A 140,407-nucleotide genomic window follows, 5' to 3' on the forward strand; every position below is an offset into this window, starting at 1 on the left:
CTGTGTCTCCCTCTCTCTCTTCCCCTAACCCACTTGCATCCTGTCTCTGTCTCTCTCAAAAATAAATAACTTCTAAAACTTTTAAAAAATTATATTAGCATCAAAAATATGAAATACTTAGGGTTAAATCTGATAAAAATTATTCAAGAGCTATATGCTGAAAACTACAAAACCTTTCTTAGAGCAAGAAGACGTAAATAAATGGAAAGATATACCTTGTTCATGGATGGTATGAAGTGAATGTTTGTGTCCCCCTCAAATTCATATGTTAAAAATCTAGTCCTTAATGTGATGGTATTTGGAGGCAGAGCCTTTGGGAACTAATTAGGTCATGAGGATGGAGCCCTTGTAAATGGGATTAACAAGGGCATTTGGGTGGCTTAGTCAGTTAAGCATCTGACTTCAGCTCAGGTCATGATCTCACAGTTTGTGAGTTCAAGCCCCGCTTTGGATTCTGTGTCTCCCTCTTTCTCTGCCACTTCCCTGCTCACACTCTGTCTCTCTCTCTCTCTCAAAAATAAATAAACATTAACAATAATAATAAAAATAAATGGGATTAGTGCCCTTTTAAGAAGAGGCCAGAGAACTAAGTAACTCTCTTTCCATCATGTAAGGATGCAGCAATAAGTCAGCTATCTGCAAACTGGAAGAGGGTGCTCACCAGAATTCAACCATTTTGGACCATGATCTTGGACCTCCAGCCTCCAGAACTGTGAGAAATAAATTTCTGTTGTTTATAAGCCACCTAGTCTATGGTATTTTGTTGTACCAGTTAAGCCAAGACAATGGGATAGAGACTTAATATTGCTAAGATTTTGTTTTTTCCCCGAATTCATCTATAGATACAATGCAGTCCTAATCAAAATCCCAGATATTCTTGTAGAAATTGATAACTTAATTCTAAAATTCATGTCAAAATGTGCAGTATTTAGAATAGCCAAAACACCTTTCTTTTTTTTTCTTTTTTTTTCACATTATTTTTTATTTTTTTAAATTTACATCCAAATTAGTTAGCATATAGTGAAGCAATGATTTCAGGAGTAGATTCCTTAATGCCCCTTACCCATTTAGCCTATCCCCCCTCCCACAACCCCTCTAGCAAACCTCAGTTTGTTCTCCATATTTAAAAGTCTCTTATGTTTTGTCCCCCTCCCTGTTTTTATTTATTTTTGTTTCCCTTCCCTTATGTCCATCTGTTTTGTCTCTTAAAGTCCTCATATGAGTGAAGTCATATGATTTTTGTCTTTCTATGACTGACCAATTTCACTTAGCATAATACTCTCCAGTTCCATCCACGTTGTTGCAAATGGCCAGATTTCATTCTTTTTGATTGCCAAGTAATACTCCACTGTGTGTGTGTGTGTGTGTGTGTGTGTGTGTGTGTGTGTGTGTGTGTATACACACACATATATGTACACCACATCTTCTTTATCCATTCATCAATCGATGGACATTTGGGTTCTTTCCATACTTTGGCTATTGTTGATAGTGCTGCTATAAATATGGGGGTGCATGTGTCCCTTCAAAACAGCACACCTGTATCCTGTGGATAAATGCCTAGTAGTGCAATTGCTGGGTCGTAAGGTAGTTCTATTTTTAGTTTTTTGAGGAACCTCCATACTGTTTTCCAGAGTGGCTGCACCAGCTTGCATTGCTACCAACAATGCAAAAGAGATCCTCTCTCTCCACATCCTCGCCAACATCTGTTGTTGCCTGAGTTGTTAATGTTAGCCATTCTGACAGGTGTGAAGTGGTATCTCATTGTGGTTTTGATTTGTATTTCCCTGATGATGAATGATGTTGAGCATTTTTTCATGTGTCGGTTGGCCATCTGGATGTCTTCTTTGGAGAAGTGTCTATTCATGTCTTTTGCCCATTTCTTCACTGGATTATTTGTTTTTTGGGTGTTGAGTTTGATAAGTTCTTCATAGATTTTGGATACTAACCCTTTATCTGATATATTATTTGCAAATATCTTCTCCCATTCTGTCGGTCGCCTTTTAGTTTTGCTGATTGTTTCCTTTGCTGTGCAGAAGCTTTTTATTTTGATGAGGTCCCAGTAGTTCATTTTTGCTTTTGCTTCCCTTGCCTATGGAGACGTGTTGAGTAAGACGTTGCTGCGGGCAAGATCAGAGAGGTTTTTGCCTGCTTTCTCCTTGAGGATTTTGATGGCTTCCTGTCTTACATTGAGGTCTTTCATCCATTTTGAGTTTATTTTTGTGTATGGTGTAAGAAAGTGGTCCAGGTTCATTCTTCTGCATGTCGCTGTCCAGTTTTCCCAGCACCACTTGCTGAAGAGACTGTCTTTATTCCATTGGATATTCTTTCCTGTTTTGTCAAAGATTAGTTGGCCATACGTTTGTGGGTCCATTTCTGGGTTCTCTGTTCTATTCCATGGATCTGAGGGTCTGTTCTTGTGCCAGTACCATACTGTCTTGATGATTATAGCTTTGTAGTATAGCTTGAAGTCTGGGATTGTAATGCCTCCTGCTTTGGTTTTCTTTTTCAAGATTGCTTTGGCTATTCGGGGTCTTTTCTGGTTCCATACAAATTTTAGGATTATTTGTTCTAGCTCTGTGAAGAATGCTGGTGTTACTTTGATAGGGATTGCATTGAATATGTAGATTGCTTTGGGTAGTATTGACATTTTAACAATATTTCTTCTTCCTATCCAGGAGCATGGAATCTTTTTCCATTTCTTTGTGTCTTCTTCAGTTTCTTTCATAACCTTTCTATAGTTTTCAGTGTATAGATTTTTCACCTCTTTGGTTAGATTTATTCCTAGGTATTTTGTGGGTTTTGGTGCAACTGTAAATGGGATCGGTTCCTTGAATTCTCTTTCTGTCGCTTCATTGTTGGCATATAGGAAAGCAATCGATATCTGTGCATCGATTTTATATCCTGCAACTTTTCTGAATTCATGTATCAGTTCTGGCAGCTTTTTGGTGGAATCTTTTGGACTTTCCATACGGAGTATCATGTCCTCTGCGAAGAGTGAAAATTTGACCTCCTCCTGGCTGATTTGGATGCCTTTTATTTCTTTGTGTTGTCTGATTGCAGAGGCTAAGACTTCCAATACTGTGTTGAATAACAATGGTGGGAGTGGGCATCCCTGTCTTGTTCCTGACCTTAGGGGGAAAGCTCTCAGTTTTTCTCTACTGAGGATGATATTAGCGTTGGGTCGTTCATATATGGCTTTTATGATCTTGAGGTATGATCCTTCTATCCCTACTTTCTTGAGGGTTTTTATCAAGAAAGGATGCTGTATTTTGTCAAATGCTTTCTCTGCATCTATTGTAAGGATCATATGGTCAACAAAAGAAAGCTGGAGTAGCCATACTTATATCAGACAATCTAGACTTTGAAATAAAGACTGTATCACGAGATGCAGAAGGGCATTATATCATAATCAAGGGGTCTATAGACCAAGAAGACCTAACAATTGTAAACATGTATGCACCAAATGTGAAAGCACCCAAATATATAAATCAGTTAATCACAAACATAAAGAAACTCATCGATAGTAATACCATAATAGTAGGAGACTTCAACACCCCACTCACAACAATGGACAGATCATCTAATCAAAAAATCAACAAGGAAACAATGGCTTTGAATGACACACTGGACCAGATGAACTTAACAGATATATTCAGAACATTTCGTCCTAAAGCAGCAGAATATACATTTTTCTCCAGTGCACATGGAGGGTTCTCCAGAATAGACCATATACTGAGACACAAATCAGCCCTAAGTAAGTACATAAAGAACGAGATCATACCGTGCATATTTTCAGACCACAACATTATGTAACTTGAAATCAACCACAAGAAAAATTAATTTGAAAAGGTAACAAATACTTGGAGACGGAAGAACATCCTACTAAAGAATGAATGAGCTAACCAAGCAGTTAAAGAGGAAATTAAAAAGTATATGGAAGTCAGTGAAAATGATAGCACCACAACCCAAAACCTCTGGGACACAGCAAAGGCAGTCATAAGAGGAAAGTATATAGCAATCCAGGCCTTCCTAAAGAAGGAAGAAAGATCTCAGATACACAACCTAACCTTACACCTTAAGGAGCTGGAGAAAGAACAGCAAATAAAACCCCAAACCAGCAGAAGACAGGAAATAATAAAGATTAGAGCAGAAATTAATACTATTGAAACCAAACAAACAGTAGAACAGATCAATGAAACCAGAAGCTGGTTCTTTGAAAGAATTAACAAAATTCATAAACCACTAGCCAGTCTGATCAAGAAGAAAAAGGAAAGGACCCAAATAAGTAAAATCAAGAATGAAAGAGGAGAGATCACAACCAACACAACAGAAATAAAAACAATAATAAGAGAATATTACGAGCAATTATATGCCAATAAAATGGGCAATCTGGAAGAAATGGACAAATTCCTAGAAACATATACCCTACCAAAACTGAAACAGGAAGAAATAAAAAATTTGAACAGACCCATAACCAGTAAGGAAATCGAATTAATAATCAAAAACCTGCCAAAATACAAGAGTCCAGGGCCAGATGGCTTTCCAGGGGAATTCTACCAAACACTTAAGGAAGAATTAACACCTATTCTCTTGAAACTGTTCCAAAAAATAGAAATGGAAGGAAAACTTCCAAATTCTTTCTATGAAGCCAGCATTATCTTGATTCCAAAACCAGACAGAGACCCCACTAAAAAGGAGAACTATAGACCAATTTCCCTGATGAACATGGATGGAAAAGTCCTCAACAAAGGTATTGCTAACCGGATCCAACAATACATTAAAAAAATTATTCACCACGATGAAGTGGGATTTATACCTGGGATACAGGGCTGGTTGAATATCTGCAAAAAACAATTAACGTGATTCATCACATCAATACAAGAAAAAACAACTATCTTTTAAGGAACAAAGTTGAGACTATTACTACCTGTTCATTATTTTGAATACAAGAATGGTTTTACAGGTGTGTGTGTGTATATATATATATACACACACATATATGTCAAAATTTATTAAATTGACACTTTTAAATATCAGCAGTTTATTACATGGAATTTGTACCTCAATAGAGTTGTTTTTGAAAAGCTAATGTATAGGAAAATGAGAGAGCAAAAGAGTAAAAAAAAAATACAATAAAAGGAACATAGAACAAGTTGGAAAAATAAATAGTAGCATAATAGATATTTAACTCATTTATGTCAGTAATTATCTTAAGAATAAAAATACAATTCTAATAAATGGCAAAGCTTATTGTATTAAAGAATAAACATATTAGAAGTTTTTATTAAAATATTTTAATTAGTGACAAAGTTTGTCTTAGCTCTTATTATCTTAGTGTACCTTGCTTTATTTTTATATTTATAATTAATAATATTATTATTAATATTTTCAAATATTATTGAAATATTTTATTTATGAGAACAATATAAAGAAAAAATATTAAAAACTTTTTTCTCAACACCAAAAAACAATTCAATTAAAAAATGGGCAGAGGACCTGATTAAACATTTTTCTGAAGAAGACATATAGATAGCCAACAGACACATGAAAAGATGATCAACATCAGGGAAATACAAATCAAAACTACAACAAAATATCACCTCACAGCAGTCAAAATGGCTAATATCAAAAGGACAAAAAATAAGTATTGGTGAGGACATGGAGAGAAAGGAACCCTTGTGCACTGTTGGTGGGAATATAAATAAATTGGTGCAGCCACTCTGGAAACAGTATGGAGGTTCCTAAAAAAATTAAAAATAGAAGTGCCATATGATCCAGTAATTCCACTACTGGGTACTTAGCTAAAAAAAATGAAAACACTCATTCTAAGAGATAAATGCACCCCCATGTTAGTGCAGCATTATTTACAATAGCCAAGATGTGGAAGCAGCCTAAGTGTCCATTGATAGATAAATGTATTAAAAAGATGTAATACACACACACACACACATACACACACAAATGGAATATTACATAGCCATGAAAAGAATGAAATCTTTCCATTTGCAACAATATGGTTGAAGCTAGAGGTTATTATGCTAAGTGAAATAAATCAGACAGAGAAAGACAAATACCATATGATTTCACTTATATGTGGAATCTAAGAAACAAAACAAATGAATAAAAAAGCAGAAAAAGACCCACAAAGACAGAGAACAAGCTGGTGTTTGCCAGAGGGGAGGTGGATAGGAAGATGGGCAAAACGGGCGAAGGGGAGTGGGAAGTACAGGTTTCCAGCTATGGAAATCATGGGGATGAAAGGTACTGCATAGAGAATATGTAGTCAATGGTACTGTAATAAAGTTGTATGGTAGCTATACTTGTGAGCATAGAGCATAGAGTTGTTGTATACCTGAAACTAATGTAACATTGTGTGTTAACTATATTTCAGTAAAAACAAACAAACAAACAACTTTCTTTTATCCCTGGCTTCAACTAAGTTGTATTTTGAAATGAGCCTCTTCACTTGGGATGATTGAGGTTGTGGTTTGGCATGTAAAATACTCTATATTTGCACGTTTCTCAGGAGAAGGTCTATAGCTTTCATCAGTATCTCATGTCCAAAAAAATACTTAAGAATCTTGGTTTAAATTTTTTTTTTTTCAAATTTTATTTATTTTTGGGACAGAGAGAGACAGAGCATGAACGGGGGAGGGGCAGAGAGAAAGGGAGACACAGAATCAGAAACAGGCTCCAGGCTCTGAGCCATCAGCCCAGAGCCCGACGCGGGGCTCGAACTCACGGACCGCGAGATCGTGACCTGGCTGAAGTCGGACGCTTAACCGACTGCGCCACCCAGGCGCCCCAAGAATCTTGGTTTAAAGAATGAAAGAACTGAGTGCTGTTCTAAGGGTCTAATTTCTCAACAGTACTTCTCTGAAATTAATTTCTAGTGAACAAGTCAAATGACTCAAAATGTGTACATGAGCCTTATCACAGCAGCTTGGAGTAATAAATTCCAGATTATTCCAAGGGTTTGTGTGGTTTAAACTTTGATGAAAGCTCTGTTTCCTTTAGTTGGGACTGGGATTCTCATGGTATGATACCCAGATCAACAGCTACAGCGTCACTTGGGAATTTACTAGAAATGCAAATTCTCAGGCCCTACTGATTCAGAAACTCTGGAAGTGGGGGCAAGCAATCAGTGTTTTTGAAGGAGCTCTCTAAATGGTTCTGATGTACAAGTTTGATAACCACTGAGTCAAAATATACCTAGAAGAGCCCATTCTCTACCCCCTGCTTCTAGGCCACATTTAGGACAGTTTGTTAATTAAGAAGTGGCTACAGAAGGAACAGTCTAATTTGATGGCTTATATTTTCCATCTCTTTATCCTCACAGGCCGAATTGCTCTCACACAAGTATACTGGGTTGCACAGCAACACGGAACAACAGTTTAGAGAAAATCAGTGTCCAGCTGAAACTGGAGTTTAGAGACACAGCATGAAAGTTCACTCATAAAAATTCTGACCAGGAGGCTTTTCAGGGATGAGCCCCAGTAATTCCAAAGGCCTTGGAGCTCCACTTTCTTTATTTTTACATTTTTTATTTATTTTTGAGAGAGAGAGAGAGAGAGAGAGAGACAGCAGAGAGAGAGGGAGACACAGAATCCAAAGCAGGCTCCAGGCTCCGAGCTGTCAGCACAGAGCCCAATGTGGGGTTCGAACTCATGAGCTGTGAGATCATGACCCAAGTCAGACGCTCAACCGACTGACCCACCCAGGCACCCCTCCACTTCTTTTGAGGAGGAGGACATTCAGTCTCCCCAACTGACTGAACCTCAGGAACAAAGTTTTATTTACCTTTTTCCAGCTGTGTGGCACCCTCACAAACATCCTTTAAAGGAGTACTCAGTGTCACCAAGGCTCTATTTGTAAAGTAGGTTAATGAGTTCACTAAGCCTATGTTCTGAGTACCCAAAAGGAGAAGTCTTAGCTGTAGCAGCATAGAATTGAGCTGTTTAAAACTAGCCTCTGGGGGAGGCTGTGTGGCTCAGTCAGTTGAGCATCCAGCTTCAGCTTAGGTCATGATCTGACGATTTGTGGGTTCGAGCCCCACGTAGGGCTCTGTGCTGACAGCTCAGAGCCTGGAGCCTGCTTTAGATTTGGTATCTCCCTCTCTCTTTCTGCACCTCCCCAGTTTGTGAGCTCGTTTGTGCACACTTTTTCTTATAAATAAATAAATAAAACTTTAAAAATAAAACTAGCCTCTGAAGTGTCAAATGATCATTTTCTCAAGTCCTCCTGTAGCCTTCTGAAGCTTGCTTTGTTGTGACACCTTACTGTTTGTTGATGAGTAATAGCATAGAGCACTTCACAGCAGTTCTCATTAAAGGAGGGCAGCCAAGTGGAATTCATTCTTGGCTCTTAATAGTTTTCAAATGAGAATTTTATTGCATATTAATGAGCACCATTTGACATTTGTGACTGGTTTTTATGGAAATCATTCACTTATAATTTGCATAATAGTATGTAAGTGCTTTTAGGTAACAATGCAACTCTGAGAAGTTGGTGAGGGTTTTAGTATGTTGTTTTTAGTGTTGCCCTTTTTTTAGGGGGAGTGGTGGTGGTTCTTTAGTCCCGAGCTCCAGTCCCTGGCAGTAGTGTGGAATATTAACAGGTCTCCAGGATCCATCTATAAGGGGTCTCTAGGATCTGTCTATAAGGCAGTTGGGACTCACTGCCCAGTTTGTGTGTGGTTGTGCCAGCTTATAACTGAGAGCACAGAGAGAGTCAGCAAAACACATCAGAGCAGGGTTCTAAAAGCAGGAGATGCTCCCACTATAGTCAGAGGGGGATGTTCTACCCTCCGCGAATCAAACCTCCTGCTTCTCCTGACTTATAGAAGTCTCTAGATGATCCTGAGGGTTGTTCCTAGACATCTAGGACTCCTGTGCTCCGTGATGTCTTGAAAATGTCTCTGGGTCTACCTCAACAAATATGTATTGATTGCCTAGTATGTACCAGGCACCATGCTAGGTGCTAGAGCAAGACCATGTTGGCGTGTTCCCTGCCGCATCCTTAGCTCTTAGCACAGTGACTATTGCATAATAGTTGATCAATATTTATTGAATTAATGAACATGGTCTTTGCCATTGAGGATATATATCCATTGAGGATATATAATTCATTATTCTTACAAAATCTAATTGTAAGTATAGTATAAAGATCATTATAGTATAAAGATTGTAATGTTAGAAGATATTAATGATTCAGAACTTGGAATTCTGTTAGAGTATTTAGAGAAACAAGATGGATAACCTCAGTTATGCACCCTCAAGTCTTCTGTACAAATGACCCTTCTGTATAAATCAATATTTATTGATGATCTAGTGTATATCAGTTATGTTTCCATACATCCCATACATCCCATTTGATTTAATCATTAGCAAAACCTATGAGGTATAGATAGTATTATCCTCATTTCATAGAGGAGGTGGCTAAGAATTGGAGAAGTGACTAATCTAAGTCACCACATATGGAAAATGATGTATCTGAGACTTAAATTCAGCCTCAGTATTATCCATTCCAGTGCCACTTATTACTGACAATGGTCCGAGGATATATAAAGCGAAGCCAAACTCCAAGTACTGGCATTGAGGGTTGAATGGGCCCAAGGCCCTGGGATGTGCCCTGTATTCAGTTGACCTACTGTTTATAGTAAACTTACTACTTACAACACTGTTTCCTATATCTTATAGTGGACTGAATCTAGTAGCTAGTCTGATTCACTGTAATTCTGTCAAGTAGCCAGAAACGTTTAAACACTATGTAGCAAAGGGAGAAATCAGGTTTAGTAGAAGAAAATTACAAGTAATATGAAACTAAAAGCTCAGGATAGCCCGCTATAATGTTGAGCAAAAATGTTCTCCAGATTTTTGAAAGATCACTAAGTGTGGGCTAGGAAGCACAGGAAGAGAGAGGCTTTGGGATACAGGGATTATTAGGAAAGAATGGTGGTATAGTTCGAGAATTCATACAAATCCCAAGGATCCCAAAGCTCTGCTTTCTCTGAGATCCACACCAGACTAAGGGAGTGAATCAAGTCCACTCCCCTTCCTCACTCCCCGCCCACACCCCATCCCTGCCAAGGGACACCCAGTGATTTCATTCTGCTTTTAAAATCCCCTAAGAAGGATGTGTTGGCAGCAGCCATTTCTCCCCGCCCCCCCCCCCACCTTTCCTCCAGTAAATCAAGATTCCCTACATGGGCCCTGCCCCAGGGTCTTTGGGATAATCACTCAGAAACCATGAAACTTAATTGGAGGCACCTCAAAGTCTTCAAAAAGAAACTTAACCATTTCTTCCTCTTTTATATGGCAAATCAGAGACTCCAAGAAGCAGATTAATTCAAATCTTATTTACATTGTTGGAGAGAAAATGTACAAGTTCTTCCAAAACTTATTATCTCCCAAAGAATATTCTTTCTCCTTCCACTGTGTTCCTTTTCTCTCTTGGACCTCCTCCACAATCTGCTAACAGCAGCCCTAGAGCTCTTACCCCTACAACCCTGCCTACTTCCCCAAGTTCAGGCCTTGCTCAGCTGTCCCAAATGTGTGAAAGGCCAACCACAACTTCCTTGTTGTTGTTTTGGCATTTTTTTTTGTTTTTATTTTGAGAGAAAGAGAGAGAGATTGGAAGAGGAGGAGAGGCAGAGAGAGAGGGAGAGAGAGAATCCCAAGCAGGCTCCGTGCTGAAGCCCAATGCAGGGCTTGATCTCATGAACCATCAGATCATGACCTGAGCTGAAATCAAGAGTCAGACGCTTAACCAGCTGAGCCACCCAGGCACCCCTAAAGGCTTTTAAAGTAGTATAGAAAAAGTAATGAACTTGGGAGACCTAGATTCTCTTCCTACACTAGGTGATTCTGAGCCTCTCAACCTCTGAGGGCTGATTCCTCAACCCATAAAATGAAGAGGTTAGTCTTTATGATATTTGTGGTTGCTTCTTGCTCCACCATTCTGTGACTTAACCTTGACCAAACATCTGTTCCTATATATGCAATATTTTCCCACCCTAATCTCATACTTATGCTCTCTTAGAAAGTATCTACAGCTCTGAGCCATCTCCTGTGTGTAGGTCTATGTGGCAGGTAGTTCTTGAGGGAGGTTGAATCCTCTCTGCCTTTGTTTGCACCTGCCTGCTACCCCCAGGAAGAGCAGTACATGCTCAGGGAATGGAAGTGAATTTTACTATTAGTATAAGTGCCCCATACTCAGGATGTTTGTAAACCTGCTACCAGAACATAACGCAGTGCATTCAAAGGTAATTAAAAATGCATTTTACATTCCCTGCTGTTTATAGTTATCTGTGTATCTGCTGCCTATATTCACATAGCTAATGGAGAACTAATACCTCAGGCAACATTGGGGCCAGAAGGATTCTTAGTGACTATCTAGTACAATGCTGTTGGTGGTGGTGGTGGTTTGAATAGATACATTTTTTATGCATTTGCCTGTGGTTCTGTCTTATCTCTTTTAGTGGGTAACCTGAGGCCAAAGTACTTTGTTGTTTTTTTATTTAAGTTTATTTATTTATTTATTTATTTATTTCTCAATAAATGAAATTTATTGTCAAATTGGTTTCCATACAACACCCTGTGCTCATCCCAAAAGGTGCCCTCCTCAATACCCATCACCCACCCTCCCCTCCCTCCCACCCCCCATCAACCCTCAGTTTTTTCTCAGTTTTTAAGAGTCTCTTATGCTTTGGCTCTCTCCCACTTTAACCTCTTTTTTTTTCCTTCCCCTCCCCCATGGGTTTCTATTAAGTTTCTCAGGATCCACCTAAGAGTGAAAACATATGGTATCTGTCTTTCTCTGTATGGCTTATTTCACTCAGCATAACACTCTCCAGTTCCATCCACGTTGCTACAAAAGGCCATATTTCATTCTTTCTCATTGCCATGTAGTACTGCATTGTGTATATAAACCACAATTTCTTTATCCATTCATCAGTTGATGGACATTTAGGCTCTTTCCATAATTTGGCTATTGTTGAGAGTGCTGCTATAAACATTGGGGTACAAGTGCCCTTATGCATCAGTACTCCTGTATCCCTTGGGTAAATTCCTAGCAGTGCTATTGCTGGGTCATAGGGTAGGTCTATTTTTAATTTTTTCAGGAACCTCCACACTGTTTTCCAGCGTGGCTGCACCAATTTGCATTCCCACCAACAGTGCAAGAGGGTTCCCGTTTCTCCACATCCTCTCCAGCATCTATAGTCTCCTGATTTGTTCATTTTGGCCACTCTGACTGGCATGAGGTGATATCTGAGTGTGGTTTTGATTTGTATTTCCCTGATGAGGAGCGACGTTGAGCATCTTTTCATGTGCCTGTTGGCCATCCGGATGTCTTCTTTTCAACGTTTATTTATTTTTGGGACAGAGAGAGACAGAGCATGAACGGGGGAGGGGCAGAGAGAGAGGGAGACACAGAATCGGAAACAGGCTCCAGGCTCCGAGCCATCAGCCCAGAGCCTGACGCGGGGCTCGAACTCACAGACCGTGAGATCGTGACCTGGCTGAAGTCGGACGCTTAACCGACTGCGCCACCCAGGCGCCCCCCGGATGTCTTCTTTAGAGAAGTGTCTATTCATGTTTTCTGCCCATTTCTTCACTGGATTATTTGTTTTTCGGGTGTGGAGTTTGGTGAGCTCTTTATGGATTTTGGATACTAGCCCTTTGTCTGATATGTCATTTGCAAATATCTTTTCCCATTCCGTTGGTTGCCTTTTAGTTTAGTTGATTGTTTCCTTTGCTGTGCAGAAGCTTTTTATCTTCATGAGGTCCCAGTAGTTCATTTTTGCTTTTAATTCCCTTGCCTTTGGGGATGTGTCAAGTAAGAAATTGCTACGGCTGAGGTCAGAGAGGTCTTTTCCTGCTTTCTCCTCTAGTGTTTTGATGGTTTCCTGTTTCACATTCAGGTCCTTTATCCATTTTGAGTTTATTTTTGTGAATGGTGTGAGAAAGTGGTCTAGTTTCATTCTTCTGCATGTTGCTGTCCAGTTCTCCCAGCACCATTTGTTAAAGAGACTGTCTTTTTTCCATTGGATATTCTTTCCTGCTTTGTCAGAGATTAGTTGGCCATACTTTTGTAGGTCTAATTCTGGGGTTTCTATTCTATTCCATTGGTCTATGTGTCTGTTTTTGTGCCAATACCATGCTGTCTTGAAGATTACAGCTTTGTAGTAGAGGCTAAAGTCTGGGATTGTGATGCCTCCCGTTTTGGTCTTCTTCAAAATTACTTTGGCTATTCGGGGTCTTTTGTGGTTCCATAAAAATTTTAGGATTGGTTATTCTAGCTTCAAGAGGAATGCTGGTGCAATTTTGATTGGGATTGCATTGAATGTGTAGATAGCTTTGGGTAGTATTGACATTTTGACAATATTTATTCTTCCAATCCATGAGCATGGAATGTTTTTCCATTTCTTTATGTCTTCTTCAATTTCCTTCATAAGCTTTCTATAGTTTTCAGCATACAGATCTTTTACATCTTTGGTTAGATTTATTCCTAGGTATTTTATGCTTGTTGGTGCAATTGTGAATGGGATCAGTTTCTTTATTTGTCTTTCTGTTGCTTCATTATTAGTGTATAAGAATGCAACTGATTTCTGTACATTGATTTTGTATCCTGTGACTTTGCTAAATTCATGTATCAGTTCTAGCAGACTTTTGGTGGAGTCTGTCGGATTTTCCATGTATAATATCATGTCATCTGCAAAAAGTGAAAGCTTAACTTCATCTATGCCAATTTTGATGCCTTTGATTTCCTTTTGTTGTCTGATTGCTGATGCTAGCACTTCCAACACTATGTTAAACAACAGCAGTGAGAGTGGACATCCCTGTCGTGTTCCTGATCTCAGGGAAAAAGCTCTGTTTTTCCCCATTGAGGATGATGTTAGCTGTGGGCTTTTCATAAATGGCTTCTATGATGTTTAAGTATGTTCCTTCTACCCCAACTTTCTTGAGGGTTTTTATTAAGAAAGGATGCTGAATTTTGTCAAATGCTTTTTCTGCATCGATTGACAGGATCATATGTTCTTACCTTTTCTTTTATTAATGTGATGTATCACATTGATTGATTTGCGAATGTTGAACCAGCCCTGCATCCCAGGAATGAATCCCACTTGATCATGGTGAATAATTCTTTTTATATGCTGTTGAATTTGATTTGCTAGTATCTTATTGAGAATTTTGGCATCCATATTCATCAGGGATATTGGCCTGTAGTTCTCTTTTTTTACTGGGTCTCTGTCTGGTTTAGGAATCAAAGTAATACTGGCTTCATAGAATGAGTCTGGAAGTTTTCCTTCCCTTTCTATTTCTTGGAATAGCTTGAGAAGGATAGGTATTATCTCTGCTTTAAATGTCTGGTAGAACTCCCCTGGGGAGCCATCTGGTCCTGGACTCTTATTTGTTGGGAGATTTTTGATAACGGATTCAATTTCCTGGCTGGTTATGGGTCTGTTCAAGCTTTCTGTTTCCTCCTGATTGAGTTTTGGAAGAGTGTGGGTGTTTAGGAATTTGTCCATTTCTTCCAGGTTGTCCAGTTTGTTGGCATATAATTTTTCATAGTATTCCCTGATTATTGCTTGTATTTCTGAGGGATTGGTTGTAATAATTCCATTTTCATTCATGATTTTTGTCTATTTGGGTCATCTCCCTTTTCTTTTTGAGAAGCCTGGCTAGAGGTTTATCAACTTTGTTTATTTTTTCAAAAAACCAACTCTTGGTTTCATTGATCTGCTCTACAGTTTTTCTAGATTCTATATTGTTTATTTCTGCTCTGATCTTTATTATTTCTCTTCTTCTACTGGGTTTAGGCTGTCTTTGCTGTTCTGCTTCTATTTCCTTTAGGTGTGCTGTTAGATTTTGTATTTGGGATTTTTCTTGTTTCTTGAGATAGGCCTGGATTGCAATGTATTTTCCTCTCAGGACTGCCTTTGCTGCATCCCAAAGCGTTTGGATTGTTGTATTTTCATTTTCATTTGTTTCCATGTATTTTTTAATTTCTTCTCTAATTGCCTGGGTGACCCATTCATTCTTTAGTAGGGTGTTCTTTAACCTCCATGCTTTTGGAGGTTTTCCAGACTTTTTCCTGTGGTTGATTTCAAGCTTCATAGCATTGTGGTCTGAAAGTATGCATGGTATGATCTCAATTCTTGTATACTTATGAAGGGCTGTGTTGTGACCCAGTATGTGATCTATCTTGGAGAATGTTCCATGTGCACTCGAGAAGAAAGTATATTCTGTTGCTTTGGGATGCAGAGTTCTAAATATATCTGTCAAGTCCATCTGATCCAATGTGTCATTCAGGGCCCTTGTTTCTTTATTGACTGTGTGTCTAGATGATCTATCCATTTCTGTAAGTGGAGTGTTAAAGTCCCCTGCAATTACCACATTCTTATCAATAAGGTTGCTTGTGTTTGTGAGTGATTGTTTTATATATTTGGGGGCTCCCGTATTCAGCGCATAGACATTTATAATTGTTAGCTCTTCCTGATGGATAGACCCTGTGATTATTATATAATGCCCTTCTTCATCTCTTGTTACAGCCTTTAATTTAAAGTCTAGTTTGTCTGATATAAGTATGGCTACTCCAACTTTCTTTTGGCTTCCAGTAGCATGATAAATAGTTCTCCATCCCCTCACTCTCAATCTAAAGGTGTCCTCAGGTCTAAAATGAGTCTCTTGTAGACAGCAAATAGATGGGTCTTGTTTTTTTATCCATTCTGATACCCTATGTCTTTTGGTTGGCGCATTTAATCCATTTACATTCAGTGTTATTATAGAAAGATACGGGTTTAGAGTCATTGTGATGTCTGTATGTTTTATGCTTGTAGCGATGTCTCTGGTACTTTGTCTCACAGGATCCCCCTTAGGATCTCTTGTAGGGCTGTTTTAGTGGTGATGAATTCCTTCAGTTTTTGTTTGTTTGGGAAGACCTTTATCTCTCCTTCTATTCTAAATGACAGATTTGCTGGATAGAGGATTCTTGGCTGCATATTTTTTCTGTTCATCACATTGAAAATTTCCTGCCATTCCTTTCTGGCCTGCCAAGTTTCAGTAGAGAGATCCGTCACGAGTCTTATCGGTCTCCCTTTATATGTTAGAGCACATTTATCCCTAGCTGCTTTCAGAATTTTCTCTTTATCCTTGTATTTTGCCAGTTTCACTATGATATGTCGTGCAGAAGATCAATTCAAGTTATGTCTGAAGGGAGTTCTCTGTGCCTCTTGAATTTCAGTGCCTTTTTCCTTCCCCAGATCAGGGAAGTTCTCAGCTGTTATTTCTTCAAGTACACCTTCAGCACCTTTCCCTCTCTCTTCTTCCTCTGGAATACCAATTATGCGTAGATTATTTCTTTTTAGTGTATCACTTAGTTCTCTAATTTTCCCCTCATACTCCTGTATTTTTTTATCTCTCTTTTTCTCAGCTTCCTCTTTTTCCATAATTTTATCTTCTAGTTCCCCTATTCTCTGCCTCTTCAATCCGAGCCATGGTTGTCTCCATTTTATTTTGCAGCTCATTGATAGCATTTTTTAGCTACTCCTGGCTGTTCCTTAGTCCCTTGATCTCTGTAGCAATAGATTCTCTGCTGTCCTCTATACTGTTTTCTAGCCCAGCGATTAATTTTATGACTATTATTCTAAATTCACTTTCTGTTGTATTGTTTAAATCCTTTTTGATCAGTTCGTTAGCTGTCGTTATTTCCTGGATGTTTTTTTGAGGGGAATTCTTCCGTTTCGTCATTTTGGATAGTCCCTGGAGTGGTGCGGGACTGCGGGTCACTTCCCCTGTGCTGTCTTGAATAACTTGCGTTGGTGGGCTGGGCTGCAGTCAGACTTGATGTCTGCGCCGAGCCCACTGCTGGGGTCACAGTCAGACTGAGTGTGCCTTCTCTTCCCCTCTCCTAGGGGCGGGATTCACTGTGGGGTGGCATGGCCTGTCTGGGCTACTTGCACACTGCCAGGCTTGTGGTGCTGGGGATCTGGTGTGTTAGCTGGGGTGGATCGGCAAGGTGCACAGAGGCGGGAGGGGCAGGCTTAGCTCCGTTTTCCTTCGGAGATCCGCTTCGGGAGGAGCCCTGAGGCACTGGGAGGGATGGATCCTCAGAAGCACCGCATTGGGTGTTTGCACGGTGCAGGCAAGTTCCCTGACAGGAACTGGTTCCCTTTCGGATTTTTGGCTGGGGGATGGGCAAGGGAGATGGCGCTGTGGAGCGCCTTTGTTCCCCGCCAAGCTGAGCTCTGTCCTCCGGGGCTCAACAACTCTCCCTCCCATTGTTCTCCAGCCTTCCCGCTCTCCATGCGGAGCTGTTAACTTATAACCTCCCAGATGTTAAGTCCCGCTTGCTGTCAGAACACACTCTGTCCAGCCCCTCCGCTTTTGCAAGCCAGACTTGCTTGGCCGGCTGGCCGCCCCTCCACCCCAGCTCCCACCCGCCAGTCCGTGGAGCATGCACCGCCTCTCCGCCCTTCCTACCCTCTTCCGTGGGCCTCTCATCTGCGCTTGGCTCCAGAGAATCTGTTCTGCTAGTCTTCTAGCGGCTTTGTGGGTTATTTAAGTAGGTGTAGTGGAATCTAAGTGATCAGCAGGACACGGTGAGCCCAGCGTCCTCCTACGCCACCATCTTCTCCCCAAAGTACTTTGAATAATGTATCTCTTTGCTCACATTGTGTAGAAACATCCCTATTACTCCAACTGCCTCTTCCCCTGCTTTTTATTTTATTTTTATTTTTTTAAATGTTTATTTATGAGAAAGAGAGAGAAAGAGACAGAGAGACCGAGCATGAGTGGGGAAAGGACAGAGAGAGAGGAAGACACGGAACCAGAAACAGGCTCCAGGCTCTGAGCTGTCAGTACAGAGCTCCGTATAGGGTTTGAACTCATGAAGCATGAGATCATGACCTGAGCTGAAGGGGGACACTTAACCAACTGAGCCACCAGGTGCCCCTCTTCCTCTGCTTTTAATATACAACATGTAGTGGGATGAAAAATAAGAGGCAAGGAAACAGGACAAAGGGAAAATAGATAAAGGGTAATAAAATAAGCCAGAGATACCTAACATTGAATAGTTGTTATAAGTGAGCCACACATTTGGTTCCATGCTTCACAGAGGCCAAAAGAGAGAGATACATACTATGTATGACATAAAAATGTTCCAGAAAAGGGTTAACTTTTCCTAGTATTTGAGAGGAAGATAAATTTACACTATATGTCCTTATGGAAGAGCCACTAAGTCAATGTTGTAGACTACACCATCAACAATATCTTATTAATACTTACAATGCTAAGTGAATTCATTCATTAAATAAGCATTTACTGAGTACCTACTATGTGCCATATATGTTTCAGTGCATTACAGTTGCTATTCTTTCTAGTGCTCAAATTATCCTGTCATTGGTCAGGGGGAACCAGCTGACTCCTGTGTCCTTTTGACATGATGCTATAGTCTCTAATACTTTTTTATTTTCTAGTATGACAAGATCTCCCAGACTGATCTTGTATATTTCCATCTCCATAACTTAAATTGGCTATTTCACTAAAGAAATCTGATTCTTTTTTAGTGAGTGGTTTTAGAGACCACAGTCTGGGCGCTCAGAGTATATTATTGTTGGGTTGTAATTACTCCCAAGCCTCCATTAACAGACTAAAAAATATGACTGTTTTAAAAAGAGGAGAATCAATTCTAAGTTCATACTGGTATTTCTAATTTAAATTTAAGGTAAAAAGGTATTTACTTAACTTATTTTTTATGTGAATCTCTTTTCTCTCACTTTGAAAATTTTGGTTCCCAATAACATAGCCATAATTAATTATTTCCTTTACCTAATACTTATATGTATATATGTGTATATATGTGTGTACCCATCCAAATAAGAGGAATATTACCCATTTGATGCATTTTAATATTTCTTTGTGGGTGTTTTTTGTCCTTTGGAAGAATAATCAAATTACTGTTACTTAAATTCTTTCTGTGGTTATACCATCAACTTGATATAGGTAGATTAATTTATTTCAATTCGTATTTAATTTTTAGAGATTGATTTTATTTATGATTTAATTTTGTTTTGAAATTAAGTAAAATATTTACATGGTTTCAGAGCCCAAACTATAAACAATGAGAGGTCTATTTTACCTCCCTGTCATCTCCCCCTTGGTCTTTTCCTCCCCTTATAGGTAAAGCTTTTGGTCTTTCATTGTTTTTTTGAAAATAATCCAGTGACCTATGTGGATTTCATCTCCTTTCTTACATAAAAGGCAGCACACTATATATGTTTTGCTGCATCTTGCTTTTTTTTTTTTTAACATTCTGTCCAGGAAATCATAGCAGTATATAGATACTTTCTCATTCTTTTTAAAAAATTTAGATATTCCTTATTTTTAAAAACTAAGTATTATTATACAAAAGCAATAGATTGATTTTTCTCAGGAGGTGAGGGTGTTGCTGGGTGGAAGAAGGGGTCTGGAAAGAATATGCCAAGGTGTTAGTACTTAATTCTAGGTGTTTAACATTTTCTTTCTTGTACGTTTCTGAGTTTTAAAAATATCTATGAATTTAAAAACAATTTTAAATACAACTGCACACCAAAGCAGCAAAAGAAAACTGTCAGGAATCACTAAAATATGAACATCTAATGGAATTAGATCAAAGAGGGAAAGTTCATGGGGCACCTGGGTAGCTCAGTAGGTTAAGCACTGGACTTCAGCTCAGGTCATGATCTCACAGTTTGTGGGTTTGAGCCCTGTGTTGGCCTCTGTGTGGACAGCTCAGAGCCTAGAGCCTGCTTCTGTCTCCCTGTCTCTCTGCCCTCCCCCACTTGTGCTCTGTCTCTCTCTGTCTCAAAAATAAAAGTAAACATTAAAAATTAAAAATTAAAAAAAAAAACAAAGAGGGAAGGTTCAGGAGAGGATGTACATGAGAAGGTTCTATAGATGGTGGAGCTGGGCCTGAACAGAGAGCTCTAAATACTCTAGAACGGTTACCTGACATGTGAGAAATTGCTGATGAAAAGGGAAGAACCAAATCCTCCCCAAATTTTGTTTGCTTAACTGACCATTGTCAGATGACACTGAATATTTCCTGTAAGAACAGGAGAGAGATTAATGTAGAGAGCTGTCATAATTTTCAATATGGAATTAACCTTTCATATTTTATATTTACATGGCCAAACTTGGCAACCTCATTTACAATTGCTTCATTCCCGGGGGGGAAGGAGTTCATATAGTGGATATACTTATCCACTATCCAAAGCATATTCAGATTTGCTTGCCTTGTCCCTCAAAAATAGCTAGATGATTATCAAATCATTCTGAACACCCAGAAAATTGATCTGAGGACTGAGAGAACAATGTGCACAACTACAGGGAGAAAAGAGGCCGCATCATGGAAGGTAGGAGGTAATGTGATTTGGGGGAGAAAAGAATTGCAGGTGCTGTGGAGGGGAGGGAACCCTGATCACGGAGAGAGGAGAGAGAGAGTGTGTGTGTGAGAGAGAGAGAAAGAGAGAGAGAGAGAGAGAGAGAGAGAGACAGAAAGCAGCATGCAGAGGATTGCACAAGGAAAACACTTCCCCAAGACCCTTGACTGGGAAAATGGGAGGAGCTGATTATCAAAAGTTTACAAGCAGCTGAACTGAAAGTCTGAAGTTTTAGAAGTTGGCACCATTACCAGGGTCAAGCCTGGCAGGCATAACTGTGCTCCTGTAGAAAAGGAGGGCTGAGGTCTTGGAGTGGACAGCATGGTCTGAGGATCCCCTGCGTTTCACTGGAAGAGAAAGTTTCCCTTCCTGAAGTGCATTTTGGAGAGTCAGCACTGCTTCTAAACGTACAAAAGAGACTGTGGGTGCCATTGAGCTGCCCTGTTCATTAACATACCTGCTGAGGGCAGCTAACCTGGATGCCAGCTTTTTGCTACAGTTTTCCATAAAATCTAAGCCCCTGCATGGTTGTGTGACTGCTTTTCTGGGACAAACTAGTACCAGCCACAGCACAACAAGACCTTGCCCCAGAGGATCAGTGCAGGTCCACATTGGCTGAATCTCTAAAAATCGGAGTTTTGAAACCCAGTTACATGTAGCCTGAGATAAAACATAGGAACACTGCACCACTGATAGCATGGACAAGACACGGTGAAGGCAGAGACCTGATAGAAGCCTGGAACACAAGAGGATAGATTGTTTGCTCTTCTGTGAGGGCTTTCTGGGCAGCAAAGGGCACAGACTCCCCTCTCCGGGGAAGAGACTGGGTCAACACCATTTTTCACTCCTCCCATCAGCACGAAGGACTTCAGCAAAGTGGCACAGCACACAGAGTGGAGGCTTGAGCTGCTTAATCCAAAGCCTACCCCCTTGCATTCTGCAGGTGCCTTTTTGGGCAGGGCGGGGGGCAATAGCACAAGCAGGGCAGGGGCAGAGAGAGGGGGACAGAGAATCCAAAGTGGGCTCTGTGCTGACAGCAGCAAACTGATGTGGGGCTTGAACTCGCAAACTGCAAGATCATGACCTCAGCTGAAGTTGGACGCTCAACCGACTGAGCCACCCAGGTGCCCCTGCAGGTGCCTTTTTTTAATAGGGCAAGTGTGATTAGAGCTAGAGCAGCAGTAAGCCCCTCCCGTAGAAGACCAGCACAAACAGCTCTCCCCACACACCAGGTCTACTGGTCATAGAGTGCTGCAGAGCTTCAGCCCTAGTGATGAAAATAGGACCAGCCATAGGCTTTCCTAACACATAAAAGGTAGAGACCTAGACAAAATGCCAAGATGGAGGAATTAAACCCAAAAGAAAGAACAAGAAGAGGTCACAGCCAGGGAGCTAATCAAAACAGATATAAGTAAAATGCCTGAACCAAAATTTAAAACAACTATCATAAGGGTACTAGCTGGGCTTGAGAAAATAGAAGAAACCAGAGAGACCCTTACCACAGAGATAAAAGACCTAAAAATTAGTCAGGCCCAAATAAAAAATGCTGTTACTGAGATGCAAAACTGACTGGATGTAATAACCACAGGATGAAAGAAGCAGAGGAATGAATAAATGGTATAGAACATAAAATTGTGGAAAATAATAAAGCTGAAAAGGGAGGGAAAGAAAAATACCAAATCACAAATATATATTTAGGGAACTCAGTGACTCCATAGAGCATAATAACATTCATATCATAGGAGCCCCAGAAGAGAAGAGAGGGAAAAGGGGCAGAAGGTTTATTTGAGCAGATTATAGCTGAAAACTACCCTAATCTGGGGAAAGAATCAGACATCCAAATCCAGGAGACACAGAGAACTCTCATCAAAATCAACAAGAGCCAGCCAACACTAAGACATATTATGGTAAAATTTGAAAATACAGAAATTAGGGAAAGAATCCTGCAAACTGCAAGGGAAAAGCAGTCCCTAATCTACAAAGGAGTACAAATCAAGTTAAGAGCATATCTCTCCACAGAAACCTGGCAGGCCAGAAGGGAGTGGCATAATACATTCAACAAACTGAATGGGGAAAATATGCAGCCAAGAATACTTTGTCCAGTAAGGCAGTCATTCAGAATAGAAGGAGCGATAAAGAGTTTCTCAAACAAAAATGAAAGGAGTTTATGACCACTAAACCAGCTCTGCTGGTTAGAAATATTAAAGGGAAGTCTTTGAGTGGAAAAGAAAGACCAAAAGCAACAAAAACTAGAAAGGAACAGAGACCATCTCCAAAACACCAACTCTATAGGTAACACAATGGCACTAAATTCATATCTTTCAATAATCAATATGAATGTAAATGGACTAAATTCTCCAATCAAAAGACATAGTGTATTAGAATGGATCAAAAAAAAAAAAAACACAAGACCCATCTACATGTTGCCTACAAGAGATTCATTTTAGACATAAAGATACCTCCAAAGTGAAAGTGAGGGAATGGAGAACCATCTAATGGTTGCCAAAAGAAAGCCAGAGTAGCCATACTTCTGTCAGACAAACTAGAAATCTAGAACAAAGACTGTAACAAGAGATGAAGAAGGGCATTATATCAGGGTGCCAGGATGGCTCAGTATGTTAAGCTTCCAACTTAATTTCAGCTCAGGTCATGATCTCACGGGTTCGTGAGTTAAGCACCACACTAGGTTCCACACTGATGGTGTGGAGCCTGCTTAGGATTCTATCTCCATTTCTCTCTGCTCCTCCCCTGCTCATTCTCTCTCTCTCTCTCTCAAAAATAAATAAATAAACTTAAAACAAAAGAAGGGCATTATATCATAATTAAGGGGTCTATCTAACAAGATCAAACAATTGTAAATATTTATGCCCCCAACTTAAAATACCCAAATATATAAATCAATTACTAACAAACATAAAGAAACTCACTGATAGTAATACAATAATACTAGGAGACTTTAACACACCACTTGCAGGAATGGACAGATCATCTAAGCAGAAAATCAATAATGAAACAATAGTTTTGAACAACATACTGGACCAGATGGCCTTAACAAGTATATTCAGGACATTCATCCTAAAGCAGCAGAATGCATATTCTTTTCAAGTGCACTGGAACATTCTACAGAATAGATCCATACTGGGTCACAAATTAGACCTCAGCAAATACAAAAAGATTGAGATCATACCACGCATATTTTCAGACCACAACACCATGAAACTTGAAGTCAGCTATAAGGAAAAATTTGGAAAGACCACATACACATGGAGGTTAAAGAATATTCTATTAAAGAATGAAGGGACTAACCAGGAAATTAAAGAAGAAATTAAAAAGTACATGTAGGCAAATGAAAATGAAAACACAGTAGCCCAAAACCTTTGGAATGCAGTGATGGCAGTCCTAAGACAGAAGCATATTGCAATACAGGCCTACCTCAAGAAGCAAGAAAGGTCTCAAATATACAACCTAACCTTACACCTAAATGGAGCTCCAAAAGGAACAACAAATAAAGCCTAAAGCCAGCAGAAGAAGGGAAATAATAAAGACTAATGGAAATAACTGATACAGAAACAAACAAACAAAAAATGGGTGCCTGTGTGGCTCAGTTGGTTGAGCATGCAACTCTTGATCTCAGTTCAGGTCTTGATCTCAGCATTGTAAGTTTGAGCCCCACATGGGGCTCCACACTGGGCATGGGATCTACTTAAAAAATAAAATTAATATAATAATAATAATAATTAACAATAGAAAAAAACATAGTAGAACAGATCACTGAAACTAAGTGCTGGTTCTTTGAAAGAATTAATAAAATTGATAACACCCTAGCCAAACCTATCAATAGAAAAGAGAAAGGACCCAAATAAATAAAATCACCAATGAAAAGTGATAACAATCACAACCAACAACTCAGAAATACAAACAATTATAAGAGAATATTATGAACAATTATCTGCCAACAAACTGGGCAATCTAGAAGAAATGGATAAATTCCTAGAAACATGCAAACTACCAAAACTGAAACAGGAAGAAATAGGAAATTTGAATAGACCCATAACCAGCAAAGAAACTAAAACAGTAATCAAAAATCTCCCAGCAAACAGGGCCAAATGGCTTCCCAGGAGAATTCTACCAGACATTGAAATAAGAGTTAATACCTATTGTTCTCAAACCGTTCCAAAAAATAGAAATGGAAAGAAACTTCCATACTCATTCTACAAGGCCAACAATACCTTGATTCCAAAACCAGCAAAGACTCCGCTAAAAAGGAAAATTACAAGCCAATATCCCTGATGAACATGGATGCAAAAATTCTCAACAAGATACTGGCAGATCGAATCCAACAATACATTAAAATAATTATTCATCACAATCAAGTGGGATTTATTTCTGGGTTGCTGGGGTGGTTCAGTATTCTCAATCAAAGTGATACACCACATTAATAAAAGAAAGGATCAGAACCATATGATACTCTTGATGGATACAGAAAAATCATTTGACAAAATACAGCATCCATTCTTGATAAAAGCCTTCAACAAAGTAGGGATAGAGGGAACATACCTCCACATCATAAAAGTCATATACAAAAGACCCACAGCTAATATCTTCCTCAATGGGGAAAAACTGGGAGCCTTTCTTCTATGGTCAAAAACAAGAGAGGGATGTCCACTCTCACCATTGTTATTTAACATAGTACTGGAATCCTAGCCTCAGCAATCAGACAACAAAAAGAAATAAAAGGTATCCAAATCAGCAAGGAAGAAGCAAAACTTCCACTATTTGCAGATGACGTGATACTCTATGTAGAAAACCCAAAAGACTCCACAAAAAAAATCACTAGAACTGATACACAAATTCATCAAAGTTGCAGGGTGTAAAATCAATGTACAGAAATGCATTGCATTGCTATACACCAATATATACCAATAATGAAGCAGCAGAAAGAGAAATCAAATCATTGATCTCCTTTACAACTGCACCCCAAAAAAAGACACTAAATAGCCAAAGCAGTCTTGAAAAAAACAAAACAAAGCTGGAGGCTTCACAATTCTGGACTTCAAGCTATATTACAAAGCTATATTACAAAGCTATAGTCATGAAGGCAGTGTGGTACTGGTACAAAAAACACATAGATCAATGGAACAGAATAGAAAACCTGGAAATGGATCCACAACTATATGGTCAACTAATCTTTGACAAAGCAAGAAAGAATATCCAATGAAAAAGACAATCTCTTTAACAAATGGTGCTGAGAAAACCGGACAGCAACATGCAGAAGAATGAAACTAGACCACTGTCTTATACCATACACAAAACCAAATTCAAAATGAATGAAAAACCTAAATGTGAGACAGGAAACCATCAAAATCCTAGAGGAGACCAGAGCCAGGAACCTCTTTGACCTCAGCCATAGCAACTTCTCAGTAGACACTTCTCCTGAGGCAAGGGAAACAAAAGCAAAAATGAACTATTGGCACTTCATCAAGATAAAAAGCTTCTGCAGAGTGAAGGAAACAATCAACAAAACTAAAAGGTAGCCTATGGAATGGGATAAGATATTTGTAAATGACATATTGGATAAAGGGTTAATATCCAAAATCTATAAAGAACTTACGAAATTCAACACCCAAAAAACATATAATTTGGTTAAGAAATGGGCAAAAGACATGAATAGACACTTCCAAAGAAGACATCCAGATGGCCAGCAGACACATGAAAAGATGCTCAACATCACTCATCACCAAGGAAATACAAATCAAAACCACAATGAGATTCACCTCACTCCTGTCAGATGGGTAAAATAACAACACAGGAAACAACAGATGTTGGTGAGGATGTGGAGAAAAGGGAACCCTCTTACATTGTTTGTGGGAATGCAAACTGGGGCAGCCACTGTGGAAAATAGTATGGAGGTTCCTCAAAAAGTTAAAAATAGAGCTACCCTATGACCCAGCAATTGCACTACTAGATGGCTACCCAAGGGATACAAAAACACTGAATTGGGGGCGCCTGGGTGGCTCAGTCACTTAAGCGTCTGACTTTAGCTCAGGTCACGATCTCACGGCTCTTGGGTTTGAGCCCCGCATTGGGCTCTGTGTTGATAGCTCAGAGCCTGGAGCCTGCTTCAGATTCTGTGTCTCCCTCTCTTTCTGCCCCTATGCCGCTCACGCTCTGTCTCTCTCTCTCAAAAATAAATAAACTTAAAAAAAATTTTTTTAATTATGATAAGGCTTATAAAAAAATACTGAAGTGGCAAGTACACCCTGATGTCTATACCAACATTATCAACAATAGCTAAATTATGGAAAGAGCCCACATGTCCACTGGACGAATGGATAAAGAAGAGGTGGTATATATACACAATGGAATATTACCCAGCCATCAAAAGGACAGAAATCTGGAGGTACCTGGGTGGCTCAGTTGGTTGAGCCTTCAACTTTGGCTCAGGTCATGGTCTCACGATTCTTGGGTTCAAGCCCTGCCTCCTGGCTCTGTGCTCACAGCGCAGTCTGCTTGGGATTCTCTCTGTCTTCCTCTTTCTCTATCCTTACCTGATTTGTGCTTTCTCTGCCTCAAAATAAATAAATAAACTTAAAAAAAATAAAATCTTGCCATTTTCAATGACATGGATGGAACTAGAATGTATTATGCTAAGCAATTTTCTTTATCTCACAAATAAATGTCTTTATTTTACCTTTTCAGTGAAACACGTTTTCACTGGGTATTGTATTCTGGGTTCACTTTATTTTTCTTTTATTACTTTAAGATGTCCTTCAGTTCTCTTCTGATTTACATAATTTCATATGAGAAATCTGTTTTAAGTCTTACTGTTATTCCTCTGTACATCATCTGGCTGCATATTAGATTTTATCTTTATTGCCAGTTTTCAGTAATTTCATTATAAGGTGCATTAGTATGTGTATGTGTGTTTTAATGTTTATTCTGCTTTATTTTGGTTGAGTTTCTTGGATCTCTAGGTATATACTTATCATCAAATGTGAAAAAATTTTGATTATTATTTCTTTCAAATATTTTTTTTTTCTGTTCTCCTTCCTTTATCCCCTGGAATCCAATTACATGTATATATATTAGACCACTTCCTATTGTTCCATACGTCACTGAGGCTGTGTCCATTTGTATTAATTGCTTTTCATTCTGTGCTTCATTTTGGATAATTTGTATTGCTTTGCTTTTAAGTTAAGCAACGTTTTGTTTTTTAGTGTCTAATCTATTGTATTTTTAATTTCAGAATTATATTTTTATTTCTATAATTCTATTTGGGCCTTTTCTGTATTGTTGATTTCTCTCCTCATTTTGTTTATGTTATGTTTTGCATCTTTGATGATATAATAGTTGTTTTAAGGTCCTTGTGTGCTAATAATATCATTTCTGTATTTTTATTGATTTTTTTAAATGTATGGTTACAGGTCATATTTTTTCTGCTTCTTTGCATGTATGGTGATTTAGTATTGGAAGATGGACATTTGAATTTTATGTTTTTGAGTGATGGATCTTGTATTCCTTTAAAGGGAATTGGGTTGTGTTCTGGAATGCAGTTCACTTTTTTGTGCATCAATTTGATCCTTTTGAAGCTTTCTTTTAAGCATTATTAGGGCAGGTCCTCCCAAAAGACTAGACTAGAGCTCAGTAGTACCTAGAGTAGAGTAGCTTCTAGTAGTAGTCGCTTCTAGTAGTGGTAGACTAGTTCCACTACTAAGATATGACCTTACTGAGGATTCTATTGAATGTCATATATTATGAGGTTTCTCCATTCTGGTTGGTGGGAACACAAAGTATTCCCAACTCTGTGTGAGCTCCTAGAGTTGTTAAGCTACTGCCTGCCAGTGGTTATGTCTTCCATTTCAAGTGGTTTCCTCTCATTCATGCCTAGTTCAGTACTCAGAAAAAGACTGAGGACATACCCTGCAGATTTCCAAAGCCCTCTCTCTCTTTGTATCTCCATCTTCGTTCCTCTGCCTTAAATTCTATCTGCCTTGACCTCCCCAAACTCCAATCTATTCTCCTTACATAAGCAAGACCTAGGCTCTATTTGGGTTTCCTTCCTTGGGATGTGGCCTGGAAACTGCCTCCAGGCAGTAACTTAGGGCCAATTATAATCATTGAAATAATATTTTTTATATTCCGTTTTATATATGTCAGTCAATTGTAGGGTTCACCTCATTTGTTTTCCATAGTTCTATGATATCTGCTATCCAGTGTCTAAAAAGAACAGTTTCATATATTTTGTCTAGTTTTAAAACTGTTTACAGTAGGAAGGCAATTCCTGTAGCAGTTAATTCTTCATGAACAGAAGCAGAAGTCCTACCAACTGCAAAACAACTTTTTAAAAGACAGTAGTTGTACAGCTAGTTTTTCAATAGCCAGAAATAATGTGTAGAAGAATAGGAGAGATTTTATGAAAAGATATGGTACCATTCAGTGTAATGAACCTATAAAAGACTTATACTTGGTAACAGTGTAGCTAATGCAATGTCTGTTTTTCTGATCCTAATCATTGGGCAGGACTCTGTAATCTGTCAAATAAACTGTAAGCCCCACCATGCATGGTCTTGGATTTGCTACTGTCTGTGACCTAGACAATTTACCTGTAAAGACTTTGTGTGGGGGGTGGTGCTCTTGGAGGAGCCTGGCAGATCTTTCTCTTTGTGCCTTAGATCCTGTATCTGTCTTGTCAAATCACTCACCATTACCCTGTTTGACACACTATTCCCCACCCAGTTTCCCACTCAACTGTTTTTGAAATCATTCAACTCTCCTCTCAGTGACTAAGCCATTCACTGTTTCACCAGCTCCTCATGTGTGAATCTCTGAATGTGTGCTAACATTGGAGTTCAGTGCTTGCCCCGTGACAGAGCCCAGTATCATGGTATATAAAGTTCCTACACTGGATATCCATGGATTGAATGGGGGCCTAGCATTCAAAGTTCCATGCCAGTGAGTTCAGTCTGTCCAAGGGAACCAAAGGGGAATTTATCCCCTAGGAAATTTATATTTAGATGGACTACCCCGTCATGTTCACAGAATCTCCCAAAGATGATATAAGCTTAACATTGTTAGAACTTCTAGGATCCACAATGTTGACCAGGGTTTCTTAACTTTAGCGTTATTGGCATTTGGAGAAGGATAATTTTTTGTCGTTTGGACTATATTATGAATTGTGGGATGTGTAGCAGAAACCCTGGCCTCTACCTACTAGATGTCAGTGGTTCCGTCTTCTCAGTTTGGACAACCATAATGTCTCCAGACATTGTCAGATACCCTCTGGAAGTGCAAAATTGCTTCAGTTGAGAACTACTGGCATAGAGACACTATTGTGTGCCATACTCCAGGGAGCTTCTGGAAGTGAAGCTCAGGGAACTAAACATGAAGAAACTCACCAGGCCATTTGGTGTCTTCTTGGGAGAGGCCTGTTTAGAGAGTTTGCCCCATGCAGGGTATACACTAGGTAGACATTGACCTTAGAATGTAAACTCCTGTGTTCAGGTGCTGCCTCTGCAGGTTCTTTACTCTTCAATTTCCTTATTTAAAAATGAGGTATGGTGTGTTTACCTCACATGGCACTGTTGTGGTAAGAACAAATGAGGTTATACACACACACACACACGCGCGCGCGCGCGCTGATGTGTACTTCTATAGACGTAGGATACACAAACATAGACTTAATAATGGTTCAAATATAAATGTGTTTATTTGCCAGTATTGTTAAAAGGGCAATATGTGAAAAATAAATCTTTCAGTCCATCAGATATATAGTCCTCCCTGTGACTTACAATATTGCTCTATGCTAGAAGACACAATAGAATATGTCTAACTTTAAAAAGAGGAAAAGGAAATAAATAGTTTTTTCAGCAATAAAATTTTAACCAAATTATGATGCAAATAGCCATGTTTTTATATTTAGTTCTTAATTTTGCATTCAGTAAACTGACAGTCTGTACAAGAATTTAAATGTCTTGATAGGAGAAGTAGCTTTTAGTTCTCTTGGGATTTCATTATGATGAACCTGGTAAATAATTCAGGAACATATGAGAGGCCAATGAATGGGCGGCACCTGGTGCTATATTGTTCATGCCTAAGCATGCAGAATCCAAAGATGGCATTCTACACCTGTCACATTGTTCTGGCTTAAATACAAATCCTATACTCAGTGGCTATTGAAATAATAATAATTGATTTTTTTTCCTGTTCCAATTTTCCTCCACAATAAAAGAAAACTGTACTAAGCTGTTTCAGAAACACAAAGCAAAAGTGGCACCCTTTTTTAAATTCCCACTGGTAAAATTTCTAATCTGTTTTCGCTATCAAGGGGTAGATTGCTTTAAAGAATTAGGGACTTGTCTACCTTTTCTTCTGAGGCTAATTTGAGCCTTCCTGCATTTCTGCTTTTGTTCTGTAAATTGAGCTTCTTTTCAGATCACAGTATTCATATTGCAGGCATCTTCTAAGAGAAATAACACCATCCTCTGGCCACTGATTCACTCTGTGGGATTTCCTACAACTCCTCAGTTTCTCTCCCTATTACCTGAATAGGCTCTCCCACTTCTAATAGTCTAATAGTTTGAAAACAAACAAACAAACAAAACTCTTGGCAAAAGGCTTGTGTATTGTTCTGAGACCCCAGCTGCCTGGATATAGAATGTTCCTCCACTCACTAACTGAACAAGAACTCCAGCGACTGAAAGACATTTCATGCAGACAGCATGGGGCACCTGAGTCCACTGCCACTCAGGATCAGACACAGCTTAAGCCATCAGCTGCGTGGAAAAATCTTGGAAGGGCAGGGGATTTCCTAGTAGGGAAAAAAAGGAAGATGAGCCTCACATGTTTAAATTAAAGTTATTATAGTGCTGAGCCAAATAAAGGATCTGAAAAGAGACTGTAGAATTTTATATCTATAAATTGTTACATGACCTTTGTCTTTGTTTTTGAAGTGTTTTTATTATAGAAGCTTAAAAATATATTTATTTAAATATATGCTAAACCTTTGTTATACATGATAAAATACCTATATAAAATAAAATATAACTGTATAATTAAAATGTATAAAATAATATTCTTAAACTTCTATAATAAACCATTTACATACTATATATTAACATATAATATATTTATAATTTGTATTATATATTTGTTTTTATATATGTAATATATAAATATTTGTTTGTTAACAGGTTTAATTGGCTTCCTTTCCTTCTGGACCTGTGTGAGAGTACTTGGAGCAGTGACTGCCATCTGGTGGCAAGCCAGAATCATCACTTTGTGTAATCTAATGGTTACCAGGATGCCCACTCTTGCCTCACATGGTATGCACTGGCATCAGGGCACAAAGAGAGCCTGGAAGGTGTCTGATGAACGAGCCTAGTGAAAAAGCCTAGCCTTTTACTTCCACCTGAATGGGTTGTTTTCATCCCAGATTCTGAGCCAAGAGCCAGCTCCAAAATGGTGCCTCTGAAGAAAAGATTTGAATTGTTTTTGTGTTTTAGTCTAAGATCTGCTGGTTACCCACCAGCAGATAACCAAGACTGTGAATAAGCACACACCAAAAGGGGCATGTGATGTCATGGAGCCTGAAATAAACTGCTCCGAATTGTGTGACAGTTTTCCTGGCCAGGAGCTGGATCGGAGTCCTCTTCATGATCTCTGCAGGACAATTGTAAGTGAGCAGCCATGAGTTATCAGGGCAGTTATACATGTTGTTGTTGTTGTTGTTGTTAGTGGTGGTGGTGCAGTGGTAGTGGTGATGAGGAGGAGGAGGAGGAGGGGGAGGTGGAACAGAAGGAGGAAATGCTTATGCAGGACATGTATTTCCTGGCTTTGGGGATGATGGGACAGTTTGTGTTTGGTCTGTAAAAGAGCCTTCATTCCTAACACCTTCTCTTCATTCTGTTCTCAGACCTCTTCCCATTATAGCAGTAAGACCATTTCCTCATTATCTCCTGTTCTCTTGGGTGTTGTTTGGACCTTTCTCAGCTGTGGACTTCTTTTGATAGTCTTCTTTCTTGGCTTCACAATTCGCTGCAGGAATAACAGGTAAGCAGCCCCATACCTAGTTTCTCATCCCCCATAGCCTGAATTGTGAATCCCAGAGGGTCGGTATCATTTTGGCATTGTGAGCTGCTAGGTGGTATCAGCAAAGTTTATCTCCTACTGTGGCATTAAGCTATCTGAAAAGTTCCCCTGAAATTGTCCTGGCCTTGCAGTGTAATTTCCTCTTGAAGAGAAAGATCTAGTCCAGTATTGTGGCAACTACGACAAGGATATCCAAAGAGGAGAATGAAGAGTCTCTCCTCATAAAGGAAATTATGATCCTTCTGATAAAATTAGTTATTTTGTATATGGCAAACTAAAGTTGAAAACAGCCTAAGTGGGATAAGGTTTCTGAAAAAATAGTGAAGCCCTACTACCTGGCTGTTCTGTTAGATAGTTCCAGCTGGTTAGAAAGTCACTGGCTCATCAGAGTAAGTGTCCAGGACTCCCAAGGCTGACAAAAGAAAACCAAATGAAGACTGTTTTTGAAGGGACTTGCAAAATTCTGCCTTCGCTGCTATTCGATCCTTCCCTCGGGGCCCACTCCATCTCTCCCACATCATTACTCTTTATTCTCATCCTGCCCCCACTGTCTCAGGCTGCCACCTGAGAAGCCCTTTCCAGCTCTCTCTCCGTGGCCCACAGCTGAATTCTGGATGGAGCCCACATCAGATTTCAACAGCTCTCTCAGAGAGGTCAAACTTGTTTGGCACCACTCCAGTGTGACACTTTGTGGTGATCAAATGCGCTCCATTGCTTGGGTTTGGCTCTCGGCTGAGGGTCAGTCAGTTGGATTTGTCTAGCAGGCATTTTGGGGCACCATTGGCCATTTGAGGCATGGAGGACATGGAATTGTTAAACAACAGTGACTTGACCTGCTGTGTCAACCAGAGTATGGCAGTGACTAGTGGCACTCTGAGCTGAGTATGCCCCTAATGCTGCCCTAGACACTTTTCATTCTGTTCCTCAAATACACTAAACTTACTCCCTTCTCAAGGCCTTTCACTTACTGTTTCTTTATATCCCCACTGCCTGACAGTTTTCTCCAGATCTTCCTGTGACTAGTTCCTTCTCATCTTATAGTCCTTGGCTCAAATGACACCTCTCTCTATATTTTTTAGAAAATTTTTAGTGTTTATTCATTTTTGAAAGAGAGAGAGAGTGCAAGCAGGGAAGAGGCAGAGAGAGAGGGAGACACAAAGACTGAAACAGGCTCCAAGCTGTCAGCACAGAGCCCAATGTGGGGCTCAAACCCATGAACCATGATTTCATGACCCGAGCCGAAGTCAGATGCTTAAACGACTGAGCCGCCCAGGCGATCAAATACCACCTCTTCCCTGATCATTCTATTCAAAGTGGTCTGTCTACAGAATGGCCATCCAGCCCCAACGTCTCATTCCATATATTATCACCCTGTTTTATTTTCTTCATAGCAAGTATAACTCTCTGATATTACTGTATTTATTGATTTGCCTGTTTATTGTCTGTATCCCCCACCAGAATATACAGTCTATGAATACAGGGACTTTGTCATGCTCACCACTGTGTCCATCATTCAGAACAGACTCTGAACATTGTAGGTGCTCAGAAAATATATTTTCAGTGATCCTGGGAAGACAGATATTTAAATCCCAATAGTAGCTGCTGCCAGGAGAATGTCTGGGAAAATCATGCATTTCAAAGTTAGAGAATTACAGAGTACAGTCTTTTCAGCTGCAACATATTTCTACAGTGCAAATTAGTAACCAATTGGCAAATTAGAAAATAATATCATTGGTTCATATGTCATTTTCCCCCCACACATTAATGGTTTAAAGCATATAGGGGCAAGCCTTCCTACAATTAAAGAAGGAAGACTTAAGCGAAGAAACTAGTTTAATGGCTTCAAGAACTGGTGTACTTCCTATGTTATGAAGCTATCTGATTAAAATTGGAGGAGTAGATGGAGAAGTAGAGAGATATTTCCTATGTGTTTAAAAATAATTGATTGTTGAAGAAAGCAAAGATCCAGAACAGATTTTTAATTTAGATGACAATGTTACCTATTGGAGGTGAATTGCCCTCAAGTACCTACATCTTGTAGATTTCAGGTTGCAAAAATCAACTGTAATCCTGGTACAAATGGTAATGGACATTTGCTGAGTAACTAGTATTTTAATTGGATAATTATTATTTTTATTATTATTTTGGTTGCAAAGTTAAATATGTTTCAACTGCTATGACCCCATACAATTTTTCCCATAATCCATTATTTTTATGCACAGTTTTGTAGAATGCAAGGTTTTTAAAGCATTTATATATCCTGTTAAAATAGGAACACTTGTAAACAGTGTTATAGTAGAAACACATATATTTGTTTCATTCCATTAAAGATTTTGCTGCTGTCTTGTTTGCAGTGGGAGCATGACTTGGCATAAAGAATAAAATATTAAGAGGCACTGTGAATAAAACACATTTTGCAATTAAGTAGCTTACAAGTTCAGACAAGGAAAGATAAAATAACCCAGTTTCAAAGTGCTTTCTTCAATAATAAAATTTGTTCAAAGGTATAGCATCACAGTTAGATGCTTCATTTCATTTCAGTTTTGTGGCCTCTAAATTTGTGATTGTGTGTATGTGTGTAGTGCCAGAGGAAGAAAAATATTTTTAAAATATCTTAATAAATATAATGGTAATGGTCAAGTTCAGTTGCAGATATTACATTTTTGGTAAAATTTTAAAATGTAGTCTACAAGAGAAAATCAGTAAAGATATAGAAGATTTGGACAACACTATCAACCAACTTGACCTAATTGACATTTATGTAATCCTACATCCAACAGCAGCAGAATACACATTCTTTTCAAGTACACATGGTCCGTTTACCAAGATAGATCATATTCTAGGCCATAGAAAAAGTCTTATTAAATTTAAAAGGATTCAGTTCATACAGAGTATGTTCTCTGACTACAATAGAATTGAATTAGAAATCCATAACAGAAGGAACTCTAGAAAATTTTGAAATATTTGGGAACTAAATAGAGCACTTTAAAGTAACTCATGGCCAAAGAAGAAATCAAAAGAGAAACTAGAAAGTATTTTCAACTGAGTGAAAATGTAAATACCAACATATCAACATTTGTTGGATGCCATTAAAGCAGTACTTATGGGAAAATTATAGCACTAAACTCCATATTGGAAAAGAAGAAAGATCTACTTTATGAAACAACAAAAAAGAGCAAATGAAACCTATTATAAGTAGAAGAAAGGAAATAATAAAAATGAAAGTGGAAATTGATGAAATAGAAAACAAAACAAATCAGAAAACAGCATGAAACCAAAACTCTTTATGGAAATCAATAAAATTGACCAAACCGCTAATTCAAATGATCAGAGGGAAAAAAAGAAGATATTACCCAAATAAGGAAGGTAGAGGTGACATCACCTAATATTAGGAAGATAATGTAATGGTGAGAACAACTATTGTAGGGAGTCTCTAACATGTTCTGCAATGATTTCTGCTTCCTGATAGTCACACTCTTGTGAAATCCCCTCTCACTGAATATGGGCTGGACTTACTGATGCGCTTATTAATGTGATATCACTTTTAGGATAAGGTTACCAAAAGACTGTGGCTTCCTTCTTGGATCTCTCTCACCCTTTCACTTGCTCACTCTGAGGGAGGCCACCTGTCTTGTTGTGTGAGCTGCCCTATGGAGAGGCCCACATGGCAAGGCACTGATATTTCTAGTCTGAAGCCAGCAATGACTGAGGCTCACTAACAGCCATGTTAATAAACTTGAAAACAAATCTTTTGAGGCCTGCTAATAGCAATAAGCTTGTAAGCTTATTTTACCCAACTTGAACCTTGGAGGACTGCAGCAAATGGCTGGCCCAGTGACTGCATCCTTGTGAGAGATCCTGAGCCAGAGGCACCCAGCTAATCTGCGCCTGTATTGTTGAAGAAATGTTATCAGCTTTACAGAAAATCTTCTGAAATACTGAAAATAATGGACCATTCCCAACTCATTCTATGAGGACAGCATTACCCTGATATCAAAACCTAATAAAGACATTAGAGAAAAAAAGCCCTATAAGTTAATACTCCTCATGACCATAGATCCAAAATTCTAAACAAAATTTTGGCAAATTGAGTCCAATGAAATATCAAAAGGATAATACATCATGACAAAGTGAGATTTATCTCAGGAATACAAGGTTGATTTAACATCCAAAGATCAATCAATAAAATTCACCATATTGACCAACATAAAACAATGATTATCTTTCTAGACAGAGAAAAGGCATTTTGAAAAAGATTTAACATACTTTCCTGATAAAGTCTCAACAAACCAGGAATAAAAGAGAACTTCAACCTAACAAAGTACATCTATGAAAAACCTATAGCTAACACCATTTTTTAATGGTAAAAGACTGATTGTTTTCCCATTAAGATCAGAAACAAAGTGAGATGTCCACTCTCACAACTTTTGTTCAACAATGGAGATTTTAGCCAGTGTAATTAAGATAAGAAAAATAAATAGAAGTTACCTGGTTGTGTGTGTAAAAAATTCAATAGAATCTGTTCTTTAAAGAACTACTAGAACTAATAAATGAGTTTAGCAAGGTTGCAGTTTACAAGATCAAGGTATAAAAATCAACTGTATTTCTAAATACTAAAACCAGACAATTGAAAAGTGAAAATAAATGCAATGCCATTTATAATAGCACCAAAAATAAGAAATCTTTAGGGATAAATCTAACAATGTGTAATACTTGTATACTGAAAACTACAAAACATTGCTAATCTAACAAATAATGTGAAATACTTACATGCTGAAAACTATAAAACTGCTGAGAGAAATTAAATCTTAAATAAATGGAGAAATACCATGCTCATGGGTTGAAAGATTCAATATTGTTAATTCTCTCTTAATTGATCTATAGACTAAGCCCAATTACAGTCACAACCCTAGCTGGCATTTTTTTGTATAAATTGACAAGCTAGTTCTAAAATTAATGCAGAAATATGGAGGACATAGAATAGCCAAAAACAACTTTATAAAATAGAATAAATTCTACTCCTGAAACCAATATTACAGTATATGTTAACTAATTTAAATTTAAATGAAATCTTGGAAAGAAAAAAAAAAGAATAAAAAAAGAATAAAGTTGGAGGACACCTGATTTTAAGACTTATTATAAATCTATAGTAATGAAGGTAGTTTGGTACTAGATAGAAATAGACATATATATCAATAAAACAGAATAGCATTCAGAAATAACCTACATATATAAGGGAAACAGCTTTTCAACAAAGGTACAAAAGCAAGTCAGTAGAGAAGGAACAATCTTTTCAAAAAATGGTCCTGGCACAATTGGATATCCACATGCAAAAATGAACTTTGATCTATATCTTGCACCACATTCAGAAATTAACTCAAAATGGATCATAGATCTATCAAACCTAAAACTGTAAAACTTGTCTAAGAAAATGTAAGAAGAATGTTGTGACTTTGGAATAAGCAAAGATTTTATAGATATAACACTAAGAGCATAAACCATAAAAGAAAACATTGATAAATTGGACAATAAAAATTTAAACCCTCTTCTAAAGAAAATCTTAAGAAAATGAGAGAAAGAAACAGACTGGAAGAAAATATTTGCAAATCATGTATCTAATAAAAACTTATATCAAGGTTACTGAGAACTCAATAATAAGAAAACAATAATCCAGTTTTTCAAATGAGTGAAAAATTTGAAGAGACACTTCAAAAAAGAGTACACATGAATGGCAAATACGCATATGAAAAGAGATTGTCAACACCATTTAGTCATTAGGGAAAAGCAAATTTAAACCACAATTAAATGCCACTGCACACTTATTACAATGGCTACAATTTTTAAAAACTGACTAGGTCAAGTAATTGCTCAGTTCATAAAATGGTTTTATCCAGTAAAAAAAAAAAAAAAAAAAAGAACGAATTACTGATACTTGGGACAGCATGAATGAATCTCAAAATAATTATTCTGAGGAAAAGAAGCCAGGCAAAAAAAAAAGTTGCATACCATATAATTGAATTATAAAAAATTCTAGAAAATTAAACCGACCTGTTGTTAATTAATCTGTGGTGACAGAAATCAGATGAGTGGTTACCTGCAGATGGGTGGGAGGTGGCACAGAAGAGCAGGAAGGAGGAACTACAAAGGGACATGTAGAAACTTTGGGGGGTGATGGATATGTTCATTACCTGGATTGTGGTAAGTATTTCACTGATATATACATATATCAAAACTTACCAAATCCTGTACCTTAATTATGTACAGTTTATTACATGGCAGTTGTATTTGATACAGCTATTTCAAAATGTAGTCTACAAACATTCTTATTTTTTCTGAGAAGGTTCTCATGAAGGAAAAAAGTACACCATATCTGGTGTCCTTCAAAGGGCTCTGCTAGGTGACCTAAAACCCATATGATAACTGTGCTAGATATGAATGACTATTATGAGAGAATACATTCTTTTTTTTCTAGATTCCTCTTGTAGTTCAATAAGGACCAGAATCACTTAACTTGGAGCAAAGTAGATATTTCAGGTCCAGAGGATCTCCTCATGCCTCTTATGTAATGCAGAAAATAAGGACAATGTCAGAAATTCTGTGTGAAGCTAAACTTGTTCAATTAAAGGACTTTTATTCCAAGAGCTTATCTCACTGTCACTTGCGATTAGGAGTATAGATACTAGTTGTTATTTACCTATTGTTATTTCTCAGAATTAAAAGTGTCATTTGCCCAATAATCCTGAATATCTTGCATTTTATTTCCTGGGAAATCAAGAAATGTGAAGAATAAGAATTGTGTAGGGATGAGCTTTTGCTCTACTTGGAGGTTAACAAGTTAACCTGTTACTATCTTATAGATGCTAGCAAAAGACATAAGAGGCTCAGAGACAGAGTACTTCATTATTCATGGCAAAAGCACTAGTCAGAGCTTCATGTTGCGTTTGTGCTGGTTCCCATGCCCCCAACTCCTGTGAGGATGATGCAGAGCCCATATGGAAGCTTGAACAGATAGGAGGCTACCATGAAAGGAGAGGAATCTGAATCTGGGGGATTCCCCACTTTTATAGTGAGTCATAACAGTCCTGGTCTTTGTCTGGGTGGAGATGTTACTTCGGTAAATATTTGCTGAGCTGAACACCTACTGTGCTCAGGATTCTGTGTAAAATGTAATTTAAGTGTTCCTGGGAGCTTCAAATGTATTACCTAGGTGGAAAAACATGAACAAGTCCAAAAAATACATCCTGGGACTTTTTTTAAAATAGCTTTTCAAAAAAAGAATGCCTTGCTGCAGGCATAGCTATGCTCTTTTCATATTGATTGTTTCAAGTCTGCCCTCTTTGTGGCTTGAGTAATTGGAGCTGAAAGGAAGGTGACAGGGAAGAAAGGAAAACAATACTGATCTTGTTGGCTATGAGAAAATTTGCACTGATACTGTGCCCTACAAAGATTTCTGGTATCTTCTCTACAATCCTTAGTTTGATGGTTACTGGCCAAGAAGGAAGAGCCAGTCAGGCCTAGGATAAATGCCACCCGTATAGCTGATTTGGGGAGAGGTTTGCAGGGCCAAGGAGTGAAGTGAGGCAGAGACAGGAGTAGATTGCAAGAACTTATCCAAAAAGAAAGCTAAGGTTCACGGTTGGGGGGAAAAAAGGTATCTGCCATCACTTCCAAAAAATTGAGCATAGAGCCAAAAGTAAATGGTATATCATGAAATCAAAAGCCACTGGCATGCAGGAATGGTGCTGAAAAAGAGGTGAGGAACAGAAATAAGGTGGCAACATCTAGGATTATAAACAGAGATGCGATTTTATTAGGTACAGGCTGGAAGATGAAATAGGGGTGATTCAGCAGAAGTTAATGAGGGAGGATCAGGGTTAATGGGTAAGATTATTTTCTACACAGCCCTCTGACGCTGTTTGTCCATCCTGTAGTCAGTCCTAAATCACTATGACCCCTAGATGAAGTTGACACACTCCTGCTTTGTGCACCCATTGTGGAGTTAAACACATTATTGACCCATCACAGCTTCCTGGATTGGAAGAAGAGCACTATCTTTCTTAGCAGATAATGAGCTCCTTGAGTTTAAGACCACATCTTATTCATCTCTGTATCTCCATTGTGCCTGGACTATACTCCATGTTTCCTGAATGATCAAATTAAATGGGCTAGAATATAGACTATGACAATAAAGGTAAGTTCTTAGAAGATGGATGTTTCCATCCTTTAACTTTAATACAGTAGCAATTCTACATAAAATTATGTCACAAGTAAGCAATTGCTTTCCATCGTCCTTTTCTCTTTCATGGTGGTTGTTTCCCACAGAAGCCCAAGGAATTACATCCAGAGCCTCAGTTTCCCCTTGCTTCTTGTTGTGGGATTTCATTCTAAACTATCCTTTTTGTCTTCTCATACCATTAAAATCTGTCTGTTTTTGATGCCCTATTGGCGACAGAGTGCTGTATTTTTAGAAAGCCTTCTCGAGTAGCCAAAAAATCCCTTCCCTTGTAGACCTTGCTTTGCTACAAAAGTGAGCAGGTAATAAACAAAATAGTAAAGTGAACTGTCAAATATATGGAATGTTCATGACAAGTGCAGGAAAGAAAAGTAAAACAGGGAAAGTGAATGGGGAATATCAGGGTGGTAGCTGCTATTTTAGAGTTTGGTCAGGGAAGGACTCACTGAGAAGGTAACATTTGAGTATGAATTTGAAAGGCATAAGAAGCAAGGCATGAGGTGAAGACCATTCCATGCAGAGGGAAAAGAATATGCAAAGGTCATGAGGATGGAGCATACCTAGTGTTCAGGGAAAAGCAAGGAGGCCATTGTGGCTAGAGCTGAGTAAATGAAGCAAAGAGTAGGAAAAGATGAGGTCTGAGAGGTAACAGGGGCCAACTCATGTAAGGTTTTGTAGGTCAATGTAATGACTTGGGCATTACTCCAAGTGTTACAGGGAGCCATTGTGAGATTTGGAACTGAGGAATGACATGATATGACCTGACTTACTTTTAACAGGAAAACTGGCTGTTTTATTGAGAATAGACCTTTTATTGAGAATAGACATTTGAAAAGGTGCCTGTAGCACTCCCTTAAATAAAGTCATGTTCCTTGGGTACTTTAATTCAAGAACAGAAATAGCTAGAAGTGGAGTTTAAGGCAGCTTAAGTAGCCCTCAAAATGGCATAAGCCAATTGCCTGTGACATATCACCTACTGATTCTATTCTCTGATTGAACTCTATTAACACACTAGGAAAAGATATGCAGTATCTCTACATATAAAGTAATAATACATTTTTGAGAGAAGTTAAAGAAGTTCTAAATAAATAAAAGATATATAATGCTTATAGAATAGAAGACTCAATATTGTGTAGATATAATTTCTCCCCAGATTGATATATGGATTCATTATAATTGCAATAAATATCCAACTTTTTCCTTTTCTGGTGAAACTCAATAAGCTGATTCTCAAATATACATGGAGATTCAAAGGGCCAAAACTAGTCTGGAAAAAAAATGGACAAGGTGAGAGGATTTCCACTTTGGGATATTAAGATTTATTAAAAAGCTAGTGATTAATATATGCTAAGTATGCATTTGGGGTAAGACAGACCCAATGGAGCAGAATAGAGAGAATCCAGAAAGGGCCAAGTGTGTATGGAAACGTTTTAATAAATGGTGCTGAGTCAGTTGGCTGTCCATATGGGGGGGGGGGAATGCAACTTGAATCTCACCTCAGTAAAATCATCTGCTGGTGGACTATAGATCAAAATGCAAAAGTCAAACAATGAACTTCAGAAAAATAATATAGGAGAATATCTTCATAAACTTAGGACGGAAAAATGTCTTAAATAGGATACAAAAGCACTATTCATAAAAGGAAAGATTGTTAAATTGTTCTATGTAAATGTTAAGAATATCTTCTGTTCACTAAAAAACATCACCAAGAGAGGAAAAAGCAAGCCGTAGAATGGAGAATATATTTACAATGCATATGTCATCAAAGGATTTTTATCCAGAATAAAGGACTACAAACAGATAGGAAAGGCACAGAGAACACAATTGTTTTTAATGAGCAAAAGGTATGAACAGCCACTTTATTAAAAAATATATCCAGATAGCCAATAAACAAGTGAACAAGTGTTAGACTTCATTGGTCATCAGGGAAATGCAAAGTACAGCCACAGTGAGATAATACTGCATAGTCACTAGAAGGTCTACAATTAAAAAAAAAAAAAAAAAGACAAAACCAAGTGTTGGGAAGGATGGGGAACATCTGGAATTCTCATGCATTGTTGTGGGAGTCTACAATGTAATAATCATTTCAAAAAACAGTATCTACTAAACAACATATTCATACCCTAAGTCACAGCAATTCTAGCAAAAATTGCATACATATATTCACTGAAATACATGTTCTAGAATTTTCTGGACAGAACTATTTCTGATAGGCCCAAACTAGAAACTCCTCAACTGCCCATCAATAGTTTAGTGTCTCTTCTCTAAAGAAGACATCCGGATGGCAACAGGCACATGAAAAGATGTTCAACGTCGCTCCTTATCAGGGAAATACAAATCAAAACCACACTCAGATATCACCTCACGCCAGTCAGAGTGGCCAAAATGAACAAATCAGGAGACTATAGATGCTGGAGAGGATGTGGAGAAACGGGAACCCTCTTGCACTGTTGGTGGGAATGCAAATTGGTGCAGCCACTCTGGAAAACAGTGTGGAGGTTCCTCAGAAAATTAAAAATAGACCTACCCTATGACCCAGCAATAGCATTGCTAGGAATTTATCCAAGGGATACAGGAGTACTGATGCATAGGGGCACTTGTACCCCAATGTTTATAGCAGCACTCTCAACAATAGCCAAATTATGGAAAGAGCCTAAATGTCCATCAATGATGAATGGATAAAGAAATTGTGGTTTATATACACAATGGAATACTACGTGGCAATGAGAAAAAATGAAATATGGCCTTTTGTAGCAACGTGGATGGAACTGGAGAGTGTGATGCTAAGTGAAATAAGCCATACAGAGAAAGACAGATACCATATGGTTTCACTCTTATGTGGATCCTGAGAAACTTAACAGGAACCCATGGGGGAGGGGAAGGAAAAAAAAAAAAAAAAAAAAAAAAGGACGTTAGAGTGGAAGAGAGCCAAAGCATAAGAGACTGTTAAAAACTGAGAACAAACTGAGGGTTGATGGGGGGTGGGAGGGAGGGGAGGGTGGGTGATGGGTATTGAGGAGGGCACCTTTTGGGATGAGCACTGGGTGTTGTATGGAAACCAATTTGACAATAAATTTCATATATTAAAAAAAAAATAGTTTAGTGTCTAAACACATCATGGTATATTTAATGATTGCCCACTATCCAACCATAAGAATAAACAATCTATAACTACATGCAACAATACAGATGACTCAGAGAAATAATGTCAAGCAAAAGAAACCAGGCACAAAGATTAGACTCTTCATGGTTCTACTTATATGAAGTACAAAATGATACAAATTTTATCTATGATATTAGAAGTCCAGATCATAGTTACCCTGGAGGTTGAGGGAGATGATGAGAAGGGAACAAGAGGAAGCCTTCTGGAACACTGGTAGTGCTCATTTCTTAACCTGATGCTGGTTACACAGATGTGTCCGTTTTCAAAAATACACTGAATTTTATACTTATATACACTTTATGTTTATTTTTCTTCAATAAAAGTTTTAAAAATTATCTTTGAGTTTCCTAAAAAAAATGAAACATCTGAAAGGAAGATACATGCCAGTTTATCAACAGAGACAGCACTATTTTTTAATAGTTTCTAGAAAAAATTCTCACTTTTATATCATGGACATTGTGGTGAGAATGGATAGGTTTACTGTAAATGAAAAGGTCAGTTGCTTAAGATTTTTTTATGGCACTGGGGCACCCGGGTGGGTCAGTTGATTAAGCATCTGACTTTGGCTCAGGTCATGATCTCATGGTTCATGAGTTCGAGCCCTGCATTGGGCTCTGTGCTGACAGCTCAGAGCCTGGAGCCAGCTTCAGATTCTGTGTCTCCCTGTCTCTCTCTGTCCCTCCCCTACTCCTGCACGCTCTCTCTCTTTCTCTCAAAAATAAATAAACATTAAAAAAATTTTAAAAAAAGACTTTATGGCACTATTGCTAATAGTCAAAATATACAATAAAAATTTCTTTTTATCAAGAAGACATCAGTAAATGGTGCCAAAAACACAAGCAGCAAAAGAAAAATACATTGAATGTCATCCAAATTAAAAATTATGTGCTTCAAAACACAATTAAGAAAACTAAAATAACTCACAGAATGGGAGAAAATATTTTCAAATCATAGTTCTTATAAGGGACTTGTATCTAGAATATATAAAGAATGCTTACAAGTCAATAATACAAAGACAAATAACCGGTTTTAAAATGAGCAAAGAATTTGAATAGTGTTTTCTCCAAAGAAGATCTATAAATGGTGAATAGGCACATAAAAAGATGTTTGACATCATTAGCCGTGAGAGAAATGCAAATCAAAACCACAATGAGATATCACTTAATGCCCCCCTAACATGGCTAGAATTTTAAAAGGCAGAGGAAAAACAACTGTTTGCAAGGAAGTGGAGAAATTGGAACCTCATATACTGCTGGTGGGAATGTAAAATGGTGCAACTGATACAGAAAATAATTTGGCAGTTCCTCCAAATGTTAAATGCAGAATTACAATATGAGCAAGGAATTAGATGCTTAAGTACATACTCAAGAAAATGAAAACATATGTTCACACGAAAACTTGTACATGGATGTTCACAGCAGCATTCATAATAGGCCAAAAGCAGAAACAATCCAAATGTCCCTCAACTGATGAATGGATTAATGAAATGCTATATCCATGTAATGAAATGTTATTCAACAATAAAAAAAAAAGGAAACCCTGATTCATACTACAACATGGACCAACCTTGAAACCATTATGTTAAGTGAAAGAAGACAATCACAAAAGACTATAAATTGTATAGTTCCAAATATGAAATGTCCATAATAGATAAATCTATAGAGACAGAAAGTAGATGAGTGGTTGCTTAGGGCTGAGAAAAAGCAAATTAAAACTATGAGATTTACAATAAATGGCTTAAAATTTTAAATTTAAAATGTTAAGGATATGAAGCTATGAAATTCTCATTGGTACAAATTTGTACAACCACTCTGGAAAATAATTTGACTTATCTTTTAAAATTAACAACACATATATCTTATGAGCCAACAAATCCACTTCTAAATTATACCCAGGAGAATTGTAAGCACATTTGTACCAAGAGTTGTATAAATAATATTCACAGTAATATTATTTGTAATCACCCCAAATGTCTTTCAGTAGTAGAAAGAATAAATAAGTCTTGGTATATTCTTGCAATGGAATACTATACAGCAATGAAAATGACAAGTTCCAGAAGAATCTCACAAACATCAAATTTAAAAGCCATCCACAAAGGAGCATGTGCTATATGGATCATCTATAAAATTCAAAACCAAGCATAACTAAAGTATAGTGTTGAAAGTCAAGATAGTGGTTTGCCTTTAGGGAAAAAGAATAATAATTGTGAGTGGAGATTTTGAGATGGTGTAATGTTTTCTTTCTTTCTTTTTAATTTAATTTTTGATGTTTTAAAATTTACATCCAAATTAGTTAGCGTATAGTGAAACAATTATTTCAGGAGTAGATTCCTTAATTCCCCTTACCCTTTTAGCCCATCCCCCCTCCCACAACCCCTCCAGTAACCCTCAATTTGTTTTCCATATTTATGAGTCTCTCCTGTTTTGTCCCCCTCCCTGTTTTTATATTATTTTTGTTTCCCTTCCCTTATGTTCATCTGTTTTGTCTCTTAAAGTCCTAATATGAGTGAAGTCATATGATTTTTGTCTTTCTCTGACTAATTTCACTTAGCATAATACCCTCCAGTTCCATCCATGTAGTTGCAAATGGCCAGATTTCATTCTTTTTGATTGCCGAGTAATACTCCATTGTATGTATGTATATATATATATATATATATATATATATATATATATAGACACATATATATATGTGTATATATAGACACATATATATATCTTCTTTATCCATTCATCCATCGATGGACATTTGGGCTCTTTCCATACTTTAGCTATTGTTGATAGTGCTGCTGTAAACATGAGGGGCATGTATCCCTTCAAAACAGCACACCTGTATCCTGTGGATAAATGCCTAGTAGTGCAATTGCTGGGTCGTGAGGTAGTTCTATTTTTAGTTTTTTGAGGAACCTCCATACTGTTTTCCAGAGTGGCTGCACCAGCTTGCATTGCCACCACAATGCAAAAGAGATCCTCTTTCTCTGCATCCTCGCCAACATCTATTGTTGCCTGAGTTGTTAATGTTAGCCATTCTGACAGGTGTGAGGTGGTATCTCATTGTGGTTTTGATTTGTATTTCCCTGATGATGCGTGATGTTGAGCATTTTTTCATGTGTCGGTTGGCCATCTGGATGTCTTCTTTGGAAAAGTGTCTATTCATGTCTTTTGCCCATTTCTTCACTGGATTATTTGTTTTTTGGGTGTTGAGTTTGATAAGTTCTTTATAGATTTTGGATACTAACCCTTTATTTGATATGTCATTTGCAAATATCTTCTCCCATTCTGTCGGTCACCTTTTAGTTTTGCTGATTGTTTCCTTTGCTGTGCAGAAGCTTTTTATTTTGATGAGGTCCCAGTAGTTCATTTTTGCTTTTGTTTCCCTTGCCTCTGGAGACGTGTTGAATAAGAAGTTGCTGCGCGCAAGATCAAAGAGGTTTTTGCCTGCTTTCCCCTCGAGGATTTTGATGGCTTCCTGTCTTACATTGAGGTCTTTCATCCATTTTGAGTTTATTTTTGTGTATGGTGTAAGAAAGTGGTCCAGGTTCATTCTTCTGCATGTCACTGTCCAGTTTTCCCAGCACCACTTGCTGAAGAGACTGTCTTTATTCCATTGGATATTCTTTCCTGCTTTGTCAAAGATTAGTTGGCCATACGTTTGTGGGTCCATTTCTGGGTTCTCTGTTATATTCCACTGATCTGAGGGTCTGTTCTTGTGCCAGTACCATACTGTCTTGATGATTACAGCTTTGTAGTATAGCTGCTTGAAGTCTGGGATTGTAATGCCTCCTGCTTTGCTTTTCTTTTTCGAGATTCCTTTGGCTATTGGGGGTCTTTTCTGGTTCCATACAAATTTTAGGATTATTTGTTCTAGCTCTGCGAAGAATGCTGGTGTTACTTTGATAGGGATTGCATTGAATATGTAGATTGCTTTGGGTAGTATTGACATTTTAACAATATTTTTTCTTCCTATCCAGGAGCATGGAATCTTTTTCCATTTCTTTGAGTCTTCTTCAATTTCTTTCATAACCTTTCTATAGTTTTCAGTGTATAGATTTTTCACTTCTTTGGTTAGATTTATTCCTAGGTATTTTGTGGGTTTTGGTGCAACTGTAAATGGGATCGGTTCCTTGATTTCTCTTTCTGTCGCTTCATTGTTGGTGTATAGGAAAGCAATTGATATCTGTGCATTGATTTTATATCCTGCAACTTTTCTGAATTCATGAATCAGTTCTGGCAGCTTTTTGGTGGAATCTTTTGGGTTTTCCATATGGAGTATCATGTCATCTGCGAAGAGTGAAAATTTGATCTCCTCCTGGCCGATTTGGATGCCTTTTATTTCTTTGTGTTGTCTGATTGCAGAGGCTAAGACTTCCAATACTGTGTTGAATAACAGTGGTGGGAGTGGACATCCCTGTCTTGTTCCTGACCTTAGGGGGAGAGCTCTCAGTTTTTCCCCATTGAGGATGATATTAGTGTTGGGTCGTTCATATATGGCTTTTATGATGTCGAGGTATGCTCCTTCTGTCCCTACTTTCTTGAGGGTTTTTATGATGCTGTATTTTGTCAAATGCTTTCTCTGCCTCTATTGAGAGGATCATATGGTTCTTGTCCTTTCTTTTATTGATGTGATGAATCACGTTAATTGTTTTGCAGATATTCAACCAGCCCTGCATCCCAGGTATAAATCCCACTTGGTTATGGTGAATAATTTTTTTAATGTATTGTTGGATCCAGTTGGCTAATATCTTGTTGAGGATTTTTGCATCCATGTTCATCAGGGAAATTGGTCTATAGTTCTCCTTTTTAGTGGGGTCTCTGTCTGGTTTTGGAATCAAGGTAATGCTGGCTTCATAGAAAGAATTTGGAAGTTTTCCTTCCATTTCTATTTTTTGGAACAGTTTCAAGAGAATAGGTGTTAATTCTTCCTTAAATGTTTCGTAGAATTCCCCTAGAAAGCCATCTGGCCCTGGACTCTTGTATTTTGGCAAGTTTTTTATTACTAATTCGATTTCCTTACTGGTTATGGGTCTGTTCAGATTTTTTATTTCTTCCTGTTTCAGTTTTGGTAGGGTATATGTTTCTAGGAATTTGTCCATTTCTTCCAGATTGCCCATTTTATTGGCATATAATTGCTCGTAATATTCTCTTATTATTGTTTTTATTTCTGTTGTGTTGGTTGTGATCTCTCCTCTTTCATTCTTGATTTTACTTATTTGGGTCCTTTCCTTTTTCTTCTTGATCAGACTGGCTAGTGGTTTATGAATTTTGTTAATTCTTTCAAAGAACCAGCTTCTGGTTTCATTGATCTGTTTTACTGGTTTTGTTTTTGTTTGTTTGTTTGTTTGTTTGTTTGTTTTGTTTCAATAGCATTAATTTCTGCTCTTATCTTTATTATTTCTTGTCTTCTGCTGGTTTGGGGTTTTAATTGCTGTTCTTTTTCCAGCACCTTAAGGTGTAAGGTTAGGTTGTGTATCTGAGATCTTTCTTCCTTCTTTAGGAAGGCCTGGATTGCTATATACTTTCCTCTTATGACTGCCTTTGCTGCGTCCCAGAGGTTTTGGGTTGTGGTGCTATCATTTTTACTGACTTCCATATACTTTTTAATTTCCTCTTTAACTGCTTGGTAGCCCATTCATTCCTTAGTAGGGTGTTCTTCAGTCTCCAAGTATTTGTTACCTTTCCAAATTTTTTCTTGTGGTTGATTTCAAGTTTCGTAATGTTGTGGTCTGAAAATATGCACGGTATGATCTCGATCTTTATGTAATTACTTAGGGCTGATTTCTGTCCCAATATATGGTCTATTCTGGAGAACGTTCCATGTGCATTGGAGAAGAATGTATGTTCTGCTGCTTTAGGATGAAATGTTCTGAATGGTCCAGTGTGTCATTCAAAGCCATTGTTTCCTTGTTGATTTTTTGATTAGATGATCTGTCCATTGTTGTGAGTGGGGTGTTGAAGTCTCCTACTATTATGGTATTACTATCGATGAGTTTCTTTATGTTTGTGATTAATTGATTTATATATATGGGTGCTTTCACATTTGGCACATAAATGTTTACAGTTGTTAGGTCTTCTTGGTCTATAGACCTCTTGATTATGATATAATGCCCTTCTGCATCCCTCGATGTGATGTTTTCTTTCTTAATGCTGGTGATAGTTACATAGATATATCTTTTGTGATAATTGAGCTAAATATTTATAATTTGTACACTTAAAAATGCCTTTCCTAGCCCAAGATTATTAAACAAAAACAGAAATGTTCAACCTGTCAGGGATCTACAATTATAAGAATCATGAATAGGTAGTAGTCATATATTCAGAGGGTTGTTGAACATGAGGATGGTGTCAGCTCCCAAATATCTTCTTTACATTATATCAAATGTCCACCTGTGTTCAACTGCTTCACCATAATAGCCTTTCTTACTTTGCCCAAATTACTGCACCAAGATTTATTAAGTTTTCTGGTTTCCTTTGCTTTCATAAATGTAGCTGAGCATCAAAATTTCACATAATTTGGGTGCTAACAAGTTTAGAAAGTATCATGATATTAATCAGTTTTTTATCCTATTCTATGCCTTATTCCATCTCCATCCCACTAAAAAGCTTGCTTTTTGGGAAGGGGGGGTGTCAGATGGTAAACGTTTTTCAGGCATTTTGAATTCTACCATTTCAGTGGTGAAAGATGCTATTCTTTCGTGTGTGTGTGTGTGTGTGTGTGTGTGTGTGTGTGTGTGTGTGTGTGTTGGGAGGAGGTGAGGCTCAGGATGCTAATCTATGCACACTGACCTTTGTTTCTATCTGACTGAGCAGATGTAGGAATTAATCATTGTCACTCCTGGATGCTGTGGCTGCAGCTGTCCCCCACTGCCTTTCTGCCCTGTTAGATTTATTAGTGTATTTTGTTTGCTAGAAAACATGCCTCAGCACAGAAGAACTGGCAAATTAGAGAAGCTTATCTGTGAATATAATTTTATAGAAACATGTTGTTTTTTCCTACACATCTGTACCTAGACTGTACATGAGCAGAGTCAAGAAAATAACAGAGAAGAGGAAGGCTGGCAAGCTGGACCAAGATGCAGCTTCAAGATTTGTGAAAAATGTCCTTTGGTGTTTATTTATTTTTGACAGACAGAGCAAGAGAGAGAGTGTGAGAAAGAGAGTGCAGGCAAGCGGGGGAGGGGCAGAGAGAGGTGGGGACAGAGGATCCGAAGCAGGCTCTGTGTTGACAGTAAAGAGCCTGATGCAGGGCTTAGTCTCACAAATCATGAGATCATGACCTGAGACAAAGTTGGACGCTTAACCAACTGAGCCACCCAGGTGCCCCGACAAATGCCCTTTGGGAACCAAAACCTAAAAATGCATCCAAAGTTGTCAATAAAGGAAGTAAAGGAAGAAGTAAAACTTAACCTTTTGGTTTTAATGGACACATATTGGAAAAGTGTATCATTTTTATTGTTTTCCACAAAATAGATGATTATGTGGCAATGCAAGGTTTAAATGTATTCCTTATTGAATTCATATATAAAATTTACATTTTAAACTTGTAATGCTAAATATTTTGCCCCAGAAAGATTGTTATCTTCATTGATTTTCCTCTGAACTCCTTTTTTTTTAATTTTTTTTAACGTTTATTTATTTTTGAGACAGAGAGAGACAGAGCATGAACAGGGGAGGGGCAGAGAGAGAGGGAGACACAGAATCTGAAATGGGCACCAGGCTCTGAGCTGTCAGCACAGAGCCCGACGCGGGGCTCGAACTCACAGACCGTGAGATCATGACCTGAGCCAAAGTCGGATGCTTAACCGACTGAGCCACCCAGGCGCCCTTCCTCTGAACTCTTTAAAAGAAGAAAAATAGAAAAGAAAAACAGACTGGTAATATTGTTTATGTAACTCCTTGAGAAATTATTTCCCATCTTGAGAAATTTCATATTAGATCAATGTCCTACAATTACAAAGAACTGTCTTCTAAACTCTAAACTCTTCTTTTTGCAACCAGCCCCCCTTAATTCCCAACTATCAGTTTAGTGCCACTCCCAGAATCTGGGCATACTTTGGCCCTAGGCACATGAAAATAAGTGTTCTAAATTAGTACTAAATTCATTTTATAGCAGGCCCCACTACAACCTTCAGAACATAATTAACACTCTCTAGACCCTAAGAATCCCTGCTACATAGATATCCCTGCAGCCTCACCAAATCTAACCCCTAAAGATACACCAGCAGGGATGGATATGAAAGTAGCCACGCCCTTTTGGATATTGGGAGTTACCTCTAAATTTAGTATAAATTTCTAGGGCCTGGTCTATCTGTTTCTATTCTCCCCCTTCTCTTTATCAGGTCAGCATGCTCTGGTTCAGAGGGTTGGGGGGTGGGGGGGTGAGCAGCCAGTGACTATTCAGAGTCTATTCCTTTCTGGTGGCCCACTGCCTGCCAGAATCCTAGACCTCAGTCTTAGACATGTACATTAGCCTACATCTCTCTGATACCAATCCCTCACTCACTGGGATTTCTGCTTATTTTGTGCACTCTCTGACCTTGCTTGATTCTCTCTCTCAATTTATTTCTTTATTGACTCTTCCTCAGAATGATCTGGTTTTAGACATCCTCGTATGTTCAATCCCTAAATTACCACTACGGCCTTTACTTTGATGCTCTCAGTATCTGGCTTATGTGTCTTAATCTTATGGCCTGGACTCCTGAATTCAAACTCCTCTGGCATAACTTCTTCAGCCACAATTTGAGTCCCAATTCTGACAGTGTTTCTGTCTCTGATAGTAATACCAAGCACCTTATTAAGAGAAGATAGATATTTAAAAAACAGGGAGGGTGCCTGTGTGGCTCAGTAGTTTAAGTGTCTGACTCTTGACTTCGGCTCGGGTCATTATCTCACAGCTCATGAGATTGAGCCCCGTGTCAGGCTCTGTGGTGACAGCATGGAGCTTGCTTGGGGTTCTTTCTGTGTGCCCCTCCCCAACTCATGTGCATGCACACACGGTAATTCTCTCTCTCTCTCTCTCTCTCTCTCTCTCTCTCTCTGTCTCTCTCTCTCTCTCTGTCTCTCTCACTCTCACTCTCTGTCTCTCTCAGAATAAATAAACCTAAAAAGAAAAGAAGATAGGTTAATCCTCTAGATGTCAATCTTAGTGATTGGGTCCACCTCTCAGGTAAAGAGAAACAAGTAAACCAAATGTCCATCAACAGATAAATAGATAAACACAACGTACTATATACATATAATGGAAAATTATTCAGGCTTAAAATGGAAGGAAGTTCTGACACATGCTACATCATGGATGAAACTTGAGGACTTTATATTAAGTGAAATAAGCCAATCACAAAAGATAAATACTGTATGAATTCACTTATATGTGGTATCTAGCATAATCAGACTCAAAGAAATGGAAAATAGAATGGTGGTTGCCATGTACTGGGGAGAGGGAGAAATGGGGAATTATTGTTTAATGGGTACAGAGTTTCAGTTAATGTTCAGTTAATTGTTGTTTAATGGGTATAGAGTTTCTGTTTTGCAAAATGAAAAAGTTCTGGAGATTGGTTGCACAACAATATGAATATGCTTAATACTAATGAACTGTACACTTAAAAATGGTTAGGATCATAATTTTTATGGTTATTTTATTGTATGTAATTTTACTGTATTTTGCCACAATTAATATTTTTTTTAATTTTAAAGACAAAGAAAAACTCCTATTAGTAATAACTCATTTTGATCATATAATCTATTACAGGACCATTTCCTATTTTTTATTGCCCATACCATCTCTTAGGAGATAATGATCGCTCTTAAATCACTGCCTGTTTTGTGACCTTGTTACTTTATTTTTCATGTCCCAATTTGCATATCTGAATCTTTGATATCTTCTCTTTCAAGTATTCCAGGATTTCATTTTGCCTTACTCAAGATCTCTTAATGATTTTGTAGGTTTTTTCACATCCCCATTGGCCTTCCCCTTTCCAGGCTGCAGAATGATCTATCCTCATTCAATAAAGACCCTGCCATTCCACTTTTCCTTCTCTAGAATTTATTTATATTCCTTATATGACCAAAGCCAGATGTTTTATTCTGGTACATTATGAGACTTTACTCTTGACTTTAGATTCTCAGAAGAAAAGGGAGGAGGTGACTTAGTTTTGTGTGAGACTTACAACAAACAGTAGGACAATAGAAATGTTATTGGCAAAGGGAGTCTTACTCAAATCTCTATGGGTAAGCATTTCTTAGATATGTAAGATAATAATGGGAATATACTTGTTCTCTTTTTCTTTTGCTATATAATTCACATACCATGAAACTCACATTTTAAAGTATATAATTCAGTAGTTTTTATTTCATTCACAAGATTGGGCAATCATCACCACTATCCAATTCCAGATCATTCATTACCCCAAAAAATAAACCTCATACCCATTAGCAGTCTCTCCTCATTCCTTCCTCCTTGCAAGCCTCTAGCAACTCCTGGTCTCTTTTCTGCCTCTATAGATTTGCCTAATCTGGGCCATACATACAACTGGAATTATATAACATGAGGCCCTATTTTCTGCCTCTATAGATTTGCCTAATCTGGACCATACATATAATTGGAATTACACAACATGTGGCCCTTGGTGTCTGGCCTATTTCACTTAGCATTATCTTAGCATAATGATTACAAAGTGCATCCATGTTGTAGTAGGAGATAATACTTCATTCATTTTTATGGCTGTATAATGTTCCATTAAATGGGTATTCCATATTTTGTTTTTTCATTCATCAGTTGGCAGGTATTTGATTGTTTCCACTTTTTTAGGCATTATGAATAATATGCTACTATGAAAATTCATGTACAAGTTTTTGTGTGGACATGTGTTGTCCTTTATCTTGGGTATGTACACCTGGAGGTGGAATTGTTAGGTTATAATGTATTTATATAAGTGCTGAACTGTTTTACAAAGTGGCTCTATCTTTTTACAATCTCACCTGCAGTGTATGAGGGTTTCAATTTCTCCACATCATTGTCAACACTTATTATTATCTGTCTTTTTTATTGTTACCGTCCTAATGGATGTAATGTGGTTTTGTGGTTTTGATTTTACTCAATTCATTGTGGTTTCAGTTTGCATTTCCCTGATAGAAATTAGAAATTAGTCCAATAATGTTGGACATTTTTTCATGTACGTTTTGGTCATTTGTATATTTTCTTTGGAAAAAATATTTATTCAAATCCTTTGACATTTTTTTTAAGTGTATTTATTCTGAGAGACAGAGAAAGCATGATTGGGGGAGGGGCAGAGAGCGAGGGAGAGAGAGAATACCAAGCGGGCTCTGCACTGCCAGTGCTGATCCTGATGCAGGGCTCAAACTCACAAACCATGAAATCATGACCTGAGCCGGAGTGGATGCTTAACCAACTGAGCCACCCAGCACCCCTAAATCCTTTTACAATTTTTAAACTTATTATTTTAATTAGGAATATACTTAAACCAGCGATTTCTCAAAGTTGGTTCACATTAGAATCTCTCAGGAGCTTTTAAAAATACCCATGCTTCACCCTACACCAGCAAAATCAAAATATCTAGGGGTAGAACACCAGCAGCATTTAAAAAAAAATTCTGCAGGGAATTCTAATGTTTGAGAATCAGTGTAATAGACTAGATGACCAAGCTGATGATACCAATATAGAAATGCTGAACACTTAGAAACTTAGAAATTAGGCCAAGTATTAGAAATTGAACTGGGGGCTCCTGGGTGGCTCAGTTGGCTAAGCATCCAACTCTTGATTTGGTTCAGGTCATGATCTCATGATTCATGAGATCAAGCCCTCATGGGGCTCCGTGCTGATGGCTCACAGCCTGCTTGGGATTCTCTCTCTCCCTCTCTTTCTTCCCCTCCCCCCATACGCATGTGCACACATGTGCTCTCCCTCTCTCTCTCTTTCTCTCTAAACAAACAAACAAACAAACAAACAAACTTAAAACAGAAATTTAACTAAATATGAATTATAAAAAGCCTAATCAGGTCAAAAGGTAGAGGTGAGCTTTTTAATGACTTTTTTTAAATCGGATTTTTCCTATCACAGGAAGTTTTAAGCCAGCAACATTTAGAGAAAATGTCCTGGCTTGGTTCTTGCCTAGTGACTAGGAGTAGATCTTAGGAGGTAACCACACGTGAGCCAATAAATGTGACTAATCATGACACAATTAAATCCATAATCCCAGAAAATGCATCTCAACTATTCAATGTTCAAAAAGAAACTATGACAAAATGTGAGTATTAACTAGCAGAAAATTGAAATTTAGGCTTTTGAAAGTCAGAAGGATATTGGAGACTATTTTAAGAGACTTTATTGGAAGTATAGGGAAAGAGTAACTGAGAATAAAAAAGAAAAATCCAAGCACTTAAAAATGTGACAGTCACAGTGGAGGGAAAATGACATCTTTCAAAGAATGTAAAAAGCTCCCCAGAGGAAAGCAGGGAGCCCACAGAGTTTGTCGGGTTAGGTATGAAATAGGAAAAAAGACTTTGAGAAGCACCTTTGAAGAGAGTCCAAAATACATAAAGGGATTGTCTAAATCCATTAAAAGGGAGAAGCTAGAATAACAGTGGAATCTCTTGCTGCTAATAGTAGGGCACAGGGAGTGGTCAGAAACCAAAAGACAATGAGACTAAACTAATCATGCGCCTCTAAATTTATTGAGGAAGAAACCAGAGTGATTACAACACCGGAATTCATCCCCTATGAATTCATTAGAAGTTGATCAAATAGTTTTCTGTGTTTTGCATATTTCAAGTCAGGTAGACAAATGAATACTGAGTAATTGCTGGAAACTGTTGGTGTTACTCTTGAGACTTTAGAAGTCGTCCAGAACAGATTATTGGTATTGGCCATATCTCACCATCCTCTTACCACCAACCATCTTAAAAATTGGTCTTGGGGCACCTGGGTGGCTCAGTCAATTAGGCGTTTGACTGGCTCAGGTCATGATCTCACGGTTCACGAGTTCAGGCCCAGAGTCAGGCTCTGTGCTGACAGCTCAGAGCCTGGAGCCTGCTTCAGATTCCATATCTCCCTCTCTCTCTGCCCCTTACCTGCTCACACTCTGTCTCTCAAAAATAAATAAACATTAAAAAAAAAAAAAAAGTGGTCTTCACTAGCCACCTCCACTTTCTCATCTCCAATTCATTCTTCAAGCCATGCCCTGATTCCACTGAAATGACCCTTACTCAGGTCATTAAATTAATTGATCTCTTTTTAGACTTCATCCTATTTAGCCTCAATCCATATAACACTTAACCATCTCCTCTGTTGCTCCTTTCTGAAATCTTCTCTTTTATTAGCTTTACCGTACATAAATGTTTCTGCTTCCTATCAGCTGCTTCCATTGGCTCCTGCACTCCACCTACCCATTTAATGTTGATATCACCCTGAGTTCCAGTCTTCATTCACTTTTTATGCTATACCCCTGACCTAGTCTTAATCCCTCTTACAACATATCCCCAAGCCTCGCCTCTTTCAAATCCCTTTTTCTGACTTCACAGTTGATACTGTGAGATTGACATTCTTTAGTCAATTCAGATTCCATGACCAAAAACCAGACTCAAACCTTACCATTAATATTGTTCTAAAAAAATATATATATATATATATTGTTCTACCTCTGTGTAGTTTCTATCTCAGTTAATAGCACTACCTTCCATCCATTCCTCATTCTGCTTTCCTTTGTCTCCCTACACATCCGGTTAGTCACCAAATCTCAGATATTTAACTTCTCAGATGTCTCTTAATCTGTCCTCTGTTGCCCATCTCCATTGCCCAAGTGTAGCCCTGATCTACTTTTCATCTGGGTTACTGCAGTAGCCCCCTAGTTAGTCTAGCCCATTTCCGATGTAGCTACTACTCTCTTTCCAGCATTTTTTTTTTTTTTACAAACGCAGACCTGGTTTTCAAACATAGACTTCTACTGCTTATACAACTCCTTAGATAACCATTTAAGATCTTTTGTAGTTTGGCTCTAATCTACAATTATCCCTTTTTTTTTTAATATGAAATTTATTTTCAAATTGGTTTCCATACAACACCCAGTACTCATTCCAACAGGTGCCCTCCTCAATACCCATCACCCCTCCTCTCCTCCCTCCCACCCCCCCATCAACCCTCAGTTTGTTCTCAGTTTTTAAGAGTCTCTTATGTTTTGGCTCCCTCCCTCTCTAACCTTTTTTTTCCCCTTGGTTATTCCTTTTAAAGTAACTTGTGCTTTCATTATATAAGGTAATAGCTGTTTCTCAAGCATACCACATACTTTTATCACCATATCTTTGTTCATGTTCTTCCTTGTTTCATGACTCTTCTCATTTTGCACCTCACAAACTCCTATTCATACTTTAAGACAAATTCTTCTCCATCAAAATGTGGGCCCTGGGCCAGCAGCATCAGTATCATCTGGGAACTTGTTAGAAATAGAAATTCTTGGGGTCCTACCCTAGACCTTACTGAATCTGAAACTCTAGGGGATCATGACCATATCTGTATTTTAACAAACTCTTCAGGTGATTCTTACCAATGCTAAAATCTCAGAACCACCTTTCTAAGGAACAGTTCCTTTAGCAATGCCCATAGCGCTTTACATATACCTATATAACTTACCACATGGTTTCATAATTATACTTACCTATACACTTATCCATCTCCTCTACTATAAATTGGGTCCTCAAGTCAAATACAATATTTCCTATCACCTGCCAAGGGGCCTGGCACATAGGAGGTGCTTGATAAGAATTCGGAGCCTAAAACATACTCCATCCCCTCCAGGATTTGGTCCAGTTAGAGTGCATACAAATACACAGGACTGAATAATCAAATGATGTTGTTACTCTTAAAGGCTTACATGTGTCACACAAGCCAAAAGCACATATACTGACAATACCAAGTGTCAGCAAGGATGCAGATAAACTGGATGTATCATACATTGCTGATGGGTATGTAAAATGGTGGTTACTTTGGAAAAAAGTTTGGCAGATTTGTATAAAATCAAACATATGCTCACTGTGCAATTCAGGAATAGTACTCCTGGGTATTTTATCCTACAGAAATGAAAACACAAAAACAAATGTTTATAGCAGCTTTATTTGTAATAATCAGAAAATAGAAACAACCCAAACATCCTTCAACAGGTGAATGGATAAACAAACTGTGGTGCATCCATATAATGGAAAACTACCCAACAATAAAAAGGAACAAGCTATTATTACTTTGCAACAACTTGGCTGAATCTCAAGGGCATTATGCTGAATAAAAGAAGCCAAGCTCAAGAGGTTACACACTGTGTGATTCTATTTATATTGTATTCTCAAGAGACAAATTTATAGTGATAAATAACAGATGAGAGGTTGCCAGAGGTTATAGTTGGGTGAAGGGTGTGACTATAAAGGGATAATTTGATACCAGTTTTGTTTTGTTTGCACGTTGAAACAGTTTAGCATCCTAATTATGGTGGTAGTTGCATTCATCTCTATGTATTATAAATTTAATAGAACTATACACATGTGCACACACACACAGAGCACATGTAAAAACTGGTGAAACTCAAATAGAGTCTACAGTTAATAGCATTGCACCACTGTCAATTTCCTGGTTTTGGTAATGTAATCTAGTTATGTAAGAGGTTGTCTTTGGAGAAAGCTGGGTGAAGGTTGAAACTGTTTTGCAACTTCTTATGAGTCTCAGATAATGTCAAAATAAAAAGGTTTTTTGCGGAAAGGATTTGGGGTGAAAGCCAAATTAGAAAGCACTACTTGACATGATGCTAAAATGGGGACCAGGGAGTGGTGCAGAGAGAGCTCTTGTAGAGCTCTACCTCTGGTAGAGGTGAGGAAGGAGAAGAGAGGAGTGGAGATTCCTACCTTGGAGACCTTTTGGTAGAACTTGGTCCAGGCCTGTTAGCCTCTCTCTAGTCTGAGTGCTCACCCCTGTTACCTGGGAGGTTGGAGGGGGGTGGGTACTGGGGTGGAGAGGGAGGTGAAAACTTTGTCCTCAGCAGTTTCCCACATGGGGAGAGAGGTAGGAAAAACCTTTCTTCAATAGACCTTGGTGAGAAAGCAGAGAGAGGGGAATAAGGGTTACTCCTTAACAATGTTCACAAGAGGTGAAGTGTGTCAGCAGTGAAAGATTAAATGGCATAAGAACCCAGGCTCTGGAATCAAACTCCACTTCAGATCTCAGCCCCATCACTCACTAGGCATGTGACTTGCATGATAAATGCTAAGTGAAATAAGCCATACAGAGAAAGACAGATACCATATGGTTTCACTCTTATGTGGATCCTGAGAAACTTAACAGGAACCCATGGGGGAGGGGAAGGAAAAAAAAAAAAAAAAAAGAGGTTAGAGTGGGAGAGAGCCAAAGCATAAGAGACTGTTAAAAACTGAGAACAAACTGAGGGTTGATGGGGGGTGGGAGGGAGGGGAGGGTGGGTGATGGGTATTGAGGAGGGCACGTTTTGGGATGAGCACTGGGTGTTGTATGGAAACCAATTTGTCAATAAATTTCATATATATATATAAAAAAATAGGAGTAATGATACTATATATCTCAGAATTCTGTGATTGCGTTCAGTGGTGTGTGTAGAGCCCTTAGCAACTGCCTAGCAAATATTAAGTATATAGTCAATGTTGGCCACTCTTATAAATTATTCCATATCATTGTCAATATTCTAAGGAATAGAAAACACATGCATTCAGATGATTCTGACTACAATGTAATTTTTGATAAGCAGATGTATTTCAGGATCCTTCAGTACTTCAAACTCATCTTAAAATCAGCATTTAGTCCCTATATGTGTAAATTCAGACAATTTAACTTAAAATTCATGGTTGTTACTTTCTATTACAGGCCTCTTATGTGCTTTTTGTTTTAGATACGTTATCTCTGACCTTTATAGAACTCATGAGGATAAATATTATTTTCCCCATTTTCAGATAAAGAAACCACCTGAGCATGGTTAAGCAAATCACCCACCATACATAGCTAGTTGGTCTAGTCTGTCTACTTGGAAAAGCCCATGCTTTTCCCACTGCGTCATGTTAGCCTCAGTGTTAATCCACGAAAGCTGCTTAAACACACACAGATTATCTAATAGTTGTTCCTTTCATGACAGATTACAGGATAGAATACACAACTCTTGTCACAGCCTAGGGCAGACACTTGCAGGCCATTCTGGGGCTAAGACTTGAAGACTTTTGGCAGTGTTGGAAACCAAAAGCCCAAAGCCAGTTGTGGCAAGAATGCAGTCTGGGATTCCAGCCAATAGGTAAAGCCAGGAGCCATGAAGGGAGCCCTGCCAACGTCCAAGGTCCAGGCCAGCACTCAGAATTGAAAAGGGCAGGCAGAGCCCAGCAGAAGGCACTGCAGAGAGAACTCAGGATTTCCTCTTTGTCCTCTTGATGATAAATGCTAGCAAATGGCACCTTTGAGGAGCCTCAGTTGAGGAGGCAGGTGAAAATGCTTGGCCCCCAGTGCTGCTGCTGGACATTAGAAACCAGGATCAAAAAGGCCCCTAGCAGAAGTTCATTATCAGTAGGATGGACACAGGGTCCCAGGTGGCCAGGGTAATCCAGGGGGGAAGTGAAGGAACATAGGAGGGAACCAGGAATCAGGACATCTGCATTAGCTGTCCCATTGTGGTCCCCATCTGGCTGTAAAACTGCATGCAGATCCTGTCATTGTAAAATGAGAAAGTCAGGGGCAATCACTGGTTTAAGTGGTGTTTCTCATGACCCTTAGACGCCAATCCTGTCCTAGGCAATTTGTGGAGACAGAGTGGTGGGGAGCAAGCAGTCGCACAGGACTTCTAAGAGCCTTTTAAGTCTAATGATTTATCCAGGATAACAAACAGTAAGTGTCCACTAGGTTCAGGGCCCTGTAGAAGGTGCCGATAGGTAAAGCTAGGTAAAACCCAGTCCCAGCATCATGAATTCTTCCCAGATTCTGGCCCAGTGGGGAATGATTCCAGCAGCGGAGTTGGTCAGGATTCCTCTCAGACTCACTCAGGCCCAAAGTTCTCCTGCCACAATCCTGAGGACCAGAAAGGAGGGGAAGAGGGAAAGGAAACCTTCCCAGCATGGCAGGCAAATGTTTTATGCCTCAAAGACATCAATGTACATGTTACCTGGTAGATGATAGATAGTGTTCTGGTTTATAGTCTCTCTCCCATGATTGGGTGTTTTATGGGGCCAATTGTGCTTGTGCTTTATGCTCTACTTAAAATCAGGGCATCTGCTGTGCCCTTTGGGAAGTGCTGCAAGTCTCCTGCTAGGGATTGGCCCAGGCAAGGCCTTCTCCCAAAGCTGAGGGGAGAAAGGAAGCTGAAATCACTGCTTTATAAATTACAACACATGCCTACACTGTAGGGTGGGTCTGAGGTTATATGAGTGAAGAGGATTTTTGTGTTTCTAGTGGTTTCCACCCCCCCCCCCCCGGCATTTAAAAAATGCATTTAAAGGGCACCTGGGTGGCTCAGTCAGTTAAGAATCGGACTCTCAATTTCGGCTCAGGTCACGATTCCTGGTTCATGAACCCTGCATGGAGCCCAACATGGAGCCCTGTGCTGACGGTGCAGAGCCTGCTTGAGATTCTCTCTCACTTTCTCTGCCCCTCCCCCATGCCCTCTCTCCCTCTCTCTTTCTTTTTTTTTTTAATTTTTTTTTAACATTTATTTATTTTTGAGACAGAGAGATACAGAGCATGAACAGGGGAGGGGCAGAGAGAGAGGGAGACACAGAATCTGAAACGGGCTCCAGGCTCTGAGCTGTCAGCACAGAGCCCGACGCGGGGCTCGAACTCACAGACCGTGAGATCATGACCTGAGCCAAAGCCGGACGCCCAACCTACTGAGCCACCCAGGTGCCCCATCTCCCTCTCTTTCTTAAAAATAAATAAGTGAACATTAAAAAATAAAATAAAATAAAAACACATTTAAAATATGTTACAATTGCATGAGTCATGGCAAAAATATATTTAGAAACTAATTTTTTAAAAAATTGATGTGGAATGTGGCCATATTACTCCTCATTAGAGCCATTCAAGCTCTTTTCTTTTTTTTTAATGGTGATTTATGTTTTGGAGAGAGAGAGAGCGAGCATGAGCGAGGGAAGGGCAGAGAGGGGCAGGGACAGAGGATCCCAAGTGGGCTCTACACTGACAGCAGAGAGCCCAATATGGAGCTTGAACTCACAAACCGTGATATCATAACCTGAGCCAAAGTCAGATGCTCAACTGACTGAGCCACCTGAGTGCCCCTACAAGCTCCTTTCTAGTAAGGGTACCCTTGAGGGCTCTTTTCCCCCTCTTATCACCAGCTTATCTTGAATTTATCTATATGCTTTTTCACTACTGTCCTAAATGTGTGCTGGTAAAATGAAATAATGGGCATTTGGTCTTATATCTAAATTTCTGCATTTTAGCTTTAAAAATATTTGCAAGGATGTATTTTTAAAAATTGATCCTAAAAAAAAAAAAAAAAAGGGGCGCCTGGGTGGCGCAGTCGGTTGGCGTCCGACTTCAGCCAGGTCACGATCTCGCGGTCCGTGAGTTCGAGCCCCGCGTCGGGCTCTGGGCTGATGGCTCAGAGCCTGGAGCCTGTTTCTGATTCTGTGTCTCCCTCTCTCTCTGCCCCTCCCCCGTTCATGCTCTGTCTCTCTCTGTTGCAAAAATAAATAAACGTTGAAAAAAAAATTTTTTTTTAAAAATTGATCCTTAGGCCTGTTTATATAGACTAGGAGAGCTATATATTCTGAAATTTGTTCACTAGAAATCTATATGCATATTCACATATAAATATCTATAATGAACATACATTCATATACATCATAGATTTTGTTAAATGACCCAGTGGATACTGAGAAAACAACTGCTAATATTAAAATTTTATTCTATTTTAAAAGAGAAAAGGCAGAACAAAAAGAAATTGTCATTGTAGTGAAAAATATGGAAACCAGAGAGATGGTGTCCAAGTGAGCTGAGGACAGAAATTATATCATATTTGCCTTCCTATCTTCAGTTCTTCTTAATACTTTAACAAATAGATATTTAGAAATTGTTGAACTAATGTTTGACACAGGAAGATCACTAAGTGTTTGTTTGGACTCACAAAACATCCAAACACTGAGGTAATCTGCTAAAGGGTAACTTGGGGGCAGGATCATTAGCAAGTTTTCTTTTGCATTTAATAGTTAAATATTTCGATGATTGATTGACTGGGGGACTGATTGATTGGGATGTAAATTCTAAAGCCTCTCTGATAACCAGGTCAGCCTGTTGTTCCTGCTTAAGGTAGAGAGGCAGAAATACAAAGTGTAACTGGCTTATTAATAAGCCAGTAGTAGGGAAAAGAAACTTGTCTCTGCAATAAGCTGAGAAGGGAAGAGCGGGAAGGGAATGTAGATTTCAGCAAGTGCAACCACCACTAATCATGCAGCTGTCCTGCAGGCAGAATGTTTGTTCTTCCAATTCATCTCCAGCTTCAGCAGCTGTAGGCCTGAGCTGACAAAATAGGAGATAGGAGTTCACTCTCCCCATGTAAAACAAAATGATGCAGACACTACAACTAGAGGAAAGCAGGCAAATTTAGAGTGGCAAGGCCCATCCTGAACAAGAAGCAGGGCTGAGAGTTTTAGCTTGCTACAAAACATAATTTAGTGGCTGCAAGCATGTAAAGAGAAGGCATGCATCCTAGCCTAGCTGCATGCAGCAAATCAGTCCAAGATCAGCAGATTTTCTGAAGCCAGGAAATGGGATGCATGTTGTTAACCTCTGAGCAGATGTCAGCTGAGACTGTAATCTGTGTGGTCGTGAAGATGAGGTCTCATTCGTCAACTGCTTGACAAGGGCTGTCATCATATCACTGGGCCTACATAGCCCTTGACACATGATGTAAGAGACATATTGCACAAAAGCATTTCCTGGGGGAATTCTCCAGGAAGAATTCAGCCAATGGAAAGAAATCTTTCAAGTGGCCTGATTTCATTGGAGACAAGTAAACACATGTGTGTGTGCATATATGAATATATACATCCCCAAGACGCTGCACTTTCCTAGAAACAAAGAGAATGGGAGCACAAAAAGCTTCACAAGCATCCTGTTAGGATTCTTTCTCTCATTTATTTTTAGACTTCCTCAGCACCATGCTGAGTGGGGAAGCAAAGGAGTAGATCACCCAAATGACAAGGCTTTTCAGTGATGGTTTGTGATGTGTAGATTTGTCAAAAACCAGTGCCTGTGGATGTCCACAGCAACCAAAATATCTTGGCCCTTTTGTATTTAGTAATGCCGTGAAGTTCTTAGGCATTCCAGGAGGGGCTATCTAAAACTCCTACCATAACCCAGAATGTACCCTCTTGTCTTAACACACAGACATTGAACCAAATCTTGACTCTCCCTCTGTCAGAGATCTCTGCTGCTTTAGAGCCATTTGGCATACTTTTGGGAGGATGAGAACCTCATCCTTCTGCCTAACAGAGGAGAGCATTGCCAAGGAAAAATGAGATTAGGGAAGAGAACAAAGAAAGGAAGAAGTGATGGGCCTTTCATATCTATTAATGAATTCATTCATTAATTCAACAAAAGGTTATGGATTACTTGCCATTTTGCAAAGACTATGCTAGGAGCTGAGATACAGATGAGTAAGAAACAGCCCAGCTTTTGAGGGGTAGAAACTGTCTAGTGAGACAAACATAAAAAACTAGTAATATAACATGACAATTGTACTGATGTATATATACCCTGGGGTATTATAAAGCCATAGAGGAGGGCACCAAACCTAGACTGAGAAATCATCCAGACAGATATGTGCTCTTATTTCTTTAAAACTAATGAGGTGGGTCACTCACAAAACGTTAAAGAGTACCTCATAGAACAAATAAAAACGTTAGCTGGTAGTACAGTAAGCCCTGCTGATTGGTGTTGGAGGCTATTGGTTTTGGTGACAACAGTCTACAAGGTTACATAATTTTCTCCCCCAACACCCAGCTGCTTGGATATAAAGGAAAACAATCGATTGAAATTTTGATAGGAGTTCTGTCAGGCAGATGCAGCAAAGGAGCTTGTTTGGAAAAGGAAGTGGGTGTTGCTGAGAGAACAGTTCAGATGACCAACCAGAGGTTTCACATAGAGAAAGGAGACTGTGAGGAAGCTGAAGAGACAGGGAAATGGAGGTCTGTAGGCTGTCAACAAGCAAGTGCATTAGAAGTGAGCATATGAAAGGGTTAGAGGATAGGGGACTTATTCATTCATTCATGAAGTATTTACTGAGTGTTTTCAATATGCTAGGTACTGTTCTAGTACTGGGAGTACATCATGACCCATTCCAGTGGGGAGGAGAAGATGATAAACAACTACATACATACATACACACATATATATGTGTGTATGTATGTATATATGTATATGTATATATATAAAATGAATATTACTCAGCAATCAAAAAGAATGAAATCTTGCCATTTGCAGCAACGTGGATGGGAACTAGAATGTATTATGCTAAGTGAAATAAGTCAAGAGAAAGACAAATATCATCTGATTTCACTTATATGTGGAATTTAACATACAAAACAGACGAACATAGGGGAAGGGAGGAAAAATAAGATAAAAACAGAGAGGGAGGCAAACCATAAGAGACTCTTAAATACAAAGAACAAACTAAGGGTTGCTGGAGGGGAGGTGTGTGGTAGGGGGATGGGCTAAATGGGCGATGGGCATTAAGGAGGACACTTGTTGGGATGAGCACTGAGTGTTATATGTAAGTGATGAATCACTAAATTCTATTCCTGAAACCATTATTACACTATGTATTAACTAACTTGAATTTAAATAAATTTTTAAATAAATAAAAATAAAATTGTGTAATACCTTAGAAAGTAAAAAGTACTATGGTGGGATGGAGATAGACTAGAACAGGATAAGAAAGATTTGGAATTCTGAGAAAGAGTGCGATTTTAAAATCTTTTTTTTTTAATTTTTTTTTAATGTTTATTTTTGAGACAGACAGAGACAGAATGCAAGTGGGTTAGGGGCAGAGAGAGAGGGAGACAGAATTGGAAACAGTCTCCAGGCTCCACGCTGTCAGCACAGAGCCCAACGCGGGGCTTGAACTCATGAACTGTGAGATCATGACCTGAGTTGAAGTTGGACGCTCAACCAACTGAGCCACCCAGGCAAAAGAGTGCGATTTTAAATGGGGTTGTAGCCCTGATTGAGAGGGTAACACTTGAACAAAGACATAAAAGGAAAGAGGGAATGAGTCATGGAAATATATGAATTAGAATATTCTATAGCGGGAGAACACCCACTTCAAAACCTTGAAGTTTTGAGTGCCTGGTGTTTTCAAGGAATAGCAAGGAGGCCTGTGTGGGGTGGAGTGGGCAAAGGGAAGAAGCAGGAAATGAGATAGATAATGAGGGCCAAAAATATAACTTGTACACTCTGGTAAAGACTTTGACTTTTCCTCTGAGTCAGATGACTTCTGAACAGAGAAGTGACATGGTCTGCTTTACCTTTAATGGATTGTTGTGACTGCTGTGTTGAAAATAGACTTAGGAAGGGTCCAGAGTTGAAGCAGCAAGACCAGTTAGGAGGCTATTGTAATAATCCAAATGAGAAATGCAAAGTCAGACTTTGATCAGGGTGGTGGTAGCAGGGGTGGTAAGAAGTTGGATTTTGGATGTATTTCAAGGATAGAGCCAATAGGATTTCATGACAGATTGGATGTGGGTGGTGAGCAAGAATCAAAGATGACTTCAAGATTTTGGGTCCAACCAGGGGCGCCTGGGTGGCGCAGTCGGTTGGGCGTCCGACTTCAGCCAGGTCACGATCTCGCTGTCCGGGAGTTCGAGCCCCGCGTTGGGCTCTGGGCTGATGGCTCAGAGCCTGGAGCCTGTTTCCGATTCTGTGTCTCCCTCTCTCTCTGCCCCTCCCCCGTTCATGCTCTGTCTCTCTCTGTCCCAAAAATAAAATAAAACGTTGAAAAAAAAATTAAAAAAAAAAAAAAAAGATTTTGGGTCCAACCAAATAGAAAGATGGAATTGCCATTATCTGAACTGAGGAAGAATGTGGGAAGAACAGGTCAAGGGAGAAGACTAAGAGTTTGGTTTTGGATACATTGAGATCAAAGAGGGGGATGTCGGTTTTCAAAATTTCTGAAGTGGAATCATTCTTAATGATCATAACACTCAGGGTGTGACCCTGGGGGTGGGTATCTAAAAGTGGAATAAAGTGAAGTCATTATGATCAAAGAATTTAGAACTCTGGAGGTTGAAAGGTCAAGGAAAGCTCCTAGGATGGTCACCTAGAATGGTAGCCCAGACAGGAGAGGAGGGGACAGGGCCAGTCTTCTCTCACCATTATGATGCTGAGTTAGAATATAAGTGGTTAGAAGTCACACAGATATTGCTTTGAGATGTGCAGAATTTGAATTGGGTTTAGATTTTGAACCTAAAACATTAGAAATAAGCATGGTAGCAAAATGATTGTGTTTGCTAAATCAAACCAGAAAACATAATGATAAAGCTGTTTGGAACACATCCAGATGAGATTGATTTATAACCCCACTGTAACATGGGTCCAAAATAGTGAATCGAAAAAGAAATTCAACGAATTCTCATGATTTAATCTTAATTGTTTTATTAAAAATTGTTTTTGGAAAGACATTTATACTTGGTTTGTTTAAAGCTTACTGACATCATTTATATCAATTCATATAGCATTTTAGAAACCATGGCCCTGTCACATTTTAGGAAAATTTTCTAATAGCCACAAGAAGTATGCTCAGTCCCATTTGCAAGCCATGTTTCCAAACTCAGTTCTTAACCATAATTAAGAAGAGAGAGTAGGATGACCAGTCAGTCCTCCATAGCAGTTATAATAAACCTCTAAATTCAGAAACCAATATTTGATAAAGACTTTTAAAATATCATACCTGTGGGGTGCCTGGATGGCTCAGTCGGTTAAGCGTCTGACTCTTGGTTTCGGCTCAGGTCATCATCTCATGGATCGTGGGTTTGAGCCCTGCATCAGGCTGCATGTTGTCAGTGTGGAGCCTGTTTGAGATTCTCTCTCCCTCTCTCTCTGGCCCTCCCCTACTTGTTCTGTCTGTCTCTCTCTCAAAATAAATAAATAAACTTAAAAAAATATATCATACCTGTGATTCATGAGTTCAAGCCCTGCACTAGGCTCTCTGCTATCAGCACAGAACTTGCTTTGGATCCTCTGTCTCCCTCTCTCTCTGCTCCTCCCCCCACTCACACTCTGTCTCTGTCTCTGTCTCTGTCTCTCTCTCTCTCTCTCTCTCTCTTTCAAAACTAGATAAACATTAAAAATACATATATCAAACCTGTGAGCTGGTGGATGTCACTTAAGCATCAGAATTCATTAAAGAGTATTAAAATTATAATCCAGGTTTATACAAATACAGATAGATATTTATCTTTGTATTGAGACTTACTCGAGAATAGAAACATCAAGAAAGTTCTTGTCTTTACCAATTAATAAATGAAGAGAAAAGATAATGAGATAGCTATACAATCCTTTTTAAAAAAAAAAAACCCACCTTGTTTCTGAGTGCTAGTAACACAGTCTAAGCTTTTATCTCTTCATAAACGCAACATAGGTAATCTCAAAGGGACTAGATATTTATAATTAAGTATATAATATTTAAATTGTCTTGTTTTGTGGAAAGTATGTGTTTGTGGGTGATTAAAAGATTCAGCATGTGTGGGTTTCATATTTTAGTTCAACAGTAAAATATAAGTGACATTGGTGCTTGAATTCTTATTGAAGTAGCAAAGACATTGCTCAGACATACATAATTCATCTGCTGAATAGATGATTTCACCTTTCAGTAACTTCACAGGTGTTAACTTTGCCAAACAAAATAGGTAAACCATCTTCCATTCATTTTTTTTCTGATGCAAGTTTTAAGTAAAAATTTTTTACAAAAAATATAAAAATATACATATGTAAGTCCATAACGTCCATTTAGAAAATGAATTTGCATCAACTTCTGAGATGTGAGGATTATGTAATGTACATTTTGTCAAAAAATAACTAAATTGGGCTCCTCCTAACTAAATCAGGAGGGAGGGGATTCTAAATCAGGGTTTCATGCAGTACTGAATTACACAAAGAAGATCTGATTGTAGAGCGGTGTTCAAATAAAATGGTCCCAGAAAAGAATGAAGAAAGAAACCTACCCAAACCCATCCGTGATCTGAACAATACAGACATGTGTGACTATGAAACTTGGGCAGCTGCTTGGTAACGACGTCAGCATCATATATTCATGGCTCATGCTTATGTGTAGCCATGGGGAAGAATAGCCTCAGTTATTGGACTTTGAAGAGTCTACCAGTGGTCGTACCACTGCATAGGCTTTTGACTGAACCAAATAGCTAGTCCCAGGTCAGCGGTGGCCCCTTTTCTAAAGCAGTGCCAGCACTGGTCTGTTTAAGTTATTAATTAATAAATGCATTATGAAGCTGATGGTTAACACTGTTCTTACTTTTGCAGTCAATATTCACCCCATAATTCCCCTTCTTCTGGGAAGAGCCAAAGAAACTAATGAAGATTACTGTCCATAAGTCTATAATTTGAAAACATGATGACATGAGTGGATAGATAGGATAGGGGCTAGATTTTAAATTTGTATACAGGAAGCTTAAGGTAAACAAAATTGATCTGTATATGTGTAGCTCTCTTCCTAAGTGATGAAAGTAGTATTTTAAGAAATAGGTCTGAAAGTAATATGCAGAGTGTATTAGGACAGGAAAAAATTGGTGATACAGAGAGCTAAATGTTACACCAAAAATCTAAAAATTAATACTTTTGCATCACCTTAGAGTTTTCAAGAGAGTTTGCCACATACCTCATTTGCTCTTTGCAATAATTTGTGGGGTGGCTATGAAGGATAATATCTACACAGATGAGGAAACAGGAAGCTAGAGTAAATGACTTGCCCAAAGTCATGCAGCTGTGATTGGCACAGCCAGGATTCCCATCTGTCACACCACCTGTCTCCATTTCCATTGCTCCTAACATGATTGTATCCTGGGTGCATGTAGTAGCAGGAATGGAGAGGGAGGGACCACGCATAAGGATTTTGAAATCCCAAGTGAAAGAAATTGGCAATTGATTGGGTATAGGTGATAAATAGGAGAGGAAAAGGTGATTTGTAGGTTTCTAAAGCATGAAGACAGTGAGATTAATATCATCAGCTAATGTTAGCAACAAGCTTACTCTGTGCCAGGTCCTGTGTCACACTTTGCTTTATTACCTCAATGAATTCTCACCACTGTTTGGTGAGGGGAGAGGCATGTATTATTCTTGTCCCCATTTTATAAGGGGAATACATGAAACTTGTTCCCATTTTTAGAGGAAGAAAAACAATCAAGGTTTTTTCTACAAGACAGGGTAAAGCTCAACTGGACTTATTGGCCTATGATGTCTATACTTGGGACCTGAGATTCAGGGCGATGGTTTGGTGTTTTTGTGTGTGTGGATGTAATTATGCCACTAGTCACGAAATAATCAAGCCGGGCCATTGTTAGTTACGATGTTTGCAAGTCTAGCACTGCCAAACTGTCTAATGCCTCTGAGTACTTTGCCTGTCGTTAAAGTAGGCTGCACTAAGTAGCTGGTTTTGCCTTGACTCTGGACTTTAGAGTGGCCAGCCAGGTAATCCAGGTACAAAGATAAGAATGCTTTCCTCCTCAGTTATTATTTTAAAATTAAAATATAACTAAGTATAATTATCAAGTGACTATTAATAGAAATATTGAATTTATGTAGAATACATTATTTAGACTAAAAGTCTTAAGTACAGTTACCTTACTTCTTAAAAATTTTTTTTTCAACGTTTATTTATTTTTGGGACAGAGAGAGACAGAGCATGAACGGGGGAGGGGCAGAGAGAGAGAGAGGGAGACACAGAATCGGAAACAGGCTCCAGGCTCAGAGCCCGACGCGGGGCTCGAACTCACGGACCGCGAGATCGTGACCCGGCTGAAGTCGGACGCTTAACCGACTGCGCCACCCAGGCGCCCCAGTTACCTTACTTCTTAATTGTTATCAGTCACTGTCCAGAGTAAGCCTGGTTTTCCCCTTAGGTTAACCACTTCACACATTTTTACGTTGTCGTGAGCCTCTGTTGGTGCCCAGGGTATGTCTGAGACCCTGATTGGCCATACCTCCCTCTAATCTTTGAATTGTTCTGTAAACTCATTTAAAACTATTTGACAAAAGAGCCTTCTCAAAGTTCCTGCTTTCAGTCCTTGCTTCCTTTTTCTCTTTCAGTCAGTCAGAGAAAGGAAAAGCAATTGTATATATCAAATAAATAGTGTATGAAAAAAATCCCAAACCTTTTCCAAACGGTGGTTTACCAGCTCACTTCTAAAGGCTCCAAACTGTATCTCTTTAGGTATCTACCTGTTAGTTATTCATTCACTTGCCTGAATGTAGCAGTATCTTAGCAACCAGAAATTTCATGGAGAAATCTTAACTCTTCCCTAATACCACCTGTTTTTTAGAAGTTGGCCTTCTTTTAAAAGACTTGGAGTTATATAAGCAAGAAATGCCAGAATTTAGTTCCTTTAGAAAATAAATTTAAATAAATCGTAACAATTTTTTACAGGGCTATAAAGAAGTGTCTTCCCAGTGGTCCTTCACTCTGAGGTTGCATTGGAGATTATACTGGTGGAGAAACTCTGTTCATTCCCAGGGCAAAGGGTCATGGCTGTAAGTGTCTTTCTTCCTGATTCACTCTAGGATTGTGAAGATGTCCAGTCCCAACCTGAACATCGTGACCTTACTTGGCAGTTGTCTGACTTACAGTAGCGTTTACCTCTTCGGGATTCAAGATCGAGATGCTTTAGCAGGAGGCTCAATGGAAACTCTCATTCAGGTGGGTTAAATCTTAAGTTTTTGTTTTGAGAAAAATGTTCAACTTTTGATATCTTTTTAAATCAGCGTCTCCTGTAGGTGGTGGTTACCTTTATCCTCTGAATGGGTACTCTCAGAGGTGATCATTGTATTGCTTAGTGAGGTCCACATCTGTCCCGTGCCCTGTGTGGACTGAAGCTTTGCAGAGTAGAATGTGGAGAACAATTAAGATCCCTCTCATGCCTCTTGCTTCTGTCCCTTTTCCCTGTAGATAAGACTATCCATGCTGTGCATTGGGACCTCCCTTGTGTTTGGCCCCATTCTGGGGAAGAGCTGGCGACTCTACAAGGTGTTTACCCAGAGGGTGCCGGACAAGAGAGTGGTGAGTAAGCAGCAAGTAGACACTACTTGATTACAAACAGCAACTTTATTATTGATTATTAGCTAGAGAAGTTTGTGTCAGATTAATGGGTCTGGCTCTTATATGGCAATCTGTAGTTCCTGCTTCTCATTTCAAACCCTGGAGTGGTGTGGCCTCCTAAGTCCCCAAGCCTGGAAGGCCATGTGTCAGTGCTCCTGGGAGATAGGTCTTTGAACATAGTTCTGCTTCATATGCACCCCAAGCCATGGTACTGCTGGTACTGTGTGAGCTGGCCAACATCTGGCACCAGTGAGAGGGAGAACAAGATGCCCAGAGAGACTGTTGTTTGGCACAAGTGTGAGCTGAAAATGGAGTGAGGGAGAGTGATTACAGGGAAGCTGTAGCGAGTAAGGAGAGCTTTTTCCTTCACTGGAACCCAGGTCTTCTCCATGCCAAATGCCATTCTCTGCACTAAGAAGGATGGGCTTGGAGCAGTGAGCAAGAAAGAGGACACCCATTCAGCAGATAGAATCCACCCTAGAAGCTATGTGCGAGCCAAATGACCTAGATGTCCCTGACATCAGATGTCATCCTGACAACATTTCCCCATTTTATCAGCTTCCCTGCCCAAACCTCAAAGCCTGATCATCAAACCCTTGAGCTATAGGCCCTACCCAGACCCAGTATATCACTCAGTTGGAGTTTACTTCTCTGCAATGATTTCTTTTTTTTGCAAACATTATTGAATCATGGTAAATACTTATGAAAAGCTCAGCTGTGAATAACCATAATATGAAAAAAATTGCCTAAAGGACAAGAAATTCATCTGTCCCTCTAGAACACAGATTCCTTTTTATTTAAAAAATAGTTTTATTGAGGCATAATTGACATGCAATGAACTGCATATATTTAAACTATATGATTTGATAAGTTTTGACATATGTATACACTCATGAAATGTTGCGTAAAATCTGCAGAAGTTTCCTCATGAATCTTTGATATCTCCCTCTCCTGTCCAATCCTTATATCCATTCCTATTCCTGGGCAACTATTGATTTGCTTTTTGTCACTATAGACTAGTTTGCATTTTTCCAAAATTTTATATAAATGGAATAATACAGTATGTACTCTTTTTTTTTACCTGTTATAATTATTTTACTTTTACTTGGCATAATTGTTTTAAGATTCATACATATTATTGCATGCACCAGTGGTTCTATTTGTGTTATTGCTGAGTAATAGTCCAATGTGAAGACATACAGTTTGTTTATCCATTCATCTGTTGATAGATGTTTGGGGTTTTTTCCAGTTTTGGGCTATTAAAAGTAAATCTGCTATGAACATTGTTGTATAAGTCTTTGTTTAGGCATATGTTTTCATTTTTCTTGCTTAAAAACCTAAGAGTAGAATGGGTGGGTCATATGGTAAGTGTATTTTTAACTTTTCAAAAAATTGACTATTTCCCCAAATGGTTGTACCTATTACATTCCCACCAGCAGTGTATGAGAGTCCTTCATTTCTACATCCTTGCCAACATGTGACTTGGTTGTTCTTTGTAGTCATTCTAATACATGTGAATAGTAGTATCTCATTGTATTTTTAATTTGCATTTCGTTAATGCAATGTTGAGCATCTTTTCACATGGTTATTTGCTATCCATATGTCTTCTTTGGTGAAATATCTGTTCAAATCTTTTACCCATTTTTTAAAAACTTTAGTTGTTTGTTTTCTTATTATTGAGGGTTTTTTTTAATGTTTATTTTTAAGAGAGAGAACGCGGGCGCGTGCAAACTGGGGAGGGGCAGGGAGAGAGGGGGACAGAGGATGTGAAGCAGGCTCTGTGCTGACAGTAGAGAGCCCAATGCCGAGGGCTCAAACCCACAAACTGAACCAAGAAATCTATACCTGAGCTGAAGTCAGGTATAAACCGACTGAGCTACCCAGGCATCCTTTTATTATTGAGTTTTGAGAGTTCTTTTTATATTCTGGATACAATTCTGTCAGCAAATACATATGCTTTGCAAAGATTTTCCTCCAATTTTTTGTGTCCTTTTTTTCATTCACTTAAGAGTATCTTTCAAAGAAAAGACATTTCTAATTTTGATGATATCTAATTTACCAATTTGTTCTTTTATGGATCAAGTTTTGGTATCAGATCTAAGAAATGTTTGCCTAACCTAAGGCCTCAAAAAGTTTCTCCTGTGTTTACTTCTCGAAGTTTTAGAGTTTTAGTTTTTACATTTAGGCATATGATCCATTTTGAGTTAATTTTGGAATATGGTGTGAATATGAATCAAAGTTAATTTTTTTGCATATTAATATGTTTATTCAAATCTAGGTCCTTTGAATTTCCATATGAATTTTTCATTTGGTTTGCCAGTTTCTGCCAATTTCTGCTGGGATTTTGATTGAGATGTATTGAATCTATAGAACAAATTGTGGAGAACTAACTTCTTAACAATGTTGTGTTTTTTAACCCATGAACACAGTATATTTCTTCATTTATTAAGGTCTTTTCTAATTTTTATCAATAATTTTTTATAGTTTTCAGTGAAGGTCTTTCACACCTTCTATAGGATTTACTCCTAAGTATTTTTTATGCTATTATATGTGTTATTGTTTTTTATTCCACTTCCTGATTTTTTGTTGCTAATATATAGAAATACAACTGATTTTCATATGCTGATCTTCTTTGCTCCAACCTTCCTAAGCTATGTATTGCTCCCATTAGCTTTTTGTAGATCTTTCAGATTTTCAACATAGATGATCATATCATCTATGAATAAAGACAGTTTCTTTCCAATCTTCTGTATGATGGCACTGTCTAGAAATACCAGTACAATGTTCAATAGAAGTGTTGAGTGCTAGGGTGCCTGGGTGGCTCAGTCGATTAAGTGTCTGACTCTTGATTTTGGCCCACCTCGGGCTCTGCACTGACAGCCTGGAGCCTGCTTGGGATTCTCTGTCTCCCTCTCTCTCTGCCCCTTCCCCACTCATGCTCTTCCTCTCCCTCTCTCTCAAAATAAATAAACATTAAAAAAAAAAAGAAAGAAATGCAGAGCACAGACAACCTTGAATTTTTCTTGACCTTATGGGGAAAGCATTCAGTATTTCAAAACTAAGTATGTTAGCTATAGATGTATTGTAGATTTCCTTTATCTAGTTGGGGAAGTTCCCTTCTATTCACATTTTTCTGGGTTTTAATAAAGAATTGATGTTGGGTTCTGTCAAATGCTTTTTCTGTGTCTATTGATCATATTTTTTTCAAATTGTTTTAGTTAATATGGTGAATTACATGAAATGATTTTAGGATCTCAAACCAATCCTGTATTCCTGAGACAAACTCCACTTGGTCATGATATATAATCCTCTTCTTATATTGTTGTCCTCCTCTTCATAAAATTTTGTTTATAATGTGTGTACTCATGTTCTTTTTTTTCTTTTTAAAATTTTTTGAAAGTTTATTTATTTTGAGAGAGAGAGAGTGGGGGAGGGCCAGAGAGAAAGAGAGAGAGAATTCCAAGCAGGCTCCAGCCCAATACAGGGCTTGAACTCACAAACTGTGAAACCATGACTGGAGTTGAAACCAAGAGTCCAACACTTAACCAACTGAGCCACCCAGGCGCCCCTATACTCATGTTCTTAAGGGGTGTTGTTCTGTAGCTTTATTTTTCTTATAAAATATTTTTCTGGCTTTGGTGTAGGGTAATACCAGCCTTATAGTATGAATTAGGAAGTTTACCCTCCTCTTCAGTTTTGGAAGAGTTTGTGCAAAATGCTATAATTGGCATTCACATATAGTATAAGTGTCTCTCAATAGCATGCTTCCATTTCTCCCTCTCCTGATCTTTGTGTTGTTTTTACTTCTACATATGTTATAAGCCCCACACAATTGTTACTAATTTTGGTTTGAACAGTTATATTTTAAAGATATTTAAATAATTGGGGCGCCTGGGTGGCGCAGTCGGTTAAGCGTCCGACTTCAGCCAGGTCACGATCTCGCGGTCTGTGAGTTCGAGCCCCGCGTCAGGCTCTGGGCAGATGGCTCGGAGCCTGGAGCCTGTTTCCGATTCTGTGTCTCCCTCTCTCTCTGCCCCTACCCAATTCATGCTCTGTCTCTCTCTGTCCCAAAAATAACTTAAAAAAAAGTTGAAAAAAAAATTAAAAAAATAAATAAATAAATAATTAATTAATTAAAATTAACACATACTTTTCCATGAAGGTCATATTTCCTTATATAGATCCATATTTTCATCTGGTATCATCTTCCTTTTGCTGTAAGAATATTAACATTCTCGGGGCGCCTGGGTGGCGCAGTCGGTTAAGCGTCCGACTTCAGCCAGGTCACGATCTTGCGGTCCGTGAGTTCGAGCCCCGCGTCGGGCTCTGGGCTGATGGCTTGGAGCCTGTTTCCGATTCTGTGTCTCCCTCTCTCTCTGCCCCTCCCCTGTTCATGCTCTGTCTCTCTCTGTCCCAAAAATAAATAAACGTTAAAAAAAAAATTAAAAAAAAAAAAAAGAATATTAACATTCTCATGCAGGTGTGCTAATGCTGAATTCTTTCAACTTTTGTTTGTCTGAAAAAGTCTTTATTTCCCCCTTTGTTTCAGAAGGCTGCTTTTGCTGGATATAGAATGATAGGTTGAGGCTTTCTTTTCTTCTTTCAGTATTTTGAAGTTTTCACTCCACTGTCTTCTCACTTGGCCTTGTATCTGATAGGAAATCTGATGCCATCCTTATCTTTGTTCCTCTACACATACTGTGTCTTTTTTGCTGGTTGATTTGAAGATTTGTTTATTATCACTGGTTTTGAGCAGTTTGATGAAGCAACTGGTTTTTATCTTACAAACACCATGAATCATGTAACTGGTTGTACTTCCTTCTTTTCATTGGCTGTCAAAAACTCAGATCCATATTTCTGCCCCAATTCATGAAGGCTGTGTACTCTCCTCACCTGGCCTTTCATCCTAAGTCTCCATATTTTCTCTTTTCCCTGATATTTTTTCAATTTTTTATCTTGTTACAGTATATATACTTTATTAATTTTATTTCTCTAGTTACAAAAGTAACACATCCTCTTTGTAGTAAGTCAAATGATTCATATACATATAAAGAAAATGATAGTAATCTCTCTTCCGCCACCCTTATCTTTTAATCGTATCCTCCAGGTTAGTGGTTGTTTACAGTTTTATGGGAAAACTTCCATATCTCTCTATATGCTCATATCAACATATATAGAAATAATAGTATGTTCATTTTATAAGACCCCTTAATCCATTGTGGGAAAGGCAGGATATGGAAAAAATAAACAAATGAAGATGTTTAATGGTGAAGGTGGTGATATGGACATAATACCATAGCGCATCTTTAGTGTGTGTTTCATCTTTAATGGCTGGATAGGAAGCCCCCTGGGAGGGCTGACCCTGGAGCCTTTAGCTCAGAGCACATAGGGTACTCCAGTCCCTGTGTCGTATAGCCAGCAAGCAAAGGAAAATTATGACCTTGACTCTTTTGCAGATAATCAAAGACCTGCAGCTACTGGGGTTGGTGGCAGCCCTGGTGATAGCAGACGTGATCCTGCTTGTGACGTGGGTGCTGACTGATCCCATCCAGTGCCTCCAGATTCTCGGTGTCAGTATGACGGTGAGGGGCCCAATCGCTGGAGAATCTAGTTCCTGAGCTGGGAGGACTGGCTTCTGTGGGTACCCTAGGGTCATCCTCCCAAGCAGTTAACATTAACAAGCAGTTAAATGACCCAAAAGGAGGGAGAATTAGGATCCGTGGCTGCTGTGAATGCCCTGCCCCTCGTCTGTAGTGTGTGCTGCCTCCCACTGCTCCTGCTCCACATGTCTTCCAATGGCATCTACTGAGATGTTGGCACACTGGAACTGCCTGGCAGTTATCTCTGCTTTCACGTCCACATTATCAGTAGTGAGACTTTCAGCTACAGGAAGTTACCTTCCCCTAATTGTTGAGAAGTAAAGGTAGTATTTTGAGATGGTCTGTGGAGTCAGTGAGCCCTCATTCAAATCCCACCTACCAGCCATGTGACCTTGGGAAAGTCATTTAATCTCGCTAAGGCTCTATTTCCTCATAGGCAAAATGGTGATGATATTACTTCCTATTTCATAGGGCTGTGGTGAAGATTAAGTGAAACAATGCAGGTAAAGGGCTCAACTGTGCCTAGTACAGAGTGTTCAGTCAACAGGAAGTATTATATGTCTCCAGCCTCACAAGGGGTGAAGAATACAGGGGACTCTTGACATTGCAGATTTAATATTTACAGTTTCAACTGTTAACAAATAGCAGAAACATGATGTGAAATCCTTTGTAATTTTGCTGATACACTAGTTTGAGTCACTGTGGTAGCAAAGCATTAACTGGGGAGTAAACCCCACCACTACCAAGTATCCACATGTCAGCCAGACTTTATCGTCTTCTCCTTTAACCCATAGTCAACTTGCATTTGGATTCTAATGGAGTCACCTAAATGTTAGAGTTTTTACATATTAAGGGGGAAATCACAGAAGTCACACTCCAGGATGTTCACAAAGATCTCCTGTGTGTTCCTGGTAATTGTGGGTTCCCTCAGTCCTGACTCTGTGTCCTTCCTAGGTGACAGGGAGAGACGTGTCCTGCTCTCTGACCAGCACACACTTCTGTGCTTCCCGGTACTCTGATGTCTGGATTGCTCTTGTTTTGGTATGCAAGGTTGGTAACCACATGTCCTTGGGATACACCCTGTCACAAACAAAATAGATGTGAAAAGGGAATCACAGGAATTAACAAGGTGATTTCTGCAAAGAATCTTGAACTCCAAGGAGACCTCTGTTGATATAAAATCATGACCCTTATCATTTCTCTACTTTTTATTTGTCTTGGGGTCACTTTTCCAACTCTATTTAGTCTCCCTCATTCAGTTTTCCCCAGATCATATGGAATACAACCACTGTTTCTCCCATTTCTTGGTCTGATTTTTTAATTGATTTAGCAATACCAGTTTTCTCCCCAACTCTCTGCAAGGGAAATTATGAGGAGACATTTTATCCAGCTTTATTTTTTCTCTTGAGTGCCCTCTTGGGTTTTTTTCAAGATTTGAGTCAAGGCATCCTGCTGCCTTCCACTGACCTTTCTCACTCTGACTGGAAGCAGAGCTGGCCCCTAAGACAGAAGGCAACATCCACGGTGTCCTTTAAGTGGTTCCAGCTGCCTCGAAGTGTCCCCAGACTGCCCTCGATTTCCCACATTAGCCTCATTTGTCTCTGTTAGATGGCAAAAGTAGGACGTTACTTCCACAGGTACAGAATACCTACACAGGACACTAAAGGAGGTTCTTAGAACCAACTATCCTAGTAACTGGTTTTCAGCCTGGAGAAACAGAGAATCTGGCTATGAGGGGTGTGGGCAGGCCTATTTCAAAGAACAGGGCAAGCCCTGAGTGGCAAGAGACTGCCTGTTGATTCTCAGGACAGAGAGGCCTGGTTGACTGATTGCTGGCAGAGGAGAAGAAACTTTTAAAGAAATATGTGGTCTTTAAAGGTAAACTTTACTCATTTTACCACTAGGAAAGCATTCAAGTGGTTGCTTCTGAGAAATGGGTCTGGGAATGGGCAGAGTTGGATAGGGAAATGTTGCTTTTTGATTATATGCACATATTACATTGATAGAAATGAGTTTTTTTATTTTTGGTTTTGTTTTGTTTTTGAGAGAGAGAGAGTGGGGGGAAGGGTAGAGAGGAGACAGAGAATCCCAAACAGGTTCCACCCACACTACCATCTTGGAGTTCTGTGAGGGGCTCCATCCCACCAACTGTGGGATCATGACTTGAGCTGAAATCAAGAATCATCTCTCAGACTGAGCCACCCAGGTGCCCCTGGTAGAAATGTTTTTAAAAGAGAACACTGGAGGGTGCCTTGGTGGCTCAGTTGGTTGGGCGTCCAACTTAGGCTCAGGTCATGTTTTCACCGTTTGTGGTTTGAGCCCCACATGGGGCTCTGTGCTGACAGCTCAGAGCCTGGATCCTGCTTCTGATTCTGTGTCTCCCTCTCGCTAGCCCTCCCCCACTCATGCTCTGTCTCACTCTCTCAAAAATAAATAAACATTAAAAAATAAATAAAAACACTGAGACGTAAACAGTTCTTGATCTCTAGTTTCTTGCTAATAGTTAAGAAAATGAACTTCAGAATACAACTGAACAGGGTTTGAATTCTGACTCAATCCCTTCCTAGCTGACCCTGAACCTCATTTAACCTTTCCAAGCCTGGGTCCCCTCATACATAAAGTGGGGATGATGATAATATCCTCTCAGAACTGTTCAGAGTTTCAAAAGAGTTAGTAGTGCATGATGAGAATGTTCAGCCGGGGCTGAACAGTGGTTTGAGGGTCTGACTTCAGCTCAGGTCATGATCTCACAGGTTTGTGGGTTCAAACCCCTCATCTGGCTCTCTGCTATCAGCACAGAGCCTGTTTCGGGTCCTCTGTCCCCCTCTCTCTCTGCCCCTCCCCTGCTTGCGCACACGTGCACACACACTCTCTCTCTCTCTCAAAAATAAATAAAAAACATTTTTAAAAAAGAGTTTTCAACCACTCCTGGCCCACGGGAAGAGCTCAATAAATGATAGATACTATTATTATTAATCTTTCACTGCCCCCTGGACAGTTCTGAAAACACAGTGCCTCTCTTGATTCCTTGAGCCCCATAGAAGAACATGTCCTCCCCACAACAGAAACTCAGCACTTCCCCCACAGCAGCTCACTTTGTGACTCAACTTGATTTATTTTCTCCATTGCCTTTTATATAATCCCATTTCCATTTTATTTCACTGTAATATCTTTCTGAAGGACAAAGAAAGAAAAGGGGGAAATAGTGCTGAGCATCAGGAAACTGACTGAGCCAGCCCTCCATGGGCTCCCTGGCCAATGAGCAGTTCCTGAGGATGACTTAAATCTTCACATCAAGTTTCAGGACCCCCTACCTGAGCCTGGCAACTACCCCCACCCCACTTCTCAGCAGTGAATGCCAGTGACATCCAAGTTTTGGGTATGATTCACTCAAACACAAGTCATGGATGTAGAGAGGCTTTATTCATACCTCATTCCCTTATGGCAAGAGTTTTAATGGAATTAAAACATGTTAATAGATGAGATTTGAACATTTCAAAATCATAGAATTAATTTCATTTAATTTTGATTAAATTACTAATGATCCAATCTGCTAGATGCCACCTGATGTTATCCGTTACACAAAACCCAGGTCCCACTGGCCTGACTTATGTGTCCTCTGGTCATTGAAGATCTCAGGGTGACCATCTTTGGCCCTCAGGCCCCTTTTGAAACACAGGGCATTAGGGGCACCCAGAAGGCATCCCTGCCATTTTGAATCCTTCACTGTGGGCATAGCCAGTACTCCAAAAAATTATCCTTAGGGCTGTCCTTGAAGATGGAGTTGGTCAGGTCGTGCGATTGCAGTCACTGGCAGGTACCTTGCTGATACCTGACCTTGCTTTCATTATTAGTTCTCCCTCTGAATATCGATACTTCCCACCCCCATCTCATTCCCCATGGCATCTTCACATTCTGTGTGACAAAACACGGACATTTAAATCTTTCTATCAGACTGCGTTTCTTGAAAGCCAAGACCATGATTTATTCCTCTTTGTAACACCTTTGGCTACCCTGCACCTAACATGATATTTTGCACATAGTCAGGAGAACATATATTGAATCTATACATTATGTATTGCTGATTAAAGCTTTGATTTCTGTTTAAAATACAGCTCATTCTAGGAGAAACAACCCTTTAACGTGCTGTGAGTAATTTTCTGTGTAGTACAAATGAGAGATCTGAGAGCAGTTTTATATTCATGGGAAAGAGGAAAGAATAGGGCACTGGGTTCCTGGAGGGGGGAGGGGGCAGGGAATGTCACACAGAGGATGAAGGGTATAGATGAAACCTTTAGTGCCTGTGCCTGCTCCACAGTCTTGCTTAGGTCCCAGCCTGCCTTTGTTCTCTTCTTCCATCTCCCACAAACACCCACTGGCACAGAGCCGCTGCTAGCCTATAGAGATCCTTTGTGTAAATTAGAAAAAGGCATCCCTTCTAGACAGATGCAATCTTGCAGGTGCAGGGCTTGGCAAGCAGATGGTGCCTTTGGGAAAATTAGAAAAAAAAAAAAAAACAGTCCTCAGGGCACTGCCCCTGCCGTGGCACATGGCTTGACAAGCAGACCACAGGGCTATTTCAGCTGATACATGCCCCTCAGTTCCATGTAGCACAGAACCACACAATTGATGTGGTAATCATCACCACCAACAGCACCATGTGCCCAGTGCCCTCCTAGTGCCCAGCAGCCTGTCCTGTGGGCTTCCTGTCCTGTGCCTTGTCCCAGCAGAGTCCTGTCTGATAGCTGACTTGCTGACCTCCAATAAACCAATTCTCAGTGAAGAGGAGGAAAATAACATTTAGCACCTGCTAGTTGTGTAAGGGCTGCCTTGAAGGTCTTTCCATGTGCTATCCTACCTAGTATGTCTTCATAGCAACCCTTTGAAGTAGGTTTTATTATCCCTATTTTAGTAAAAGGTGAAAGATTTATGCGATCTGAAGAGAAACCAGAGCATTATCCCTATTTTAAAGGTGAGGAAGTTGGGCCCAACCCTACTGCTCTTTGACACCAAGCCTGTTACTCCACTCCTCTCAGCCCCTGGTTCTCTTCTCCATCTCCAGGGCCTGCTGCTGCTATATGGTGCCTACCTGGCTGGCCTGACTGACCACGTCAGCTCTCCTCCTGTGAATCAGTCTTTAACCATCATGGTTGGGGTCAACCTCGTAGTAGTGGCCGCTGGGCTTCTGTTTGTGGTCACCAGATACTTGCACTCCTGGCCCAACCTGGTCTTTGGACTCACATCTGGAGGTATCTTTGTTTGCACAACCACAATCAACTGCTTCATCTTCATTCCCCAGGTATGCTCTAAGGAGAATGTGGCAGGCCAGTCCTTGTTGTCATTCCAGAGGCTTCACTGGGCATGATAAACTGCTCACTTTGTTTTCTACTGACACTTTTGGGTACCATTTCTTGGAGAGTCAGAGGAGGGCAGATTCCCAGTGAGAGCTAGATTCCTAAAGGGGACAGCTCCCCTAAAGGGGACAGCTCTGCTCCCAGTCAGCAAGGAGGGCAGGCCCTAAGGGCTGGCAGCCACGGCAGCATGTGTCCACCCCTGACAGGCTGCCTCACGGACCTGCCTTTCCACTTAACCTCCAGTCAACCTCACACTCATCCCCAGTCCCCTCTTCACCTTGGTAACGTCATTTCTTTCACTAGCCTGGAATGAGGAACCTTTCTTTCCTATCTGAGATTGCAGAATCACAGAGGAAAAACTCATTTGGGAATTTATGCAATTTAAAGTGCCTTTTTTTTTTATTAGAAGAAAATATGGATCATTTCTTTTTACAATAAGGAGAGATAAAAACTGAATAAAAATGTGTTTCATAGTACGGAGGCTAAGAAAAAATATCAAATGAGGGAGGAAGATAGAAGCAGAAATATCCAGACAGCAAAGAGAAAGAACAGGAGTCAGAGGGAAAGGAGAAGGAATTCATAGACTCTGAAAGCGATGTTAAATTATTCATGTTATGCCCTAGGGTACCACTGAGCCACATATATCTGAGTTAATGAACTTGGCATTAGGCACCTGTCCTGTTTCACTCTATATCTCCTTTTCTTCCCCCGAGGCCTATCTCATCCCTCTACTCCCTTTAGACCCTATCTTGATTCCCTTTGCAGCTTGAAGTTGACTATGAATGACTTCATGAGGGAGCTAACTGATAATTAAAGTGTTGGCTGAGGTAGAGTTACGACTGCACTTTGGGGCACAATGGTCCGACACAGGCATAGTCTTCTTCCCTTTCGTAAATTCTCATTAAAATATTCTGCAGAATAAACAAATACGGAAAATCTGTAGCAGCAGCACTAAAAACCAAGGATGGGTACTGCATCTGTACTAGAAACCAGGGGGATTTTTGCTGAATCTCTATGTTATAAGAACTAGATTGAAGGAAACCATGAGAGCTCCAGCTTATTTGTCTGGGATTTGGCAGAAAAGGGCTATGAAAAACAAGGGCTGTTCCCTTCTGGGAGATGGGGAAAGGAGAGTGGGCAGGCATCTTTTGTATAGCCCACCCCTTAGGCTCTGTGGCCAGTGTTGTTGATTGGTAACCCATCCATCCATTGCTAACCCCTTTCTTCCTTGCTCACCTCCACTATATAGGCTGAAAGAGCTCAACACTTGCTTTGCCAACCTCCCTTATAACTAGTGGTACACATGTAATACCATTTTGAACAGTAAAGGTTTTCTGGAAGGCTTTTTAGAATGCTTTTGCTTTCCTAAAAAAGCCAGAGGCATGGCTGGCATCACCTATTCTACTTTCTTCCTACCTTGAATGTTTGTGATGTCTGGAGCTATGGCAGCCATCTTGTGACCATGAGTGAAAAGCAAAGAGAATATATATACTGTACTAGGAAACTATAGCTCTTCTCATGTAAGACTATAAATTTAGGAGGAAAGGACCTATGAAGAGATTCTGCAGTTCACAAGAACGGGACTGCAAACTTCTGAAGACTTGGAGAAGCTGTCATCCTCTGAAGTAAAATAGTTTTTAGAAGAGCTCTGATCTGTCTCAGCAACAGGATTCAAAGGATACTGCCTCTTTTCAACTAAAGTGAACCATCATGAAAAGGACATAATCTTAGATCATGAAATACTGAATAAGGATGAAAAATATTCTGTTAAACTTAACATCCCAATAAAAGCATTGAATAGACAGTTGGATATGGCAAAATATTGAATTAGTGAATTAATTTAAGGAAGCAGAAAACAAGGAGATGTTAAAAAATGAGAGGCCAGTTAAGAAAATACGGAGAACAGACCTGGGATACAATTTAGAGCTAATAAGAATCTCTGAAAGACAACAAGATTAATTAGGGACAGAAGTAATCACCAAGAACTATTAGAGGACAGCCTTTCTGATCTAAACAAGACCTCTATCTGAAAATTCAGTGAATCTGCAACCTCCATGATATGGCCCTACTTGTATCTTCCCTCTCCACACTCACCTCTGTCCCTTTTGAAGCCTAAGTCTCAGATGCAAGACTTCCACTCTCTTTAGTGTTTGAAGCCTCAGTGGTAATCTTTAGGTACACTCCCATCACAGACATAAACATGCAGGACAAGGTTCGGTTTGGAATCTAACTTCCAGGTTTGATCTAAGCAACAAGCACTTGGTTTGTTGAAGTGGGAGTGGAAATTGAGTTATTGGGGGGTACAGGAACTGGGTGGACAGGCAGCATCTGCCTTTCTCTTTCTGTCTCTCTGTCTCACTCCCCCTTTTCTTCCTAGCTGTCTTGAGTTTCCATTCTCTTGCTCTGTCTTTCCTCTTCTATTTTCTGTCTCATGCTTTATCTCCTCTTGAGCTGACCATGACTAAAAAAATGTATTTTATAGTTTACTGTATTTTAGGTTTAGGAGGTAGATTCTTTTTGAAAATATAAAAGTAACTGAGGCTTGTCAGCTTTTTGTGTGCCTGTGAATTGATTTTCCCCTCTGGCCTTTGGTAGAAGAAAGATTCTCCCTGTGAGACCAGCACCGTGTATTCCCGGGAAAATAGGACAGCTGAACAAATCTGGAAAAGGTTTGTGAGGAGAGCTATATGGGGAGGGGAGGCAGCAAGGAGGTAAACTGCTGCTTGCAGCTAAACCTTCAGACTGGACTGATGGGAGGGGCTTATGGAAGGAAAGGCACAGATACCTCACGGGCGGCTAGGTGGCGCTAGAGAGCTGAGTGAAATGGCTGACGTTACTGAAGAGGCAAGTGGACCAAAGAGCACTCTACACAGGCCCTCAGGAAATGCCTAAGTGTTTATGCCAAACACTGAAGTCATCACCAGCAATGAGCTAGCCTGTACTTTTGTGACCTGAACGTGACCCATCCTTACACACATCTCCCCCCTATGGAGGCCATCCCTCTGGCTCTAAGAGGCAGGTGAGTCCTGAGATAGGACATTGTTTTTTCATCTGAATCCCTGAAGTGTTTCATCTGCTCCTGAATGAAGGTATTTAGGAATTTCTACACTGCCTTGTCATTATCTGTATACATCCCAGCGCCCCTACTAAATGGATGAACTTTGTAAAAGAAAACTTCCTTCATTTACTCATGTATCTGTCCATCCACTTATTAGCTGCAGGAAACATGTAGCTAAACACATGGGGCCCGACCTCTGAGTCTAGTAGGAGCAGATGTGAAAGGATTTATAATACACGTGTTAGGTGTTTGAGGAAGGCATGTTACATAATGCTGAGTAAGGGGTGCCTCAGTCTGGGAACTCAGTGATACCTTCTCAGAATTTGGGGGTGTTTGGGCCCAGTCTTAAAGGAGGAGTAACAGTTCACTGAGCAGACTGGGGAAGGACAGCGGGTGGCATTTTAGAGGGGGGACATCATGCCCAGGGGCAGATGTACATGAGAGAGAAAAGGGTATGTTTGGAGTACCATAACACTTCTGCACTTTGCATTTAAAAAAAAAAAGTTTTTATTCATTTTTGAGAAAGAGAGCATGAGTAGGAGAGGGGCAGAGAGAGGGGGACAGAGGATCCGAAGCAGGCTCTGTGCTGACGGTAGGGTGCCCGATGCAGGGCTCAAACTCATGAGCCATGAGATCATGTCCTGAGCTGAAGTCAGACACTCAGCCGACTGAGCCACCCAGGTGCCCCTGTACCTTGCACTTTTTGAAGCACAAACTGAAACAAGGGGAGAGTAGAAGAGGTGAGAGAGGCACATGGGGTGAGCTTCTGAAGGCCCTGGTTTGCCTATTAGAAATTGAGAGTTAATCCCAATTCCTAATGTTTTAGTTTCCTATTGCTGCTGTAACAAATTACTACAAATCTAGTAGCTTAAAGCAATATAAAGTTATTATCTTAATAACCCTGGAGGTTAGAAATCTGAAATGGGTCATATTTGACTAAAATCAAGATGTCAATAGGTGTGTGTTCCTTCTGGAAGGTCTAGGGGAGAATCTGTTTCCATGCCTTTTCCAGCTTCTAGAGGCTGCCTTCATTCTTTGACTCGTGGCTTCTTCTTCCATCTTTAGAGCCAGCAGTGTGGTGTCTTCAAATCTCTCTCTTTCTGACCTCTGCTTCTATGGTCACATCTCTTATTCAGACTCTCCTACCTTCCTCTTAGAGGGTCTCTGGTGATTACATTGGCCTTGCCCAGATAATCCAGAATAACCTTCCCTTTTCAAAAACCTTAACTCAATCACATTTACCAAATCCCTTTTGCTGTGTACAGTAACATATCCACACGTTCCATAGATTAGGAGGGGAACATCTTTGGGGAAGCATTATTCAGCCTACCATACCCACATAGCCCAGAGGCTGAGAAAACAAGAAAATGCTTGTCCTACTAGAGGAAGTGCCATGGAGAGGTCCTGAAATTGTGACCCGAGGGCCATTTGTAGCCATATTCCAGAAAGCCAGAAGGGTCAAGTCCTAACGACCAGGATCTCCACAGAAGAGAGGAGGATTTAGTCAAGGGGCACCCTGGCCCCACCCAGCCAGCTTAGTGTGAGACAGACCAGAAGCCCTGGAGGTGCCCTTACACCAATGTTGAGCAATTCTTCCAGCAGCCCTGCAGAGAGGAGGTGGTACGGGACAGAAAGGAAAAGCTATACTTAGCTATACTGCTAAGAAAACAAGGGGGGCCCGAGAAGGAACAGACATACTTGCAGCACTGCTAGGGTGAGTGCTGGGAGAATAACACTGGAGGTCGGCTCTATCCACTCAAGACCATAGAGTCACCCTGTGGTGCCAGGCTCCAATAACTCCTGAGTATCAAGGCTAGCTGACAGAACCCTGGGGAAGGGGACTTTGAGAAGGGCATATAAGGGGAGGGTCCTAGCCTGACCCAGCACATATCACACAGACCCCTGATACCATGAAGGACTCATGCTGAATCAACAGAGAATCCAAGACTTGGGTGAGAATGTATTGTAGTTGATGGCGGAATTTTAAATCCTTTCAGCTTTACCACATTTGGGTTACACTCCATAGGCAGAGCTTAATAAATGTCTGGTGAGGTAGCAAATAAATTCCAGGATCCCTGTGAGGCTACCCACAGACCCCTAAGCATCATTTCTAGAGCCAGGGTACCAAAGTGCCCAGTGTACATCACCAGGACTCTCCATTAGGAGAATTCCTTAAGGGAGAAAGAGAAGCGTTGAGCACTGTGGTCTCCCCTGGCCTTCCTGTTACTGGCATTTGCCACATGGCAACAGTATCCCAAAGGCCCTAGACAGTGCCCCTGTTTGTGAATGTTCTCTATTGCCTTCCATCCCTATTAAATTAGACCAGCCCAGGCTTCCAGATCGTTTCTCAAAACCAGTTTCTCCTGAAAAACTTTCCCTAGAACCCCCACGTTAACAGTCTCTGTCTTCATCAGCTGTGCTTGAGGACATGCGGTGTGGCACGGTGCCTTGCTTACAGCTGTGGCTAGGCTGCTAACTAGCTGGAGGGCCTTGAGAGGTCATACTCCTTCTGAGTCTTTCCTCATTTGTCAAGTAAAAAGGACAGTCAGATCTCAGACCTAATGTTCTATCATTTCTATGGATTTTTATTGACATTTGTGGTTTTCTATCTGGATGAGACTTGATTATTGACTTGGGTTAGAAGTCTTCCGGCAGGAGCAGTAAGTACACCATTATTACTCCAAAAATGAGAATAATTAAGAACAGCTACTTACCACCAAAAGCAGTTTCATTTGAAACATATAATGTTTAGACTGCTTAACCCTATTAGAGCTCCTAAATTCTGGCTTGAGAATATGGCTCTAGAAGTATATTTCAACTCTGGTTTGCCTTGACCAGTCCACTAACAGGCAGGTAGATGGGGCAAGCTGAGATTATTCAATTTTATCTACTTGTCAGCTTCTTTCTTTGGCATTTTTTTAAACCAATAATGACCTCAACATTCTCTATACTTTCTGTCATTACCGTTTATGAACTTGCCAGAGTAAAGTACATTTTGAGGAGAGAATAGTTTTTACACATATGTACATATCTGTGACACTGTAATTCCTTGATATTTTTGAAAAAGAGTGAGAGAATGTGTTTCTGGGAGTGTAACTAAATAAATAACATGTGTTCTTTTATTTAACAGCTGAAACAGTGGAAGGCATTTGAAGAGGAAAACCAAACAATCAGACGCATGGCCAAATATTTCAGCACTCCCAGCAAAAGCTTCCATATGCAGTATGGTGAGGAGCAGAATTGCCACACTAGAGGAGAGAAAAACTCCATGGACAGACTCCTCACAGAAGTAAGCTAGACCTCTGCCTGGTGGATTCTCTGTCAGGAAGAACTCCAGTCATGCAGTGGTGGGCCCCAGAGGTCTCATTGCTAACATTCTTTCTTAGCCCTCCGTTCCCCCACTTCCTAGCCACGTCCACTTCCCTCAGCCCCAGGCAAAAAAAAACCAGAAAACAAAAAACAGCATTTCCCCAGGGACCCACCCATTGCAGACACTCAGCTTACCCACTACATTCATTCACCGGCCTAGTGTGTGCCAGGCATTGTGCAAAGTGCCGATGAACTAAACAAATATAGTCCCTACCCTCATGGATCTCAGTCTATTGGAGGAAGTCAATGTTGATCAAGTAAATGTATAATTATAAATTGTGATAAGAATTATGAAGGAAGAAATAAGAGTGGTAAGACAGAATAATGGGTAGTGAGGGTAAGGGAACCTAATTAAAATGTTCAGAAAAGATGCTCTTAGCTGAGAGCTGAAGGTTAAGTACAGGTGCAGGGAAAAACATTCCAAGCAGGGGAACAGTGTTGTAAAGGCCATGAGTCGTAGTGGATCCTACCTTTTTCTGTATGACACATTCTCTCTTAGAGTAGTGCCCTCATTTCCAAGATCTTATGAGGCCCATTACTGTCCTTTCCAGGTTTGAACTAGAGATTGCAATCATTTTACCAACCCAGAAAGTCAATCAGTGTCTAAAAATGGGGTAGAGGTCTTATTTGTTTATTTATTTATTTGCTCAAGATTTTATTTTTAAGTAATCTCTACACCCAATGTGAGGCTTGAACTCACAACCCTGAGATCAAGAGTTGCAGGGACAGAGAACTTAATGGGGCCTCTAAATATCATAGTAGCACCAAGTGAGGACTGGGCAAACCCAAGCCCTTTTTCCTTCTGTTCTTGAGCCAGGCTTGGCACCTCTCCCAGTATCGGGCAGTGTAATGTGTGCTTGAAGAAAGCACCTGGAAAAGCTTGAGGCTGCACTGCCCCGGAAAGGAGACACAGACCCAGAGGAATTAGTTTTTTGCTCTAACAAAATTACATTTCATATTATTTTCAGTACAGAACATACCTGAGTAGGTGCTGTGTGGGAAACTACACTTGTTTGTAACTGGACTGACACCTGGGTCTCAGCTGTCCATGCATGAGAGGATGATGTTATGGGGACCCAAGAAACACAACCAGGGAAGGGATTAATGTCCGCCAGCACCTGCTGCCTGTGCTTCTCTGTTCCCTCCCTCCACACTCTTGGTTTGGAGCTTTTCAATCCATCAGAGTAATACCTCTCCATATTTTTACTATTTATGAGGTATTCAGGACTTTATTTCAAAGCCAGATTTCTTCCTACCTGGCAAGGGAGTAGCATTGCCTTTGATACTCTGCGAGGTCTTCAAAGAAGCATTTTTTGTCCAGCTAAACAGAAGGCTAGAAACTTGGCGAGAACATCCAGGATGGTTTTTATTCACAATCAGCTAATGTTGGAACAGCCAAGTGGCCTGACTCTTTAGCCTTATGGTAATTTGTGACGTGCTTTTTGTATTTCTGCCACACTACCCTGTTTCCCACGCAGTAACTGAATCTGCTCTTTCCAAAAAGATGTCTTGAGTCTGCGGAGGGAGGGCCCTAATAGAAAGCAGATGCAGAGGCAGTAAAAATCCTGGCCTCCTCCCCTCAGTGCCCTACACCTGGAACATCTTTCCCAGAACAGGCCTGAGAACAAGCATCCTGTCCCCAGGCCTCTTCACAAGCCCAGAGAGCTTCCAGTATCTGAATCTCCAGTTCCAGCACTGCCTGGTCGATAAACACAAGTATCCCTCCCGCCTCCATATGTGCACAGACCCCTACTCCAAGCTCCTTGGTTGCAGGTCCCTCTTACGCAGCCCCATCTGTCGCCTTGTGTCCTCCTCTTACTTTCCTACAATCTTCTCATTCTTGCCCCCCCTTGACTGTATGGCTAGAGGTCCCCCAGAGGCTGTTTGAGCAGCATGCATCACTGACTTGCCAGGCTGTGGAAAGACCAGCAGACAGAACCTTCTCGGAGGCTGAAGGACCTCCCTTCTACACACTACAGCAGAGGAAATTCACCTACTAGTTTACTTCCTTGAACCATAGAAACAAGAGTGTGACTCCATTTCTCCTTATGGCCTGCACCCTATGGAACACACCTGTGGATGTTTTGCTTCCCCAGATATGCCAAAAGCAATAATTAATAAGTTCATTTAAATGTAGCTGCCATGGTAGGTCAGATTTTGGTCTCACAGTGGCAGTGCCTCACACCATGCCTTTAATTAGTATGCAGCCGTGGAGAAGACAGAGCCCCACTTCCTTTTCTGGAACAAGGGAAATTTACTGTTTAGGCTGACGTTTCTAAATCTGTCACCAGCCAGCTTCAGATGTTTGGTTTGCTGGGAGAAAAGTATTCCTCCCAACTCAATGTTTACCCTGTTTTTCTACACTCAAAGAAATTTATGGATAAGGCACAAAAAGTCAGCATTCAGAGTTTACTTGCTGGGGTAGCTGTCATCAGCTGGTGGCTTCCCCCTACCTGTGGGGGAGTAGAGACCTCCTGAAGGTAGTATGATAATGTGTCTGGTGGGCTTCAGGGGGAGGGGATGGTGAGGAGGAAGAGGGTTGGGGTCCCTTCTGTGCAGCCAGCTTAGTCACACCTGTGAGATCCTCAGAGAGATTTCTGGCACCACCCAGATATCATGAAGAGCCTGAATGAATGTCGCCTTGTTACTCATCTACTCCGCTCCTGGTGAGTCCTTGAGTCATCTACTTGCCCAGCTACACCCCTGCCTTACCACTCTGCAGGTGAGCACAGGGAGGATGGGAAGGCAGGCACTCAGCTGCGAATCCTTTCTGCTTATTCACCAGTTACTCACTGATCCTGGACTCTCTCCGGATGATAAAAGAAGTAGACTAACCCAGGATGAAACTGGAGTACCAATATTCGGAAAATCACCCTCCTGCTTATAAGTAGGGAACAGGAGGTCTGCTCGGAGTTGCTGCCAGAGGGCTGTTGCTGGACTCGTTTACTTAAGTTGCTTCTCCCTTTAAAGGGTCACTTCTGGGCAACTCTCCCATATCAACTTGAGGAAAAAAACCACCAGTTCAGTCCATAGGCAACTTGTTTCAGGGAGCCTAAAGAAAGTAAGTATTCTTCTATTTGTAGGGCGTAGTATATGGACGTCCAGATGCTCACCCTCAGCTTTTAAAGAAGATAGCAATAAAGAGGCAGTATTTGGGTATTTGGACAAACACTTCCTAGAATTCAGTGTTTGTGTTATTACCCCCCAAACCCTTGACCATCATCTGCCCCATCAGCTCTCTTTTGTGCTCTGCTACCTTTGAACATCAGAAATTTCATCAGGTGGACATAGGTCTGAGCTAGACGATCACCTGCTGTACCACCAGAGGATGCTCGGGGCACACCCTCCACCACCCCTCCCTCCCACTTCACGGCCCCTGATCTTGCCGCTAGAACGGGCACGCCTCTGCAGCTCTCAACTGCCAGCTCTCCTGGGAATAGCCTGTTGACCAACTAACAGCCATGCAGCAGGTAGGCAGCTCAGCAGTGGAACTGCCCCAGTCTGATTCATCTTCTGGGCTCCATTCTAGATCTACTAAATCAAGCTGTCAGGGATCTGGTCCCAACTATTCTCTTTAAACAACACATAACAAAATAAAAAGCTTCTTTAATAATTCTGGTGCCTGCACTTCTTTAGCAGATACAGACAGCTGATGGTGCCACATGGTAGCTTTGGCTCCCACCCCCAAGGTCCAGCCAAAAGAGTTGATAACACCATCCTGAGATTCTTGTAGCACACCCCCCTCCAACTCTAGTCTTCTCTCTTTGGTTCTCCACTCTTCTCTCTGTTCTTCCAGTTTTCTAGTCTGTTTAGCAAGAGGCAAAATACTTATTTCCTCATTCATTCATCCCCTGGAGATACGCCTGAAATTTGTCTGTGTTATATGAAAGTGTGACAAACCTAGAGTTGGGCCATCTCAAACATTATTCAGACTGGTGTTTTGCAGGTTGACCTGACCCCCTGAGCTCTGAGGAAAGGGGAGAGGGTGCTGCAGCAGCCAACAAAAAGCTAATGCTATGCCTCCTCCGACCTCTTCCCACAGACGATGCCACATTTATTGAGCACCATTTGTCAGTTATTGTGCTAAGCACTTCACTCACATCAACTCATTTCACCTCATGGAGCTACCTCCTCAGAGCCTAAGATCACAAGCCAATACACAGAGGAACTGGGATTTAAAGCAAGGTTCTGATACCACTCTTTTGCCGCCGTGGAAAACAGTGTAAAAACCCTCAGAGGCATCCTTTATTGATGGTTTTGCTTTTATTTTACAGAAAAATGCTATGATTGAAAGCCTGCAGGAACAAGTAAACAACGCCAAAGAGAAGCTAGTGAGGCTGATGTCGGCTGAGTGTACCTTCGACCCCCCAGAGTGGGCCGTCCCTCCCACCTCTTCCCACAGCAAGAACAGCCGGACTGCAGCCTCTGCCCACAGCCTGGTAGCTCAAGGGCCTTTGGAATGCCTCTCTGACTCTCAGAATGATACCAGCATAGTTGCCCAGGACTCCCAGAGCACCTCAGTGCCCTCTTCAAGTGTACAAAGCCTGGAGGGGGCTGTGAAAGACACCAGCTCCTCCTCAGGGCAGAAGGAAAAAATTTCTAACTTCAAAGACTTTTCTGGTCATTTAAATTTGGGCTGCAGCCAGAAGCCACAGCCTGAGCAAAGCCGAGGTGCAGAAAGAAGAGACCAAGTACCCATGAACCCCCACCAGAGTGTCATACCAGGTGGAGAAGGCCCTGTTCCCCAGAGACAAGGGCAGCTGGAGAACTCAGAGGAGCCCCAAAAGCGGCTGTCAAGGGTCAATTCAGTGATCAGGGAGAAGCTTCAGGAAGTCCTGCAAGATCTGGGCCTGGGCCCTGAGGCTCCTCTCCCCTCTTCCCCATCTTATACACAGCAGCCCTGGAAGAACCCCCAGAAGATTCCCCTCTCCAAGGAGCTGGGCTTCAGCCCGTACATGGTGAGGAGAAGGCGGGCAGCACTGCGGGCTCGCTCACACTTTCCAGGCTCTATACCCTCATATGTGGGGCATCGGGCAAATAGGACTGTATCTGGGGCACGTGGTGGGCTAAATGTGCAGAATAGGGACAGTCTCTGCCTGGATCCCCAGACTGCTGGTTCCCGGGCACCAAAACCCTCTTCCAGGAAGCCTTCACTATTCCCAGATCCACAAGGCAAGCCGGGCACCCTGGAGGGCAGCAAACAAAGCCAGACAGAGCCCCAGGGTACCAGAGGGAGCCAGGCAGCCTTTGCTCACCAGCCGTCTGGCTCTGACCAAGCACAGTGTCCTGCCGCCCCACACCTATCCAGAGCTTCACCAGACGTGCCTGAGCAGCGGCAGCTGCTGTCCCTGGGATTCCCAGACCGTCCATCCATGTCTTCTCCGTGCAACTACCTTGACACTGAGTCCAGCAGTTCAGATGAGTTCTTCTGCCACTGCCACCGGCCCTACTGTGAAATCTGCTTCCAGAGCTCCTCTGCTTCCAGTGACAGTGGCTCATCAGACAGTGACCCTGACCCTGCTGGGGGGCTGGCTTCCTGGGAAAAGCTGTGGGCCCACTCAAAGCCTATCGTGAACTTCAAAGAGGACTTGAAACCCACACTGGTGTGAAAAGCAGCAGAGTGGGTGTGGATATAGAGGTTGGTCCAGGACAAGCCATACCAACGCCTGTAGGAGGAAGGCCAGTTCTGGCCTTTAGGGAACAGACCAGTGCCCTGAACTGATCAAGCTTTTACCATGTTTCAGCTATGCTCACTTGAGTACTGTGTTACCTTGAGCACTTCTTGATCTATAAAATGAGGGGGATTGCCTATCTTGTTACTACCTCACAGCATTCCTATAAAAGACTCCAGTGACCATAAAAGATAACTTCTCGATAAAAGGTGCTAAGTGAGAACAGAGGGTTTTCTGTCCTGGTCAGCCTGTATTCTACAAAACTCTTAATATATACTAGGTGGGTCACTATATGGACTATACAGATGGAAACATGGAAGGAAAATTTCTGCAGAACCAGAGTTGTAGACAGCGACCAATCAAACTGGCCTTCTGATGGACAGGCCTGCTAAGAAGATAGGTCTCTTACGTTCTTGGGTGCCCCACTCTTGGCAGGGGATGGTTTTACTTCTGCTGAAGCTTCTGAACACCACCACCCTAATTTCCAGCTTCTGGCCAGCCTTGGCTCAGAGCCACCTTTACACCACTATTTGGTGTACATGTGTTTCCACCATTATGGCATCTCACCATCATCCCTGAGACTGTCAGGTCTCCATGTGCCCATAGGCTACCCAGATCTCACTCCTGACCTCGGATAACACCAGAGGCCCAGACTGTCTCCTGGTCCCTGTGGCCCTTCCCTTTGACTCTACCAGGGGTACAGTTTTGTACTGGGGGTGTAGGATCACACAATGGTGGTTTCTGATGGGGTAGGAGAGGTCCTATTTGTCAAGAGGTATTTTGGGGGCCATTGGAATTACATGACCACCAACAGCTACATAAACCTGGAAATAGAAGATGGGAAAATACAAAGGAAGAAATGGGGGAGAGGCAGGAAAGAAAATAGGCTTTGAATATTTAACTTGAGTCTGGCATGGTCCTCGGCAATATAAAATTTCAGTAATTCCTTATGATATCCCTGTGCAGTAGGTGCTCTCGTTCCCATTTTACAGATGGGGAATTTGCAGCTTAGAGAACTGAGGTCACTTCCCCAGACATCACACTGCTAGAGAGTGGCTCGTGCGTGACTTGCCTTCAGTTCATGGGACTCCAGGTTGGTAGATTTCCCTGAGGACACATCTCTTCACTCATTCTCCTGAGAGAGTCTGGCAGCGCTTGGCAGGCCAGACGATAAAGCAAGGGTAGTGTAGGGAAGCTGAGAGATGCTCACCCTGCAGTTCCAGATCACAAAACTGGGTTCCTGGCCTCAGGTAGCAGCCCTCCACTTCTCACTGCCCCAGGGGCCCACCCACACCTCCCAAGGGAGCCAGGGAGTTGGTGAAGAGTGAGTGCCAGGAACTTAACCACCACCAGTGCCACAGGGAAAGCACTGGTGGGTCCACTTTGCTTTAAGCGATTGTTGTTTACAGGCCGTCCCCTGCCCCCACCCACTGTGTGTCCGTCTTTGTGTATACACATTTGTGTGCAGGAGTTTGGGCCTCATTAGAAAAGCTTGGAGCGGGGGCACTTGGTTCCAAATCTCTCCCAGAAGATTTATCCTGAACGCTCAGGGCTGCCGACACCTCGGGAATCTCCGGACACTGGACTGGGAAGCCCTCCTGGTAGCACAGATTCCTCTATCGTTTACTTTTAAATACAAATGTCATAACTTATTCTGTGTGTGGGTTTGTAGCTTCCACCTGTGCTGTTTGTATGCTGTCCAAACAACCCCTTAATAAATAAGAAATGTCTCCCCAAACAAGTCTCTAGAAATTATAGTCCCGTGCTGCAGAGGAGAGGAACAGAGAAGCCTCTGTGAACCACCAAGGGAGTGGACACGAAGCAGCCACCAGAGTTGCCACTGGCTCAGCCCAGGTTCCAAGTAGATCTTCTGCCAAACTCACATTTGTAACAGATTCTTCTGTGGTCTCCCTGTGCAGCTTTCTATCCCAGAAACACCTGCCCCAGTGGAGAGAGGAAACTCTGGAGACCCTTGACTCTTCCCCCCCATGGTGGTGGGTCCTGTGGTTGGGCTTTAGCTTCTTTCATTCTAGTATGTCACCTCTAGAAGTCTATCACTCACTTATGTGGACTATGCATGCTCTAAACCTGGCAATCCCTCTAGCCTTCTCACTCTCTCTGCGACTATACCGTCAGTCCCATCACTTGGCACTTCCACACCTCCATCCCTCTTCTATCTAGAATTTCTTTCTCCACTTTGTGCACCTTGTGAATTATTCATCTTTCAAGACTCAGGTAGAGTCTTGAACACCCCCAAATGGAATGGACTGATCCCCTAGTTAAAGGATATTTTGGGGTCCATATTTTGAACTCCACTATATAGAAACTTCTATTATCCGTTTTACCTAGAATGATTTTGTAACCTTTAATAGACTTGGTTGAAGAGATGGAGAATCTACCCTGAATTTTCCTTTTTTGTCATTTGGTTTAAAAACTATGTGCCAGGGGCGCCTGGGTGGCGCAGTCGGTTAAGCGTCCGACTTCAGCCAGGTCACGATCTCACGGTCCGTGAGTTCGAGCCCCGCGTCAGGCTCTGGGCTGATGGCTCAGAGCCTGGAGCCTGTTTCCGATTCTGTGTCTCCCTCTCTCTCTGCCCCTCCCCCGTTCATGCTCTGTCTCTCTCTGTCCCAAAAATAAATAAACGTTGAAAAAAAAAAAAAACTTAAAAAAAAAAAAAAAAAACTATGTGCCAAATATCATGACAGCCCCCAGATACTGTCTCCAAATCTATTGTTTACTCTGTGTACCCACCCCCACTCTTCACCAGCTCCTTTCCTAAATCTTTTACCCCAAACCAGATAATCCAGTGACAAAATTCTTAAAAGGATGAGTGTGTCATGACTTTTGGATGCTCTTGACTGCTAGGCTCTTGAGGAAAGGGCAGTAACTTGTGCAAAGGAATCCTGGAGAAGGAAATGTTGCTTCTGCTACTATGCTCTGGATTATGTATATCTATTGGTTTTGAGGTCTGGCATGGAGCCAGACCTGATTCTGACCCAGGCATATGTTGTTCTGCTGATTGAAATCTTGGGGTTGGAGGTGTCCATCCTGATTCCAAAGTCTATTCCTGTCTCTTGGCCTGTGACAAACTCTTTCCTTAAAGGATCAACTTGGCCTTCCTGGAGCTCATAGCAGAGAAAAAAGCATCAGAATGTAGGAGGCTTGTTTTTAAAGAACCATATCATTTCTAAAATGGTAAAGAGAAAAGTCAATGTAAGTTCCACAAAATCTCTTCTGTGTCTGTATTTATTTTATTATGTTTAAATGTGTCTCCTCCACAGATTGTAAGTTCCTGAAAGCACTGAGTGTGTCTTCTGCATCTTTGTGTCCTCCAGAGTAGCCATCCGAGAGCTTTGCATAAAGTATAAGCACAATAAATGTTTGATGGATGGATTTCTGGACAGATAAGCAGATGAAACAAAGGAAGGCAAGGAAACAAAGGAAGGCAAAGAACCAGTTCTGCAAAGCAGCAGAAAGGGAGGCAGAGCCATCTGGTTTCACTGCCTTCCAATGAATTGAAAGCAAGAAGCAAAATCACTAAAAGACCCAGAAATAACTGAACTCTGAAAATGACAGTACTTTAAGTCTCTTAGGGAGAAGGGGGATAGAATGATAGTTAATGAAAGAGAAGCAAGAAAGTTATTGTGATTAAGGTCTTCTCTTTAAAGATGCTTTCTTTACAGGCGTGTAACTGGGTAACAACCAGCATTAAGTAGGAGGACAGTCTGTTCATCTTTCTCACCATCAGCTTCCTTAGTCCCCTTTCTCAGAGCCCCAAACAAAGCACTTTCTCTGTACCCTCTGGCTGCTACACTTTTCCCAGTAACACCATCTGGCTTTGTCAAGGGAGTAGGGTCCTAGTGCAGAGAGGGCATTTTGGGGCCAAAGGCAGGAGGCAGGTTGCCCAGACTCTGCTCTTCCTCACCTCTGGTACCTACTCTGATGTTTTTCTCCCTGAAATGCTCTTCATGTTAGCAATGCCAGCCACAATGAATTGGAACCAGGGAGCATCTTGGGATATTCATTTCACTATCGAGGTCACAAGGAGGCAGGAAATTCTGGTGTAACGAGACAAAATAACCTGTTATGAGTTTGACAAGATCTGGGTCAGTGTTTCCCAACCCATTCTTTGACTTACCTTTGGATGTCTAAAAATACTAACAAGACAGGTAGGCTCAGAGAAAAAGTGCTTGGGATAGGCCCTGGAAAAAGGTCTGCAGATAACTAAGAGAAAAGCAAAACGATAGGAAAAAAAGAAGGGAAGAAGGACAAGAAGTTAAAAGAAGAGGGAGAGACCAGGGAGATGTGGTGAAGGAGGGAGAAAGACAAAGAACAAATGGCACCCTGCTTAGCTTTGTCAGTGGACAGATTGTGGCACTTGCCTCGCTTGTAATTCAGTGTGCTGGCTTCAGTTCTGAGTTAGAGAAAGTGAGGCTCACTTCTGTGAAGAAAGGTAGGGATACCCTTGCAGATCCCTTTCTTTTGGATGTATGTGACCATTGGTTCACTTCTCCACTTTCCCCCCTAGACTGTGAACCTCTCGAGCCTACAACTTGTTTATAATTATCTTGGTGTCCCCAGCACCTAGCACTGTGCCTGGTGACCTAGCACTGTGCCTGGTGCATGGTTGATGCTCAGCAGATCTTTGTCAAAAGAAAGGAAGCAAGAAAAGAAGAGCAGCTTAACAGGAACTGCCTCGAGGAGGACCCCAGTGAGGCTGCTCACAAGATCTGAGGTCACCTGGGAAGTGAGGCTTAGGTATCTCATCATGGATGACAGTGTTGTCACCTAAGTTTAAAGTCCTTATTATGATACCCAAAACCTTTGTGAAAAGAAGGCATTTTAGATGGGCTCTCTTCACTAATTTTTGTAGAATAGTTTTTCCCCACTGCAATGCCAGGGCTTAAAGTCATCCATGTGCCTGTGTGACTTTCTCGGCAAGTTGCATAACCTCTTTGTGGCTCAGTTCCCCTAACTGTAAACTGGGAAAATAACACCTACCTCACACAGTTGTTACGAGGGTTCAATGAATTAATACTTGTAAAGCAGCTGAACTATTCCTGGCACATAGTAAAACATTATATAAGCATGTGTCTTATAAGGCTGTTTGGGAAACACAGACTTACATTTAGAAATCCTATTTTCTTGCTTTATACCAAAATCCCCCTTCTTTGTGTTCCTGAGGGAAGGGTCTTCTACATAGATCTGGCAAAGTAAGGATGACATTTTGGCTCAGCACCCTTATTGGGCAACTAAAGTTTCTGCTTGAAACCCTTCTAGGTCAGGCTCACTTTGGGGAGCAGAGCCACCCGCAGGACTCAAATATTAGGGCAGGCTTAGAAGGAAAGCTGTAGTTGGAAAGTCAGGAAATCTGATTTCATTCAGGAGTCAAAAGACACAGCTAATTTCCTTTATAGAAATATTATGTACCTTGTAATAGAAAAAAACATATAGTATACCTACTGTGTGTCACTTAATACTTGCCTCATTGAAGACTTATAACCACCCTGCAAAGTAGTTGTTGTTTCCGTTTTACAGATCAGGAAACTGCAACTAGGAGAGGCCAGGTAACTTGCCCAAGGTAACACAACTGGTTAGAGGCAGAGCCAGAGTTTGAAGGGAAATCTGACTTGATTCCAAAGTTGTTTTTGGACTCCCTGACACTAATTCCAGAGCATGTGCTACAGGCGTGCTACCAGAAGACAGAAGGAATTTCAACCCAGCAGGGCAGGGACCCAGGCTGAGGTTTTCTTAGGACACTAAGGTTTCCTTAAGGAAAAGCAAGCTGGTCTAGTTCTGTAAGCCTATTGCAAAACCTCCATTGCTGAGTCACTGAACAGTGTCCTAGAGGCTGGAAGGGTACTTTCTAAAGCTACCTGGTTACTCCCGCCCCCTTAAGGAAGTTCAATGCCAAATACACTGCATACTGAAAACCAGTAACTCCCTTGTTTCAAAAAGCTATGGCATTGAGGGCACTTGTTAGGATGAGCACTGGGTGTTGTATATAAGCGATGAATCACAGGAATCTACCCCCAAAACCTAGATTACACTGTACACACTGTGTGTTAGCCAATTTGACAATAAATCATAACAAAAAAAAAAAAAGCTACGGCCAGTCCTCCCAGCTGGAAGTTCTTTCTCAAGCACTATGCTGTTTAAATGGCACAAAAAGATGATGCTGGACAAGGGTTCCAGAAGACCCTATGATGACTAGAAACAGTGCAGACGACACATCTTATGCTGAGTCTCAGCAGGGCTTATGGAATCTCTTCAACTCAAGTCCACTTTGCTGAAAAACTGATTGCTCCCACTTCCTCAAGGTGAAATCTCACCTTGGTTTGGGGTTCAAGGCCCTTTCTTATGGAGCTCTGCCTTCTCTCATTCTCAGCTTGCCTGAAACTCTCTTCCTTGCTTCTGCCAAATGGGTTTCTGTCTGTTACCAGAGCATGCCCGCACCTACCTCAGGTTCTAACTGTTGTTCACACCAACCCATCTCTCCCTCATTGTAACTGCCCCTGCCTGAAGTGAACTCACTTTCTTCTGGCCAGTTCCAACTGGCCTCAGAATTCATTTGGTGATAAATTAGATACTCCCATAATGCTCGCCGACAACAATTCTATTGTTTGGAGCTGTTATATAAACCCTTTATTGTTAATTTTTCGTTCCTTTCTTATTCCTCCAACTAGATTATCAGAGACTGGAAGGCAATAGCAACATCTAATTTATCATTTCATATCCACAATATCTTTCACAGTGCCTGATGCCTCATAGATCTCAAACATTTTTAGGTTTTTAAAGGCCGACCAGCTCTCTTTCTGCTCCTACCTTTCTATTTGCTCAAGATACTCTTGAGCAAATAAAAAGAAATTTGGCAGTACTTTTCCTTCAGACTATACCTGAAGTTTAGCATTTCAGAGGATCTCTGCTGTCTCATTAGTGAAAGTCCACTATATGCCATGCATTATGCTAGGGCCTTACAGATGATGCTGGATGAAGTTAAACCGACAGGACCCAAGTTATGAAATCCCTAAAACTCTGGACCCCTTTTCCCTAACATCCGCAAAACAAACAAACATAAGAACCAGCAACAACAAAAACCACTTCTCTAGATAGTTCCAATGAACACCTTCAGGAAGTATAAGGGTCCTAAAAAGAGGGAGTCCAGGTTATTTCTGCTGCTATTGCTACTGCTCCCACTGTAAAATACAGCACAGAATCGGAAACAGGATACAGATCTGTCAACATATTCTATTGTCACAAGCAGGCACTTTTACACCTAGGAAAAGAAGGCCACAGCAGTGGAATGCCGCCCGATGTCTTACTTCCAGCAGTTATCCCTATTACTGCAGAACTACAAGAGTCTCATGACTGGGCAGAGTGACTTGGGTCTTGCAGCTAAAAGCCATTGCTGTCAATCCACCTTCTAAACGGATTTCTTCTTTCTGAAGCCCTGCCTGCAGTTTCCAGGACATCCCAGAGCAAGGTAGGGTCTTTACATTAACATTTAACATGTTATCTTAAGTTCACAAGGTGATTTTCATGTGCAGCCAGAGTTAAGAGCCATTGGGCTTTGGCTCTGACCTACTGGGATGCCAGAATGAAACTCCGGCTTCTATCCATCATCTGCAGCCCTGTGCCTCATCAAGCCCCAACCCTGGAGCAATCCCACTCTTCCCTAAACACAGCTCCCAGGTGTTAGGGAAGGCAGATGGACTATGAACGTTCCGTACTGTCTCCTGGGCTCTTCTTTTATCTCAAGCATGGGATCCTCCTCCTCCATGAGCCTTTTGCTGCACATTTCAACCACTGCACCTTCCCTCTGCAACAGTTATGATCCAACGCCTGTCTAGCACATACTTACCCACTGTCTGGCTCCGGAGTGCAGCTCCTCTTGTGGGCATTCTTCGTCTGTCTCCTGAAATCACAAGCTCCCTGGAGATAACAGCCACTCTTTGAACTTCTTTTTGCTCTGACAGGGATGAACATGGAATGGACATAAAAGGTGCTTGAATATTGAATGGAGAGGGAGAGAGTGAAGGGAATGAGGAAGGATAAATTCTTATTCAACAAATATATATTACACATCTATCATGAAGCAGGTGGAAAAATAGTAAGCAACACAAGATAAAATAATTTCGCAGATAGAGGTAAGTGTAATAAAAAATAAACCAGAGTAAAGAGATGGAGAATGAATAAATGAATTGAATTTATCAAATGTCTAGTAAACTCAAATTCTACAAATATTTCATTTATATCCATCCAGGGTTTTCCCCACCAGGTCATACAACAGTGGAAAGGGGCCACTGAGTGTTTGTACCATTTTGCCCGGGCTGGCTGTCATAACATAGTACTAGAGACTGAGTGACTTAAACAACAGAACTTTTTTGTCTCACAATCTGCATGTCCAAACTCAAGACGTCAGCAGGATTGATTCCTTCTATGGGTCATGAAGGATCTGTTTCAAGCCTCTCTTCCGAGTGTGCATCCTAATGACCTTTATAACTTAATTCCCTCTGTAAAAAAACCCATCTCCAAATAAAGTCACACTGAGGTACTGGGAGTTAGGGCTTGAACATATGAGGAACACAATTCAGCTCATAACAGTGTCCAAAACAGTTTTCACCTTTCTGTCGGGATGCACATACCATTCAGGTTTACCACTTAAAGATTATTTTACTCAATTGTAACCTCCTGGAGTTCAGGAACTCTGTTGTTCATACCTATTTCTCAAGTCACTAAGGCCACACCTGGCACATAGAAGGTAATTCACAAATGTTAGACTGAATTCACTTTTGTTCAAGAAAACTCAGGGTAAAGGGTAAAGTCATTTAACCCAGGAAATCAAAATCGCTGATGGCCTGCAGCAATTCCTGAAACTCTCTGAGTCAAAGGAAATTATGTTTCCATGACACAGAATCTGTTTCTGGATTTCTTAATTAGGGGTATTTGCAGGATGAGAGGAGACTTGTTTCTGAATAGTCGTTGCTTTCCTCCTCTCAAATCAATGGCCTCTGCTTCTGACGTCAGAAGCAAATACATGAATCACAGAGAGAAGGTCTGGCTCTCAGTGGGGGAATGAACATCAGGAAAGAGGGAATGTATCTTAAGATAGAGACTCCTTACCAGAATTTACAGAAGAAAAGGAGGGCCCACAGCTCAGCATCTCAGTAACAAATGCAATTGAAACAGCAAAATAGCTTTAACCAAAGCTATTTTAACCAATGCCCACCTTGGGCATATGCTGCTACTTCCCTTTTACCTGTTCAGTAAAGGTTTCCAAAGCCCCATACCAACTGAGCCCTTGCTGTCTCTCCCTGAACTAACTGTGAAAAGCTCAACATCCAACAACCCAGAAAGAAGACATGGTGAGTGTGAAAGGTTTGAGATACTAGCAGCATCCTGCCTCCCAGTCATTGACTCACTGAGGCCTGTTGTGTCATTGTTCCCTACAGATCAGATAGGTAGTTCAATCTGTCCACCACACATTCTCTGAATGCAGGCATTCCATACCTGAAGACATGCTTCCCATGTCTTCTTCCATCACTAAAAGGGTTGAATGAAGGTTTCAGCAAGGCTTTATCAGAGTGGACAGCATTCTTAAGCAATGCTTAAGCATTTGAGAATGCTGAAGCATTCTTATTCAGCAAATAAAGAAGGAGAAATCAGATGGTTAAGCAGGAAAGCGTTCCCATGCTTTCTCTTCTATCAACTGGCAGCCTGCATCAGGTATCCAGTCCTCCAGGTTGGACACCAAGCAAAATCCTAAGAAAGATTTCTGGAAGATGATCCACAAAGCTAAGACCGGTCAACCAGAATTCCAAATACTGAAGAAAGAAGAGAATCTTTTCCTCACACTGCTATGAAGAGGCTGCAGACGAGTCACAGTGCAGCTGAAAATAGTTAAAAATCATTAAATTATGGGCTGTCAGCAGTACCTCTGAGGGAAAGACACAGATGGCCAAGACCAAATCCTTGAACTACAACTTCCCAAGGGAGCTCTGGGGAGAGGACTCTTGCAGCAAATGCACACAGCTTATGATTACAGGACTTTCAGCCTTCACTCCAGGGAGTTGGAATAGACCTTGTAAAAGCTGGGAGGAATTTGTCTTCCATTCTAGCCAAAGGCTTCCATTAGTGTTTCTCAAATGAAGAAAATATTTTCAGAGAATTGCAAGGTCTCTCTGCGATTTTTTTTTTAATTTGGCTTTTTATTTTAACGATAATCTAAAAATAATTCTTAGCTTGTTCTGAATTATCTGGATGTCTGCTTTAGAATGCTTCGTGAACTTTCAGTACCTAAGGTTGTGCTTTGTGAATGTTTTCACAAGTGAAACTTAAGTGGCGTCAAGGCCTGCTGTATAAGTGAGGATTTTGAAATGGTTTGAATGTAAAAAAGTAGCGGGAAAACATGGGGCACCTGGGTGGCTCAGTTTGTTGGGCGTCTGACTCGGCTCAGGTCATGATCTCACGGCTTGTGAGTTTGAGCCCCACATCGGGCTCTGTGTTGACAGCTCGGAGCCTGGAGCCTTCTTCAGATTCTGTGTCTCCCTCTGTCTCTACCCTTACCCGCTCACGCTCTGTTTCTCTCTCTCTGTCTCAAAAATAAACATTAAAAAAAAATTTTTTTTAAGTAATGGGAGAACAAATCATCACATGGAAAATGGTAAATGTGGAAGACTGTATTGTCCCCAAATGGGCTCAGCAATATTCCTAGTCCTACATGCTTCTTCAGAACCTTGGCACTATCTCATCAAGAGGTAGAGTCTATATTTCCTCCCTTTCAACCTCAGTGGGCTTTTGTGACTGCTACAACAAACAGAATGTGGCAGAAGTGATGCTGCATGACTTCCCAGGCTAACTTATAAAAAAAGATAGAACTTCCTTCTGGCTCTTTCTATCTGAACACTTGCCCTTGGAACATAGCACTATATTGTGAGGAAGCGCAGGACCCATGAGGAGACCATATCTAGGTACTAGGTATTCTGACTGGAAAATCCAGACAAGGTGCTCATGAGCAGCCAGTATCAATTGCCAGACATGTCAGTGAGCAAGCTTTGAGATCAAGGGTTGGCAGGTTTTGAACTGGCCAAATATGACCTATTGTCTGTTTTTATAAATAGTTTTATTGGAACACTGCCATGCCCACTTATTTGTCTTTGACTTCTTTTGTGCTACAGTGAAGAGTTCAGTAGTTACAACAAACCATATAGTCCACAAGGGTGAAAATAATTTACTATCTGGTTTTTTACAGAAAAAACTTACCAGCCTCTGCATTAGATGATTCTAGCTCCCCGTCTTCAAGCCACTTCAGGTAAGTCCTGGTAGAGCAGAGCCAAGGCATCCCTACCAAGCTCTGCCCAAATCAAATTTGTGAGCAAAGTAAGTATTGTTTCAAGCCACAAATTTGGGGATGACTTATTTCATAGCCATAGAAAACTGGAGCAGTTTTATAAGCACACTATATTCAAGAGGACCTGCCCAAAGTAGCTAATTCTACTGCTTGGAGCTTAACTTTGTGTTTACCAACTTGCAGCAGTTCATTAGCAGCAAGAAGTAGATAATTGCAATAAAGAATTTTTCCATTCCCAGCTCTAATAAGAATTAGATTAGATGCCCCCTATAATTCAGATTTTAATAACATCACAATGCTAATCTTACCTCCAAGAAAAGATAATTTTATATTATTATTCAGTAACACTGTTAAAATTGGTCTTCAAGAATTGCTTGCTGGTATCTTATGGTTAAGTGTGTGGTCTGCTTAGCTTGCACTATCAAACCAAGCTTTGATGTTTCTAGTGACATTTTCTATAACACACTTATGCAAACAGTTATTCTCTGCATTAAAACAATTGAAGTCAAAATGCAGACAAAAATTAAAGAGCCAGAACCAAAACTCTTTCAATTATTAACCAGTTTGGGGGGTTTGTTTTAGTGAAACATCGTCTCTCACATTAAATTTAATCATGTAGGGTTTTGTGGGTTTTGTGGCTTTAGTTTGAGAATTTGGTTTTCTACTTACCTAAGCTACAAACAGAGCTGTAAGCATAGGATTCATACCTACTTTTACATGGGTGTATGTGTGCATGTACCATCAGAATAGGTGGTAGAGTAAATTTGCAATATATAAATTTTTCTCTTTACAAGAATCTAGTACAGGGATGCCTGGGTGGCTTAGTCAGTTGAACATCTGACTCTTGATTTAGGCTTAGGTCATGATCCCAGGGTCATGTGATGGAGCCCTGTGTTGAGGCTCCACATTGAGTGTGGAGTCTATTTATGATTCTCTGTATTCATCTCCCTCTTCCCCTCTTCCCCACTCATGCTTGCTTGATCTATCTCTTAAAAAAATAAAATAAAATAGGGGCGCCTGGGTGGCGCAGTCGGTTAAGCGTCCGACTTCAGCCAGGTCACGATCTCACGGTCTGTGGGTTCGAGCCCCGCGTCAGGCTCTGGGCTGATGGCTCGGAGCCTGGAGCCTGTTTCCGATTCTGTGTCTCCCTCTCTCTCTGCCCCTCCCCCGTTCATGCTCTGTCTCTGTCTGTCCCAAAAATAAATAAAAACGTTGAAAAAAAAAATTTTTTTTTAAATAAAAAATAAAAAAAATAAAAATAAAATAAAATAAAATAAAATAAAATAAAATAGGCATATACAGACACAAAAGGACGAATATTGTATGATTCTACTGACATGAGGTACCTAGAATAGTCAAATTCAGAGACAGAAAGTAGAATAGTGCTGCTAGGGGTTGAAGGGAAAGGGAAATGGGGAGTTATTATTTGATGGATATGGAATTTCAGTATAAGATGATAAGAAAATTCTGGAAATGGATGGTGGTGATGGTTGCACAACAATAGGAATGCACTTACTGCCACTGAATGTTACACTTAAAAATCGTTAAGATGGTAGATTTTATGTTATTTATATTTTACCAAATTAAAAAAAAGAAAGAGAGGCCGGTAACCTTATCCAAATCCCAATCCAAGCTAAAGCAGCAGAGGGTCTCCCTAGGATATTTCCCCCTCAGGCCTAGATGCTTAGGTGAATAGAGCCCTTTTGTAGAGGGGCACCAAAGAATTAATGCCCAGGGGAAGAGCATCTCTCAGTCAAACTCAGAGCAGCACTCGAAGAGCCTGAGCCACTCAGCTCCAGACTTTTGGTAAGGGGCTCCTTACAGCCCCTGAAGGAAGTAATTCCCAAGAGAAGGAGGAAGTAATTCCCAAGAGAAGCCCAGGCATTCTGAAAGAAGGCCATCCACCTGCAGGCATGCAAAAGCTTTATCCTTAACATATCCTCATTGTGGTTTTGTCCCACAGCAGATGACAACTCATCCCCTAGAAGAGGGGATCTTTGAGCAACACTGGAGACTGAGGCACCCTTCCAAGGGAGGTGACGAGGCCCAGCAAAGGAAATGGGGTGATTAGAAGGCATATTTGAGAAGAGGCACAGAAACGAAATGACTGGCACCTAATAGATGCCTGACTTTGTGCTTTACATTTTTTTTATAAACTTGTGCTTTACATTTTTTTTTTACCAAACTTTACAAACATTTTAAATGTTTGTTTATTTTTGAGAGAGAGCGTGTGCAAAGGAGGGGCAGAGAGAGGGGGAGCCAGAGGCTCTGAAGCAGGATCTGTGCTGACAGCAGAAGCCTGATGTGGGGCTCAAGCCCACAAACTGTGTACATTCTTTATCTCCTTTAAAAATCTCCACAATAACATTTTATAGAAAAGGAAACTGAGGCCAGAGCTAACTTGCCTAAATTATCACACAGCTTATAAGAAGCCAGGATGAGAACAGGGTCTGTCTGATTACAAAATTCCAGTTCCTGCCCCTTCTTCCTCCCAGTGGTGTCCACCATGGACTTGTTCTGATCCTCCCTCTCATCTGCTCTCTGATGGCTCTGCCTCGCTACACATCAGCCTCCTCTACTGAAAACACCTCTTCACAGCTTTAAAGGAGCTCTTGGGCTCTCTCTGAGTAAAGTAAGGATCCCTGGAAAAATGGAGTCCAGCGGAAAAACTGGCACCAGAAGAAAGCCATGCCAGACCCCCTCATAGTGTCAGAGAGCCACCCACATCATTCAAGGGGAACTGACATGGGATTTCTTTCTTGAGAGCATTTAATTTAACATGCTGGTGCACCTAGGAACAAAGCCCTTCTATAAGAAAGTGAGGCATGCTACACATTCTCTATAGCCAAACAGCACCACAGCCCTTTTCTAGCCACACTGTTTGAAAATAGCTCTAAAAATAATATCATGAGCAGTTTCTATTTGCTCCTTCCAGGAGAAAGTAAACAAGTAAACTCAAAAGCAGCTGCTGCCTGGCCACCTCTTCCTGTATTTGTTTCTTCTCTCGCGGGAACAACCGGCTCCCCGAGCACCGCCCCTGCTCTTCCTGCTCTCCATGGTTCCTCCATCAATTTCTATCCTCTAAGAAATTAGACACAGGAGCAGCATTAGTCACTGACATTTTCTGAGTAATTCTTTACACTTCAGTATGAATTAATTTTGTATGTAATACTGTCCATTTGACATTTTCTTAGTTGGGGAAATGTTCTCCAGGAAGCAAACTAAGGGGCCAGGATCTGGAAGTGGGCAGAGGAGGTTATACTAAATGGCTTGTAGAGGCCATGATAGTTGCGTACCTGAAGAGACTATACTGAAACTACAAACTCCTAGAAGAAAACATAGGCGGTAAGCTCCTTGACATCGGTCGTAGCAATGTTTTTGGGATCTGATTCCAAAGACAAGGGAAACAAAAACAAAAATAAGCAAATGGGGCTACATCAGACTAAAAAGCTGCACAGTGAAGGAAACCATCAACAAAACCAGAAAACAACCCTCTGAACAGAAAAAGATATTTTCAAATCATATATCTGATAAGGTTTTTATATCCAAAATATACAGAGAACTCATACAACTCAATAACATAACTAAAACCAAACCAAAACAAAGCAAAACCCCAATAACCCAATTTTAAAAAGGACAGAGGATCTCAACAGACATTTTCCCGAAGAAAATATATAAATGGCTTATAAGCACATGAAAAGATGCTCAACGTCATTAATCATCAGGGAAATGCAAATCAGAACCACAATGAGATATCACCTCACACCTGTCAGAATGGCTGGCATTAAAAAAAAACACACAATAACAAGTGTTGGCAAGGTTGTGGAGAAGAGGGAATCCTCATGCACTGTCAGTGGGAATGTAAGCTGGTACGGCTACTATGGAAGACAGCATGGATTTTCCTCAGATTTTAAACATGCAGCTACTATATGATCCAGCAATCCCAGTACTGGGTATCTATCTGAAGAAATTGAAAACACTAATTTAAAAAGATATATGCAACCCTATGTTCATTGCAGCATTATTTACAATAGCCACAATATGGAAACAACAAGCGTCCATCGATGGATGAATGGATAAAGAAGTGTTTATCCATTCATCCATTGATGGATGGATGAATATACATATTATTATATATACACGCACATACACACACACACACACACACACACACACACACACACACTGGAATACCACTCAGCCATAAAAAAGAATGACATCTTACCATTTGCAACAACATGTATGGACCTTGAGGTTATTATGGTAAGTAAAACAAATCAGAGAAAGACAAATATTGCGTGATTTCACTTATATGTGGAATCTAAAAAAGCAAAACAAACAAAACAAAACCCAGACTCCTACATACATAGAACAGATTGGTAGTTGCCAGAGGGGAAAGGGGTTGGGGGGAGGCAAAACAGGTGAAGGAGATTGAGAAGTATATAAACTTCCAGTTATAAAATAAATCAGTCATGGGGATGCAATGCACAGCATAAGGAATATAGTCAATCATATTATATTAACTTTGTAAAGTGACAGATGGTAACTAAACTTGTGGTGACTATTTTGTGATGTATACGAAGGTCAATCACCATGTTGTACACTTGAAACTAATATTATATTGCATGTCAACTATACCTCAATAAGTTTTTCCAAAAGTGCAGAAGAAGAAACTATTCATGTCTAAAAGGCAGCTCCACTTGTGGTTTTGGGCCACTAGATGGCAATTATGCCCCTTTGCACTGTTGCAGCTGACCCTGGGCAATAGGCCTGTCCCTTGAGCCCTTTGATGTCTTTTTGGTGCAAAGATCTTTGAGAAGCTCCTAAATACCTGCCTTTCATCACAGCAACAACTCTTTCTTATCCACCATTAACTTCACTAGGAATACGGTTTTTTTTTGTTTTTTTTTTTAATTTTTTTTTAACATTTATTTATTTTTGAGACAGAGAGAGACAGAGCATGAACGGGGGAGGGTCAGAGAGAGGGAGACACAGAATCCAAAACAGGCTGCAGGCTCTGACCCGTCAGCACAGAGCCCGACTCGGGGCTCGAACTCACGGACCTCGAGATCATGACCTGAGCCGAAGTCGGCCGCTTAACCGACTGAGCCACCCAGGTGCCCCAGGAATACGTATTTTAAAAACTCAGAGAAACATTAGAAGTGAAAAGGGAAAATCCTCATACCTCAGTAGGTGATCATCTGACCAAATATTTATCTAATATTAAGCAAGAGCCTTTGCTCCACTTTCAGTCACCTTTCTTGTGTCCTTTGGAAAATCTTGGCCCCTGGAACTCCTCTTTGGAGTTCCTCTTTCTTCCCAGCCTTTCCCTCAAGGGAGCCTGCCAGGATAATCTGGTTAAACTAGCCATGCCTCCCTCAGCTAGAAAAGTCCTGGCTGCCAGGTCACTCTTCCGTAGAGCCTTTCCTATGTCTCTTCCCAAAACTTAGCCCCAGCCTCTTGTACATATGTTCAAAACACATTTGTTGTACAACTACTAAAGAGTTAATATTATCATTCCATTGTTATTTGCCCAGGTGTGTCTTCCTAACTAGATGGCAAGTGTATAGAGAGCAGGGATAAAGTTTTGTGTGTTTATTTCTGATGCCCACAGTGCCCAGCCTAGCAAGCCACCAACCACCACCTGGACAGCAGGTAGAATAGGAAAGAACCCTGTTACCTTCTCTGAAAGTCCGAGCTGTCCAGAACTAACTATTATCCAGTCACTGAGCAATTTCATGTCATCTCTTCTGCCCTGTCCTAGGACCTGAAGAGCTGAATCACAGTTGCATTCACTAGGTGGGTGGGTGAGAAATGAGTGTGGTTAGGTGAGTATTTGAGGGAGTATATGTGTAGTGGGGTACAAACACTGACATATACCTAGATTCCTCTTGGACACTAACCAGTTCCCTTATCTCTGCTTGCTCACAAAGAAATGTCATCTGTCTGGGATGAGATTACAAAGGCCAAGTGGATTAAGGCCATTTTCATTTGTCTTAAAGGCAACTTCCTTCCCACCTGCAAGAAACATCCACAGAAGGACGTAATTTGGAATTAGGTCCTGAAATGTTTTTCATTTGATCTGCTTCCTTCAGAGTCATGCAACTAAAGTGTGGTCCTGGGACCAGAAGTACGAACTTACCTGGGAAATTGCTAGAAATGCAGAATTTCAGACCTCACCCAGATCTGCTGAATCAGAGTCTACATTTTTACAAAATCCCCAGGTGATTCACATGCACATTAAAGTGTGAGAAGACTGATCTATAGCATAGCTTGAGGCCACAGTAATTCATAGGGCATGTGGTATCTTTGTAAACTCTGGAGTGCTCTGTCTAGTCCCAAAAAGTCAGGGTCACCGTGGGATCAGTCAAATTTTGCACGCTTTAAGTGTTTAACAGAAAGTCATTATTTGGCAGTGCTCAGGCATTAAACAACCCTGCCACTTCTTCACGGTATTGGGAGTTAAACATAAAACCTCAACTGATGGAAACCTGGGCCCCAAACCAGTATCTCTATCAGGCTGTCAGAAGATTCCCCAACATTATGTAGGTCATGATACCTGTGGTCACCTGGGGCACTATACAGACACGCTAAAGACAAAATGAAGGGTTTCTCATAGTCTCTGTACAGTCCAGGTGAGGTTTTCTTAGTAACTGCGTCAGGCAAGTTTGAGAATTAGCAGGCCACTTGGAGTGGGAGTGAGGGAGTCATGTGATACTGGGCTTGCTTCATGTTCTTGAGGTCTGAAGACCTGACTAAATCATGGTAAACCCCAGAAATCCTCCACAGTGCAGTAAGCCCAGCAACAATGGCCTGGGGCTGACTCCAATCACACCCTGCCTTCTGTATTTGGAGCAGGACACGTTCCCAGGCCTTTCAAAGGTTAGATGAGTTATGGGTCAGAGTAGAGCATATTCTCAGGGATGATAGGAATTGAATCCATCTGGGAAAAGAGGCCATGCCATTCATGAAATTGTACATTGCCAGAGTTTGTACCAAAGCTTATGCCTGATAGTTGAACACCATAGGTCAAGACAGCAGGTGCCAGCCTGGGGCGTATGCAGCCAGTGTGTTCATAGCCAGTTTAATGTGGAGACATCTTCTGAGGGCCTACAGGGCATTGTGTGGGGTCCAGGATCTCCCAGTTAGCACCTGATAATAAAGCCAGAACTGGCACTCAGGAAATAGGCAGAAAACAAGCTATGCTAAGAAAGTTCCAAGAAACAGAACTAAGTAAGGCAAAAAAAATGAAGCATACTTTCATAAACTTCAAAAAGATAAAAAGTAGAAATGGAAGAAAATGAGGTCAAAGGAGGAAAAAATGGGATGGGATTGGAACTGATAGACCTATTCTATCACAATTCAATCTTACCATGCATTGACCTCGGTCTCTAGAGAGCTTGGATCACTTAGTTTCTTCTTTTATCTTCTCCTTTGTGTGTAGGCAGTGACTCCTTGCCTCTCTTCTCCCTACTCAGGTCCTAACAGAACCCTGTCTTCCTCTGTCTCCAACCACATTGACTTTTCCTTGCAGAATCTGAAGGGGGGCTAACAGTCCCTAGTGTGAAAGCTGTCATTGACCCATGAAGTGACCAGACCAATGTGAACAACATGCACATACACACACACACACACACACACACACACACACACATACATACTATACCTTAAAAAACTTATGGTAACAGTTTAATAATGTTTTCACAATTTTAATGTTTCTTAATTTTGTGGTAACAGTTTAATAATATTTGTTATTTAACTATTACCACAAAACTACCCATAACCCCTTTACCTAAATACAACTATTTTTATCTATCATTCTTGTGGACCTTAAAATGACAAACACATCTGAATATAACCCATGTTGTCCCAGGCCACACCTGTCTGAAATAAAATAGAGTCAGTAATGGTAAAAATGGCATTTCTTTGGCTCTGCTGTCACCTTCAATACTGGGAAATCTGACCACTCTTAAATTCCACAGAACTATTTCTGGGAGTCCCTAATTAAGGCAAGAGTGGAGATGAGGATGATCTCTTGTATTTTCCCAAACAAAGTTTTTTTCAGTTACAAAGTGATCTCCACCATCCCTCCACCCCTCTATGCTCTGGAAGCTTTCATGTCTCTACACCCAAACTGTAATTTATTCCCCAACATCTCCACCCCATAGGTAACTACTAGGCCCATTATAGATTTAGAGTCATTTTAAGGGTCTTCCCCTCCCCCTTATCCCTGCATGAGGGTCTCAATGTCTTACAAGACTCTGGTTCTCCAACATGATCCATAAGTACTCGGCCAAAGGAACCCCTGAATGATGAGGTTCTGCACTTAAAATCATAGAAGGGGACACATTCCAGGGCAGACCGTTGGTTGTATGTAATCACCAGTGCTATAGAAGTAGCTCCCCATCCAGAAAGCCCATCAAGACTCAGGTGATGGAGGGTAGTGTTAATGTGGGAGAGAATCTTTAATTTGCTTCCTCTAATTAGTCATTTTAAAATTTACAATCTCCTGCTTTTTAAAAATTTTTTTCAATGTTTATTCATTTTTGAGAGAGTGAGAGAGAGAGAGAGAACACAAGCCACGAGCAGAGGAAGGGCAGAGAGGGAGACACAGAATCCGAAGCAGGCTCCAGGCTCTGAGCTGTCAGCACAGAGCCCAACACGGAGCTCGAACCCACAAACCGTGAGATCATGACCTGAGCTGAAGTTGGATGCTCAGCCGACTGAGCCATCCAGGTACCCCATACAATCTCCTGCTTTAATGATTAGTGATAACAAATGATGACACCCCTCACAACCTGACATCTCCATTAAGAACTGGAAAGTTGGATAGCTTTTGCTATAGGAATTCAAGGGACTGACTCAACTGGGCTGTGAAAGCAGTCTTCACACAGAATATGAGTCTGGTTAGTAGAGATAAGTAAAACTGATATGGGTAAGAAGAGCTAGTGAAAGTTTTTTTATGAGGAGAAGACAGTATAAATATAAGCACAGAGGCAAGAAAGTGCAAGGCTTGTTCAGTGACCCATTTGGTTTTAACTACAGGTTCATGTGGGGAAATAATGGTACATGCATCTGTAAGATAGATTTGGAGCTGCCACATTGAAGAGAAATCTTAATGCCAGCTCAGGAGTCTGGATTTCTTTTGAAGGCACAGAGGAATACTGAAATATTTTGTGCACGTAAATAGCATGATGAAATTGACATTTTAAAGAAAAGTGTTTTCATGCCTGTATTCAGAAAATATAGGAGAGAAAATGTGAAGAAGATTAAAGACAAATATACTTAATTGTACCTAAGTCTTTGGATTTCTTGAATCTTGCTCCAAATTGCTTGTTTAAATATAGTTATTGCTAATGCTAGTAAATGTATCATTGAGTACATATTATTCTTGACAATCTCAAAAATTCTATATTTGGTAACAAAAAACGTATAACTGAGTGAAGAAGCAGTCTTTGTTAATCCACTAACCATGCTTATAGGAGGCTCGGCTGCTTAAAACATCAGGCTATCTAATTTACCAGACTATTAGGCTATATCTAATTTACCTGTTGGGTACATTAGAATAAATAGCTTCTAGTAACAAACTCATCAAAGGGATTGAAAAAAATGGCAGGTATTCTGAATTGCACTTTTGGCTAGAAAACCAGTAAATACATGATAAATGTGTTTCGAATATGAAAGGTACATAAATTCAGATGACTTCACACACTTTTTTTCCTCCGATGTGTCTAATATGTGTGCACTCATTTTTCCTATTTAAAAATTTGTGATCCTTCTTAAAGAACTTCTATTTAAAAATTTGTGATCTTTCTTAAAGAACTTCTATTTATATTAGGCTTTTATTTTGGTTTGGTTTGTTTTGATTTGGTTTGGTATGCACTGGGTTCTTGTGTTTTGCTTTATTACTTTTGTAAAAATATTACAAAGTCAAGGAAATTTTTAACTCTTATTTTGCCTTTCTATATTTGGAAAACTCCCTACCTATGAGTCTTGGCAGGAGCATAATTTGCCTTCCACCATAGAAGCTGGAAATCATGATTCTCACTTTCTAGCTCCTTTGTCCATGGACATGGGAAAGTACCCTAAGCTTGGTCAAACAGATGTGAACTCCCGGCACTCTGAGGCAAGGGCTATTGTCAAAAAGAGTTGGGTATCCATTTTGGAGACAGGTGAAGCCAGAAGAGCCTCCAGGTCAGCAGCAGTGGTATCCAGCAGTGAAAACTAGACAGCACTGTGAGCTATGGTGGCCAGGGGTTAGTGGCAGTGGTGGCCAGGAGTTATGGCTTCAGCAGTTTCCTTACCTGAATGGTTCTAGGTGCAGTTTGGGGCTCCCTGGTAACTGCCTTCCTGCCAAACTTGGTTCTGCAGATTGCCAAGTCGTTTTGTAGTTCCAAATATCTTCTCAGTAAGTTCCTCCCAAATCAGCCTTGGTCAGCTTCAAGCTTGCAAGAACTTTGGCTGATATGACAAGTTCATTGTTTAAATTAAAAAAGAAAATATAGACAAGGCAAAAGATAAAATCACTCATAATCTCTGTTATGATAACAATCTTTAACACTATGTTTCCATAGCCATTCAGAATTTGTTTTATAGATCTAGGTACATCAACACACACACACACACATACATACACACACACGCACATAATTAGTTAGGGTGCTTTGGATGCAAGTAACAGAAAACTCAACTCGGATTGTTTATAACACAGCTGCTATTTTTGACATTCTGGCCTTTAACCTTACCTAGGCCTCAGAGACTGAAGAATACAGACTAACCTCCTAGCCATCTTTAATAATCCTGGCTTGCCTATTATTATTATTTTTTAATGCTCATTTATTTGAGAGAGAGAAAGAGAGCGCACACAGCGGGGGAGGGGCAGAGAGATGGGGGTGGGGAGAGAGAATCCCAAGCAGGCCCCACACTCAAGCCCAACACAGGGCTTGACCTCACAACTGTGAGATCATAACCTGAGCCAAAATCAAGAGTTGGACACTTAACTGACTGAGCCACCCAGGCGCCCCCTGGCTTGCTTATTATGAATCTACAAACATCAATTCACAGAGTCAGGGTGTCCTGGACTCCACTAACCACAGTGACCACCACTTGATTGAATGTGTACCAGCAGCTGTCTGCAAAGTCCCAGGCTTTGTGGACCAGCAAATGTCCACCCTCAGGAGGATGAACTCTGCCACGGCAAATGCCTCTTGGACCATGTCCTCTTGTACTATGACACCCACATAGTACAAGAGGGAGTTCTCCTCCCTCTCTCTTCCTGCTGAGATCTAAGAGTTTCCGTTGGATCTTGATTCCCATGGTTTGTCCTTTCTTGGGCCTGACATCTTCTATGATTGTCTTAAATTATGGCCCTGGACCACCTTTAATTCCACCCTTTTTTTCACAGAATGTCTACCTTTAATTGTCCCATTGCCTTACTTGGCCAGCTCCTGATTTGTGATTTGCTGTTTTGGGTCCCACTGCTGGATCCAGCTCAGGATCCGTGGTCCTGGAGCCTGGTGCCAAGAATTGGGTCAAGGTACCATTTCTCCTTGTGCCAATTAATACCATATAATTCTGACAAGACTGGAAAAGGAAAGTAGCAGAAGAAAATCATCAAAATCTGAGTAGTATATCGGTAGAGGCCATCTGGGAAAATTATGAGCCAATATTTCGTTTCTTCTTTGCAGTTGTCTACACTAAAATTTTATATTTTAAGTATAATAACTACAACCATATGTAATCCACTGACAGCTAAATAGGGTTTATTCATTAATAGCATGATTTGTAAAATATATCTTAAACCCAACTGACCATTTTCCCCCCTTTTACAGGGTGGCATGAATTCTTCCAATTGATAAAGGAAGGATAGAAAGAAAGATCCAAAGGTCAAAATGTCTATCAGTTATTGCACTGCTAGTTGCAGAAAGGGATCCTTTGTTTTAGCTTTTAGGCAGCTTTAATGAGCCTAAATAAGCACCAACATCTCCCTACCCCCAGGGTGAGGTTCCTTGAGTTTGGGTAGGGAAGCTAAAGGCAGAGGAAAAAGGAAGTAGGATAAGCAATATCTAGTGTCTTTTTAAGCCTCCATTTCACCCCAAATCTTCAGTGGACTCTACTGCATACTCAAATGTCTCGTGTGAGATTTGGGAGATGGGGAAGAGAAGGAAGGTATCACAAAACAGAGAGAGACAGAGAACTGAGCTCCATATTGGGTCAGACAGAACACAGGGTAAGAGAAACTGCCAAAGGGCAGATGAAAATCAGACACTGGAAATCAGACTGGAGCCAGATCACCATGACAATATGAGTTTCTTGCCCCTGCTACCCCAGGATGGTGGAGGGCAGTGCAGTTTCCTCAGAATATAGCCAGGAAGTGGGGTGAAGGATTAGATAGTTCTTAAATCTTGAAGGACAAGGTCATCTTTGCTGACGTCTGGGTTTAGGTATTGAATATTTTCATCACCTCCTACAATCGACTTTACTTTTACAGGAGTTTGTCATTATTTCTGTCTGTATTTTGCTGCCATATAGGGAGTCACCTACCCAGCAGAGAAAGACATAATTAACAAACTTCTTGTGTAGAACAGACTTAAAAAAAATTTTTTTTAATGTTTATTTATTTTTGAGAGAGAGAGAGCACAAGCAGGGGAAGGGCAGAGAGAGAGGGAGACACAGAATCAGAAGCAGGCTCCAGGCTCTGAGCTGTCAGCACAGAGCCTGACGCGGAGCTCGAACCCACAAACCACGAGATCATGACCTGAGCCAAAGTCGGACGCTCAACCGACTGAGCCACCCAGGCACCCCTAGAACTGACTTTTTAAAAAAATGTTTATTTGTTTTTGAGACAGAGAGTATGAGCAGGCGGAGCGCAGAGAGAGAAGGGGACAGAACATCTGAAGTGGGTTCCGCACTGACAGCAGAGAGCAAACCATGAGATCATGACCTGAGCCAAAGTCAGCCACTTAACTGACTGAGCCACCCAAGCACCCCTAGAACTGACTTCTTCAATTCCAGTGGTTATCAGGGCCCCATTGACATTGGAGTCAAACAATGTTGCCTAAGAAGTCGCATATTTAAGTTGTACAAGTACCTTAAGCTTGCTCTTTTGCCTGTGATATCAGAAGAGGCAGAAAATAGGGGAACGTGCACATCTGACAATGCAGGAGTAAATGAAAACAGGCGTCCATGAGTAAGCATGATCTACATAATAAACAAACGAATAATTGGGTGAGGGAGTGAATGAATAAACCTGCCCTTCAGAAAACCCTTTCCAAGAATAGAACATGTTTCTTTTTAAGTGTTTCCTTCTTTTCCTAATTGAGAATAATCTGCTTGCCTGATCTGATCTGCTCAAGTCCTGGTCATATCAATTTGCATTTAAATTATTTACTCAATACGATGTCTCACAGGTCCTGAGTCAAATGCCAAGGAGAGGAATTGTGCTCTCAGCTGGATTTAATGTAGGAGTGAAGGAGTCTTTCTTCTTGATTACTTCCTAGGAGTCCCTGCATGCCCTAGCACTCTTAGCTTTAGACATGGATGCCCCTAATCTACATGCTTAGAGTCACCCTGTTCTTGAACTGAGGCAGGAGACTAGCCCTACCAACTGGTGGGGCCTGGACAGTCTCATCATTTGTTGTGAGTCTCAGGGGTTTATTAGCAACCCAAGTGTCCACTATGCTACTGCATACTCCAGTGTACCGTGTTTATCCATCTGCACTTGACCTCATCCTGCTTGCCCAGAGTTCTGCCTTGAATTCTAGTCCATTTGGCCAGAGCCCCAACTCTTTATTTAGATCCTAGCAGCACTTTTCCATTTTTCCTCTGTATGTCCAAACTCAGGCTGGGCAGGGATTTGAATAAACAGAACTTTAAAAGTTATGATTCTGTCCCTTCCTGACTTTAAGTGGTAGCAATACCTGGAAACAGTTCCCATCCTACAGAGTGACCTCCCTTAAGTATCAACATGGAAGTGAGCCAACAGTCTTAAAATGATATCCCTGTTTATCAAGGCAGATAGGGTATGAGTGGAGCTAATATCACTCTGGTGGACAGGGCATGGCAGCAGACAGTGACATTCAAAGTCAGGTAGTTGCCATCAGTAGCAGTGGTTTAGTCTGAGACCACTGGTGGCTGAGTCTCAACTCTTGGGAAAAGTAAGGTAGCCCTTACCTAATTGGACTAGGGTTCAAGGGAGGTCTCCAGTTCCCATAGGCTACCAGCTTGCCAAACAGGGAAACTCAAATAGGTGCCTGCTTCCACAGACTAGTTCAACACAGAGTAGGGGAGAAGAGGGCAGAGCTTTTCAGACTGTGGGTCTCAATGAACTAATGATTTAAAATAAACTTAAAGCATTTTTGTGATGAAATGAAATTAATAGAACAGAAAGTATCAAGGTATACTGAATGTAGTAAAGAGAAATATGTTTTATGAAACTTTTGCTTCAGTCACATAGCTTGTTATGTGCACTGTCTCTGAGATATGTGAAAAACAAGGGGGGGGGGAATAGAGAAGGAGATTTATTTTCATTCTCAGTTTGAAGTTTTTTTAACCACATGGGAAACATAACATGTAAGCAATAGAAAAATGTGTGCAATAAATATAATGGACAAAACTCAAGTCCTACAAGAAAACCACAACTGCATAAAGATAGATATGTTACTTATTATAGCAGTGTTTGTGATAGCACTGAATTGTAAATGATTTAAATGTCTACTAATAAAAGCTAAAAATAAACTATGGTTCATACTCCTTTGGACAATTATATAGTTGTTAAAAAGAATGAGGAAGATCTATCAATACCAACATGAAAAGATACCTAAGATATATCACTCAATGAGAACATAAGTTCCAGAATGATACATGTGTTATGATATTAATGTCATTTGTATAAATGACATGTATCTACTCAAATATTTATTGAGCACCTACTAAGTGCTGGATGCTATTTTAAATAGTGGGCAAATCTCCTAACTGTGAATGGTGGAGACTGAAAATAAAATAAATTTTCTAGTATAGACGTGAACGTACAAAGGATAAAAATATATCAGGGGAGAACGGAGTCCTGAGAGATGAAGTTTGCAATTTTAAGTAGAGTAATAGGGAAGACCTGCCACAGAAGGTGGCATTTGAGTAGATTTGAGAGAGGAGAGGGAGCATACCATGTGGATACTAGGAGAAGAGCTTTCCAGGCAGAGAGAACAGTGAATCAATGTCTCCATGCCTGGGTTGTTCAAGGAACAGCAGAGGCCACTGTGTCTGGAACAGAATAAGTATTGTTTTTATAAGTTGAAAAATATATACACATCAGTAATAAATACTTAGACTCCATGGGCAGGTGGACTATGACTAGTTCACATGAGACAAAATATAACCTCAAAAGCAACATTTCAGAATATTTATGTAGCTTCTCTAATGCAAAAATCAAGTATTCAAGTTAGAAGAATTTCCCATGTTTCCTTGTCACACACCTGTCAAACAGTGTTGCAATTGCATGTGTCTCCAACTAATCTGTGAGCTTTGTGAGTGTAGAAACTGTCTGTGTCTGGGGCATTAGTTTTATCTCTGGAGTCTAGCACTGTTCCTGACATTCATGAACACTCATAATGGCCTGCTGTTAAATGGTGCTTACCGAACACCAGAAATGGTTCTAAGGATTTAACTTATTTAATCTTCACAAATGGTTTTGAGGTAGGTGCCATCACTGTTGCCATTTTAAACACAGAGTACTAAGGCACAAAGAATGTAAGTAACTTTCTGAAAGTCCTATGTCAGAGCAAGAATTTGAACCCAGGCAGCCTGGTGTCAAAGTCGAGTTAAACCATTATAATAAGTAAGAAAGTAAGTAAGTAAGTAAGTAAATGAAATAAAGTTATAATAAATAAATAAAACCATTTTGATAAATACATTCAATAAATTCCTTAGGTATGAAATAAAACAATACTTATTAGATTGAGATGAAAGGAATAAAACCCCTTGCTGGAGAGGCTTATGGGAAAACAGGTATATACTGGTCCATTCTGCAGAACACAATGACTTAGAATCTTTCTGTGCAGCAGTCTGTACAGGCAAAAGTATTAAAACTCTATCCCTTTCATGTGCAACTGCTTCTTTTAGTAACGCATAAAGAAATAATTTAAAACAAAAAATGTTTGTGAATAATGAGTGATATTTATATCTGCACCATTTATAATAGGGAAACTGGGCATAACCCAAATACCCTGACTCAAGGGCTCGTTTTGCAAAATATAAGGTAAAACAATGTAAGCATAGAACTATTACAATACTAACTTTGTGATCTATTTTTATACCTAAATGTGCATCTGGAATAAAGCTAAGTGGAAAAAGAACCAAGCTAATGTGTACATAAGTATTAAAACTATATACTTTACTTTTGCAAAGATAATTAACAATCGAGATTTATGTAAATAGTTAGCTGTGTTAATAAAATAAACTCTTTGTGGTTTTTTTCCATAAAATTTTTTCTTAATGTGTAATAAAAGAAGAGTGAAATATGGCATCCCTTAATAAGGCTGAATTCATGAGGCAAGGTCTATAAAAGGCCATTTTTTTCTAAGAACTAATTTTGTAATGTTGGTAGCTACCAATATGTGCACATCCGAGCCTGGGATTAGGATGGTTGAGTGGCTCTTTCAACCCTGCTTCTAGGTATAGAGAAGTTAATTCAATCTTTAAATCAGAATTTCTAAGGAAATAACCCAAGCATCTGTGTTTTGAGAGGAAACTCTAAAGAAATTCTGATGAATGGCAATGCTTGAGAATAATTGCAATGATACTTCAACAAATATGTATATATTCTTAGAATTAATGTGCCTGTTCTTCCATGGCTCCTTTAATAAAGTATTTTAACCTATTTTAGCTAATTTGATAAGTATGAAGTATTATTCCCAGTTGATATATTTTATTGAGCATATTCATTAAAAGGCATTATTAAGGTGCATACTTTTTAAAACAGAAAAATGCTAGCAACAGACTAGAAACCATCTAAATATCCATCATTTTCAGACTGGTCAATAAATAATTGTATTTCCACACAATGGAAAACTATGCTGCTGTTTAAAAAAAAAAAATGAAGCAGAACTCTATGTACAAATAGGAAATTTCTGAGAGATACACTGTTAAAGATAAATGTGACCTTACAGAACAGTGTGTTCATTGTGTTGCAATTATGTCCCCACCCCACCCCCCACCTCCCCAATCTTGTATATTCATAGATTATCCCTGGAAGGAGACCTCAGAAACTGGTAACAATAGTTGCCTCTGGCTCCCAGACTTGGTTGATTAAGGTTACAGTTATTAGGTAAAAGGGTAGATTGACTTTTAATTATACACTCTTGCATGTATTAATTCTTAAATAATAAAACATGAACAATTAGGTACAAATGGAATCCCAATCTACCTAGATTTCATCCATTATTAATTATTACCAAATTATCTGGGATGTCAACCCAGATTTAAGTTTGACATTCACTACAAATCTTTTGCAGGCCTCATTCACTTTACTGCTTTGGTTTCCAGGGCTGTTGGTCTTTCCTCCAGTGTTCAGCTCTTAATTGGTTGTTTGTCCTATTTTCTCTATGGGAATGTATCTATTCCTGTATCTTGAAGCATTCTCATTTCAGCTACCTGGGGCTTCCTGGTGTTGTAATCAGGAAGAGAAAGAGGCCTTTGTTCTTTTCCCACTGACCTAAAGAGGTCAGAGAGACACTCACCAAAGCAAATAAACACACCCCAGAGTCCCAGAGCACTCAGCACCATCTTTTCTTATGGGAATTTGTTCAGAATTCTTCGAGATTTGTTTTAGCAACCAGGATTTCTTCTAGCAAGCTTCATGAATCCTAGCAGGTACCACACTTGTGTGCAATGGAACTTCTTTATTGAGCAGTGAAGCATTGAGAATCTGCAATGAATTTGCTGTTAAAGACTCCCTGAAAAAGATTTTAAGAGGGCATTTAAAACACAATTTGAACATAACATATTTATAAAAAATAGTGGTATATCCAAATGCATAGATTACAACAACCAGAATGAACCCTAATGTAAACTAAAGACTCTGGGTGATTATCATGGGTCAATGTGGTTTCCCCAATTATAACAAATGCACTGCTCAGATGTGGGATGTTGATAAAGGCAGGACTATGCATGTGTGGAGGTAGGGAGTGTATGGAAAATTTCTAGATCTTCCTCTCAGTTTTGGTGTGAACCTAAACTGGTCTATAAAAAATAAAATCTTTTAAAAAGAAAAATGGAATCTAGTTAATAAGGTGAGGAACGAAGCTACAGAATTTTTGGTTTTAATACACTATAGAAAAGCTTGAAAAAATAGTGGTATATTGGATTGCCTATATGTAACTCTGTACATAAGTACATAATGTACATAAGCATTTAAATGCATAGTTTGTTTATAATTTCCCTTCTTTGAGACAACATCTCACGGCCTCAGATCATCATGGGATCATCACAACCATAAGGAAACTGTTTTCTTTTCCCATGTAGGATGAAAATCGCTACCACACTATTCATAGCATGTGGTTCTCTGCAACTTCTAGAAAGGTACTTTCTCCCAAGGCAACAATTTCCATTTCTTAATGGTCCTCATGTTAGAAATTATCTTTTTGTTTTTGTTTTATTTTTTAATGTTAAGTAATGTTCTGTCTTCTGCAATTTCTGTCCTCAGATTCTTATTTCCCTTCTATATAGGGAAAAAATGGTATGATCTTTACAGGAAAACAGTACATTCAAAATGGGTAACTAAAGAAAGTCTGATAAAATGACTACTAACGAAGATCAAGAACAAGACAAGGATGTCTGTTCTGTATTCAGCATTGTACTGGAGTTCCTACCCAGTGCAATAAAACAAGAAAAAGAAGTAAAAGGCTTTTGGATTGGAAAGGTGGAAATAGAAATCTTATTTCTTTTTTTAATGTTATTTATTTATTTATTTATTTATTTTTAATTTTTTTTTTTTTCAACGTTTATTTATTTTTGGGACAGAGAGAGACGGAGCATGAACGGGGGAGGGTCAGAGAGAGAGGGAGACACAGAATCGGAAACAGGCTCCAGGCTCTGAGCCATCAGCCCAGAGCCTGACGCGGGGCTCGAACTCCCGGACCGCGAGATCGTGATCTGGCTGAAGTCGGACGCTTAACCGACTGCGCCACCCAGGCGCCCCTATTTATTTATTTTTAAGAAGGGGGACAGAGAGAGAGAGAGAGAAGGGAGAGAATCCCAAGCAGGCTCCACACTATCAATGCAGAGCCTGACGTGGGGCTCGAACCCATACACCATGAGATTGTGGACTGAGCCAAAATCAAGAGTCAGACACTTAACCAACTGAGCCACCCAGGTGCCCCTAGAAATCTTATTTTATAGTGAGGGCATGCAGGGGTGCCTGGGTGGCTCAGTCAGTTAGACATCTGACTTTGGCTCAGGTCACATGATCTTATGATTTGCGGGTTTAAGCCCCATGTCGGGCTCTGTACTGACAGCTCAGAGCCTGGAGCCTGCTCCAGATTCTGTGTCTCCTCTCTCTCTCTGCCCCTTCCCAATTCATGCTCTCTCTCTCTCTCTCTCAAAAATGAACATTAAATTAAATGTTATGGTGAGGGTGTGCCGATGATGAAATCTTCCAACTTACAGCTTTTGGATGTCTGAAAAGTTCTTTATTCCACTTCTACTTTTGTTTTCAAACAGCAACCCTCAGTTTGTTCTCTACAGTTAAGAGTCTGTTTTATGGTTTCTCTCCTTCTTTTTTCCTCCATATGTTCATTTGCTTTGTTTCTTAAATTCCGCATATGAGTGAAATCATATGGTACCTGTCTTTCTCTGACTTATTTTGCTTAGTGTAATACTCTCTGGTTCCATCCATGTTGTTGCAAATGGCAAGATTTCTTTATTTTTTATGGCTAATATTCCAGTGTACATACATACCAAATCTTCTTTATCCATTTCTCAGTCCATAGCCATTTGGGCTCTTTCCATAATTTGGCTATTGTTGATAGTGCTGCTATAAACATGGGGGGGGGTGTGCCTGACCCCTTTGAATCAGTGGCTGCAGTGGTTTGCATTCCCACGACAGTGTTAAGTCCACCTTTGTTTTTAAAAGATACTTTCTCTTATATAGAATTCTAGGTTGACAGTTATTTTTTTTTCCCTTTCAGTACCTTAAAGATGTTGTTACACTTGTATCGTTTTCAACAAGAAATGTGGAATCTTCATCTTTGTTTCTGTATGACATGTCTGATGTCTTTTCAGTTTTTCTCTTTATCACTGGTTTTGAACAATTTACTATGTGTCTTCACGTGTCTGGTATTTAGGACTTGCCAAGCTTTTTGGACCAGTGGGTTCACAGTTTTCATCAAATTTGAGACAATTTTGGCCATTATTTCTTCAAATATTTTTCTGTCTGCCCCACTTCTCTCTGTCAGGATGTCCAATTAGTATTAAATCATCTCACAGCTCACTGATACTCCATCATATTTTTTTTAGTTCTCTTTTCTCTCTGTTCAATTTTGGGTAGCTGCTATTGCTATGTCTTCAAATTCATTAATCTTTTCTTCTGTAATATCTAATCAGCTGTTAATCATATCCATTGTATTTTTCATTTCACATATTATACTTTTGATCTTTAAAAGTTTGATTTGATCTTTTTTAAATATACAACTTCCATATCTGTACTTAAATTTTTTAACCTATGGAATACCATTTTAATACCTCTATACAATAATTATCAAATCCATGTACTGGGTTGGTTTTGATTTATTTATCTTTTGACAATGGGTTATGATATCCTGCCTTTTTGCATGCCTGGTAATTTTTATTTTATTTTATTTTTAATTTTATTTTTTTAATTTATATCCAAATTAGTTAGCCTATAGTGCAACAATGATTTCAGGAGTAGATTCCTTAATGCCCCTTACCCATTTAGCCCTCCCACAACCCCTCCAGTAACCCTCTGTTCTCCATATTTAAGAGTCTCTTATGTTTTGTCCCCCTCCCTGTTTTTATATTATTTTTGCTTTCCTTCTCTTGTGTTCATCTGTTCTGTGTCTTAAAGTCCTCGTATGAGTGAAGTCATATGATATTTGTCTTTCTCTGACTGACTAATTTCACTCAGCATAATACCCTCTAGTTCCATCTACACAGTTGCAAATGACAAGATTTCATTCTTTTTGATTGCCGAGTAATACTCCATTGTATATATATACCACATCTTCTTTATCCATTCATCCATCGGTGGACATCTGGGCTCTTTCCATACTTTGGCTATTGTTGATAGTGCTGCTATAATATGGGGGTGCATGTGTCCCTTTGAAACAGCACACCTGTATCCCTTGGATAAATGCCTAGTAGTGCAATTGCTGGGTTGTAGAGTAGTTCCATTTTCAGTTTTTTGAGGAACCTCCATACTGTTTTCCAGAGTGGCTGCACCAGTTTGCATTCCCACCAGCAGTGCAAAAGAGATCCTCTCTCTCCGCATCCTCGCCAACATCTGTTGATACCTGTGTTGTTATGCCTGGTAATTTTTATTGGATTCCAGAAATGGAGAATAATAATGATATGAGAACATACTACACACACACACACACACACACACACCTATGCAAATTCTCAATGCAATGGGAAACATTCTCTAATTATTAGTCTTATTCAGCCCATTCTCTAGGATACTAGAACATTCTATAATTTAATACTCTTTTCTGCTTTATATATGTTGAGTTTTTAAACAATACAGTATTACTGGTGGTTTCTTTTTTCCAATAGTGTTGAAAGAACTGAGTTAAGGTTGATGGAATCCAATGCTTCTTTTTTTTTTTTATGCCTCTTTTTTAAATCAATAAAGGGTAGTGGGTGGAATGGGATTCCAGATTCTCTTCTGTTTGTTGATTGATGAATGACCTGGGTAAGACCAAATGTTTATCCTTTAATAAAATCTGCCTGTTCTTTTTATTGACTCTTAAATGATTTCACATAATTTTTTAAATGCTATTTTTTAAGTTTATTTATTTTGAGAGAGAGAGAGAAAGCACAAGTCGGGGAGGGGCACAGAGAGAGGGAGAGAGAAAGAATCCCAAGCAGGCTCCACATTGTCAGTGTGGAGCCTTATGTGGGGCTGGAACCCACAAACCATGAGATCATGACTTGAGCTGAAGTCAGACACTTAACTGACCAAGCCACCCAGGCACCCCACACACATGTCTTGAAATATTTACTTTCTTATAGAAGCAGGTTGACAACTGATGGTTTCATTCTTCTGTATGGTCACCTGAAATTAGTGAATAACTTAAAGGACAGTTTCCAATGGATTTAACCTTTCAGCTCTTCAGTTCCTTATGGGTAAAGAGAATAAATAATAAATATTATTTATATATAACACATAGTATATAAATAATATAATAATTAATAAATAATAATGAATAAAACTCATCACAAAAATGATGTGAGGATTAAATGAGATAATGCGTGAGAATCTGCCTAGAAAATGCTTGGCATATAGAAAGTCCACCATGAATGCAAGTTCCTATGAAAGTTTGTCAATGTTTTTTTATTTGTGGTATTTTTGCTATGAATTCTGCTCTAAATAAATCCAATCCAGAAGAATTTTTAGATTGTATGAGAAATATGCCTGAGAAACCTCATATATTTCTGGCTGGTATATCTTTTTTGGTATCACTCTTAGCTTTAGATATGACAGTACCTGCCATTTAGGCCACATGATCTCTGGTGAGCTGACCAGATACTAGCATAGAGCAGTGTTTCTCAAAGTGAAGTCCCCAAACGAGCACCATCAGCAACACTTGGCAATTTGTTTAAAATGCAAAATGTCAGGGCTCATTCCCAAAATACTGGATCTGAAACTCTAGATACTGAAACTCTAGAGGTGGGACCCAGTAATTGTATTTTAACAAGCCCTCTGGGTGATGCTGAAGTTTCAGAATTATTGTTGAAGCAAAAAATGAAGGAAGAAGCCAATGGTTTCCTAATGGCTGGAGCAACTTTAGCAATGTTGCAGTAATTAGAAAGTTTAGGGGCGCCTTGGTGGCTCAGTCAGTTAAGCGTGTGACTTAGGCTCAGGTCATGATCTCACCGCTTGTGAGTTCTAGCCCCGCGTCGGATTCTGTGCTGACAGCTCAGAGCCTTGAGCCTGTTTCAGATTCTGTGTCTCCCTCTTTCTCTCTCTACCCTCCCTCCCTTGCTCACGCTCTGTCTCTGTCTCTGTCTCTGTCTCTGTCTCTCTCTCAAAAATAAATAAACATTAAAATAAATTTTTAAAAAAAGTTCAGAAGAAAATGGGCAAGTGTGTGTGTATATGGAGCTGGGCGGGAGGGGGAGCATCAGGGCTGAAAAGGGTAAGATGTAAACTTACAGGGCTGGGAGCCAAAGATATGTCCCTAAAGGGCAAAGGAGAGGATGTGGAATCAAAGGAACAAGACCTAAAGCCCGGGGGATATGTTGTTTGTGTGCGTGCACATGTATCTTTTTGAACATCAAAAAAAAGGGAAGCTCTCCCTTAGTCAGGGATTAGAATAAGGATAAAACTCTGAAATGGCTGTGGACCTCTTTAGGGTAGTCTAGGCAGTACCCGCTAAAAGAATTTTGAAAAATTATGTTCTTCCTAATTCATTTTTAAGTTGACATTTAAATTCTTTTCAGAAAAATAGAAGAGTTGAAAAAGATAATCTCCAGCATATTATAAATAAATCTATCTCATCATTCTCTTAAATTTTACTAATGATATTTAGATATGAGGGTATCTTGTTACCTCATCCACTTTAAAAGTGTGTAGCAACCTCTTTTTTGACTGTTGAACATTTTATAAGGTCTTTTTCTCCTTGAACTCCTATTTCCATCCCACTTCCTCCACAGATTTTAATCTAACGGAATGTATTTCTATATTCAGAAGTCTTTTATCCACCAGCCTATCATTCTTCAACAAAAATATATACATGTGTGAACTAAAAGTTAAAAAAATTCTTCAAAAATTAATAAATCTCTAAGTGTTGAAAAGTTTCTTTTGCATTGAGCACTGAAACAATTATTGGAAGTGCACAACTGAACAGCCTACATTATCACAGGTTTTAATAATCTTATTAAACCTAAAAAGTAAAAATTTATTGGAATCACACCTCTGAATGAGATTGAGATTCAGTTTATTTTTTTTCATGTTTATGTATGTATTATTTATGTATGTATGTTATGCATGTATGTATTTATTTATTTAGAGCAGAATTCATAGCAAAAATTCCACAAATAGAAACACATTGACAAACTTTGAGGGGAGGGGGGAGGGGCAGAGAGAGAGGGATACAGAGAATCCAAAGCAGGCTCTGTGCTGTCAGCAGAGAGCCCAATGAGGGGCTTGAAGTCACAAACTGGGAGATCATGACCTGAGCTGAACTTGGACACTTAACCGACTGAACCACCCAGGAACTCCAACTGAGATGCAGTTTATAAAATCCTGACTAAAGAAATTGTCCCAAAGTCCCTTTGTTTGTTGCTTTGGAGATTCAACACTTCGCCGGGGGGGGGGGGGGGGGGGAATGTTCTACTTAGGTTTGGAATGTCTATCTTCTTACTAAGTAGAAAAATTATTGTGAAATAGGAGGAAAATGAAACTCAGCTGCAGATGGATACTAAGATCAATTTTAGGGAAAAGTTCATATGGAACTTGAGCATTGGGAAATCAATTGTCTTGAAGCTGTCCATGCCCCCATATCTCTCGGAAGATCTTCACATACCTCCAGGGGCATCTCAATTTGAAGACCCCTACGTATGAAAAAGGTGCTGGTGTGGAAGACCTGGGTTTGCTTGAGTTTTGTTTCTGTCACATTAGGTATGGAACCTTGCATAAAGGAGAGGGAATCAACATTTTGTGGGTTTCTACCATGTGCTAAGTACTGACTAGATGCTTCACGTGTTATTCAATCATATAGAAATTGTATGAAGCAGGTGTGACCATCATTAGCCCATTTTCAAATGGGAAAACTGAGGCTCAGGAAGTGAAGAGCCTAGCCTAATGTCATTAAATTAGGTAATAATGAATCCAGGATTCCATCCTAGCTCTCACTCTAAAGATCATGCGGCAGTCATTCTGTAACAATGCTTCCTTGAACAAGTCATTTTCCCACTGTGAGCCTCAGTTCATTCACCTATGAAATAGAAGGAGAATGAACTAGGAAAACTGTAAAGCCACTTCCAGAGTTGACACCCTGTGAGTTTATGTGCTGTGGAGGCCAGGGCAGGAGGTGATAGGGTCTTCCCAGAGGTTCACAGCCCATGGCATTAGAAGATAATATAGAAGGGATCCAGAAATTCATTAGACCTAGTGGTAATTCCAACAAAATCTATGGTAGGTTAAAGTCTAATGAGCTTGACCTGGTGTCCAGCCTGGGCAGAATTAGGTGAGAACTGAATTCAAAGAAAATTATTGGACATCTAATAATTAGACACCAAAGAGGGAACCGAGGGAAAAACAAACAAGAAAATACATGTAACCCTATTTAAATTCAATGAAATCTATCCATAAAAATATATTTCCATTTTTCTTTTTAATATAGTGAGATCTATTGACTACCTATAGGCTTATAAAGTGCCTAATTCTAAAGCCAGTTGGAAATCGCAGTGAAATGGTAGTTAACTTCCTATTATATTTTAGAATATGTGGGTTGTATGAATCTCATATGTATTTGTTTCTTTTTTATTTTACATGTATTGTATAACAGCTTCTCAAAACAGCAGTCTACATTTACTGTTTTGACTTCATTGTTAAAATTTACTCAACTTATTTCTTAACAACTTGCACCCTGGCTCCAATTTCACTGGAATTATTCTCCTCAAGGTTATCAGACTACCTCTTCATTGACAAACTCAGTAACATCTTAAGAATTTCTGTTCTCCAGGAGCTTTCTGCTGGGTTTAATGTGACTGGTTTTTACCTTCTTTCTGTAATAATGTCCAGCTTTGGCCAACCCAATGTTAAACTCATCAAGTTTTCCTTATGCCCTCTCAGCACACCTCTCTCTTTTTCTGGGAGATTCCTCCTCCAAATACCCATTATAGGAGGACGTGTTAAAGGTTTTGTTCTTAGCCATATCTTTTTTCAATCCAGATGATCTTCAGCATTCTTGTCTGGGAAAGCTTCAAGTACCTTCATTGATGACACACAAATCTATATTTCAGCTCTGTGCTCCAAATCTAAAGTACTAAAACAAATTGTTTAACTGCTTTCAGATATCCTCAGGCTTTCAAATTCAACATGTCCCAAAACAAATGCTTCATTATTACCTTTTATTTTTTTTTAAGTTTATTTATTTATTTTGAGAGAGAGAGAGAGAGAGAGAGGCAGAAAGAAAGGGAGAAAAAGAATCCCAAGCAGGCTCCACACTGTCAGTGCAGAGCCCAATGCGGGGCTCAAACTCATGAACCTTGAGATCGTGACCTGAGCCGAAATCAGGAGTTGGCCGCTCAACCAACTGAGCCACCCAGGTGCCCCAAATTCTTCATTATCATCTTAAAGTCTATTCCTGTATTCCCTAACTCTGATAATGGAACCACAATTCTCTCAAGCATCCAGGCTAGAAATCTTACTATCTTTCAGTTTTCCCAGTAAGTTTTTTATATTGTAACTAGGAAAAAAATATATAACAGACTAAAAAGACTATGTTGTATGCTTACTTCAGAGACAGTGAGGTGGGGAGAAGCTGGGAATTGACTCCTAATTCACAAGCAGTCAGGAGGGAGAGGCATTCATTGAGAAAGTGACCTAGCAGTTACTAAATCAGTGGATTGCAAGTTCTGTTGATCAGGCCTCAAGTGTGTTTCTCTTTTTGTTTCTTCTTTTTTGGCCACACTGTACCTTGTATCTTTTGTCCTAGATTATTATTGTAACAGCCTCCTAAATGTGAGGCCTTGGGCTTGGTTTTCAAACTCTATCTGTACAAGTCAAGACAGGAGAGATTTTAGCAAGTGGTAGAACATAGCAGGGGGTAGTAGGAGTGGGAAGGAGGGTAGTTATCTGACAATTAGAAATACAAGAGGCAACAATGTGAAGTAGGCCTCAACAAAGTGCCAAATGTGGTCACACTATAAGACCTAAAACAAGAGAGATGATCAGACCTCTCTAGTTGGAGGATGACACAAAGTTGGGATATAGCCTTCTGTTATTATAGAAGAACATTAAAAGAAACAGAGACAAAAGGGAATTTGAGAGAGTAATCAGGATAGTGAAGAGTCCCATAGTTATAGCTCATGAGGAATTGTTAACCAACTGGAGATATTTAACTTGGAGAAAATACAAAGGGGATTTTATAGATGTCTTCATGTATGTAAAAGACTATTTTGTGGAAATAACCTAACAATTTTATAAATGTAACTATCTGGAGATGGAATGCATTCATTTCAATGAATATTTTATGCCTACTCTGTGCTAGGCACTGAGGATACCTAATAGGCAAGATAGTCCCTACTCTCTTGAAACTTCAGTTCTAATCTGATAAAGACAATAATTGAATAAACAAATAAATAAGCAAATAATATAATTTCAGAAAGTGATGAGATCAGCTACCCTAGGAGATAATAACATATCTATTGCTAGGAATATGTGAGCCTAGCTTTGATGACTACTTGGCAGGAAGGTTTTTTTTTTTTTAATTTTTTTTTTAATGTTTATTTATTTTTGAGACAGAGAGAGACAGAGCATGAATGGGGGAGGGTCAGAGAGAGGGAGACACAGAATCTGAAACAGGTTTCAGGCTCTGAGCTGTCAGCACAGAGCCTGACGCGGGGCTCGAAGTCACGGACCGCGAGATCATGACCTGAGCTGAAGTTGGCCGCTTAACCGACTGAGCCACCCAGGCGCCCCAACTTGGCAGGAAGGTGTTTAAGATTATTTTTGTTAATGTTTATTTACTTTTGAGAGAGAGGCAGAGCATGAGCAGGGGAGGGGCAGAGAGAGACAGAGACACAGAATCTGAAGCAGGCTCCAGGCTCTGAGCTGTCAGCACAGGGCCCGACACGGGGCTCGAACTCACAAACCATGAGATCATGACCTGAGCCAAAGTTGGATGCTCAACCGACTGAGCCACCCAGATGCCCCTTTGGCAGGAAGGTTTTAGAAGAGATTTAGCTATTTGATGGGTTATTGGATTAGATGACCTTAAGGGACCCTTCAACCCCAAGATTTTATGATTCTGCCTTTCTACTATCACCTACCAAATTAGGACTTCCTTGCAAATACCGTAGAGCTTAGAAACCCCAAGCTCCTTGCTATTCCAGGAACAAGCCCTACACTGAGGTTAGTGAGTCAATAGTGACTCAGTGTGAGTATTTACCCATGTGGTTTCTGTGCCTGGAATGTCTTTCTCTCACTTCTCTGCCTCTCAAAACCTCCTTGTTCATTAAGGCTCAATTCAAAGATAAACTTTGAAATCAAGCTTTCTGGAAAGGATTGAAATATGTTGTTCCCTCTCTGGGCCCAGTGGCACTTAGCGTGTAGCACTATTAAAGCACTTACTGTATTTTACTTATATTGGAGTTCATAATTGCTCAGGCTGCTTCCCTATTAGCTTTTGATTTTCTTGAGGGCAGAGACTGTTATCTTCCTCCTCCTTTTATAATGCCTCAAGGTGCAAATCTCCTAGTCATTGCTTTGCACCCAGAAGTTATTCAACAAGTTAATGACTACGGCACCAGGCAATAAATGTACTCATTATTATCAGGAGCATGTTAGACATGACCATTGCTTGAAGTAGGAAAAAGAATAACCTATTGGTTTATCTAGGAACTCTTTTTCTTCCAGTCTCCACTCTATCCCTCTCTACTTACTAGCTATGTGGCCCTTGGCATGCTGCCTAACATCTTCATGCCTTGGTTTCTTCATCTGTACAATGACAATAACAATAGTATCTACTTCATAAGATTGTTGCAAGGATTAAGCGCGACAATCCATGTCAAGCACCTAGGTCAGTACCTACCATATAATTAACACTCACTATAAATTAGCAATTATTATGATTATGATAAGCATTCCTCCCCTCCAATAGATTTTTGATTTAAATGTATCATTTAAAGGTATGAGAAAACAGAAATCACAAAAGAAGTCTGATGACTGATTTTATATTTGGTCAAGATTCTAACATCCTATCAGGCAAAATTAATTTGAAATATATATATCATTTGAAATATACAATTTGAAATACTCTGTATTGAATTGGAAACTAGTGTAATAGAAAGACTAAATAAGCTACCAGCAAGAATCCCTGTAGGGGATGGGCATTAGAGACAACCTCCCCTTTACAGGTAAAGAAACAGATGATTCAGAAAAATTCAGTGCCTTGCCCAAGGTCATACAGCTAAGGTCAGAATGGGGAGACTAACTTGAACCTTCCAAGCCTGCCTGGCTCCTTTGTTGTTGCCCTTTTCCACTGCACCCTGCTGCCTCCCAGTTGTATGTATGGCTGAGGCCAACACAGATTGGAGATGCTGTTACTCCAAAGCCTTACAGGCCCCAGCTGTTCATTGCTAGCGCTCTATGGGCAGCAAGCCCAATTTCAGGCTGATGGGGCTGAGGCTGCTGATACTCTTCTGGCTTTAGGGAGAACTGACTCACAGTCCCAGACAGGCTGGGGCCTGCAGATGGAGGTTATGCGGGGCTCCATCTGTGAAAGGCTACATGATAAAGACAGAGGATCTGAGGCCTATCTGATGTGCATTTAACCCACGAGAAGTAAGAGAATACTACATAGGTCTAAATCTAGTATGTCCAGGAAGACAAACCCAAGAATGTATCAAGTCACACCCAAAATATCAAGACAAAAGAAACGATTTTCAATCTGTTTGGAGGAAGAAGCAAAAGTCAGGAAGGGATAGCTCTCTTTGAGAGAGGAGTGCTCTTTGAGAATTGGTGTAATGTTAATAAAGAATTGAAAGGAGACAGAGTTACTTTGATCTTGAGCAAAAGAATGGTATTCTCTGTAGAAGTTAGAGAAAACAGAAGAAATTGAAGACCACCTGAGAGGGAGAGGAGGCAGGAGTAAAGCACATTTTGCTGTTTTTTGTGAGTCTTGGGCTTAAAAGAATTATATACCAAATGGATTGAATGCCTAATATTATTAGTACATTATATTTGTATAGACCTTTGCAGTTACAGAGAATTATTATTTCAGTAGTCAACAAATTCAATATTACAAACATTTATTGAGCTTTTGCTTGTGCAAAGTACAACTGCTTTTTCCCAAATTGGATGACGATGACCTCTCAAGTCTTTCCTAAATATAGATCAAGCACACCCTGGAGGGTGCTTTTTATATTTTCTCTAGTATTTAAATAATCACCATGGAGTTAAAAAAATAAAATATCTCTCCACATTTTTACAAATACATAGACTATAGTACTTATTCAGGTTATTAACAATTTCAAATGTAGCCTGAATTAATGAAGTTAATGAACTCTGGGTTATAGAGAGCTCTTGGTGCACCTCTGCCATGTGCCAGGAAAAATGGGAGCCACAGTGGCTCCTGGGTGGCTTAGTTGGTTAAGTGTCTGACTTCAGCTCAGGTCATGATCTCATGGTTCAGTTTGTGAATTCAAGCCCCACATCAGGCTCTGTGCTGACAGCTCAGAGTCTGGAACCTGCTTCAGATTCTGTGTCTCCATCTCTCTCTGCCCTTCCCCCACTCATGTTTTGTGTGTGTGTGTGTGTGTGTGTGTGTGTGTGTGTCTCTCTCTCTCTGTGTCTCTCTCTCCCAAAAATAAATAAACATTTAAAAAGATGGGAGCCACAGATGAAATGATGCATCTTCCTGAATATTGGAGGATTTATGTGTGTGCATGTATGTGTGTGTGAGGGGGGAGGGTTTAAAGTGCATATTTGTATCAAAACAAACAACCATTTATTTTGTGGTATAGAGGACAAAGTCTGCTCCTTTGAGCTTTGTTATAGTCACATCCTAGAGATATGTTTTAGGTGCTAAAGTCTGAAAAGTACTAAATCTTAATCTGGACATTTAGACTAATATACTTACTTATAGGCATATTAAAACTTCATTAATTCAGGCTCTGTTTTTTGAAATTTTGAAAAAAAATTTTTTAACGTTTATTTTTGAGACAGAGAGAGACAGAGAGAGACAGAGCATGAACGGGGGAGGGTCAGAGAGAGAGGGAGACACAGAATCTGAAACAGGCTCCAGGTGAGCTGTCAGCACAGAGCCTGACGCGGGGCTCGAACTCACGGACTGCGAGATCGTGACCTGAGCCGAAGTCGGACGCTTAACCGACTGAGCCACCCAGGCGCCCCTGAAATTTTTAATAATCTGAATAAGTACTACCTACCGTCTATGTATATGTACAAATGAGGATATTTATTTTTCTTAAGTTCCATGTGATGATTTAAATACTAAAGAAAATTTATAAAAAACCACCCTCAATTTATAAGGAGTAATTTATATTCAAATACTTAATACACAAATTATAGGTATTCTTATCTACTCATCAAAGCAGATGTGGAAAGTTGATCAGTCTCATTTTAAATTGCATTATGTATTTGAACTTTTGCAAAACTTCCTCTCATTTTCTTTAACAATATTTCTTATAATCAAGCCTTTTCCTTCACTTTTTTTGTCTTCCTGCCATTTGTGACAATCAGTAAGGTTTTAAATCACAAACCACCTCCCATTTTCTACTGCATAAACCTTCTAAAGAAGGTGTGGTTTCCTAGCTTCTAGTTGGGCAGGCTGTAACAGGGTCATTGTACTGAGGTTCCCCAGTACAGTTACCCTTGGAATGACCTTGTTAGTTTCAATTCAGAGGAAGAACTTGGCAATAATAACCCAATGGGCCATTCCCCAGGGAAACCCTGACATACCTAAAAATGATATTAACCATTTAGTCTATTTACATAGAAGACAATTGTCACAAATTTCCCTTCCAAAGCCAGTAGAACAAAAATTTACAGATTAACTCCAAACTTTAATGAATTCCTTATTAAGAGGATAGCAAATTCTACATAAAGGTCATTTGCTACAAACACAGTCTGTTGCAAGAGCATTGAGTTTTTAATTCTCATTATTGTTTTATGCATCATTTATCCCATACCACATTGTTCCCAGGTGCCAGTCCTACTCATCCTGTCCCAGTGCTTAGGACCAAAGGACCAAGTTGTGTGGAGGAATGGAAAGCATGTTATCTTGGCCACAGTGGAAGGCCACTGTGTGTGGCCTTGAAATATCACCCACCCTTTCAGGCCCTTAGGTTCCCGAAGTGTGAAATGGAAGGATTGGATGAGCATCATCTTTTTGATGACTGTCAGTTCCAACAGTACTTGCTTCTACAATGTGAAGCAGGAAGAGGTGAGATTTAAGAGGTGGTGGCGACTGGTGGGTAAGTGGCTGGGGTAGGTAGTTGAATGAGGACTTTGAATGCAAGACAGAAGAGCTTGAATTTTCTACAACAGACAGGAGGATCAAGTTAGGTTCCTGAGCAGCTGGGTGAAGTGCTGAAAGTGGTGTGGGAGTTAGGTCAGTCTGACTTGTGTGTAGGATGCAGTGGAGTGGATCTGGGGATGTCATGCATACACAATGATAGCAAAGTCAAGACAAATATCTCATTATTTTTGCCTCCCAGAAGGGAAAAGAGTCCACTCTAGTCTTAATGAAAAGAGATAATTAAATAAAAAATAGTCAACCTGGGGAAAAATGCAGGGCTTACCTTCTTGCTATCTCCCAGTAATCATCTTCACCCATGCTCCTAC

General features: G+C 40.1%; 1 protein-coding gene across 2 annotated transcripts; it reads left to right on the top strand.

Annotated features, from left to right (window-relative positions):
* Positions 1 to 32,000: 32,000 nt before the first annotated feature.
* On the top strand, positions 32,001 to 96,230 carry GPR156 (G protein-coupled receptor 156). 2 transcript variants are annotated; one of them, XM_047098532.1, is made up of 9 exons: positions 32,001 to 32,093; positions 32,334 to 32,470; positions 72,706 to 72,841; positions 73,091 to 73,201; positions 78,697 to 78,822; positions 79,795 to 79,890; positions 83,903 to 84,139; positions 90,383 to 90,541; positions 94,896 to 96,230. In XM_047098532.1, the coding sequence occupies exons 1-9, from the start codon at positions 32,001 to 32,003 to the stop codon at positions 96,228 to 96,230; spliced, it is 2,430 nt and encodes an 809-aa protein (XP_046954488.1). The 2 variants fall into 2 exon arrangements, with proteins under 2 accessions (XP_046954488.1, XP_046954489.1); XM_047098533.1 differs by having other exon boundaries at positions 78,697 to 78,810.
* Positions 96,231 to 140,407: the final 44,177 nt, after the last annotated feature.

The sequence above is a fragment of the Lynx rufus genome, unplaced genomic scaffold (assembly GCF_022079265.1).
Source record: "Lynx rufus isolate CCGP_SWC_20201006 ecotype Redwood Valley unplaced genomic scaffold, mLynRuf1.p SCAF_5, whole genome shotgun sequence".
Lineage (NCBI taxonomy): Eukaryota > Metazoa > Chordata > Mammalia > Carnivora > Felidae > Lynx > Lynx rufus.

Bases quoted from the DNA above. Each gene is read 5' to 3' on its own strand.
- GPR156 (XM_047098532.1), top strand. From the start codon at position 32,001: ATGGAGCCTGAAATAAACTGCTCCGAATTGTGTGACAGTTTTCCTGGC. The intron at 73,202-78,696 runs GTGAGTAAGCAG...ACTCTTTTGCAG, and splicing joins GGGTGCCGGACAAGAGAGTG to ATAATCAAAGACCTGCAGCT. The intron at 79,891-83,902 runs GTTGGTAACCAC...CTCCATCTCCAG, and splicing joins CTCTTGTTTTGGTATGCAAG to GGCCTGCTGCTGCTATATGG.